The 130,330-nt window shown below is 48.8% G+C and overlaps 3 protein-coding genes and 2 non-coding genes across 23 annotated transcripts; 4 read left to right on the forward strand and 1 right to left on the reverse strand.

The window, feature by feature from the left end:
* Window positions 1–9,070: 9,070 nt before the first annotated feature.
* On the forward strand, window positions 9,071–11,004 carry LOC125082585 (STAM-binding protein-like). Its single transcript, XM_047698357.1, has one exon. The coding sequence runs from the start codon at window positions 9,117–9,119 to the stop codon at window positions 10,389–10,391; it is 1,275 nt and encodes a 424-aa protein (XP_047554313.1). The 5' UTR covers window positions 9,071–9,116; the 3' UTR covers window positions 10,392–11,004.
* A 6,676-nt stretch (window positions 11,005–17,680) lies between these two features.
* NEFH (neurofilament heavy chain) lies at window positions 17,681–26,459 on the reverse strand. Of its 13 annotated transcripts, none has more exons than XM_047698125.1 (5): window positions 25,500–26,459; window positions 23,453–23,652; window positions 22,090–22,214; window positions 20,036–20,441; window positions 17,681–19,477 (listed from the first exon to the last, which is right to left on the reverse strand). In XM_047698125.1, exons 1-5 carry the CDS (start codon window positions 26,380–26,382, stop codon window positions 18,284–18,286), a joined length of 2,808 nt encoding a protein of 935 aa, XP_047554081.1. In that variant the 5' UTR covers window positions 26,383–26,459; the 3' UTR covers window positions 17,681–18,283. The 13 variants fall into 13 exon arrangements, with proteins under 13 accessions (XP_047554081.1, XP_047554074.1, XP_047554082.1 ...); XM_047698118.1 differs by having other exon boundaries at window positions 17,681–19,789; XM_047698126.1 differs by having other exon boundaries at window positions 17,681–19,459; window positions 20,018–20,441.
* Window positions 26,460–66,765: 40,306 nt separating this feature from the next.
* On the forward strand, window positions 66,766–120,554 carry AP1B1 (adaptor related protein complex 1 subunit beta 1). 7 transcript variants are annotated; one of them, XM_047697109.1, is made up of 23 exons: window positions 66,766–66,913; window positions 84,988–85,050; window positions 88,254–88,359; window positions 91,242–91,377; window positions 92,145–92,390; window positions 93,597–93,787; window positions 94,575–94,796; window positions 97,403–97,523; window positions 97,978–98,073; window positions 99,060–99,175; window positions 99,524–99,689; window positions 105,418–105,516; window positions 106,038–106,297; window positions 107,753–107,954; window positions 108,707–108,727; window positions 109,273–109,416; window positions 114,446–114,591; window positions 116,364–116,493; window positions 116,790–116,874; window positions 117,603–117,689; window positions 117,798–117,952; window positions 118,647–118,655; window positions 119,531–120,554. In XM_047697109.1, exons 2-23 carry the CDS (start codon window positions 85,014–85,016, stop codon window positions 119,603–119,605), a joined length of 2,850 nt encoding a protein of 949 aa, XP_047553065.1. In that variant the 5' UTR covers window positions 66,766–66,913; window positions 84,988–85,013; the 3' UTR covers window positions 119,606–120,554. The 7 variants fall into 7 exon arrangements, with proteins under 7 accessions (XP_047553065.1, XP_047553066.1, XP_047553068.1 ...); XM_047697110.1 differs by having other exon boundaries at window positions 66,766–66,909; XM_047697111.1 differs by having other exon boundaries at window positions 66,770–66,976.
* On the forward strand, window positions 115,136–115,232 carry LOC125082787 (small nucleolar RNA SNORD125). The gene has a single exon (XR_007122103.1). It is a non-coding gene; the product is annotated as a small nucleolar RNA SNORD125 (small nucleolar RNA).
* Window positions 120,555–125,609: 5,055 nt separating the features above from the next.
* On the forward strand, window positions 125,610–125,712 carry LOC125082790 (small nucleolar RNA U13). The gene has a single exon (XR_007122106.1). It is a non-coding gene; the product is annotated as a small nucleolar RNA U13 (small nucleolar RNA).
* Window positions 125,713–130,330: the final 4,618 nt, after the last annotated feature.

The following is a 130,330-nucleotide window of genomic DNA, read 5'->3' on the forward strand; positions in this document are numbered from 1 at the left end:
GTGAGCATAGCCCAAAAAAACAAAAGTTCTTTCCCTTCCCCTCTCTCCCTCCACTAACTTCAGTACCTTCATTGGCCAGATTCTCTCTGATTGTTGGATTTTATAAACATCTGACTGTGCAGCACAAAGAGAAGACAGGTACAAGGAGTAATTGTAAATATTGCTCCATTGTGTGAAGTCAGTGAGAATGGTCTTGGAGAATCACAAGTAGAGCCACCATCTAATAAGGCTCTGGCAGAGTGAGACCAGGAGCCATTTGAAGAGAATCTTCATGGTGAGGACATGATAAGTGCCTCAAAAATAATGGTTCGACTCTCAGGGAATTAAGAGAAGTCCGAGGAAAATCGATAAAACCCTCTAAAATATTTTCAAAATAACCTCCTTTATAATTCTGCAAAAGTCAAAGTGAAGGATGGCATAAAGTGTTCTTGGACAGTTTTGTCAGAAAATTATTCCCCGTCTCCTCAAAAAAAAAGTCAATTTTCAATTCATTATTTAAGAAATAAGATATAAAGCTGGAAAATATTTAAGAATTACTACAGGCATACCTGGGTGGCTCAGTCAGTTGGGCATCTGTCTTCGGCTTGGGTCGTTATTGAGATTGAGCCCAATGTCCAGCTTCCTGTTCAGCAGGGAACCTGCTTCTCCCTTCCCTTGCCCCCCCCCACTGCCGCTCTCACTGTCTCTTTCCCTCTCTCTCCCTTTCTCTCTCAATTAAAATATTAAAAAAAGAGAGAGAATTATTACATACTTGGGGCACCTGGCTGGCTCAGTCAGAACAGCATGCAACTCCTGATCTCAGGGTCATGAATTAGAGCCCCAAGTTGGGTGTAGAGATTACCAAAATAATAATAATAAAACTAAAAAAAAGAATTATTATAGGGGCGCCTGGGTGGCTCAGTGGGTTAAGCCGCTGCCTTCGGCTCAGGTCATGATCTCAGGGTCCTGGGATCGAGTCCCGCATCGGGCTCTCTGCTCGGCAGGGAGCCTGCTTCCCTCTCTCTCTCTCTCTCTCTGCCTGCCTCTTGTCTGCTTGTGATCTCTCTCTGTCAAATAAATAAATAAAAATAAAAAAAATAAAAAAAAAAAGAATTATTATAAGGGCATGTGGGTGGCTCATTGGGTTAAGCCTCCGCCTTTGGCTCAGGTCATGGTCTCAGGGTCCTGGGATCGAGTCCCACATCAGGCTCTCTGCTCAGCAGGGAGCCTGCTTCCCCTTCCCCTCTGCCTACTTGGGATCTCTCTCTCTGTCAAATAGATAAATAAAATCTTTAAAAAAAAAAAAAAAAGAATTATTACATACATCTAAGAATGATCTATAAAGTTTTTAACTACCAGATGAAAATCTACAAAATCTACTCTTGTAGCCATTTTTAATGTATATAAAGTTTATTTTTGTGAGTCTTTTTTTTTTTTTTAAGATTTTACCTATTTATTTGTCAAAAAGAGAGAAAGACCCAGTGAGCACAAGCAGGGGGAGCAGCAGACAGAGGGAGAAGCAGGCTTCCCGCTGAGCAGGGAGCCTGATGTGGGACTCGATCCCAGGACCCTGTTATCATGACCCGAGCCGAAGGCAGATGCTTCACCAACCAAGCCACCCAGACGTCCCAATTTTTGTGATAGTCTTGATCAAGTGGCTTTTTTCTCCCACAGTATACTTCGAACTTTGTTCCCCATTATTGGACTTCTGCTGATTTTCCTTGGATAATATGGGCATCTGGTATAAGAATTGTTTCCTCCTGTTCTTTTGGCTGATCACTGAGCATGCCAGTGATAAGGATTTCCTGAGAAAGAACTAGGAGACTCCTGGGACTGCCAGGCCCTTCATTTTATAGATGGAAGCCTGAGCCCTTGAAAAAAGGAAAATGTCACCTCTGGTGGCTGTTTTAATGACTGCCACTACCTCTGCCTGTCCTCGGCCCACATCATTCTTTTGAGTTCAGAGGTAGAGACTTTTCTGCCCAGTGATCCTCGAATTTCAATATGTGTGAATCCCCCATCCCAGGAAGAAATTAACAGATTCCCATGCCTCACTGTAATATTCGGTCTCCGTTGAACTAAGATGGGCACAGGAAGTGAAGAATATTTTTAACGAGCTCCCCAGGTGCACGTTGCCCTAGTCTCTTTTTGGAAGTGGTTGTACTTTCTTCCCTTCTCTCATTTTTCTTGGTGACTCCTCATAGAACGCAGAGGGCCCAATTCTTTGCAAGCAGCTCCCCATCTTCTGTCTTGGGTACCTTGGGCAGCAGTGTGAACCTCCCTCTGTGTGCTTCTTTCTTTCCACATTAGTGTGATCTCTTTGTCTTTTTCCTGACCTACTTGCCTGGACTCTGTCCCTGCCAGCATCCCCTTGGTCTGGCCACCTTCAGGCCCTGTGTCTCACTGCCTGTGCTGAATAAGATTGAAATAGGGTCTAAAAATAGTTCCTTTAATGGCCCTGCATTGCAGCCTCTACTGTTCTTTGGCTGGAAGACAGCCAAACTGACTCAGCACAAAAGCTCGTCTCCGACAGCTGGGACAAGGTTGCAAAGATGGCTTGTGAGCAGTGGGGAAAGGCTCTGCTTTCTGGGCAGGGGATGTCAGAGTCTGTCACCCTCCAGAAGAAATTTTCCCTCTTCAAAGGAGCTGGCTGAACAAAGGAATCCTTTGGCTGTAAGGAGAAGTGTTTTCAAACTAGTGAGAAGCCCAGGATAGTCCAGCCCATTTGAGTTACTTAAAAGGCACTTGTGCTTCCAGTCAGCAGATTAGAAGAGTCTGGCTTGGGAAGACCTTGAAGCTTCCTCAACCAAAATTGGCCTTGGCCATCCCTGCGGCACATCCCAGAGAGCAGTCCCTTTCTGTCATCCTTCCACACCTGGGACCCAGCCTATGTTTCATATCTATCTTAACCTTTTTATTATTTTTTAAATTGAATTGAAATTTTTTTAAGTAATTTTTATGCCCAACCGTGAGGTTTGAACTCACCACCCCAAGTTTGAGTCACATGCTCTACTGACTAAACCAGCCAGGTGCTTCTCCTAGCCTTTTTTTTATTTTATTTTTTATTTTTTATTTATTTGACAGAGATCACAAGTAGGCAGAGAGAGATGGGGAAGCAGGCTCCCCGCTGAGCAAAGAGCCCAATGCGGGGCTTGCTCCCAGGACCCCGGGATCATGACCTGAGCCGAAGGCAGAGGCTTTAACCCACTGAGCCACCCAGGTGCCCCTCTCCTAGCCTTTTTAAAGCTACCATTCATGTTCTTGGTTACTTAGTATATGCTAGTCTCTCCTTTATTTTCTAACCAACTTGCTCTCTCCTCTTTTCTCTACAAATAAATCTAAAAGCCTCTTTTTATTTTAAGAGTGTTCCTCCTGATCAGTGTGGGGAAAATGGCTAAAAGTCCTATTCATGGGAAGGAGCAGAGCTGCCAGACTGCCAAAGGAACGTTCTCCCTGTCCGTAGCCCCACCTCTGTCCTTTCCATGGTGTTCAACAGACTCTGTTGAGAACAGGTGTTAAGCATCTATTTTGGGTCAGGCCTGGTGCTAGTCACAATTTTCCATTCACTGTCCTATTTAATTATAACAGACTACCAAGAATACACAGTCCCTTCGTTTTTACAGATGAGAAAACTGAGGCTCAGAGGGTTAAGTGACATGTCCATGCCTACCGGCTTTCTTGAGCTGCACACCCAAGATGAGCTCTCAACAGGTCTATCTGCCTCCAAGACTTTCCTTTTTCTACGAACAGCTCTGGGCCCAGCATAGTTTCAGACTGGCACTCTTGCTGGGCCATTTGTCCATTTCAGCAACACAAGTACACCAAGAGCACTGTGGTGATCAGGAGTTATAGCTTAGGGGCACTTGGGTGGCTCAGTCAGGTAGGTGTTGCCTTGGACTTAGGTTATGAACTCAGGGTCCTGGGATTGAGCCTGCTTCTCGGTCTCCCTCTGCTATTCACCCTGCTCGTGCGCTCTCTCAAATAAATAAATAAAATCTTTAAAAAAAAAAAAAGTACAACTTAGTGTCAGGCTAACCTATCAGGTCCTTGTTCCACACTTGAGCAACTTGGGCAGGTTGCTGGACTCTAAGCTTTGGGGGGGTTCCTGCCTGCAGCTGGGAGTGGTTGTAGGGATTAAGCATCAATTTAGCACCATGCCCAGCACCTAGCATCATTCACCAAAGGGGAGGGATTCTTTTTTTTTTTTTTTTAAAGATTATTTATTTATTTATTTATTTGACAGAGATCACAAGTTAGCAGAGAGGCAGGCAGAGAGAGAGGGGGAAGCAGGCGCCCTGCTGAGCAGAGAGCTCGATGCAGGGCACGATCCCAGGACCCTGGGATCATGACCTGAGCTGAAGGCAGAGGCTTTAACCCACTGAGCCACCTAGGCACCCCAAGGGGAGGGATTCTTATCCTTGCCCTCCCAGTTTCAGCCTGGAGAAAAGGCCTCTTAAATGAGGAAGGCCTTTGCTACCTGGTGTGCCATTCCCTGGCCAGAGGGCTCCCAGACTGTGGAAGCCCACTCTATCTGGTCCAGTCGCTCCTTGCCAGCAGCACTTTCATCAGTTGTGGCTAAGAATGGAGGTTAGAGAAGTAGAAGCCAATGGACACCTGCTCCTCAACTGGAGCTGTGCTCTCATTACCTGTTATTAGGCCAACCACAGCCCATTAGCCACACATCTGTTCCCTGCTGTCTATGGGCCTATGTCTTGGTTCCCACCAGATGGTCACCTCAACTTCCTGGGCTCTTGCCACACCCTCTTCTAACTTGGCTTTCTCACTACCTTCATGGATGACCTAAACGAAAGGAAACAGCAACACTACCTGGTGGTAGTGTTCCACCTACCTTGGAGGCTGGGGGAAGACCCACAGAGTATATTTGTGCAATAAAAATATTTTATTTATTTTATTTTTTTTTTTAAAGATTTTCTTTATTTACTTATTTGACAGACAGAGATCACAAGCAGGCAGAGAGGCAGGCAGAGAGAGAGGAGGAAGCAGGCTCCCTGCCAAGCAGAGAGCCCGATGCGGGGCTCGATCCCAGGACCCTGAGATCATGACCTGAGCCGAAGGCAGCGGCTTAACCCACTGATCCACCCAGGCGCCCCTAATAAAAATATTTTAAAGATGGACCCAATCTAGGGTGCCCAGGTGGCTCAGCTGGTTAAGCGACTGCCATTGGCTCAGGTCATGATCCTGGAGCCCCAGGATCCAGTCCTGCATCCTGCTCCCTGCTCAGCAGGGAGTCTGGTTCTCCCTCTGACCCTACCCCCTCCTGCTTTCTCTCAAATAAATAAATAAAATCTTAAAAAAAAAAAAAAAAAGACTAGACCCAATCTAACAAGTTGAGATATAAAGTCCTACATGAAGGACCCAAAACCAATCACAGGACCAGTACAGTATTTATTTCCTACTGTATACAGAATAAACACTCCTGGGCTGGGTGTTTTGTATTTTCCAATCTCATATGTATTTATTTGTTATCTCACAAAAATTAGACCATAGTGTACAAAATTCTTAATTAGATTTTTATTTTTTTTATTTTTATTTTTTTTTTAAAGATTTTACTTATTTATTTGACAGAGAGAGATCACAAGTAGATGGAGAGGCAGGCAGAGAGAGAGAGAGAGGGAAGCAGGATCTCTGCCGAGCAAGAACCCGATGCGGGACTCGATCCCAGGACCCTGAGATCATGACCTGAGCCGAAGGCAGCGGCTCAACCCACTGAGCCACCCAGGCGCCCCCTTAATTTGATTTTTAGAATAATAACTCATTCACAAATTTCATAAAACCAGAAAGCATGAAAAGTGAAAGTACAGTGAAAGGTTTTACTGTCAATCTTATCCCCGACCTGCCTAATTCCTATCTCCCTCAATAAGCAACCAACTTGCTTACTTTCTTTTGTATCCTTTAAAATTCTGTAAGCAAACACAAATTATTTTTCCATTTCTTTGTAAAATATCATACTACATACATTGTTCTGCCCCTTAATTTTTTTCATATCTTAGACATTCTTCTGTATCAGTGCAGATATAAAGAGATTCCTCATTCTTTACAGCTGCATACTATTCCATTCAATGGATGTACCATAATTTATTGGGTTTATTTTAAAATATTTTATGTATTTGTTTATTTGACAGAGAGAGCATAAGCAGGGGAAGGGCAGAGGGAGAGGGAGAAGCTGACTCCCTGCTAAGCAGGGAGCCTGACACAGGGCTCAATCCAAGGACCCTGGAATCGTGTGACCTGAGCCGAAGGCAGATGCTTAACAGACTGAGCCACCCATGCTCTCTTTGATACATATTTTTTAAACAAAAAAGAATTTATTGACTCAAGTGACTAAGAAGTTCACTGGATGACTTCAGGCACAACTGAATTCAGCTGTTTATTTTTTATATTTTTTAAAGATTTCATTTATTTATTTGACAGCGAGAGAGCACAAGCAGGCAGAGCAGCAGAGGGAGAGGGAGAACCAGAATCCCTGCCGAGCAGGGAACCTGACACAGGGCTCCGTCCCAGGACACTGGGATCATAACCGGAGCCGAAGGCATTCGTTTAACCAACTGGGCCACCCAGGTGCTCCTAATGTGGCTGTTTAAATGGTGTCATCGGGACTTAAACACTAGCAGTAATTCCAAGGTGCTTTCTTCGCTGTTGTTTATTCTCAGGGTGGCCTTTGGCAGAGCTTCTCTCCACCAGTAGCTTCTACAGTAGTATTGGAATTTCATTGGATAGACTTGCATCACTTGTAAATCTCTGAACTAGTCACAGAGGCCAGGGGACAGTATATGATGGGCCGTGTCTGACACATGTATATCTCTGAGTCCTGGGTCCATGGACACCCAAACCACATGGCCTATATTAGGTTTCTGTGGTGTTGTAACAATTTACTACAAATTTGGTGGCTTAACACAACAGAAATTGATTCTCTTAACTATTCTGGAAGCCAGAAGTCTGAAATCAATTTCACTGGGCTAAAGTCAAGATTTGGGTACAGATAGGGCTGGTTCCTTCTGCAGTCTCAAGGACAGAATATTTCCTTGCTTTTTCCAGCTTCTAGAGTTGGCTTGTGGTTCATTCCTCTATCTTGAAAGTGCGTCACTCCAGTCTCTGCTTCTGTCATCACATCACTTCCTCCTCCAACTCTGACACCTGTTCCGTCTAGTAAGGAGCCTTGTGATGACAGTGGGTCCAACTGGATAATCCAGGATAATCTCCCATATCAAAATCCTTGATTTAATCACATCTACAAAGTTTTTTATGCCATACATGGTAACATTCACAGGTTCCAGGGATTAGGACATAGATATCTTTGGAGGACCATTATTCACCCTATTGCATGGCCTCAGTGGGGAAGATGTGGTTTCTCTTTTCATCAGAAAAAGAATGGAGGCTAGAGAAGTAAAAGCTAATGGAGACCCACTAAGATGGAACATGTAACATATTTCATTATGCAACCTTTTGTGTTTTACTCTTCAATGCTTGTTTTCTCACTAGACTCATACTCCAGAAAAGGCAGAAACACACTTCTGTTTTGCTTGCCTCTACATCTCTTGGGCCTTACACAAGGTTGATACACAACAGGAGATCAATAAATATTTCTTGAATGAATTAATACATGAAGTTTATTTTTTTTAAGATTTTGTTTATTTATTTGACAGAGATCACAAGTAGGCAGAGAGGAGCAGAAAGCCCCATGTGGGGCTTGATCCCAGGACCCTGAGATCATGACCTAAGCCAAAGGCAGAGGCCTAACCCAATGAGCCACCCAGGTGCCCAATACATAAAGTCTGTTAAGAGAAGATTAAAGTGAAATGTTCAATTTAATAAGTAAACTCAGGTTTGGGACAGCAAGAAAAGCAGAAAGCTCTTTTTATAATCATTATTAATGCACTTTATAAGGCTGACATATATGATTGTTAAAGAATCTTCAGGCTTTAGTGAAAACCAAGGAGCAAAAACACCTCCTTCCCCCTATCTTCCTTGTGGTTGGTATTACAACCTTCAGGATAGACTATTCCCAGAAAGAAGCCAGGCATAAAAGGTCATGTATTGTTTGATTCCATTTATATAAATGTCCGGAATACATAAATCCATAGAGACAGAAAGCAGAGTAGTGGTTATCAGGAAGCAGGGGTGGGAGGAATGGGAAAGACTGCTTAATGGGTAAGGGGTATCCTTCTGGAACTAGATAGTGGTAATTGGTTGCACAACATTATGAATGTACTAAATATCAACTAGTGGTGAATTTTCTGTGTATTTTGCCACAGTTTTTTAAATCTATTGAGGTGTAATTCACATGGCATAAAATTAACCATTTTAAAGTGAATCATTCAGTGATTTATTGCTTTCCTTATATTACCATCATTTCCGGGATAAATCCTACTTGATGATGCTGTATAATCTTGTTAATATAGTGCTCAATCGGGGGTGCCTGGGTGACTCAGTGGGTTAAGCCGCTGCCTTCGGCTCAGGTCATGATCCCAGGTCCTGGGTTCGAGCCCCGCATCGGGCTTTCTGCTCAGCAGAGAGCCTGCTTCCTCCTCTCTCTTTCTGCCTGCCTCTCTGCCTACTTGTGATTTCTCTCTGTCAAATAAATAAATAAAAATCTTTAAAAATATATATATATATATTGCTCAATTGAATTTGCATAGTATTTTGTTGAGGATTTTTGCATCTGCATTCGTAAGGGATATTATTCTGTGGTTTTGTTGTTCTTTGTCTGGTTTTGGTATAGGGTAATAGAGACCTCTGAGAATTAATTATGAATTATTCTCCTATATTTTTTAAATTTGAGAAGGATAAGCATTAATTCTTTAAATGTTCGTTAGAGAATAAATGAAACAGGATGGGATCGGGAGGGAGACAAACCATAAGAGACTCTTAATCTCACAAAACAAACTGAGAGTTGCGGCGGGGGTGTGGGTAGGGAGAGGGTGGTGGGGTTATGGACATTGGGGAAGGTATGTGCTAAGATGAGTGCTGTGAAGTGTAAACCTGGCAATTCACAGTCCTGTACCCCTGGGGCTAATAAATACCTTATATGTTAACTTAAAATTTTAAAGATTTTTTTGGGATGTGACGTTTCCGGAAGCTCCGAGTGTCGTCCGCAGGGACAGAACTTCTTGGTCCTGATGTCTGACCATGGAGATGTGAGCCTTCCACCTGAAGACCGGGTGAGGGCCCTCTCCCAGATGGGTAGCGCAGTGGAGATAAATGAAGACATTCCACCCCGACGGTATTTCCGCTCTGGAGTCGAGATTATCCGAATGGCATCCATTTACTCTGAGGAAGGCAACATTGAACACGCCTTCATCCTCTATAACAAGTATATCACGCTCTTTATTGAGAAACTCCCAAAGCATCGAGATTACAAATCAGCTGTCATTCCTGAAAAGAAAGACACAGTAAAGAAGTTGAAGGAAATTGCATTTCCCAAGGCAGAAGAGCTGAAGGAAGAGCTATTAAAACGATATACAAAAGAATATATAGAATATAATGAAGAAAAGAAGAGGGAAGCGGAAGAGCTCGCACGGAGCGTGGCCATCCAGCAGGAGCTGGAGAAGGAGCGGCAGAGGGTAGCCCAGCAGAAGCAGCAGCAGTTGGAGCAAGAGCAGTTCCATGCCTTTGAGGAGATGATCCGGAACCAGGAGCTGGAAAAGGAGCGACTGAAGATCGTGCAGGAGTTTGGGAAGGTGGACCCTGGCCTAGGCGGCCCCTTGGTGCCGGACTTGGAGAAGCCCTCCCCAGATGTGTTCCCCCCGGCACCTGTGGCATCTGCACAGTCTACGGACTGTAATACGACCGTGAGGCCTGCCAAGCCACCCGTGGTGGACAGGTCCTTGAAACCGGGAGCATTGAGCAACTCAGAAAGTACTCCTACAATTGACGGACTGCGCCATGTGGCGGTGCCCGAGAGGCTCTGCCCGCAGTTCCTCCAGTTAGCCAGTGCCAACACAGCCCGAGGAGTAGAGACATGTGGAATTCTCTGTGGAAAACTGATGAGGAATGAGTTTACCATTACTCATGTTCTCATCCCCAAGCAAAGTGCCGGGTCTGATTATTGCCACACCGAGAACGAAGAAGAGCTCTTCCTCATACAGGATCAGCAGGGTCTCATCACACTGGGCTGGATCCATACTCATCCCACACAGACTGCCTTCCTCTCCAGTGTTGACCTACACACTCATTGCTCCTACCAGATGATGTTGCCGGAGTCAATAGCCATTGTTTGTTCCCCCAAATTCCAGGAAACTGGATTCTTTAAACTAACTGACCATGGACTAGAGGAGATTTCTTCCTGTCGCCAGAAAGGATTTCATCCGCACAGCAAGGACCCACCTCTCTTCTGTAGCTGCAGCCATGTGACTGTTGTGGACAGAGCAGTGACCATCACAGACCTTCGATGAGAATTTGACTCGAACACTTCCCAAGAACTATAAAACCATATCAGTGTACTGTAGGCCCTTAATTTAAACTTTCCAGAAAGCTCTGGAAGCCTTTTTAGACAGAATTAAAAGTGAGTATCACCTGGGGGAGAACTGATTTTCTATTTCTGGTTTAAAAAGAAATAATTGGCTGTATTTTTTACACAAGTGTGGAAAAATAGCATGATCCCACTAAGACAACTTTTCAGTCTGTCTGCAATTAAAAAATTAAGTTGAAAGAATGGTATAATGAACACTTAATCTATACCCTTTATTCTAGATTCACAAGTTGTTAACTTTTTTTTTCCTCTAAGCTATGCTCCTAATTTCTCCACCTATTTGTCTACTGTTTACCTTTGGAATTATTAAGGACATCTATGCAGAAATTTGGAAGCCATTTAGAAAATCTTTGGGTTTTCCTGTGGTTTATGACAACATTAATGAAGCTTATTACAAGGGTGATGGATAGCTCACTATGTCTGACCAGATGGTGAGGCCCAAAAACCCTGAAGAGTGATTTTTGTCAGGAAGTATTGTTATTTAACAAATATGTCTGGATATTTTTTTCCTCTACAATAAAATAACAATTAACATAAAAAAAATTTTTTTAAGATTTTTTAAAAATTAAAAAAAAAAACAATAACAACAACAACAAACAAAAATGTTTGGAAGAAGTCACTTTGGAAGCCATCTAGGCCTGAACTTTTCTTTGTGGGTAGTTTTGAAATTACTATTTTAATCTCTATTTGTGGCAGATCTATTCAGATGTGCTATTTTTTTCTTGAGTCAATTTCAGTAGCTTGTGTCTTTTAGGGAATTTGTCCATTTAATCCAAATTATCTAATTATTAGGCATGCAGTTGTTCACAGGATTTCCTTATAATCCTTCTTATTTCTCTAAGTTTGCTAACATGTCCTCTCTTTCACTCCTGCTTTTAACAATTTGAGTGCTCTCTTTTTTCTTTCGTCAGTCTAACGAAAGTTTTGTCAATTTGGTTGATCTTTCAAAGAACCAACTTTTAGATTCACTGATTTTTCTCTTTTTTTAAATTTTTACATTATTAAGTTCCACTCTAATCCTGCTTTGAGTTTAGTTTTCTATTTCCATCCTTCAAGTGGAAAATTAGGTTATCATTTTGAAAACTTTCTTCCTTTTAAATGTAGGCATTTGCAACTGTAAATTTGCCTCTAAGGAATTAGTTGAATCCCATAAGTTTCCATATGTTGTGTCTTTATATGCATTCATCTCAAAGTTTTTTTTTCCAATTTCCCCCATGGTTTCTTCTTTGATCTTTTGGTTATTAAGTATGTTGTTTAATTTCCATATATTTGTGAATTTTCTAAATTTCTTTATTTAAATTTCTTTAAATAAATTTTTGTTATTTCTAATTTTATTCCATTGTGGTCAAGAATAGACTTTGTCCTATTTCAAACTTTTTAAATTTTCTGAGGCTTGTTTTTGGCCTAATATATGGTCTGTCCTAGAGAACAGTTCATGTGCATTTGCATGGAATGTTCTATAGATGTCTACCAGGTCCCATTGATATAAATTATTTTTAACATTAAAAACTAGTTTTTGGGGTACTTGGGTGGCTCAGTCAGTTGAGCATCTGCCTTCGGTTTATGTCATGGTCTCGGGGTCCTGGGACTGAGCCACGCTTCGGGCTCCCTGCTCAGCAGTGGGTCTGCTTCTCCCTCTCCCACTGTGATCTCTCTCGTTCTCACTCTTTCTCAAATAAATTTTTAAAAAATTTTTAATTTTTTTTTTATTTTGAAGATTTTTATGTATTTATTTGACAGAAAGAGATCACAAGTAGGCAGAGAGTCAGGCAGAGAGAGAGGAGGAAGCAGGCTCCCTGCTGCACAGAGAGCCAGATGCGGAACTCGATCCCAGGACCCTAAGACCATGACCTGAGCCGAAGGCAGAGGCTTTAAACCACTGAGCCACCCAGGTGCCCCTTAAAAAAAAAATTTTTTTTTCAGATTTTTATTTATTTGACAGACAGAGATTACAAGTAGGCAGAGAGCCCGATGAGGGGCTCCATCTTAGGACCCTGAGATCATGACCTGAGTGGACTGCAGAGGCTTTAACCCACTGAGCCACCCAGGTGCCCCCAAAATTTTTTCATTGAAAAAAAAAAAAAAAACAAAAAACTAGTCACTTCTTGGCCTTTTGGCTTAGATCAAGGGTGAAAAAAAAAAACTAGTTTTCTTTTTTGCTGCAGAATGTTTACTAATATAAATGTAATTTTATTTAGCCATTTTCCTATTTTGTATATTCAGGGTACTTTCCATTTTTCCAAAATATAAAGAAAGCTGAAGTGAATATATTTTGTATTTAAATATTTCTATAATAGATCTGGTTATTAATTTAGGATACATTCCTCAAAGTGGCAAACTTTGGTTAGAGTACCTGAGCTTTTTAAGCTTCTGATGCATCTCATTAGATTGCCTTCCAGGAGGGTTTTGTCCATTTTCATTCCAACCATTATTTCCAGAAAATTCAGGTTTCTCTGCATACCCTCTAACACTGGGTATTACTGCTCGTTTGGATCTTCTGCTACAGGTACTGTGGACATTTATCATTGTTACTGCCCAGGATCAATTCCTTTTTCTTCTGATAACAGTACCTCTAATTGCCTTTGGGAACTACACCTCCCAAACTCTCTGTTTCAGTTTGAGGAGCCTGACATATTTCCCCAGCTTGGCATGGGCAAGTGAGCACAGCTTAGCTCATCAATGTCCTGTGCATGCCCAGAGAGGAACACATAACCTTACCAGCCCAATGAGAACCAACCCCTGGACTTTTCCTGAAATATTGAACAAGGATTCTCTTCCCACTGCCCTCCCATCCCGAGTTGACTCAACTGTTGGCACGTAAACCACAGGGAGAGCTTGGTCCTGCCTGAGAATGAAGCCTACACGAAAGAAAACAGCCAAGAGGGGAGAAAGGACTGGCAGCATCTTGAGGAACATCATTTGAGAATTCCCCTGGATCTAACTTTATCTGAAGCCAGTCAACGTTCTTGAACTCCTTGGTTGTATAAGCTGATATATTTATCATTATTAATAATCAGTAGCAATAATATCTTGCTTAAACTCGTTTGATTCTGTTTTGACTACTTGCAGCAGAAGTAATGCTGATGAGTATGGGAACCTCCAAGGCCTTGCCTTAGGAGCTGCTGGTCAGAATTCTCTGGAATATTGCGGTAGAGTTATCAGTGCTCCCCCTAAAAAAGGTCCCCCCTCTTCTCCCTCTAGCACTTCAGTAAGACTGCTCTTCCTGTCTCCTCTGACGTTAGATATCTAACTGTGTGAATTGCTTTGGCTGGTGCCATGTTGCCAGAAGAGACCTGCCTCACTTCCAGGTGGGATTTTTAAGAGCCTGTGCATGGTTTGTCACGTTCTCTCTTCCCTGCCTCCATGAGCCTGGAAACCTGGATCCAGATGGATCACCTATTTACTTGGTTCTTGAGTGACCACGATGAACAGAGTCCCATGCCAACCCAGACTGGGTATGTAGCGTGCATGAGAAAGATGCTTTCTTTGGACTAAACTGCTGAGATATGGTTGTTTATTATCATAGACAGAGCCTAACCTAGCCTTTCTGAAACAGTTTCCCTGGGGAAAAAAATGAAGGATGTTTTTCATCAACCCAACTATGTTTGCTGAGCCAAGAGCTAGTTCACAGGAAAGGCACATCCCAAAGCAGTCAGCTCCTTTCCATGTATTGTCTGTATCCCCCAGGCCCTTGACATCTGACAAGCAATTTCTTAGTAAATTGACTCTATTCATTTTTCCTAAGGTTTGTTATCCTCCCAGAGGGAGAATTATTTTGTTTGGCAGGTAGTTAAAGTTAGTCCTAGTTGGTATCTGGCTGGCTAATCCTGCCTACAGCCCTGGGAGCATGCCCACTTAGGGCAAAGAGGAGAAATGGCTGGGTCAGATCCTCCTGCCCTCCCTGTGCCACGTGGGGTCACCATGAGAATGATATCACTGTGGAAGGCTGGGGCTTTTTGCATTCCAAATACCTACAGCATCTGGTCTGGGGTGGCCATGGAATATGTCAGGAGGCAAAATGACAAAGAAAGGGAGCCCAGGCTCCAGGGCTCCGGGCTCAAACAGATTCAAATTTAAATCCAGCCTCCACATCTTCCTGGCTCTGGGACTTCAGGCAGTCACTCGCCGAACGAACCTCAGTTTTCTCAATGGAGAAATACAGGTTCAATAGTGTTCATTTCATCTGGCTGTTGTTAGACTATGGATATAAAATGTGCAGCCTATCATCTAGTCCTTGGAAAGTGCTGATATGATGGTACCAAAGCTGATGGCTTGGATTCTAATCTAGACAAGCCCCTTCTTTTCTCCTGTGGACATTGGCTGAACCAGAGATAAATTTAAGAGCCCTTGTATTTCTACTGCCTATCATGTCTTCCCTGTGATTTCAAAACTGGAAAGTATAAAATTTCTAAATAAGGGTCACTGAGAGCAATTTTTAAAAAATCGGACTCTAGGGGCGCCTGGGTGGCTCAGTGGGTTAAAGCCTCTGCCTTGGCTCAGGTCATGGTCCCAGAGTCCTGGGATGGAGACCCGCATCGGGCTCTCTGCTCCGTGGAGAGCCTGCTTCCTCCTCTCTCTCTGCCTGCCTCTCTGCCTATTTGTGATCGCTCTCTGTCAAATAAATGAATAAAATGTTTAAAAAAAATAAAAATTGTACTCTAAAAAATTAATATCCAGGTTATTCATATTTTCTGTATAGAACAAATAGGAAAGTAAACTCTGCAACCAAGTAGGCTTTAGGCAGGCTCCTGCCCCTCTGGCCTCAGTTTCCTCATGTGTATAAGGAGATTGGGCTGAAGCTGTTTGCAACCTGTTGGCTTTGACTGATTACGATCTGCTTATAATGACACATAGGGCCTTTGCCTTCCCCTGACCTTCGTCTACTTTATCTTCAACTCCAGGTCTTAGGTTCTGATATCTGGTATTTACTTTGTTTTTAGTCCTGTGCAATTTCTTGACATATCAATTTTTTAAAAAGATTTTATTTATTTGAGAGAGTGTGAGCAGAGGGTGAGGGAGAAGGAGATAATCTCCAGCAGATTCCATGCTGAGCGCAGAGCCCAATACCTGCTCCATCCCAGGACCCTGAGACCATGCCTGACCTAAGCCAAAACCAAGAGTCAGACACTTAAACCAGCTGAGCCACCCAGGCATCCATTGATTGATACAACATTTTTTAAAAGAATTTATTTTGAAGTAAGTTTATTTATATTTTCTTAAGATTTTATTTTTAAGTAATCTCTACACCCAACATTAGCCTTGAACTCACAACCCCAAGATCAAGAGTCACATGCTCCACTGACTGAGCCAGTCAGGTGCTCCCACTCCCTTATTTTTTTATAAGATTTTATATTTTGAAGTAATTTTAAATTTACTGAAAAGTTGCAAAGACAGCATAGTAATTTCCTGAATACCCTCTCCCAATTCCTTATAATATTCACACCTGTGTGATCATGGTATATTTGTCAGAACGAAGAGATTAATACTGGTACATTGCTCTTAACTGAATGACAGATTGCATTTGTAGTTCACTGCTTTTTCCACTGATGTTCTAGAAGTCAATGCAGGGTACCACATTGCACTGAGTCATTATGTCTCCTTAGTCTCCTCTAGTCTGGTAGTTTCTCAGTCCTTTCTTTTATCGATTTTAAGCAATTTCTCCAGACTGGTATGAGAGATGAGTGTTTTTGATCAATTACACACTCCATTTTTCCTTTCCCCATCTTCCCCTTATATTTATCTTACTTTTTGGTATAATCCGTATTCATCGCTTTTGTTATTTTTTAGATTTATTTATTTGAGACGGAGAGAGAATGGGGGAGGGAAGGAGAGGGCCAGAGAGTGTCCCAAGTAGACCATTTGGTTTCCAGCATAGTTACCAGCCCCCCTCAGTCGCTTCATTACTTTTTTTAAAGATTTTATTTATTTATTTGGCAGAGAGAAACACAGTGAAAGAGGGAACACAAGCAAGGAGAGTGGGAGAGGCAGAAGCAGGCTCCCTGCCCAGCAGAGAGCCCAATGGGGGTGTTCGATCCCAGGAGCCCGGGATCATGACCTGAGCCAAAGGCAGACGCTTAACGACTGAGCCACCCAGATGCCCCCAGTCACTACATTATTCAGAATCCTTCCAGTTGCATATGACAGAGCCATATCCTAAATGAGCTTTGGCAAAACTTTATCAGCTCAAAGAATGGCCAATAAGCCATGGAAAGGAACATCATGATCAAGGACCTGAAATCTACAATTCTCTAGGTATCTTGTCTCGGTCCATCTCTTTCTCACAGACTAACTTTTCCACAAGGATGGAAAAATGGTGGCCCATAGTTACTGATTCCCTTATTCACCTACCCCCAACAAGGAGAAAACGGACAATCTGGTCTAAGTTTGAAATCCCAAGAGTTCTCATTGGCTCATCTGGAATCGAGTGGCCATTCTTGGATCAATCACCAGTGACTAGTGGTACAGGGCAATTAGAAAACATGGTGACTCTGAGAACCACCTGGTTGGAACAGGTAAAGAAGCAATTCCCAGGGAAAGTGCTAAAAGCAAACACAAAGTTGGAAACCACACAAGAATTTTAGAGTAAATTCACAAAAATACAGCTTTCAAAATCGTCTCTGAAGTATATTAGAATCCAATTAAGGGACTACTGAGATTGTTCCCAATGGCGATGACTGTAATAGTCTTCACAACAGGTGAATTAGCCACCTATGGCTAATGAGTTCAGAAGGCTCACCCCTCCTTACAAAAAAGGATGTAGTAGAGCTCTATAAATAGACTGCTTAATATCCACAGGAACTCACCCATTCCCAGGCTTCAGTGTGCATCAGAATCAAGCGAGAGTTGGTAAAGCATGTACTTTCCCAGACCTATGCCTCAGATTTTGATTCAATTGTGTAGGGTGGAATCAAGGAATCTGCATTTCTTATGGCTCCCAGACGATGTTAATATAGGTGATCCACAAACCACACTGAGAAACCATGTGCCAGGCCACCTAGCTACAAAATCATAAAGATAAAGCACCTAGCACGTTGCCTGGCACATGATTTGTGTCCAGGAAACAGCCCGAGAGAGGCCACATTAACTGGTCCCATACCTGCACGGGACCTCTGATGCTCACTCAGTCCTCTGCGGCCTTGAGTAGGACATCTAGACTTCCCTTTGCCCTGTCCCCCAGCCTGCCGGGGAGAAGAGAATAACAGCAGAGACATATTCATTTTATAAGCACTTGGTTTTATTGCACAGAAGCAATTGAAAGTGGACTTCAGTGGAAAAGTGCGCCCTGGCATGATTCAGTGGCTAGTGCCCAGCCCCACCTGCTCCAGCTCTTCCAGGATAGAGAGCTCTGGGCAAGGGCTCAGCCACTCCTTTGGAAAACAGAAGGCATTCAGGAATAGGTTAAGACATCTCAAGCATAATGTGTTTCTAACTGCTCATTCATTATTGCGATCATCTGTCAATTGCACATACAGGTAATAAATGCACTTATTTGGAAAGGAGGGGGTCAGTTTTTATAGTCAAGTGTTTACATATGGCATTCGGCATATATCACATTCGGCTACATAAGCTATCATAACATAACTGTCCATCGCCTGCAGAGAATTCAGGGTGTAGGGCCAGGGACTGGGAATACCCTCTCTTGCTAACCTATTGCTAATAGAAATTCCTGTTTGGTGAAGGAGGGCCCCATCACCCAAGCAAAGTTTCTTCTTATATAAAGAAAGGGAGAAAAAAATGAAAATTTGTTATGTTGACCCTTGAGCTCCTGGGCCCTCCTAAGTTTCTTTGGCTGTTCTGGAGTCCTTTCTCCCTGCCTTATTTCTCCGCCTTGGAAGCCTTGTCTTCCGTGGCCTTCTCTGCAGGCCTGCTGTCCTTCTGGTCTGTGCTAGAGGATTTCTCAGCCTTTTCTGTCTTGGCTTTGCCAGGTGTGGGGGCCTCCTTGCTGGGCTCTTCTTTGGCTTGGGCCTCTGCTTTGGGTTTCTCCTCAGGCTTCTTGGCCTCCTTGACATCTTTTTTCTCAGGTGCTGCCAGTGTCTCTTCCTTCTTTGGCTTCTCTGGCTCCTTCTCTGCCGCTTTGCTAGGTTCTTTGGCCTTGGCATCATCTTGCTCCTTCTTAGCCATCTCAGCCTTCTCTTTGGGTTTGGCCTCTTCCTTTACCTTGGCAGGAGCCTCCTTCTCTGGGGTCACTGCTTTTTTCTTATCTTCAGCCTCTTTCTTGGCTTCATCTTTGGATTCTTTGGGTTTCTCCACAGCCGGTTCCTTCTTGTCCTGGACCTCAGGTTTTGGAGCCTCCTTTGGCACCTCATCTTTTTTGCTGTCCTTCTCCTCAGCTTTTGGTGTGGCTTTCTCTTCCTCTACCTTCTTTGGGGGCTCTTTGACTTTCACTTCTTGGGGTTTCTCTTCTTCCTTTATGGGGGACTTTGCCTCTTCCTTCTTTGTGACCTTTTTCTCAGGAGCCTTGGTCTCTTCTTTCACAGGAGATTTGACCTTCTCTGGGGACTTGATCTCCTCCTTGACAGGGCTTTTTGCCTTTTCGGGAGATTTGATGTCTGCAGGGGACCTTACTTCTTCCTTTGCTGGAGTCTTGGCTTCTGGGGACTTAACATCAAGAGTCTTACCCTTCTCAGGGGACTTAGCCTCTTCCTTCACTGGAGACTTGGCCTTTTCTGGGGACTTGGCCTTCTCTGGGGATTTGGCCTCCTCCTTCACTGGGGACTTGGCCTTCTCAAGTGACTTGGCCTCTTCCTTCACTGGGGACTTGGCCTTCTCAGGCGACTTGGCCTCCTCCTTCACTGGGGACTTGGCCTTCTCAGGTGACTTGGCCTTCTCAGTTGACTTGGCCTCCTCCTTCACTGGGGACTTGGCCTTCTCAGGTGACGTGGCCTCTTCCTTCACTGGGGACTTGGCCTTCTCAGGTGACTTGGCCTCTTCCTTCACTGGGGACTTGGCCTTCTCAGGCGACTTGGCCTCCTCCTTCACTGGGGACTTGGCCTTCTCAGGTGACTTGGCCTTCTCAGGTGACTTGGCCTCCTCCTTCACTGGGGACTTGGCCTTCTCAGGTGACTTGGCCTCTTCCTTCACTGGGGATTTGGCCTTCTCTGGGGACTTGGCCTCCTCCTTCACTGGTGACTTGGCCTTCTCTGGGGATTTGGCTTCTTCCTTCACTGGGGACTTGGCCTTCTCAGGTGACTTGGCCTCTTCCTTCACTGGGGATTTGGCCTTCTCAGGGGACTTGGCCTCCTCCTTCACCGGTGACTTGGCCTTCTCTGGGGACTTGGCCTCCTCCTTGACCGGGGACTTGGCCTTCTCAGGTGACTTGGCCTCCACAGGGGACTTGGCCTCTTCCTTACCTGGGGACTTGGCCTCTTCCTTAGCTGGGGACTTGGCCTTCTCTGGGGACTTGACCTCAGTTGGAGATTTTGCTTCTTCTTTCATGGGAGATTTAGCTTTCTCAGGGGACTTCACCTCAGCTGGAGATTTAGCCTCTTCCTTAGCTGGGGACTTGGCCTCAGCTAGTGATTTTCCTTCTTCTTTCATGGGGGACTTAGCCTTTTCTGGGGACTTGGCCTCTTCCTTCACTGGGGACTTGGCCTCAGTTGGGGACTTAGCTTCCTCCTTCTCTGGGGACTTGGCTCCAACTGGTGACTTGGCCTCTTCCTTTTCTGGAGATGCAGCCTCTTCTGCTGGGGGAGATTTTGCTTCTTCTTCTCCCCCTTCTGCTTCCTCCTCCTCACCTTTCTCCTCTTTGGCCTCTTTCTCTTCTTCTTCAGTCACTTCTTCAGTCACTTGGATCTCTTCTGTCTGTTCCTCCAAAATCACGGTTTCCTTCTCTGATTTTTCTACCACCTTGATCTTCTCTTCACTTTTGACCTTTATATGAGTGGATGTAGAGGGGATTTTGGGAAGTCCTTCTGGAAGGGAGAAAGGACTGGGGCCAAAGCCAATCCGACATTCTTCACCCTCCAGGAGTTTTCTGCAGAATGGATAACAGAACACATTACTATTATTAACTCAGAGCAGACTGATGAGTTGGGGGTCTTCTTGAGTTACTCTGAAGATCCACAGAATCCAATGATATGGACTTTGGTGGAGGAAGCAATGTGAATGGTGGACAATTTGAGTCTGGAAATAGTCACTTAGCAAATCATCCCAGGGACAACCCAGAATCTGCACCCCAATGGCACTGCTCTTGTTTTATGTGGCTAAGGCTGCAACTTCTAAAACAACACCCCCACCCCAAAATGGCCCTCGAGAGAGAACACCTATATTAGCAAAAATTACAGTAACTATCCCTCAACTAAAATATTCAAGAGGAAGGTGGGAGCCTGAGCAAATAATTTCACATTTATAAATCTGGACTTCTGGGGACTTAACATTAACATAGAGGTCTTAGAATCCCACTGGAATTTCAAGAGTCCCCAGTCACTTATACTCTCATCCTTTGAGTTTTAGGAATAGGGTGGGGATGGCAGTGTCTGCTCTTTCCTACTCAGTAAGTATGTGACCTCAACCAAGCCATTCTGACTCTTAAAGTCTCAGTTTCTTCATTGGCAAAAAGAGAGTCATAAGAGCCCCTCCCTCAGAGGGTTGTTTCGATGAGATAATAAATAAAAAGGACCTGGCAGTGCCTGACTCAATAGGTGTAGGGATTACCCTACACCTGCGCTTTGCAAACTTAACAGCATACAAATCCCCCAGGGATCTGGTTAAAATGCAGATTCTGATTCAGTAGGTCTGGGGTGGGGCCTGAGAATCTGCCTTTCCAACACGTTTATGAAGATGCTGATTGTGCTGGTTCACCCACTGCATTCTGAGCAGCAAGATTACAGACTAGACCCAAGAGGTGGGACATGAAGGGTCACCTGCCAGCAACTGGGAGAGATCACTGGGTCAGCCTGCTCCGCAGCAACAAACTGCTCCGCTGGGAGGTCTAAGGGCCATCTCCTGGCTACCATTTACTGAGGGCCTTCTCTACAGCCACCCAGCTGTACCCGGATTTGCTTCAGAACTGGATTAGTTCCTCCTCCCCATGGCCCTGTGACAGGAGTACTGTTACCATCTCCATTTTAGTTCCCCAGGAAACAAAAGCCCAGGGAGCTAAAAACAAAACAAAACAAAAAAAGCGCTAAGTGAGTTGTCCCTCTGACAACTCAGGTACCTCCTTTCCCTCCAAAGCAAGCCTCTACCTGGCCAGATTTGGTGAGGGGTGAGGAACGTTAATTCTCTAAGTCACTGGCAGAATGAAAAGAAGCCACCCTCAAGACTTCTTTCAGAAAGTAGAATGACGGTTGCTAGGGCCAGAGGAAAGGAGGAAAAAGGAGTGGGGAGTAATTCTTTAGTGAGCACAGGATTTCAGTTTGGGAAGATGGAAAAAGTTCTAGAGATAGATGGTGGTGACGGTTGCACAAGGTAAATGTATGTAGTGCCCCTGAATGGTATACTTAAAAACGGTTAAATAGCAAATTCCATATCCTATACATTTTACCACCAAAAAAAAAAAATTCTTTTTTGTCTCTAAGATAGGCAGGTCATCTTGCTGGGAACCTGAAACTCAGTGCAAAGCTTCTCATAAGAACACAAGGGCTCCCCACCATCCCAAGGCCCCCCCCAGCCCACCTCACCTGTAAGCAGCAATTTCAATATCTAGAGCCATCTTGACATTGAGCAGGTCCTGGTACTCTCGGAGCTGGGCTGCCATCTCCCACTTGGTGTTCCTCAGCTCAGCATCCAGCTGCTGGATGGCTTCCTGGGGAGGTAAGGTCACACACACATCACGCACTAGCCAGCGCCTGGCCCTCAGCAATGGAGAAGCTGGAGCACATCATGCAAACCCAAAGCAGTCCCATCTAGCCAGACTCACTGGGGCCAACACCCACACTGCCAAAGCTATGGGAGCCTCATTCGCGGACGTGGAAACCACCTGGAAGAAAAATCCTGCTGCATGTCTGTACAACCTCAGCCTGGGGAGTGATTTAGAATGAAACACACCAGCCACCAACAATGGTTATCAATGGTCAGTGGGATGACAGGTGAAGTTTTAGAGATCTTTTGAACTTAGAAAATGCTCTGCAGGAACAGAGCCTTGTCTGTTCCTGTTCTCCTAAGAGAACTCTCTCCTGTTCCGGTGCTCCTAAGTACCTACTGAACAGTAAGGGCTGAGGAAACACCTGTGGCTGAGGACTGAAGTCATACACAGAAACCCTCTAAATAGCGATGGAAACTTCTCCCCTGTCCCCAGGCTCACTTAGCCACTGCTGAAAGTGAACCATTAGGGCTGATTTTTATTGCCTCTTTTTTGCTTTCTCCATTTCCTAATTTATCCACAGTCCCCATATATTAACTCACATGAGGTCTTTAGAACTGTCATCTTTGGGGTGTCTGGGTGGCTCTGATGGTTAAGCGTCTACCTTCAGCTGGGGTCATGATCCCAGGGTCCTGGGATTGAGCCTCACATCGGGCTCCCTGTTCGGTGGGGAGTGTGTTTTCCCCTCTGCCTCTGCCTCTCTCCCTGTTCATGCTCTCCCTCTCTCAAGTGAATAAATAAAATCTTAAAAAAAAAAAAAGAGTCATTTTCTTTTGCCAGCTATCTTTAATGGAAGGAATCTGCCAAGGCCTTCCCTAGGCTACCCACATTTGCAGATGCTGGTTATAGTTTACCAAATGCCCACCATGACCCACACCCCGCTGAGCAGGCTCACACTCATCTCATGGAAAGTCTGTCCATCTCTTTAACCTTCACAGCTCTGCAAAGTGGACATGCTTTTTCTTTTCCCCCATTGCACTGGAGGAATTCAGATTCAAAGAGGCAGATAAGTTTCCTGGGGCCACTCAGCTAGAAAGACATACTGGTACCCCTTGCATGTCTGACTCCAAGGCCCATCCACGGTCTTCACCACTACAACCCTGCTGAGAGAGGGACAGTGACTTGTCCAGGATCACCTGAGCAGGGAAGGTAGTCTGGCTCTCTGCCCCATCCCTGCCCACCTGGTAGGATGCGATGTCAGCCTGATGACGGTCCTCCAGCTCAGAGCGCTGCCTCTCTAGTGACTCCTTAGTGCCTTTGAGAGCCTCTAGCTCTGTAGTCCTGGCCTGTAGCTGGCGGCGATACTCTGTTATCTCCTCCTGTGCTGAGCGCATGGCATCTGTATTGACCTTGGCTGCCTCTGATAGTCGGTCCAGCCTCACTGTGGGAGAAGGAGACAAGGCACAGAGTTAGACACACCCGGATTTGGATTCTAGAGCCCAGATCCCAAAGGTGACACGCATGGCTTGAAGACCCACTGAGTGCCCGGTGCCATCTTGGATTCTTAACCTACCCTCTCCTTTGTGATAGGCAAATTACTACCATTCAGAGCCAGCTAGTAATAAGCAATAGATTCAAATCTAGTGTCTGGCTTGTTCCAACAGTCAGACTGTCTCCCCAAATTCAAGATCTGAAACCCCACAGGACAGAGGACGCTCCCATTTCTGGTCCTAATACCTGGTTCAGCTGGGTTGAACCCAGCTGTCAATGCTGGGAATTCAGATGTGAAACTTGGCTGACAGGGCTTAACTCTGAGCTTGTGGTGGAACAAGGTAAAGAGCCCGTGACCTCTAGAGGTGTGAAGGTGCTGTGAGCCACTAGAAGCCACAGCCCCTTCCTTGCAGGTTTTGGTTCTGCAGAGCCCAAGGTCACTGCGGAGCCTGGGGGGCCCACATGCCAGCTTTTCTGTCCCTTCCCAAACCTGGCTGTGCATTCTCTAGCACAGGAGTCCTTGTGTCAATGGCAGCCACACCCTGGGCCCTGTGAACAATGGGCTGCTGGTTCCCAGAAGACCTTCTAGAACCGGTGGAGGTCTGGAGACTAATCTACATCTCCTGAAAGTGAATATCGTGAATCCCAAGATAATAAAAGCCAGGGCATGAGTCTTGGGAAGGTGAAGAGGGAAGAAAGGAAGCCAGCTGGGTGGGCCAGAAGTCCTAGAATGGTTTGTCTGTGTAAAGGGCAAAGCCCAAAAGAGCAGAGAGGTTTGCTCTGGGAGGTGTCTTGCTGCAGAGATGGGGGAAGGGAAGGTACTGCCACTGCAAAGGAGAGGAAAATGGGGAAAACCAGGCATCTGAGTCCCAGCTTTCCTGGCTTTCCCTGCTAGCGTTGGCAAAGACAGAAACCATCAAGGTGGGTGAGGCTTCTTACCTCTGTGGACCACAGACCTATTTGAAAATTGCTGGAGCCTGTGCACCCTCTCCCAAGGAAAATACAAAAGTTTTACACAGTTTCAGGAAGGATCATGTAGCTCCCCCTGAGTAAGAGGCTCAGCGGGTCAACCTCTTCCCCTTTCAACCCCCAAAGAAATGAAAACCAGAGAAGGCAAGCTTTGCCCAAGGTCACCCTGCAGCTGCTGGGCACAGCTTCAGAGCTGCTGCAGCTGCAATCTAGCTGACTCAGAGCGGCATGGAGTTGGAGGAGGGGGGAGCTTGAGAAGCTTCCAGCTTCTCAAGGGGAGAAAGGACATTAAGGCACCACCTCAGCGTCATGCACTCATTGGCTGAGGTGATGGTATCTCCCGGGAGAAAGGATGTGAGAATGCCCCACTGGGGAGGAGCCTGATAGGGGTCTGGAGAATGAGGTCCCCTGCAGAGTGCAGGCAAGAGGGATGAGCAGTGCTGGGCAGGGAAGGCATGTTACTTTGAAGGGCAAAGGCTCTCCAGTGCCTATAACTGGAAGCTGGCACTGCTTTGGAACTGTAGAAGGAACCTGATGGAAAGGGGCCTTAGAGTGGGGCTCTCTAATCTTGGGCAGGGGCAACAGAGGGGACCCAGAGTCTCAGGACAGATATAAGGACCCTGGAGGAGGGCAGCCAAAGGACAACCCAGAATTTCAGGGAAGGGAGAGGGGTGTCTCCAGAGACCCGGGGGGAAACTGGTATTTAACAAAGGGGAATGCACTTTGCAGGAGGAGGCTGAACAGCACACCCTCCAGCCCAGCCACCTTTACACAGACTGCACCCGGCCCGGCCAGGAGGGGGCGCCCCTCCCCCATACGCCCACGAACCTCGGAACCACTCCTCCGACTGCAGGGTGCTCTGCACCGCGTGGCCTTCAAGTTGCGCGCGGATCTCGCGCAGCGCCGACGTCACGTCGCACTTCAGGGCGTCGCGCGCCTCGGCCTGCGCCTGCGCCTGCGCGGCGCCGCAGCCCTGGATCTGGCCGAGCAGCTCGCCCACTTCCTCCTGGTGGTGACGCCGCAGGTAGCCGCACTCTTCCTGCAGCGCTTGCGCCTTCTTCTGCAGCTCGACGCGCGCCGCCTCGGCCTCCTGCGCAAAGCGCGCAAGTGCGCGCGCCGCCGCCTCGGCCTCCTCCCGCTGCCGGGCCTCGTCGTCTAGGCGCTGGCGCACGTGCGCGATGTCTTCCAGCAGGTGCTCCTGCTCCAGGCGCAGCTGACCGCGCGCCGCGCCCAGGCGCAGCACAGCGCCGCGCATCTCGCGCACCTCTCGCTCGTATAGCTCGCCCATGGCGGCGCGGCCAGCGTGCTGCTGCCGCAGGGCCGCCGCCTCGCCTTCCAGGCTGCGATTGTGAGCCTCAAGCTGCCTCACCTTGTCGATGTAGCCCGCGAAGCGGTCGTTCAGCGCCTGCAGCTGCTCCTTCTCGCTGCGGGCCGCTGCTGCTGCCACCACACAGCCCTCCGGTCCGTTGCTCAGCGTGTCTAGCGAGTCGGTGCTTGAGGTGGCTGCTGCGCCTCGGAAGCGGCTCGGGGAGGCCGACACGGAGCTCACGGATGTCCGCGCCCAGGAGTGGAAGCCACTGGATGAACCCGCAGCAGAGCGCGCTCCGCCCGCGCCGCCCTTGCGGGCCAGCGCGTAGTGCAGGCTGCCGCCTCCATGTAGCGGAGCGAACGGGGCGCCCAGCAGCGCGTCCGCGCCGCTGAAGCTCATCATGGCGGGAGCAGGTGCGGCCGCCGGCGGAGGGCGATACCCAAGGCCAGGACGGGGCGGGCGGCACTGCGGCAGCACTGGGATGCCGGCCTTTTTATAGCAGCCGGGTCGGGTCCAGCCCCTTGGCAGTGGGGGGGAGGGGGCAGGAGAGGAGGGCCCCGCCCTCTCTGCCTCCTCCCCGGCTCCCCGGGCCGGGCCGCTCCGCTCCACCGCAGTGAGAGGGGCGGGGCAGGGGGACTCTGGAGTGAAGGGGAATCAACGCGGCGTCAGTGGAGCACTCCGAGGTCGGGTTAGGAGGTACAGGACTCCTGGAGTGGAACGGTGGGGACCCCTGGATGCGAGTCAGAAGACCCTGCTACTGTGCTTGGAAATAGAGAAGGGACCCAAAATAGGGAGAGGACAAGGAGTCCTGGTGGGAATAGGAACAGGGTACCTTTGGGATGGAGCGATGGATGACTCTGTAGTCAGTAGGATGAAGAGACCCCTGAATGTGGGGGGGGGGGGCGCACAAAATTTTCCTGGAAGTTAGGACTCAAGATAGGGGGTGCAGCGTGTCTGGAGCCAGTCCGGAAGAGGGGAGGGAGCAAAGTAATCCTAAATGGACTCATGGTGGATGCTACAGAAGGTAGAGATAGAAGACTCCTGAATAGAAATACTCTTTCCCTAATACCTAGGAAGCCGCCAGGAAGAAATGCAGCCCGCTACGGAATAGGGGAGGGGGACTTGGAGTTGGGAAGGGCGGCAAGGGCACTCTGAATTGGGGTATGGGAGACATCTCAGAGGATGGAGAGAGGGAAGCCAGGATGGGAGACACAGTGGTCCCTGCAATATAGGAAGGAGACCCTGAAGCTGGCCCCAGCAAGGAGGGCCCTCAGTGAAGGAGGCAGAGGTGTCCTCTGAATAGGCCAGAGGAATGTGGGTTGTGGGAGGGTCAGAGAACCCAGAGTGGGGCTTCTGTGGGGGCTGGGCATGAAGTTGGGGGGACTAGAGCCTGTGTGGGGTGGGGGGAAGTGACAGGTTGTCCTAGGAGTCATTCAGGTCAGGATCCATGGTCTGAGGTCAGCTTCACAGTTTGCTGGCTAAATGACCTTGAAGAATTTGTGCCTCTCCTCCCATTTTTCCCATCTGTACCTTGCCCTGGGATAAGCTGCAACTAGAGACCCACCAGAGGCATCTGCTTTGGGGGAGTCTCTGGCTGAACTAGGAAAAGGGAACCCATATACTGCCTGTGGACACGGCAGCCACTTTCCCACAAGTAGGAAGTCCTTTCTCCCTCTTTCCTCCTCATTTCCTGCACTTTGACTTGTCATCTGTCATCCCTCCCCCGGCACCTCCACAACAGAGAAGTGGATAGTGCAGTGATAGGCATCCCTTATAGCCCCCAGTGAAGTGGGGGGATGCTTCCAGGGCATCAAAATCCCTTACTTCCATAATCTCGGATGGGAGGTCAGATAGATACAGGGGCTCCTGGGATTTGGAGTGCTATGCTGGTGTTATACCACTAACAACTGCTGGTGTTATACCACTTTTCCTTGAGATTTCATTCTCATGTGAAATGCCTTGGGAGTGGGGGAGGGCTGTGTCCGGTGCTTCAGCACCGAGGACAGGGCCTGCTCCTTCGGTGAGAAAGCGGTTAATCTCTGCCTTTACCTAGGAGCAGGAGAGGAGGGATGTATGTATTATGTATATGTGCCAGGCAGATGGGAACTGAGGAGGGTGCTGAACGATCCTGCAGGACTACTCTGGGAGCTGGGGACCCAGCCCCTCGACCTTCTGCTAGGGCGTCCATTCTCCTGTTTTCTATGAAGTTCTCCCACATACACATCTGGGCTTTCCTGCTCCTCCTTTGGGACTCCCACCGTCTTTTTCTGGGAAGGAGCCTTGAGACTCCCCTCCCAGATCTGAGCCTCCCCTTAGGCAGTTACTCAACCCCCACTACACTTCCAGTTTATACTGGTTTTCTTTCTGTGGGCTTCCCAGGATGGGGACAGACAGATTTCCCCCAGAAAATACCTCTGCCAGTTTGTTTCTCCTTGCTCTCTGCCTCATTTCCAGACCCCTGGTCCTAAAAAGACCCTCAGAGATGAGGAAGTGATGGTACTGTCCCTTTAACCACATTTTACTGGAAGGAGAGTGTGCTTGGAGAAGGAAGGAGGGGGAAGGGAGTTTCTGGTTCTGAATGGAGAAGCAGAACATGATGAAGCATTTTCCCCCATTTAAAGATCCAGTTACGAGCCAGTTTGCAGGGGGCAGAGGGGCTCGTTTGCAGTCCGTGCTGGGAGGAAGGAGGTGAGTGTCTGGTCTGACGCTTCTGAGAATGGCTTCTAGGGGGGCTTGAGCAGAGCCTCTGTGCTCTCATGTGGCTCCCCATTTACTTGTCATTCTGCTTGGCATTTTGCCAGTAGAGCTTTGTTCCTTTGGGTCTTTTCAGTCATTTGCATAACACAGATGCCTCCTCAGGGTGTGGGATGGTTGATGAGCAGCTGACAGTGAGGAAGAGTGGTGAGGGGAGCTCCTTAAGTGTTGGGGGCCAGGGGTCCAAGATGAATTCTGTCAAGGCCAGGGGACCACAACCATGGGATCACAGCTCCCTGTGAATTCCAAGCAAGAAATCCCAAGCATGATTTGTGTGGCTGGAAAAACAGCATGAGGGTGGGAGCCCTGAGTTCATTCTCCCAAAGGACCCTTCTGACTCATTTCCAGGAAGCCATTTCTAGCCTCCTTTACCTCCACATTTCGTTAATTATCCCCTCTGAGTTCTCTAGTGCTAATCCACTACACTGCCCTTAACCACTCTCATTGGCTGAATGAATGAATGAATGAATGGGTGAATAAATTACATCAGTTCTCCAGCCAAACTTGGGGTCTAGAGGAAATTAAAAATTGTTCTGTCCTGAGTCCTTGGGTCTCAAATTGCTTTCACCTTCCTCCCCTCAATTATTACCATTTGGAAATGAGAAGAATAACAGAGTCATTCATTCATTCATTCATAGAATAACATATTCATTCATTCTTCCATCCATCCATCCATCCATCCATCCATTACCTGTTTACTGAGCACCTGCTTTGTGATAGGCACATACAAAACACTGAGGTTACAGAATCCCATAAACCTCTAAAATTGTCTCCCTGAGATGAGGATTCTCAAATCCTTCCCAAATCCTAGTCCAGTATTTACCAAGGCACCTGCTTGAAGATAATAAGTGTTCCTCCAAAAAAGGAGAGGAAGAGAGGAGTTTCATGGGTGAAGAAGTTAAATAGGGCTCCTGAAGCAGCTCTTGGACCCTGGACTTGACAATGGACATTGAAAATCCTCCAAAGGTGATTGGAGTATGCTGTGTTGTCCAAACTTACTTGATCATAGGACTTTCTTGCTCTCAAGTGTCTCCCATAGTGGCCCACACTGAAGGACCGTCTTAGAATTGGGCTCCACCCTGTGTTCTCCCTGGGCTGCTATCTGGGCTCCTGTGTGTCATGTCTTTTTTTCTCATAAGAGACAAAATCATGAAAAATGAAAGAAAGATGTTCATTAAAGAGGACATAATGAAACATGGATAACAATTTTCTTGAGTAAGTTCTACATGCAGTGTGGGGTTTGAGCTCGATCCTGAGACCTAAGTCGCACAGTCTCCTGACTGAGCCAGCCAGGCACCCCTGAATAACAAAATTTTAAAGACTGTTGCAAAATACAAAATATTTGAATACATTTTAACTATGTGTAGATTCACGACAGTACTGTGCAAATAACTCATTTTATTTTGGGGATTGTACTTGTACTTGTCTCAAAAATAACTGTTCATAGTTCCACATTTCTTTGGCTTCCTGATTCTCTCATTTAACATCACGCTTTCTCGTTTTTATGCTAAAAATTCTTCCTTCATTAAGATAGGTATCCATTTCCAAACACTAGGATATATATTTGTAACTGGGTTTTGTATTGCAAATACACTCTACACTGTTGCTTGTTCTTGGCATAATGTCACATGTTGTTGATAAACATTCCAAAGTTCTGTGGGAGGTCTGGGTTCAAAATTGTGCACCACTGTATAGACCACCATAATGGCTACTGTTTATATTATATATAAATGGGAGCACTATGTCAATGGAGAAAGTAAGCCAAACTGTCAAACAGTTGATGAAACCAAAAAACTATCAAACCAAACTATCAACCAGTTGTTTTTTTTTTTTAACCTTTTAAGGGAAAATTACCTCACAGCCAATTAGTAATGTGGTGAAAACACTTGCAACTAAGAAGCTTATGGCAAAACTATCTAGAACCCCTGTGGGCCCCAAGGTCAGTGCTCTTTGGGAACAGGGCTGCAGTGTGAAGGATAAAGCAGTATACAGCTCTCCATGAACATCGACCAATGTTGCTGTCACTCACTTCATTCACTCAATGCTATGGGATTAGACCCTGTGTTGAGCACTGGGGACTCTAAAGAATGCGACCTCAATGAGGGGAAATCCTCCCCCCACCTAGCCACATGTGTACAGTAGAGAGAACTCAGCCACCACTTTCCCCTTGGTACCTCCTCAAACCATGTTTACTTGATAAGGATGATAGTTGCTATTTTATAGATGAGTAAACTGAGGAAATAAAGTGAGGAAGTGGGTTGCCTCAGTTGACCCACTGATAAAACAGAAGTGAGCCCAGTGTCTCAAATCTTCCAGGACTAAAGTGATGTTGGACACCCAGAGTGGGAACCCACTTCTCTGGCACAGTAGACGCAGATGGCCTGAGGGTGAAGGAATGAGATGCACCCAGAGGGAGAAGAGGTAAGGGTTGGAGTCTGGCCTCTAATGGATCCTCCTTTAAAAAAAAAAAAAAGAAAAAGAAAAATTTTATTTATTTAAGGGAAAGAGGAGGAGGGACAGAGGGAGAGGGAGAAGCAGACTCCCCACTGAGCAGGGAGCCCAATACAGGCTCAATCCCAGGACCCTGAGATCATGACCTGGGCTGAAGGCAGGCACCTAACCAACTGAGCCACCAAGGTGCCCCTGATGGGTCATCTGACTGAGAGTCCCTGTGACCTGTGACCCAATGTCAGCATATCCTTTATGTAAGGGCTCACTCCCAGCCTTGGCACCCTGCACCACTGTGTCTCCTCTCTGGGGAACAGCATGTGACCATGGTTTAAGGGTGCATTTGATGAACTCATTCTCTTCCTCCTTTATTTTTCTTCATAAAATGTGACCTTTTCTCACATTAAATATTGTATGAAAATTGTGACTGATGTAGCATTTTGTTAAAAGTGAAATGACAAATCACATAGAACATTCTGTGTCTTCAGCATATATATATATATACACACACATTTATATATATAAGTGTTCTTTATATATACTTATACATATTTACATATACATATATTTATACATATATATACATATACACACACACATATATATATATACACATATAAGTCCAGAACAAGCTATTATTTAACTAAGGTTACATTATATTAAATAACACTTGCTTGAAAATAACAATTTATAACATTGAAACTTTCAAGAAAAAAGAAGTGACTTTTTTTCTTATTTTAGAAGTGACCTTTTTCTAACATGGATAGTTCTTATCTCTCTTGTGCTCTCTTCTCCTAGGGGTTGTAAGCTTCATAAGGGCTCAGATATTTGTTTTATTCACTGTTGCCTTCCTTGGCCCTTGGAACAATAGGTGGCATATGGTAGGTGCCTAACAAGTAGTTGTCCAATGGTTGAGCAGTCTTGCCAGTGAGCGCCTGGACATTTCAGCACCAGGCATCTGGATAGCTCCCAGCCCTGTGGGACCCTGGAAGGGAGGCCACTGCAGAACGACTTGGAAAGGCTTGAAAGTGAGCTACGTTAACCCGCCCCCCCCCCCCCCCCCCACCACCAAAGCTTGGAGCCTCTCAATCCCCGCTGGCTGGTCAGTTTTGCTGGGTCTACAGGCCTGTCCACTCTGTTGTCTGCAGACTTCCCTAGTATTCCTTTTCCTCTTGGACTTCAGCAATTATTTGTATATATCTATGAAGATTGCTTCTCAGCCTTTTAACTAAGATCAAGTGTATCTATCTATGAAGAACTGAGCATTTCTCTTTCTCCTTTTCTCTCTTCCCTTAAATTGTGCCCCACATTCTCGGTCTCCCTTGCCCTGTCCTTTCTCCATTTCTTTCCCCATCCTCTCTCCTTTCCTTCTCCCTGTATCACATCCCTCCTCCTTTCCCCACAAATTCTCTGTCCTCTTTATCTTTCCCCTCCTCCTCTCCCTCCTTAGAGATGTCCTATTTTTGCAGGGCTTGATTTATAGTAAAGGGAGGCAGATTCCCTTCTCCTGCTCCCTTAATGAAGGAAACAGCAAAAACTGAACTATGTGCAGTTTTGCATAAGCCTCCTCCTCCTAGTATCCACCCACAGGTTAACCCCAGGAGACTGGCCCACAGCTGATGAAAGACTGCAGCAGGCCTGTCTGCCTGCCCACTTATCTGTGCCCTCGCGTGGCACCAGGTGGGAAGCTGAATTCTGCAGCAAAGGTCATGGACTTGTGGGTGGATTTACTGATCCCCCAATTACCCTCGCTCCAACTCCCTTTGTGGGTAATCATGAATGAATGATTTGGGGCTGTGGTTCCTGAGAGTAGGAGTGAAATGATTCATTGGTCTTTCCTAAGGGACCAGTTCTAGCAACTAGGTGAGGTTTGCTGTGTTATGCATGCTCTAGAGCTGTCATGTTCTTGTTACCTAGGGCAAAGGGCTAAGCAACAATAGGAATGAGGGCTCTCAGCTAAGGAGGGGAGGAGGTATCTTTGATTTTAGTCCTGGCCTTGCTTATCCCTGTAACCCTATGCACTTTGTGGTCTGGGAATTGGAGGCTCAGAGAGGTTGAGTGAGTTGCCCTAGGATGCACAGCTAGAAAGTGGTGGAGCTGGGATTGGAATTCAGGTCCAATGGATTCCATTGCAGGAGGTATACTGAACTATAGGATTGTCCTACCACCTTTCACACTTATGGGAAGGCCCAGCTAGGTTTCCATAGGATCACTGCCTTAGAAATGGACCCAACACTTTCCCAATTTCGTCAAGCTGGTTGGGGCTTTGCTCAGGGGGACTGTTTCATCACCTTGGTGGAAGAAAGGGTTGTTGGGAACCAGCATTATGTCTGGGGGAGGAGGCTTTCCAGGCAATACAGTCAGGAAGTTAAAATGACAGCCAACTCAGCTTTCTGGATGACCTGACCTGAGGAGAGACTGCTAAGTAGAAAGTGGTCATGGAGCCATAATTGATCTGGAATCATCCAGAAAAACAATTTTGGCAACCTCCACATGGTGATCACCTGCCTGCCACATGCTGGGCACCTACCTATGGTATCTGCAACAATTCCACTAGATCTGCAGGGTATCTTCTAGTAAAGAGTAGATCATCTAGGTCAGAGAAAGAAAGTGACCTGCCAAGGTCACCGAGCAATGTAGGGAGAGGCTGTCACTCACACCTAGGCCTCCTATACTTCCCAGTTTCCACAAGGGCTGGGGGGGGGGCAGGGGGGAAGGTTTCAGTGATGTTCTATCTCTTTGTTCCAGAGGAGAAAGCAGTAGATAGATAATTTTAGGAAGTTATATGTCAATGAGTTTAAATTGGGTGTGTTGGGGCTTGAGGGGAGAACTATCAGTTGGATAAAAGGTCATTCCTGGGATGGATGTGTGGCTCAGTCAGTTAAGCGTCTGCCTCTGGCTCAGGTGATAACCCCAGGGTCCTGGAATTGAGCCCTATTTCAGGCTCCCTGCTTGGTGGGGAGTCTGCTTCTCCCTCTCCCTCTGCTGTCACTCCCCCTGCTTGTGTGCACTCTCTCTCTGTGTAAAATAAATAAAAAAATATTTTTTTTAAAAAGTCATTCCTGATGGTCAGTGTTGGCAGGTAAATGAGGTATTACTGGGCTTTAAAAGAGGCTCCTGGGGGCGCCTGGGTGGCTCAGTGGGTTAAAGCCTCTGCCTTCGGTTCAGGTCATGATCCCAGGGTCCTGGGATCGAGCTCCACATCGGGCTCTCTGCTCGGCGGGGAGCCTGCTTCCTCCTCTCTCTCTGCCTGCCTCTCTGCCTACTTGTGATCTCTGTCTGTCAAATAAATAAATAAAATCTTTGAAAAAAAAAAAAAAAAGAGGCTCCTGCAAGTGGGCATGTCCTTGGCCTTGGTGGACATGAAGCTTGCTTTACTCAGCCTGTTGCTCTGCAGTCAGGCTGTGTGAAGACACAAGGGACCATCCAAGAGCAGCAAATGCCAGCAGGGAGGAGACATGCCAGCAAAGTTTCTGAAACCTCTTCCTTAGCCCTGAGCCAGGCACCTGCAATAGACAGAACATTGCAGGACCCCAAACTGGACCTGGACTGGGGATTCAGTCACGCATACCAGAAAAATCTCTGCTCGGTACCTGACTGCTTTTTGGCTTCTGGGGAAGTTAGTGGTGGAGGAGGGAAGAGACAGAGCTGACCTTGAGGTCTTTGCTTTCTTAGGGGGAGTTAGTGGAAATAATATGCTTTTTATTAAAAATTTAAAAATAATTCTGCCTCAGTGCTGGTCACCAATGCATATTCCCAGGTCCACCCAGATCCTCAAATCAGGATCTCTGGTGAAGGGGTTTGGAGAGATGCATTCTGAGCCAGTATTGCTAGAGCAGAACTGCTTCCAAATCTGTCCTCAGCCAATCTTCCAAGTTCACTGATTGAGCTCCCACTCTTGCCTTTTAAACACATTCTCTCATTTAGGTGTCACAGCCACTCTAATAAGCTCTGGTAAGAAAATTGAGGCCTGGAGAGGTTAAATCGCCCACCAAGCACAAAACTTCACAACCTGGCTCTAGAAAGCCACCCTATCCCACCTTCCTGTCTTTGCTCATGACCAGATCTCTCCCAGGAATGCCTTCATCCTTCTCCATGTGCCTTGTGCCCTGCACATTATTTAAGTGTATGTCCTGGGTCCTAGATAATGGACCTGGGTCCCTGGTGCCCATGCCTTCTGACCTGTGGGTGCAGGTAATGGTCTTTGCACCTGGGGCTCAGGGTGTGTGCAGTGGGCAAACCAACTGTAGGGACATAAACACGTGAGGCACAGATAGGAGGGCACAAGAATATGCCCTGCTGGTGGCTTTGGTGGAGGTAGGACTGGATGGAACGGACAGAGAGAAATCATATGCCCTCCCCCGCCCGCATCCCTCCCTGCCCAAATTTCTTCTGCCCTCCAGGGTCGCCTCCATGGAGTTCTTAATTCTGCCATATTCTCTTTGACACTGAGCTTCTTGTCTGAAACTCTTTCCCTCACTCCAGTATTCACTCTCTACCCCTCCTTCCTATCCTTCAGCTACTTCATGTTACCTACTCCTTCAGGTACTTTCCCTAACCCCCAAAGTTTTGATAGCTGATTCCTTTTAGGCTCCCACAACCTCTCTGTCTTTCTGACATTCTAGCCCTAATAAAAGGGCTATTTATTTGCTCTTAATGGAACTATGAGCTCCAATAAGGGCAAGAACCATCTCTTATTCAATGTTGCTTCCCTAAGATCTGATACCAGAAAGCTGGCTCAGTGAAGTTTGTTGTATGAATAAATGCCAATTGATGGTGACTTCCTATGATCTCTACTCCACCTTACGTATCTAATTATAATCCATCTTAGGGCACCTGGGTGGCTCAGTCGGTTGAGCATCTGCCTTCGGCTCAGGTCATGATCTCAGGGTCCTGGGATCAAGCCCTGCGTGGGGCTACCTGCTCGGCAGGGAGCGTACTTCTCCCTCTTCTTCTATGTGCTCGTTCACACACTCTCTCAAATACATACATACATACATACATACATACATACTTAAAATCCATCTTGGACTGCATTTCACAAGCCGGAATCCAAGGAAGCCAAGCTAAAGCCCTCAGCGAAAGGAGAAAACTGAGGCTCCGTGGCCGGTGACAGGTCTGACTCCCAGCCAATCGATATACTGTAGCTCCCAGCTGCCTTGTTTCTGGGTCTGTGGCTGGAGCTCCTTGAGGGCAGGAACCAAGACTTGGACATTATTTCCTGGCTTGGCAGGGCGCTTTGCCTATTATCACAAACATTGCCATTTACCAGTGCTTACAAGGTGCCAAGCCCTTTATATGCATTTTTCCCACAGTTTACACAGGAAAGGAAGGTGCAATTATCCCCATTTAGAGATGAACAAACTGAGGCAAGGTAAGTAACTGCATATTTATACATGTGTCTTCTAGTTCCTTTCATACATTTATCCAGGTTCCACTGAAGCCTAACCAAACTTGTCATCAAACCCATTTTCCGGAGCAAGAACCCGAGGCCCCAGGACTACAGAGCCTCCTGTGCCTCCAGAATGCCAGCCCGCAATCCGACTTGAAACGAATCGCGCTGGCAACAGCGCCCCCTGCAGGCGGCGACGGCCACGCCTGCGCCACTTTCAGCCCCGCCCCTCGGCGCCGGAGACGCCCGAATTCTCCCTCCCGCTTCCGTAGATTATCGAGCGCTCCCCCAAAGGTCCGGGCGCGGAGAATCCCGGCGCAGAGCGTTCAGCCAGGACCCGACTTCCCGGCAGCCTTAGTCGCTGCGGCTTCGGGTCAGAGCCATCCCCGGGGACCGCGGGAAGGTGGAGGCGGCCTTCGCTGCCGTCTCCTTCGTCGTGAGTAACGCCCAGATAGACGCCGAGGGGCTTCTGGGAGGGCCCGAGGCCCACCCTGGCGAGCAGGAGGCGGGGCTCTGGGAGGGGCTCTTACGGCAGAGGCTCTTCCCTGGGGTCAGTGCCACAGCAGCAGCCTCCCCCTCCTGAGGCCTCAGTTTCTGCACCTGTAAAATGGGGCTCGCGACACTTCCATAACTGCAAAAGCCGGGATTTCGTCCAGCCTTTTCAGAATTCCCCTCCCCCAGGCAGGCACTGAGAAATCAGAGCTGGGTCAGGCTCTCTCGTGTGGACGTGCGGAGCTCCGGGATCGCCTTCTCTTGCTGCGTTAGTATTCCTGAGACTGGAGAGTCCTAGCGGTTGGGAACTAGCCCCTTCCATGTGGAACAGGCGCCCCGCAGCCTAGGATGTGACAGACATGAGACATGGCCATGCCATTAACAAGTATCCGTGCCAGCTCAAATTTATTGAGCACTTACTGTGTGCTGGCTTTACATGAAGCCCAACACACATGTTATTTCCACCTCACCACAGCCCTTTCTGGTAGGGTACTGTTCTTGCCACCCCCAGTTGACTGAGGAGGTGTTTGAGGCCCAGAATCACAGAATAGTAACCAGTCCAAGGTTTTCCAGCTAAAAAGTGGCTAAAGCAGCAGTCCACAGCCTTACCCCCTATAATGTTCTGAGAAATGTTTGACCTGGAAGGCAGAATGACGGACTGGGAAAAATGACAAGGGCCTACCAGTATTAATAATATCTACCATGAATGGAGCACTAAATATGGGTTGGGAGCTGGCCTAAGGGCCAACAACCTTTATACTGCTGACAGTGACCCTACACCATAGGTTTTGTTTTTTCTACTTCACGGATGAGGCTCAGAGGTCCTCATAGGTTTCACTGCTACTAAAAAGCTGGGTCATCGGTGGAGCATTCTGCCTACCTGTATATTGCTCTTAGGAAGATCCCACTCTTTATTTTTTTTTAAGATTTTATTTATTTATTTGAGAGAGAGAGAGAGATCACAAATAGGCAGAGAGGCAGGCAGAGAGAGGAAGGGAAGCAGGCTCCCTGCTGAGCAGAGAGCCCAATGCAGGGCTCGATCCCAAGACTCTGAGATCATGACCTGAGCTGAAGGCAGAGGCTTTAACCCACTGAGCCACCCAGGTGCCCAAGATCCCACTCTTTAAAAAAAAGAAAAAAGAAAAAAGAAGAAGAATAAAAAGAAGACCTGACTCTTCTCTCAGTCTCAGTTTTCCCCTTCTGTAAAATGGGAGGCTTGGGTAGAAGTACCCTGGACATTGTTTCCGGAGCTCACATAATTTGATTTTTAGGTAGCATTGACATGATGTCTGGAGTCCTGGGTTTGTTCCCAGTTACCTGCGATTTGGGAATGCCTTGGCCAAGTCCCATGTATCTCTGAGCCTCAATTTCCCCCTTCATAAAATGTAGAGACTAGACCGTCCTAATTGCAATGGCACCTTCTGGCTTTAATATTTTATGACTGCGGGGGAAGAGACAAGTTGAGGTGCAGCAAACCTTGCATCCCCTGAGAACTTATAATAAATTGTGAGTCTGCCACTTCACTCAGAACATCCTTGGCGGTAGGCTTCCAAGGACAGATCCTCTACATGGGTGAAGGGGAACAGCGACCTCCAGTGGATTAGCAGTGACTGCTGGGGGAGGCTCACTCCTCCAGTGATTCAGAGCTCTTTGCTCAGGTCAGACCAACCCAAGGCTGAATTCCAGCCCCCCCACCTCCCAGTGGGGCACTTCAAGCAAGTCACCTATCCTGTTTGTGCCTCAGTATCTACATCTGTAAAATGGGGGTGCTAATAATACCAGCTTTGTTGGAGATTGAGTGGAAAATGTAGGCAGATAAACTCGACCCCATTTCTGGCCTAAAAACCCCTCCATAAACAACTGTTATCGCTTTTGTCTACAGCGCCATCCCAGGGATTAGGAGAGTTCCTGAGTCTGGACCCTGACACCCTCTGCCCCCCTGGGACCAAGGTGGTGCTGGGAGTGAGGGAGGAAGAGTAGAGTCCCACTGAGTCAGCAGTGTACCCAGATAAGAGAAATATCCCCCACCCTTGAGGCGGCTAGTATAGGCTGCCAGCCCTGATGGTGGCCAAAGGAGCATGAACGGGCATTCCTGCACGTCCCTGGCTGGCAGCAGCCCCCGGGGTGGGGCAGAGGCCATCTGAGGACAGAAGAGGCAGAGGAATTGTGTCAGGACGGCTGCACTGTGTGCCAGCGGCTGCGGCTAGGTGCAGGCTCATGGTTCCAGAAGAGACGGCTGAAGTGCGTGCTGTGTGTCAGGCTTTAATGAAGCACGTTCACATCTGTCCTATGTCCCCCGGACAGGGCTGGGTGACACAGGACAGGATTTTCCACCTGCAATATGGAGACGCTACTCCTGGGTGCCTGTGGGTGAGCTGCAGGGGGTCAGGAGCCCCCAAAATTGTGTGCACGATTGTGTGAGTGATTCTCCAAGAGGTGCAAGACCCCTCCCCCCCCCCCCCCCCGCCGAAGTTTTAGGTTTAGAAGTCAGAAGAATTGGTCTAAGACACCCTCATGCTAGTAAATGGCATTGTGTGACTGGGCAGTGGCCGAACCGCCCACCCTCGCCCCTCAAACTCCCTCCCTTCCTTCCCTTCTTTCATCATCCAGTCACCACACATTTCTTTTCTTTTTTTTTTTTTAATTTATTTATTTGACAGAGAGAGACACAGCGAGAGAGGGAACACAAACAGGGGGAGTGGGAGAGGGAGAAGCAGGCTTCCACTGAGCAGGGAACCCAATGTGGGGCTCGATCCCAGGACCCTGGGATCATGACCTGAGCCAAAGGCAGATGCTTAAGGACTGAGCCACCCAGGCGCCCTCACACATTTCTCGAGACCTGTTCAAGGCCTAGGCCTGCAACTGGGAATCCCAGCTCCTCTTACCAGGAGCAAATAAGGAGCCAGTTTTATAAGGGTAGATAGAAGGGCAAGTCCAGAGGCTGTGGGAGACAGGAGGGGAGTGCTGGTTCACTGTAGCCTTGGGCAGATCATTAACCTTTCTAAGCTTCAGTCTCCCCCTTTCCCATAGGCCCAATGGCACCACTTTCAGGATGGGGTGAGGATGGAGGAGATAAAGGATTCCCCTTGGGAACAGGCCAGAGGGAAGAGAATTCGTGTGGGAGTCACGGATCTGGCCCCAATATCCTCTCTGCCTGGTCTCACTGGGTCACCCCAGACACCTCCGTAGGGCCTCAGGGTCCTACCCACACAGAGAGGGAGCCTGGCGGCCCAGTTTTCCATGGGCAAATGCACACAGGCTTTGGGAGCTCCAAGAAAGGTGAATAATCAGGGAGAGCTTCCCAAAGGAGATGGCATACCCAAGGCCCAAAGGAAGGAGAACAGGGATCATGAGAGAGCTGAGAGGGGTTCCTGGCAGAACCCCTGCATGTGATGGAGGAATTTGGGGGTGAGGCCCTGGGTGAAGGTAGAAGGGAAGAGAAGAGTGGGGTAGTCCTCGAGCTCCAGCACTTACTAACTGGTGGAGTTAATGGTGAAGAGCACGGCTTCTGCATCAGGTGGGCTGGGGTTTCAAGGCTACCCACCATTGCTTCATTAAAGACCCCGGGGGGCACCTGGGAGGCTCAGTCCCTTCAAGTCTGCCTTCAACTTTGACTCAGATCATGATGTTAGGGTCCTGGGATCAAACCCCGCATCGGGCTCCTTGCTCAGCACTTGCGTGAGCTCCCCACCTCAAATAAATAAAATTGTAAAAAAAAAAAAAAATTTTTTTTAAATAAGGCCCTCCATAAGTTTTTACCCTATCTAAGCCTCAGTTACTACCATCTGGGAAATGGGGGTAAAATAACAACCCATTCAAAAGGATGTGGGATATTATATGATGCCAGTTATAGGAAATATCCAGGAGTAGGGAAATCTACGGAGAAGAAAGTAGGTTAGCGGTTGCCTTAGGGCCCAGGGGATGAGGAGATAGAGGGATGGTGGTTAAAGAGCACAGGGCATCTTTCCGTGGGGATGAAAATGTCCTAAAAATGACTGAGCTGGTGGATGCATAACTCTGAATATACTAAAAAATTTTGAATCATACACTTAAAATGTTGAATCATACAATTTAAGTGGTTGAATTGTACGGCCGATTTGTGAATTACATCTCAATAGACTGTCACCAAAAGACAAAGGTTGTTGGGAGGCTCAGCTGAGCGGCTACAAGGCGGGACATGTTGGAAGTGCTGCCTGAGCCCTACTCACTTGCATTGTTTATTCCCTCCCAGAGAGAGCTGACAGGCTCCTGGAGGAGAGGAAGGAGGCTGGCCCACCCCTGGCTGGCTGGGGGGCCCCAAGTAAGGTACAGTGACTCTCTGAGCCTCAGTCTTCTCATCTGTGAAATGGGGGTGCTTTTCCAAGACTTGGCCACCTCTTGAGACACTGTGTGATCAGACCCTGGATATTGCTGGGTACAGACACGAGGTTGGATGTGTCCCACTTATACGGAGAAAGGCCAGAAGTTTGGATGTTCCCTCTCTCTGCCCTGGGGTGGGGCTGGCTTCACGCATCCACTGATCTTAAGTACTGAGTGCAGAATGCACTTAAGGCACATGGCAGAGGACAGAGCAGGGCCCATAACGGACAGAGTCCTGCCTGCCTGGACCTCAGAGCCTAGGAGGAGAGGCACACTAAGGGTCTCCAGGGCTGGGATGGAGCAAGTCATCATGTTGTCATTCTGGGCCTCAGTTATCTGTGAAATGGGGGAAAATAGTGTCCCCCAGGTGGGGCTGGACTGAGGCTCACAGTGACTGGCCCCACATCTACACGTAACATGTGGAACCATTAGTATTATTGTTGTTTTCATTAATATCAGGATCATCCAGTGCCTTTTGTCACCCCATCTCAGCTATCTTGTCACACAGTGAATGGTGTCAGGGCTCCATTTTCCTGTCCCCTTCCCAGACCATCGACTATCCCCAGGGCCGGGCCTGGCTGCCCCTTCCAGCACTGCCCTTTTCAGACCCAGCCCTGGGGCCTGAAGAAGCTTCTCTTCTGCCAATTTTTTGTTTCTTTTTTGCGGGGGCGGGATTGGAGGGAGATGAGGGAGTCAGGCTTTCAAAACCACCAGATTAGATGACCTCATTTTCTTCCCACTATGATTCTATGGTTGGGTTGAGGACTAGCTCACACCATTCTCACTCCAAGGTTGAGCAGAACTTAAAACAAGATTGCTGGACACCGTTTTGCAGGTTGTTGACTGCATAAGAGAGCCTTTCTTGATTTGTCAAGATTCCCCCACAAGCTTAGAATGATATGTGCATAGCATTTATTCAATTTGAAAGCACTTGCCTATAATCTAGATATTAATAGAGTAAGAGCCCATGGTTTCCTGAGGCCACCTAAGAATCTGGAAGGAAGGTATATAGGGTGAGGAATAAATTCAGACAAGGTGGGAGCTCCAAGTCCCCCTTCTTGCCCCCCTTTCTCTAGGACCCTTTCTCTGGGCCTGCAGGTCTGGCCTCTCCTTCTGCCCAGCTGCTGAGTAAAGTCATGGGACCACCCCCGAGCAGGCCTTTCCGGGCATTCTGCTCTCACTGCGGCAGGAGCTGGAGCTAGAGCAGGCTGAGTCCGACTCAACACCTCCTCCCCCATTTCTCCCCCTGCGGAGCTGTGAGCCGGCCTGGGGACTCAGCCAGGGCCGCAGCAGTGTCCGCAGTATCCCTGTCACTGTGGTGGGCAGAGCGCACAGAGAGAGGGGTGTTTTTTCCCTCAATGGATGTTAGTCCCTGCTCCGGACCGCTCCAGACCCGCTGGGCCTGCTTCGCAGCTCCCTCTGCGCGCTCTCCACCAAAAGTGCCTGCCAGCCACTCCTTCTCCCTTTTTTCCTGGTTCCCATTTGCAGACAGTGTGCCCAGCCTGCTGGGCTTCCCTGGGCACCTGGGGTACTGGGGCATGTTGTGCATTGAGAGGAAGGACAAGGTACCACCACAGCCCTGCCATGAATGGGTTGGGCAGCTCAGAGAAGCTTACAGAATCTCTTCTGGGTCTCAGTTTCCCCATTTGTACAGTGCGAATGATCTTGACAGTGTCAGCACTGCCATCCGTCCTTCTGATTTCTCTTACTCTCTCCCCGACCTTGAATTTTTCACCTTGGAACCAGGTCTCCTGTGCATCTGAACAGGGACCTCAGCAACCAGGCCAGGCAAACAAGAGAGAGCTAAGATAGGCTGGGTGATGGGGGTAGTAGAGAAGTGGAGAAACCCAACTCTGGAATCTGGGACCTTGGTCATGACTCCCCTTTCCCCCCAGGCCAGTCCTCACCTCCCTGAACCTCGATCTCTTCATCCGTAAAATTGGGAGTCAGTCCTGAGTTATTGGAGGTGGACCCCTGTGTCAGACACAGCACTAGCTGGTGACCATCAATAGGGTTCTCCTTCCCTTTCGAGGTCCAACCTAGTCCCCCAAGCCTGGGGCTCTCAAGTTGAGGCCCCTGCAGACAGTGTCAGAGATGGGGGATGAACTTGTGATGGGCATTTTGTGGCGGAGAGGGTTCCCAGTAGGGGCAGAGGGGCAGGAGCATTGCTGCCTCCAGGCCATGTGTGTGATCCCAGCTCAGTGGTGAGCAGGTGGGGAGGTTAGAGCAGGCTCCAACCCTGGGGGTCGGCATGAAGTGGGGCATGGGGCTGTCTGAGAGCTTGGCACCCTGTTTGCTCACTTATTCATCCACTCAGCGCATGTCAGCATCATCTCCCTAAAGGCCACAGCATGCCTGGGCCTGTGGAGGACAGAACAGAACAGGGCTGTGTGCCAGCCCCTCTTCTAAGCAACTTATGTGAATTAACTCCCTTTTACCCTCACAACAACAGTGGGATAAACACTTTTCTTCTCATTTGGCACAGGGAAGTTAAGGAACTTGCCTAAGTTGCACAGCAGAAGAGTGGTCAACCTGGTGTCTGAAACCAGGCAGTCCTCTCAGATCAGTGACAAAAGCCTTTCCTCACCTTCCCACTGGCTTCACTTCCTGCTGGTTCTGGAACAACCTGCTGGGTCTTCCCAGCTCTTGTTCTTACTGCTACCCCTACCTACAGGCATTTTCTGACCCTCTTTCTCATCTGACTGACCAACCCCTAGTCATCTCTCAGTGCTTAGCTATGGCAACACCTCTTCCAGGAAGGCTTCCTTGGTGCTCTTTTTACCCCAGGCTGGGTTAGGCTCCTCGGCTGGCCTCTCTTAGCTCCCTCTCCCCCATCTACCATTTCTCTTCCTTTTTGCAAGCATCTGTTAACTTAGCTGCCTCCCCCCGGACTGTGAGCCCCTTGGCCTCACCTTGGCACCGCCCCCCACCCCCTCCACCCCACCATGCCTGCCATCATATGTGGTACAGAGATCAAGATCACTGGGAAATGTTGAATGACTAAGTCTTGATTGTTTTAATTATCTTATGAATAGTGGGCAAGTTCTAGTATCTCTGTTTCACAAAGGAGGAAACTGAGGCATAGAGAGATGACATGATCTACCCAAGTCACAGACCTAATAGTAGGAGCTGGAATTTGCCAGAATGGCCCCAGTCTTCAGGAAGAGATCCTGGGAGGTGTCAGAGGACTGTGATAGTAGCCATTGGTTGGGGTCTGACAGACAGATGGCCAATAATAATAATAATGGTATTAATAATAATAGTAGTGGGGTGCCTGCGTGGCTCAGTCATTTGGGCCACTGCCCCCAGGTCCTGGGATTGAGCCCTGCATTGGGCTCTCTGCTCAGTGGGGAGCCTGCTTCCTCCTCTCTCTCTCTCTCTCTGCCTGCCTCTCCGCCTACTTGAGATCTCTGTCTGTCAAATAAATAAATAAAATCTTTAATAATAATAATAATAATAAGTAGTAGTAGTAGTAATCCTATTTTAAGAGCTTTTACTGTGTCTCAGACCCCATGCTAAGCACTTTGTGTGAATACTTTCATGTGTATCTTACTCTTTCCCTGTGAAGTAAGCGCTACTTAATATCTGAAAAATAGAAGCTCAAAGAGGTTACATGACTTGCTCAAGGTCACACAGCAATGGTTTACCAAACCAGAGTTTAAACTTTTTTTTTTTTAAGATTTTATTTATTTGACAGACAGAGGTCACAAATAGGCAGAGAGGCAGGCAGAGAGGGGCGGGAGAAGCAGGCTCCCTGCTGAGCAGAGAGCCCAATGCGGGGCTTCATCCCAGGACCCTGGGATCATGACCTGAGCGGAAGGCAGAAGCTTTAACCCACTGAGCCACCCAGGCGCCCCAAGTTTAAACTTTTTAAATGATTTTTTAATGGTTTAAAAGTCCAAAGGCATAAAGGGTAGACAATGAAAAGTCTCTCTTCCCCACTCTGTCCCCAGCCACCCAGTCCCTCCCTTGGGGGCAACTAGGATGATTCTCAAGTGTCCTTCAGAGCAGGTTTGTATGTTCCCAGACAAACCTGGGTTTGTGTTATTCCGAGCCAGGTTTAAACCCATGCCTGTGAGATGCCCTGTTACCCACTGAGGCCCAGGGCTTGACACAGAATGCTCACCATGCCCTGGCAGAGAATTGGAGGCACCAGAAGCCTCTGTCCTCTGCCCCAGGCCCCTCTCTCCGCTGCCATTGTGCCTCTTCAGCATTTGGCTGAGGGCCTGCCTGGCTCTCCTCAGGCTGCAGCAGAGTCTGGGCACCGGTCCAGGGCCCTGCCCAGTGATGGCAGAAGGACTGCGGCAGGCCCTGGGGGACCCCTTCAGCCCAGTCTGACACGCATTTTATGATCCCTCGCAAAGGCAGCCCTGCATGGAGGAACAGTCCAGGCAAAAGCAGGGAGGCAGAGTGAGCACGTAATACAGGGGTGTGTAAATGCCCTTTGTGTGTAATTACACTTTGTGTGTAATACAGGGGTGTATAAGTGTCTTTGTATGCAAGGAGACCTGAGTCTGAGTCCTGGCTCCGCCCCTTCCTGCTGTGGAACCCTGTGGACCTCCTTATGGAGCCTCTGTTTTCTCAGGATCCTTGAGGATTAAGAGACAAAGTACCTGAAGTTGCTCGGGGAATGTAGCAGGCCCCTGCTCGTTTGGTCATTGGCTTGCTTTAATTTTGAAGGCCACTGCTCTGAGCTTTTCCACCCTTCTATCTGACCCCTGGAAGGCAAGGATGCAAGACCCTTGGCTCTTCCTTCCTTCCCATGTGCAGAAGGAACTGAATGTGAATAAACATTAGTTTGCCTTGTTGTTGTTGGCATTATTATTACTCTTACTTGGTGCCCAGTTCTATGGTGTCCTTGGGTATGAAAACCCCAAGGTCCCTCCCACCCCTTCCCCACTCCCCAGGTGACACTGAGGGGGAGCCACTAGCAGGAGTTCACCTTGTTGGGGGGGCAGAGCCGCAGGGGACACATGCGCAGGTTTGAAGACTGGGAGGAAGGCAGCTAACAGGAAGCTAGCTGGGAATCAGATGTCTTGGTCAGTAGCCATGCCTGCCTGAGCTCCAGTCTCCTCTGGGGAATGGGGTGGTCTGTCCTCTCCTATTAATATTGTGGGATTTGGGATGCTCAGGCAGGCGAACACATGAGAGAATATTTGCCACCTGCAAAGTGAAGGTCACAAGCAGGCAGCCCTCAGGCTGATGTGGCCTGTGGACTGCCTTGGTTTGGACCCTCCCCGACCCAAGGGTATTAAAAAAAAAATCTTATTTAGAAACAATGGTCACCATTGCACAGCATTATGAATGTAATTAACACTGCTGAATTGTACACTTAGAAGTGGTTAAAATGGCAAACTTTATGTTATATGTATTTTACTACGATAAAAAAAATGTGCAAAAAAAAAGAGGATTTGGGGGGCGCCTGGGAGGCTCAGTCAGTTAAGCACCTGCCTTCAGCTCAGGTCATGATCCGGGAATCCTGGGGTTGAGTTCCAAATCAAGCTCCCTTCTCAAGAGGGGAGTCTCCTTCTCCCTCTCCCTCTGCCACTCCCCAAGGTGTGCTCTCTCTCTCTGCCCCCCGCCCGCCAAATAAATAAATAAAAATTAAAAAAGAAAAAAGGATTTGAATTAATTGCCATATCAGTCAGAAAAACAGAGCCCGCCTTAGAGGAGTCATTAGGGACAATTTTGAAAGACCAAACAGGAGGCAGTAGAGGGGTGGTTACCCAAATTTGTAGCCAGGACCCATGGAGGTTGGGCTGTCTGAAGGGCACTGAAGCTTTGGAGGAGACCCTGGCATGCACAGAGAGATGGGGAATAGCCTGACCTCTTCCCACCTGCCAGTCTTTCTTCAGTGCCTCCCATTGGCTGAACCTAACTAGAGTCAGTTGGCAGAGGAGCTTGGGAAATGTAGTTCACAGGGTCGAGCACCTGGGAGGCCAAGCAAATCAGAGGAAGGGCAGGGAATGGGTCTGAGATCACATAGCAAATGGCTGGTACACTTGTCGACACTTAACAGCTGGGTGATTTAACGTAAAAATCTGGAGTCATAGCTTTTCCTGTAACACTTTGGGCCTCTGTTCTGGCAATGACCCTGAAGACTGGGAAAGGAAAGGAAGACAGGGCATGGGGGTCAGTGAGGCCCACCTCTGCTTAGTCGTGCTACGGCACTGGCCTTGGGCAGCCTGCTGAGGGTCTCCAGTGTTCTGACTGGCACTTGATGTGGCATGAATGGACCCCAGGTCCCCTAGAGCAGGGACAGAGGAGAAGCCATGAGGACCCTGAGCCACGGGGACAGAGCAGGCAGGGCCAGGGGAGAGGGCGGGGCTAGATCAGCCTCTAGAAAGAACACATTGGGTATTTAGGGACATGCGAACCTTCTTGTCCTAGCTCTTGGAGACTCTCTGGTCCTGTGGTGGTTTTGTTTGTTGACTTTTTTTTTTTTTTTTTAAGATTTTGTTTATTTATTTGACAGAGATTACAAGTAGGCAGAGAGGCAGACAGAGAGGAGGGGAAGCAGGCTCCCTGCTGAGCAGAGAGCCCAATGTGGGGCTGGATCCCATGACCCGAGCTGAAAGCAGAGGCTTTAACCCACTGAGCCACCCAGGCACCCCGACTTTTTGTTTTATTTTTCTTTCTGAGGCTTTCAGGCCCTGTGTTCAGACCGAATCTTCCAGGAAAGCTCAACATGTAAGCTCCTGGCAGAACTATCCTGGAGAAGGTGGTTGGTTGACCTGGAGTTTTCCTCTGAAAATCCCTAAGGGGATACTCAGGAAGGGTCTCAGACCTGTCCAAGGTCACCCATGGCATCTGAGGAGAGCTGTGCTTCTGCCACAGGCCTCGTGGCTCCCAGGAAGCTGAGAGCACTGGCTCTGGAGTCAGTTGGATTGGGGGGCAAATCCTGGCTGTAGCTCAGTGACCTCAGACAAGACTCCTCACCCCTTTTAGAAGGGGATCCAGTACCTCCCTCAGAGGGTGGGGGAGGGGGAGGAGCTTATGCTTGTCAGGGACCCACAGAGTGCCTGGGAGTGGGGTGGTCATGGTTACCAAGGAGGCAGCCCCAGGCCTATGATGACAAACCAGGCTGCCCTGTGACCCCCAAGATGGGGAGAACTCCCCAGCTTCCCTCTTCCTCTCTTCCTGCTCCCTCCCAGGCCACACAGCCAGCAAGAATTTGTCCTCTGCAGTGATGGGCTGGGAGAAAGTCTCCTTTTTTGATGAAACAGCGATGAGGTGATGTCTGGGTTTTTTATATCCCCATTGCTGAACTGGAGCCAGACACAAGAGTCCAGGTCAGGTTCCATTAGCTACATTTGTCCTATGGGCTCCTGGCCCTGTGGGGACCTTCCAGGGGTCCAGGGTGAGACCCAGCAGCTGGGAAGACATTGACCAGGGCCAGTGGAAGCAGTTGCAAGGCACAGCACCTCCACTGGGGACCCGGGCAGGGTCTTAAGAGTCTCCCTCACTCAGGATTCTTTCCTTTGGAAGGAAGGAAGGAAGGAAAAAGACATTTTACAATTTCCTCCTTGCCCATGTAAGAAAACCCTCCAAGGTGCAGGAGTTAATACTAACCCCATTTTTGAGAATAAAGTGAGGCTGAGATAGGTTAATTACCTCGTGCACAGAGGAACCCAGTGGTTAAGTGTCAAGTCATGGTGTTAATCCTGTTGCTCTCTTGTCACTCAGAACTTCAAAACCCTGATCCCTCATTATCATTCCGCTCAACAAAAAGATCAAGGGTCTGGAGAATTGGAGATTGTTGGCAATAATATTACAGGATTATATTTTATTTTTTAAGGTTTTTTATTTATTTATTTGATAGAGAAACAGAGCACAAGTAGGCAGAGCTGCAGGCAGAGCCGCCTAGCAGAGAGCCTGACACAGGGCTCGATCCCAGGACCCTGGGACCACCACCCAAACTGAAAGCAGACCCAACTAACTGAGTCACCCAGGCGTCCCTATAGGATTATGTGTTGTTTTTTTTTTTTTTTTAAGATTTTGTTTATTTGACAGAAAGAAACAGCGAGAGAGGGAACACAAGCAGGGGGAGTGGGAGAGAGAGAAGTAGGCTTCCTGCCGAGCAGGGAGCCTGATACAGGGCTTGATCCCAGGACACTGGGATCATGACCTGAGCCAAAGGCAGATGCTTAAAGACTGAGCTACCCAGGTGCCCCAGGGAGAAGGAATGGAGCAGGCTCCACACGCCTAGCGAAGAACCCGATGCAGGGCTTGAACTCACACCCCTGAGATCAAGACCTGAGCTGAGATCAAGAGTCAGCCGCTTAACCAGCTGAGCCACCCAGGTGCCCCATCCCCCCTCTTTATTTTTTTATTTTATTTTTTATTTTTGAAAAGATTTTATTTATTCATTTGAGAGAGAGGGAGAGATTACGATCAGGGGGTGGAAAGAGAAGCAGTCTCCCCACTAAGCAGGGAGCCCAACAAGGGGCTGGATCCCAGGACCCAGCAATCATGACCTGAGCGGAAGGCAGATGCTTAATGACTGAGCCACCCAGGCGCCCCAGGATTATGGGGGGGAAATCCCTCAAAGTAGCATGCTCTTGTTAAAAAAATATTCAGTTATAAAAAGGTCTGAAGTAGACAGTGAAAGCTCCCGTAACCTTACTCTCCAGAGATAAGCTCTGGAATATTCTTTATTCTCTGTATATTCTATATATAGAAAATATATATGTTTTTTATATATTCTATATATTTTCCCAGATCCTTTTATGTTTTTACCAGTAAATGTTAATGTTTATGGTTTTTTTAAAAGATTTTATTTTTAAGTTATATCTACACCAGCATGGCACTCAAAACTCACAACCCCGAGACCAGGAGTCGCACACTCACGGACTGAGCCAGCTGGCTGCTCCTCACATTTAGGTTTAAAGAAGATGATACATTCTGTTTTGCAACTTGCTTTTTGCAAATGGCAGTAGCTCTTGAAATGCGGAGGTTCCCAACCAGGCAGATGTGGGCCAGTCTGGTGGGGGGACCGATTGGTAGGTAAAGGTCCGTGCAAAATTGTGTGTTGCTGGGGAGGGGGGCAGTGAGCACTGTGGAGGGATAGTGGCTATGAGTGTCATCAGAATTTTTAAAAAGACTCAGACGCAAGCCCCTTGTTTTTCTGATGGATGAAGGGAGGCTGAGAGGGGAAAGTCAGGGGAGTGGGGAGCCCAGACCCTCAGGATGGCCTTGAAGGGGGACAGCGAGGACGCCGCTGCAGTTCCTTGGTCCTGGGCATCCTGCCTAGCCCAGAGAGGAACTGCACTCTGCGTGCAGAGCTAGAAGGGGGGTGAGGGAGTCCGCCTTGCCCGAGCTACCAGGCGTGGCTTCTGCAGTCCCTGCCGGCAGATTTACAGCCACCAGGAGCTCGAGGTTACAGAGAGAGAGCTTGGTGCAGAACTTGGGGAGGACGCTGCCTGCGGTGCCTGCAGTGGGCCAGGCTCAGAAAAGCCCTCCAGGACACAGGCCTAGACTGTGGAGATGGGGTGGGGTTGGAGGGCGCTGTTGGGATCAGAAGCCCCCCTCCCCCCCCAGCTGGCGTTGGACCCCCAATGCTGGAGAGAGGACACTGAGCACAGGACCTGGCCAGGTTCTTGTGACTGTGCTAGTAACAAGAAGTTACTAGAGAAGGGGCAAAGGACAGAGTGACTAGCACCAGCAGAATGACAGGAGGCAGGGGTTTGACCATGTCTCAGATGCAATATTTGAAGGCTCCTTCTGATGGGAGGCTGGAGTGGGGGAAGCTGGGGATGGGAGGGTGGTGGGGAGGCCACCACCAGAGACACGTGCCACACTGGGTGGAGTGTAAACAGGGCTGGACCTCCGGCCGGCCAGGGGGCTCACACCTTTGGCTTCCTGCCCCACGTCCTGCCCCAGCTGGGCCGACAGAAGCTCAGCACCCAGGTTCCACGCCAGCACCCTCCAAACAGCTGAGCATCACTCGATCTCCAAACCTACCTCTAGTTCCCAGGTGGCTCAAGACGTGGGTATTCATAGGGTGGGTGATCTTAACAGGCTGTGCTCACTTCTTTCCGTGATGTCGCCACATTGGCTCCAGGAGCCCGGGACCGGCACTCTCCCTGGTTTACAGAACAGGGAACAGTCTGGGACAGGTTGAGAACTTTGCTCAAGGTCCCAGAGCTGCAGAGTGGTGGCAGCAGAGCCTAGATCCAGATCCAGGGCTCCCAGTGCCCCTGAGAGCCCTTGAGTCCTCCACATCCAAAGACCAAACCTGGCCCTGCATCATTTTTTCTTTCTTTCTTTCTTCATTCATTCATTCATTCATTCCCTTCTCAAGGCCCTACTGTGTGCCTGGCTCTGTCAGGCACTGAGAGGCAGCAGCCCCTCCACTCCCAGGGCACTACCCTGTACGCAAAGAACAGCAACTTCAGTAGAAACCAGATGGTAGGGACCTGGGAGACCAGGAATACTGCCAGCGCTATCCCTTGATGGCATCTACCAAACACAGATACAGAATGTCCTCTTCGAGAACAGCATCTGCTTGGTGCCCAGGCCGGTGAGTTAGATGGGGGCAAGGGAATCAGCCAACTTGGGGCTTACTAGGTAAGGGATCAGGTAGGAGACCCAGTTGGGGGGACAGTGAAGCGATAGCTTCCAAGGGGCAGCCCATGGGAGGTTAGGAGGTGTTCCATTATCTAGTGGGTGAGCCTTACAGAGGAGCTTGGAGAGTTTAGTGGGGAGCAAATGGGAAGCTCCTGGGGGCGGAGGCTGGCTGTGGGCCTGCCGGAATGGGGTGGCAGAAGGCTGCTGGCCAGGTGAGCAAGAATGCTTGTGTAGCTCCCCCACAGATGGGGCAGCCCCATCTGGCTCAGGAGGGGGGCTGGGGCAATTTTCTGGGCACCTGGCAAGCCTGGTCTGTGGCTGAGGCGACCTGAGCCTGTTATGAAATCCAAGTCCTCAACCCTGGTAGCATTTCACCTCCTGCTTCAGCAGGAATTTACCCAGAGGGTGGAGAGCCGGTGCTGAGGGACCAAGTGGATTGTGGTTCACATCCCAGCCATGGATAATAATGCATTTAAAACAGAACAATGATTGATGTGCTGTGCTCCCTGCATGCCAGGCATTTGGCATTGCTGCTTGTGGTCCTCGTGGCAGCCTCATGGATTTGAGGAGACAGAAGCACAGAGAGGGTGAATGACTGGTCCAGGGTCACACAGCTAGAAACAGCAGAACCTGGGCTGGGCTCTTCCCAAATGTATTATCTCTCTCCTAGCCCAACTCTTTTTCAGCCATAAGAGCCTCTGTGTTTTCACCTATGAAATGGGGATGACAGTTGTTGCCTACACCACACATATTAAGGGAGACAGTAAAATTAAGTGAGTTTTGTGTGGAGTGTGGCACGTAACGAGTTCTTGGCAAATGGCACCGTTCTCATCATTGCCACCATCATCACCAGTATTACTGGTGGGCTGGAAGCCACCTGAATGACCATCTGATCCAGCCTCATTGTACAGATGGGGAAACTGAGGTCTCGGTGGCTCAGTCAGTTAAGTGTCTGCCTTTAGTTCAGGTCATGTTCCTGGGGTCCTGGGATCCAGGACCAAGCCTCTTGTTGAGCTCCCTGCTCTGTAAGGAGTCTGCTTCTCCCTCTCTGCCCCCTCCCTGCCCCACTCTGCTCTTTCTCCAACAAATAAATAAAATCTTAAAAAAGAAAAGAAAATAGGGGCGCCTGGGTGACTCAGTGGGTTAAAGCCTCTGCCTTTGGCTCAGATCATGATCCCAGGGTCCTGGGATGGAGCCCCGCATCGCATCGCATCGCATCGCATCGCATCGGGCTTTCTGCTCAGCAGGGAACCTGCTTCCTCTTCTCTCTCTGCCTACTTGTGATCTCTGTCAAAAAAAAAAAAAAAAAATCTTAAAAAGAAAAGAAAAGAAATCCTCATGAGTCTGAGGTCTGCCACCTTCCAGCCTTCCTACCCTGCATAATGATAGCCTCAGGCCTTTCCACGAGTTTAGCCCCAATGGTGGTCCCAAAGGGGCACTAACCCAGCTTTGTACCCCTGGCTACCCAAGGTGGATCAGACGAGCTACAGCACCAAGATTTCCTACACATGGGGCTGGCAGCCTTGTGCATGGAACATGACCTGCGTAACTTGGAGAACCCCACTCCTCTACTCTGAATTCTTCCTCTGCCTCACAGCCTAGGGACATCACTGCCTCACTGGACATGGCTTGAGAGCCCCTCCTGGTGGCCATCTAGGGCTTGAGCTGCAGAGTGGGCATCATGGGAAGGCCAGCTCAACCCCAGCTGGGAGCACGGCTCACATGTGTCTCTTTACCCAACTGAATTCTAAAGCAGTGTCCCAACCTGGACCCTGAGGTCCAAACTCTGCCCTGGGGAGCACAGGACTCCTTCCTGGTGGAGGTTCTTAATACCCACCCACAGACTCCCATCACCCATTTTGTCCCCCGGGTGTCCCACTTCTGAGATGCCTACTTATCCTGGTACCCCATGTGACGCAGGGGATCTGGTTTTTATGTAGGATTCTGGGTTTCCTTTTGTTTTGCTTGGCCCGTGGGATGGCAGGTAACCTCAGCTTTCGGTTGTCAGTGCCAGCTTGGCAAAAGTCTCTCCTCCTGCCACACATAGCTACGGGGAAGTTAGGAAAGTTGGACTCTGTTTGAGTGGGTCTATTAGGAGGACCTCACACTGACAGCCTTTGGAGGCCCTGAGCTCTAAGAACCTGCCTGCTCTGAACCAGTATCCCTCCTCTGATTTAGTCAGGGTTCAAGCAGAAACACTGGACCATAGAGAGTAAGAGATTTGTCTCAGGGATTTGAACTTGGGCTGTCATGGGAGCTGCTTAAGCAGGAGGTCTCTGGAAGGATGTTGTCTTTGAGTCTGATGCTGGAGTTCACAGACGCAGGGGAGGCTGGCGGGAAGGGCAGGGGGAGGATAATGGAGGAGAGGACCAGAACATTCCAGGATCCACAGGAACGAGCTGGAACCCATGTGGGCAGACTGGAACTCTGGTTGGTTCTTGCTGCTGCCATCCTTGATGGTGTACATGGGGGCTCTGGAGAAGCTGGGACCCTTCTTACATGTGTAAACACACACACCTGGCTTAGCAGGATCCCAGAGGAGGTGGGGCAGTTGCACACCTGCCATTGCCTTGGGACAGAGAAACTGAGGGGACCCCACAAACAACTGCTTTTGCCCTCTTCCCTGCTTCTGTTCTTGCTAGGACCTTTGCCCCCACCCTACACATGCCTCTCGAACAGGTAATGTATGTCCTTCTTGGAAAGGTCAAGGAGATGATCTCTTTGGAATCTTCCAGAACCACAGATAACATCTAAGGAGTGACTAGGCAGGGTCCTTAGGAACATTTTCCAAGACCACTGATTCCCCAAGACCCCTGGCTCCAGGGCAGAAATGATGGAGGACACCTAAACACTTGTCTTTGTTCCCGAATTCCTGAGAAGACACGGGTACCAGACCACAATCCTCCGTAAAAACCCATGGCCCCCAGCAAAGGTGAGACTCACTCTTCTTTCCCTCCCGAGTCTCGTGGACACCTTGTATGTATCTACCCTCTTTCTCTCTTCTCTCTCTCTCTCTATTTTTTTTTAGATTTTATTTATTTATTTGACAGATAAAGATCACAAGTAGGCAGAGAAATAGGCAGAGAGAGAGGAGGAAGCAAGCTGCCTGCTGAGCAGAGAGCCCAACGTAGGGCTCGATCCCAGGACTCTGGCATCGTGACCTGAGCTGAAGGCAGAGGCTTTAACCCACTGAGACCCCAGGCACCCCGCCTCTCTATATATCTTTAATAAACTCTGTTCTCACTTCTTCTTGGCTCACATTTGATTTCTATCCTTCGTGAAGCCAAGGATCCTCTCGGCTGGTCCTGTGGGATGCCCCTTACCCTCACCCCCAGCAAAGTGAGCCAGCCAACCCCTCAGCAGCTTGCAGTGCTGGTATTATTAACGGGAGTGTGGACAAATTCACCTCCTGCCTCCTTCCAAAAGGATCGGAGGTAACTTTTAGTAATTTCTAGGGTAAAAATAGTAAAAACAGCCAGCAAACAGCAATTGCCACGGAGGAAGCCTTACTGGGCTCAGACCTAGTTTGCGGCGACATGGTTGAATGCACCAAGAAGGTCGGAATCGTGGGCAAATAGAGGACCCATTAGGGTGCCTCCTTCGGGAAAATGGTGAAGAAGATGAAGATAAGCCAGCACGCTAAGTACACTTGCTCCTTCTGTGGCAAAACCAAGATGAAAAGACGAGCTGTGGGGATCTGGCATTGTGGCTCCTGCATGAAAACTCACTGGTGGCGCCTGGACCTACACCACCACTTCTGTGTTAACAATTACATAGGAAGGGAAGGGTGGCTGTTAGTGTCACTTGGGGGCCCTCTAGTGGTCATAGGTGGAAATAACATTTAATTTGTGCAACATCTGTTTATTACGCACCACTGTGGTGGGAGGGCGGGGAAGGACGGGCTGGGAGATTCTGTGCGCCAGAAGGAGGCAAGGACTTGTTGAAGGGCACACAGCACCAGCAGCAGGTCCCGGGTCACTTCATGAGACTACAAGAACTCCTGGCCTTCCTCTGATTGGATGAAGTCCCGTGAGGCAGGTATGGGTGGGGAAGGGGAAACATGGGCCCTGCTGTCACCAGCCTTGACTCCCAGCTCAGTCCATCGTTGCCTTGTCAAAGGAGGAAAGTTCTCGGCTTCTCCAGGCCTCAGTATGCTCACCCGTAAAGTGAGGGTTGTTGTAGCCTGCACCTCTTGAGAACGGTGAAGGTTACATGAAGAGGTGGACGTCAAGGGCACGCAGTGGCACTTGGCCCATAACTGAGTGCAGGGTTCTCCAGGAGGAGAAACTGAGGCTTAAAGAGGTAGACAGGCCAGTTCCACACCAGCCAGCCCAATAGGGCAGGGTGGAAAGTGGATAGGACTTGAAAAAAAGTTTTAAAACGCCCTCTTCCAACCAGGAGGTGATGTTAGCGTTGGCGATAGTGTATGTTTTGGGAGAAGTCAGTTTTCTATCCAGGTGGGCCTGGCTCTGCGACCCCCTCCTGAGGCAAGGGGCCCCTCCTGGGCCTGGGGTCTCAGAGGACCGGGTGAGGTGCACAAGACCCAGGTGTGACTGTTCTAGCCACAGCTGTCAGGATTTGATGGTGAGTGGGACTCAGGCAGAGTGGCAGCTGGGTTTGGTGTTCGGGGTGGAACTGGGCTCCACCTCGGCAAGCCATAAGTATCCAGACTTTGACATTAAGCTGGCCCTTAATAGAGTAGTACTATATTTTTAGCTCTCCTGCCAGGCTGAGCTGTGGGAGAGGAGGTCCAGGCCCACAGGAAGTGTGCCTACTGGCCTATTTTCTCAGTTTTACCCGGGGACGGTCATGGACCTCCAATTGTTGGGAAGGTTCTAGTGACTTCATACATGGAAGAGCCTAGTGCTGTGCCTTGTTAATGGTAACTATAGATAGTAGCAATATCATCCTTCGTAGGTTGGACTGGAGGTCACCACCTCCAGGAAGCCTTCCCTGACTTTCCCAGGGCAAGTTTCCTGCCTGAGTTTCCTGTGCATCCGTGGTCCTTCTGGGATGTATTATAATTGCCCCTTTGTTTGTCTCTGTCTCCCACACTCAACAATAGCCCAAGGAGAGCTCGTTCCAGCTCTTTTTCGTGTCTCTCTATTATGGCCGACTCAGGTAGGAGTGAGGAATAGATTGCAGGTGAATGACTGGGACTTATAAGAGCACATATCCTGGGGCTCTAGGACCATGCCCTTAGCTCTGACACTCGCACTCTGTTTGACTTAAACTCTTGGAGTTACATGCCCCCTCCCCCAGATAAAATGGGGCCGATGTAAGGGGCAAATGAGACCCTCTACATACCACTGGGCACACCACAGTGCTCCATAAACATTCATTGTTTTCTGTACTTCCAGATTACATGCCCTCCACTTGTCTGGGCCTCTCCCGGTCCCTCCAACTCCAGGGAGCTTCAGCTCCTGTTCTAGACTCCCACAGCCTCTCGGGCATCCCATAGCACAACACAAATCATATGAGGTCTGCTGCTCTGTCCCCCTCCCCAGAGAGACTGTAGGTTCAGCAAAGGCAGGGTCTTTGCCTCTCCCGTGTGACTATCCAACACCCAGCCCAGGGCCTGGTTCGGAGGAGGGACTCGTGAAATGCTTTCTGAAGGACCCAGATGCCGGGCTCTCTTGCCTTCCTGGCTTGGATCTGTTGTCACTGGGATGCTTTGTCCTTCCATCTTGGCCTGTGAGGCTCTCTGTTCTCCCTGGGCAAAACCTAGCACCAGTGCCACCTTCCCTAGGATGTCCTTCCTGAACAAACAAACACTGTCACTTCTGTCTTCATGGAAATCTTTTTCTTTTCTTCATCTTCTCTTTTTTTAAGATTTTATTTACTTATTTCTCAGAGAGAGAGAGAGCACAGGCAGACAGAGTGGCAGGCAGAGGGAGAGGGAGAAGCAGGCTCCCTGCTGAGCAAGGAGCCCAATGCTGGACTCGATCCCAGGACTCTGGGATCATGACCTGAGCTGAAGGCACCCGCTCAACCAACTGAGCCAACCAGCCATCCCGAAATCTTTTTCTTTTTAATATTTCTTTATTTTTTGGAGAGAGAGAGAGGGTGAGTGAGCAGGGGATGGGCAAAGAGAGAGGGAAAGAGAATCCCAAGCAAGTTCCACCCATATCACAGAGCCCAACTTGGGGCCAAATCTCACAATCCTGAGATCATGACTGGGGCTGAAATCAAGAGTCAGACGCCTAACTGACTGAGCCACCCATGCACCTTTGTCTTCTTAGAAATCTTAAAGTTCTTTTTTTTTTTTTTAATTTATTTATTTGACAGAGAGAGAGACAGACAGACAGACAGTGAGAGAGGGAACACAAGGAGGGCGAGTAGAGAGGTAGAAGCAGGCTTCCCGCTGAGCAGGGAGCCCAATGTGGGGTTGATCCCAGGACCCTGGGATCATGACCTGAGCTGAAGGCAGACGCTTAATGATTGAGCCACCCAGGTGACCCTAGTGACCTAAAGGTTTGTTGGTTTGTTTTGTTGGATATTCTTTTCTTTTTTAAAAGATTTTATTTATTTATTTGGCAGAGATCACAAGCAGGCAGAGAGGTAGGCAGAGAGAGAGGGAAGCAGGCTTCTTGCTGAGCAGAGAGCCTGACACAGGGCTTGATCCCAGGACCCTGAGATCAAGACCTGAGTCGAAGGCAGAGGCTTAACCCACTGAGCCACCCAGGCGCCCCATAGATATTCTCTTCTTTCCATGTTACATCCCCAGTGAGGCTGATAGCATTTGCCAACATTTATCATTAGGGAAAGATATTCCTCCAGACAGCTGTGTATAGCATGTGGGTACATAAAAAATTATTCTGTTTGGGGCACCTGGGTGGCTCAGTTGGTTAAGCAACTGCCTTCGGCTCAGGTCATGATCCTAGAGTCCCAGGATCAAGTCCCACATCAGGCCCTCTGCTCATCAGGGAGCTGGCTTCTCCTTCTGCCCCTCACCCCTTTCATGCTCTCTCTCTCTCTCTCAAATAAATAAAATCTTTAAAAAAAATTATTCTGTTGTATCCTTTTTGGTAAATATCTAGTAGTGCAATTGCTGGTTCATAGGATAGCTCTATTTTTAACTTTTTTTTAAAGATTTTATTTATTTATTTGACAGAGATCACAAGAGGCAGAGAGGCAGACAAAGAGAGAGGAAGGGAAGCAGGCACCCCGCCTAGCAGAGAGCCAGACCTGGGGCTCGATCCCAGCACGCTGGCATCTGACCCGAGCCTAAGGCAGAGGCTTTAACCCAATGAGCCCCCCAGGCACCCATATTTTTAACTTTTTGAGGAACCTCCATACTGTTTTCCAGAATGGCTGCACCAGCTTGCATTCCCACCAACAGTGTAGGAGGGTTCCCCTTTCTCCACATCCTCACCAAAATCTGTTGTTTCCTGACTTGTTAATTTTAGCCATTCTGACTGGTGTGAGGTGGTATCTCATTGTGGTTTTTGATTTGTATTTCCCCCATGCTGAGTGATGTGGAGCATTTTTTTCATGTTTGTTAGCCATCCAGATGTCTTGTTTGCAGAAATGTCTGTTCATGACCTCTGCCCATTTCTTGACTGGATTGTTTGCTTTTTGGGTGTTGAGTTTGTTAAGTTCTTTATAGCTCTTGGATATTAGCTCTTTATCTGATATGTCGTTTGCAAATACCTTCTCCCATTCTGTTGGTTGTCTCTTGGTGCTGTCGACTGTTTCCTTTGCTCCACAAAAGCTTTTTATCTTGATGAATTCCCAGTTGTTTGTTTTTGTTTTTGTTTCCTTGCCTTTGAAGACATGTCTACCAAGAAGTTGCTATGGCCCAGGTCAAAGAGGTTGCTGCCTGTGTTCTCCTCTAGGATTTTGATGGATTCATGTCTTACATTTAGGTCTTTTATCCATTTTGAGTTTATATTTGAGAAAACACAAATTCTTAATTATTATCCACTCCTGTCATTTAGTAAGTGGTCTCATTACCAATCTTTGCATTTTCCAGTGCATTAAAAATACGTATATACTGATTTTGTCACTGACCAAAATAAGAGGGGAAAGGGGCATGGAACTCAAACTTTATTTGCAATGGAAGTATGAGGTAAATACAAGGTTATTAAGTACAACCACAGGTCTACTAATAGTTCTTGAGGTAGGAAAAATACTAGTTTCCAAAAAAAATCAGACAAGTATCTATACCTTTGTTGCTTCTAGCCAAGGGACAAGTTAAAAGCAGGTCATCAGTGAATGAGCAGCCTATTTACTGCATATAACACAAATTTTTTTTAAGTTTATTTATTTATTTATTTAAGAGAGAGCACAGTACGGGAGGAGGGTCAGAGGGAGAGAGAGAAACAGACTTCCTGCTCACCAGGGAGCCCTACAAAGGCGATCCCAGGACCTGAGATCATGACCTGAGCTGAAGACAGATGCTTAACTGACTGAGCCACCCAGGTGTCCCCTAAACATTTTTGTTGTTGTTGTTTTATTTTTTTATAATTTTTTAAGATTTTATTTATTTGAGAGAGAGAGAGAGACAGAGTGAGAGAGCATGAGAGGGGAGGTCAGAGGGAGAAGCAGACTCCCCATGCAGCTGGGAGCCCGATGTGGAACTCGATCCCAGGACTCTAGGATCATGACCTGAGCCGAAGGCAGTTGCTTAACCAACTGAGCCACCCAGGCCCCCATGTTGTTTTATTTATTTAAGTAATCTCTACTTGAACTCATGACCCAGAGATTAAGAATCACATGCTCTTCTGATTGAGCCAGCTAGGAACCCCTAACCCAAGCATTTTTTTATAAAGTTTTTTTTGTTTGTTTGTTTGTTTGTTTTTTACTTTATTTGACAGACAGCAATCACAAGTAGATGGAGAGGCAGGCAGAGAGAGAGAGAGGAGGAAGCAGGCTCCCTGTCGAGCAGAGATCCAGATGTGGGGCTCCATCCCAGGACACCGGGATAATGACCTGAGTCGAAGGCAGAGGCCTTAACCCAAACATTTTTTATTCTTTGAGAATGAAACTCTCCACTGCCAAGATGAAAAAAAAACAAACAAAGAATTAAAATACACATTAAAAAAAACAGAACAGGGGCACCTGGGTGGCTCGGTGGGTTAAGCCTCTGCCTTCAGCTCAGGTCATGATCTCAGAGTCCTGGGATCGAGCCCTACATCAGCTCTCTGCTCCGTGGGGAGCCTGCTTCCCCATCTCTCTCTGCCTGCCTCTCTGCCTACTTGTGATCTCTCCCTGTCAAATGAATAAATAAAATCTTAAAAAAAAAAAAAAACAGAACACACATTCCATAAATGCAAGTAAGTATTTTGACGATGGCAAATATGCACTGCCTTCTCAGAGTTTCCTAGAAACTTCTGTGATCTATTTGGCCTTCAAAAAAAAAAAAAATAGCTCCTATTCTGTTTCTCAGCTGAGCCTGAGAGAGCTACCATTAGTTCCCCATAAGTAACAAAACCATCTAGAACTACCATAAGCAAAAGGTGCTACCAAAGATTATCTTTCTTACCAGAGAGGTTATGTATGATAAAACCTGCATGTCCAGCCACCTTTTAAAATGATTAAACATGGGGCACCTGGGTGGCTCAGTGGGTTAAGCCGCTGCCTTCAGCTCAGGTCATGATCCCAGGTCCTGGGTTCAAGCCCCACATCGGGCTTTCTGCTCGGCAGGGAGCCTGCTTCCTCCTCTCTCTCTGCCTGCCTCTCTGCCTACTTGTGATTTCTCTCTGTCAAATAAATAAATAAAATCTTAAAAAAAAAAATGATTAAACATGTGGCGCCTGGGTGGCTCAGACACTTAAACGTCTGCCATCGGCTCAGGTCATGATCTCAGGGTCCTGGGATCTAACCCCACATCAGACTCCCTGCTTAGCGAGGAGTCTGCTTCGACCTCTGCCTTCTGCTTCTCTCACATAAATAAATAAATAAATACTCTTAAAAAAAAAAAAGATTAAACAGCAGAAGATATCTAGGCACAGGGCAGAACTGTGAATTTCTTCTTTTTTTTTTAAGATTTTATTTATTTATTTATTTGACAGAGATTACAAGTAGACACAGAGGCAGGCAGAGAGGAAGGGAAGCAGGCTCCCTGCTGAGCAGAGAGCCCAATGTGGGGCTGGATCCCAGGACCCTGGGATCATGACCTGAGCCGAAGGCAGAGGCTTTAACCCACTGAGCCACCCAGGCGCTCCAGAACTGTGAATTTCTAATGAGATATGTTATAAGAGTTTGGCGTTTTGCTAGGTGCTGTTACAGGGGTGGGGAAGGAGCATTAAAGAACTGTTTAATTGCTATTGGCCCCCGCAGGTTTCAGCTCAGAGGGATCCTATGCCAAATTAGGATGTAATTGTTCTTTAGCAGGAAGAGAAACCAAATGATGAAAATGTTCAAAACATTAGTGGATTATTTTAAGAAATGACATTTTAAAATGGGCCCGTGCACTGGTAAATTCCAGGTATGTTTCAAGTTCTTGGATAAAAAAGACATACTGCTCTTCGCAATAATCATTCCAAATAAAAATGTTGATGTTTTGAAACAGACTAAGAAACTAAGCGCCTTCACACTTTCAGTATCATAATTCCCTAGAAGAGCATCAGGTAAATATATTTTTTTCCTTTGGTAAATTAGGTACATCTAAAAGACTATTAGAAATTATCATATTCAATTGTACTTTACTATCTACTGGAAGTGATCATTCTTTTTTATTATTTTATTTTTTAAAAAATATTTTATTTATTTATTTGACAGAGAGAGACACAGTGAGAGGAGAACACAAGCAGGGGGAGTGGGAGAGGGAAAAGCAAGCTTCCCGCTGAGCAGGAAGCCCAATGTAGGACTAGAGCCCGATCTGAGACTCAGATCCCAGGACCTGAGATCACGACCTGGGCAGAAGGCAGATGCTTAAAGCCTGAGCTACCCAGGCATCCCGGAAGTGATAATTCTCAATTCTTAAGTAATGATTCAATTTACAAACAGTCCAATCAAATCATACAGAAGCAAACTATACACATGCCATATACCTCTCTCTCGTCTTGAGAAAACCTTCAGGTAACTTAACAGCTTAGGTTAGCAAGAGACTCAAAAGCCTTTATCTTACCATATTAAAAAAATCGTATCTGGGGTGCCTGGGTGGCTCAGTTGGTGGAGCATGAGATCTCAGGGTTGTAAGTTTGAGTCCTACCTTGGGTGTAGAGATTACTTAAAAATATAGTCTTGGGGGAGCCTGGGTGGCTCAGTCAGTTGAGCGCCTGCCTTTGGCTCTGGTCGTGATCCTGGGGTACTGGGATTGAGCCCCACAGTGGGCTCTCTGCTCAGCAGGGAGTCTGCTTCTCCCTCTCCCTCTGCCTCTTCCTACTGCTTGTGCTCTCTCACTCTCTCTCTCTCAAATAAATAGAGTTTTGGGGAGGAAAAAAGCTTAAAAATAAAATCTTAAAAAATGTATCTTTTCCTATCACCTTGTTAATCAGGCTACATGCCACACAGATAAGCAAAACAAAGGTCAAACATACCTTAAGAAATCATGTCAGTCGAGGGACACCTGGATGGCTCAGCCAGTTAAGTGTCTGCCTTCCGCTCAGGTCATCATCCCAGGTCCTGGGAGTAAGCCCTGTATAGGGTTCCTTGCTCCACAGGGAGCCCGCTTCTCTCTCTGCTTGGGCTCTCCCTCTGTCTCTCTGGCAAATAAATAATTAAATCTTTATTTTTTTAATTATTTCTTTAATATCTTATTTATTTATTTGACCCAGAGTGTGAGATCACAAGTAGGCAAAGAGGCAGGCAGAGAGAGAGGAGGAAACAGGCTCCCCCCTGAGTAGAGAACCCTGTGGGGCTGGATCCCAGGACCCTGAGATCATGACCTGAGTCGGAGGTAGAGGTTTAACCCACTGAGCCACCCAGGCGCCCCAATAATTAAATCTTTTAAAAAAAGAAAAGAAATGTCAGTCATGGTTCAAAGGAACCCATGATTGGCTTTTTAATATCTAATATTTAAGCCATGTGAAAAACATAAGCAAAGACAAAGCAAACAAGCATTGCTGTTATCCATGTTTTCATATTTTCTTGTTTTTTTTTTTTTTTTTTTTTTTTATTCGACAGACGGAGATCACAAGTAAGCAGAGAGGCAGGCTCCCCGCTGAGCAGAGAGCCCAATGTGGGGTTGATCCCAGGACTCTGGGATCATGACCTGAGCCAAAGGCAGAGGCTTTAACCCACTGAGCCACCCAGGCACCCCCATATTTTCTTTTTTTAAAAAAGATTTTACGTATTTATTTGAGAGCAAGAGAGCACAAGCGGGGGTGGGGGGAGTGGAGGAGCAAAGGGAGAGGGAGAAGCCGACTGCCCGCAGAGCAGAGAGCCTAATGCAGGGCTCAATCCCAGATCATTACCTGAGCCAAAGGCAGACGCTTAACCGACAGTCACCCAGGAACCCCATCATCAGGTTTTCATATTTTCACTAGCAAAAAATTTTCATTAGGTTAATGTTTAACTTCATCCTTCCCCTGGAGTTGAATTAACACATATTTCAAATTTCATATTTACTTATATAATCTAGAGGACGAAACTAATTCTTTTTCTCATTTGTATTTGGCTTATAACCTGGTGATAGTGATATATCTAAAAGCAATGGTTTCTGGGGTGCCTGGGTGGCTCAGTGGGTTAAAGCCTCTGCCTTCCGCTGGGGTCCTGGTCTCAGGGTCCTGGGATAGAGCCCTGCCTGGGGCTCTCTGCTCAGCGGGGAGCCTGCTTCCTCCTCTCTCTCTGCCTGACTCTGCCTATTTGTGATCTCCGTCTGTCAAATAAATAAATAAAATATTTTTAAAAATAATAAAAAAAAAGCAATGGTTTCTAATACTTAGGTAAATAATGTAAGAAAGAGTATGAAGCCCAAGTCACTTGTAAGAGTAGTGCCTTACACAAATGAAGCACTCACTAAATTTATAATTATAAAAAAACCCTGTACAAGTACTCAAAAACAACACAAATATGTCTTTATCTAACCCAAGTGGTTTAAAACATTAGAAATAACACTTTCCAGCTATATATATTTATAGTTCATAATTGAAATACTTCCTCCCCACGTGCAAAAACAAGATGTTCTTTACTTTTCCTGTAAAGAATTGAGGAAGCAGTAAAGTCACCTTTTACATAGAAGAAACGGGGAAATGTAAACGGGGAAATCTAAATCATTTTAACTGACTAGCGTTTCAGCCTGACATTAATGGTCTCATAAGGTTGTAATAAGCAACTTTTTTTTTAAAGGATTTTTATTTTTTAAGTTTTTTTTTGTTTTTTTGTTTTTTGTTTTTTTTTGTCAGAGAGAGTGCACAAGCAGAGTGGCAGACAGAGGCAGAGAGAGAAGCAGGCTCCCTACTGAGGAAGGAGCTAATGCGAAACTCGATCCCAGGACGCTGGGATCATGACCCCAGCCAAAGGTAGAGGCTCAACTGACTGAGCCAACCAGGCGTCCCTTAAGGATTTTATTTTTAAGTAATCTCTATACCCAAAGGTGGGGCTTGAATTCACTACCCCAAGACAAAGAATTGCATGCTCTACTGGCTGAACCAGCCAGGAGCCCCTAGTAATAAACAACTTTTTAAAAAAATAGGTGTTCTTTTCTCAACCTGAAGTTTAGTTTATAAACCTTTAATTATTATCTTTGCTGAAACACCTTTGACAGAGGGGGCATTCATACCTGATTACAAATGTGCCCAAATCTTTTTTTTTTTTAAATTATTTATTTATTTATTTGAAAGTGAGGCAATGAGAGAGAGCATGAGCGAGGAGAAGGTCAGAGGGAGAAGCAGACTTCCCGTGGAGCTGGGAGCCCCATGCGGGACTCGATCCCAGCACTCCAGGATCATGACCTGAGCCGAAAACAGTCGTCCAACCAACTGAGCCACCCATGCGTCCCATGTACCCAAATCTAATGAAATCACTATCAGAACAAGAAGAAAATGCCCTAAGAGTTAGAATATGAGCTTGTCATAGTTAAACTCATTCCCAGTAAGACATTTTTTTTTTAAAGATTTTATTTATTTATTTGACAGGCAGAGATCACAAATAGGGGGAGAGGCAGGCAGAAAGAGAGGAGGAAGCAGGCTCCCTGCTGAGCAGAGAGCCTGATGTGGGGCTCGATTCCAAGACCCTGGGATCATGACCTGAGCCGAAGGCAGAAGCTTTAACCCACTGAGCCACCCAGGCGCCCCCCAGTAAGACATTTTTAAAGAGCAGTGACGAAATACTGTTTTAAGGGGGAATGATCAGAAATTATCTATAAGGAGAAAGTTAATAGTACCAGAGTCGGGAGTGAGGGGATTACAGGAATCAAAGACGTCCTGGCAGACCCAGCAAAAGGAAAATGGGATATTATGAAGTTCCTCTTGGATCAAAGTTCCTTGCAGGCACTTGGGTTTAACCCTTCCAGTCAGAATTTCCAAAGGGCAGCAAGTGCTAGACTGGATTTATAGTTCTGGTTTTGACTCTAACATTCATAAGGTAAGTGATTAAGTGATCTTGAGCAAAACCTTGCCTTTCTCAGAGTCTCAGTTTTCCCGTCTGTAACACAGAAGGAAGAGATGGCCTTTAAAGTCATCATCTTAAGTTACTTAAATTACTTAGCAAATTTTTTAGCGCTCGGCAGGACGCAGCGGCGGGGTACGCCGCGGCTGGGGAGGGGTTAATTCCGTTTTGGTCCGCCCCTTCCTGGTCCCGCCCCGCGGGCACCACCCCCTCCCGGCTTGCACCCTTGACCCCGCCCCCAGGCCGTGAGTTCACCGGAAGTGCCCGGGCTCGGGCAGCTCACTTCCGCCCGGCAGGTGACAGCCGCGGGGCTCCAAGCGGCCGGCGGCACGGACGCACCGGGGGAGCGGGAGGACGAGGCCGCAGACATTTTGCTGAGGAGCCGAGCCGTGCCGTGGCGCCGGGAGCCGTCCGGACCTGTGGGTGAGGAAGCGGGGAGTCCGGCGAGGCAGGAGAAGGGGTGGGGCCGGGAGGCGGTGGTCTGAGGTGAGGGGGTTTGTGGGGTCAGAGGTCACAGAGAGGACGGGGCGCTAGAGGGGCGTGAGTGGTTTCCCAGGCCACGACGTGAGAGAAGGACTACGGGTTCATTCATTCGTTCCCACTTGGCCGCCGGCCTGAATCCCAGCCACCCCAGCCCGCAGTCCCTCTTGGGGCGTCCTCCGAAGAGACTCCTAGACTTAGGCCCTGCGGAGTCCGCCCCGCGCCAGGGGGGGAAACTCCTCTCCCCATCCTGGTTTCCCCTTTCACATGCTGAGGCCTCCCAGTCATTCGGGGCCTTATCTCTTTGCCAAGGTTCAAAAAGAAAAGAAAAGAAAAAAAAAAAAAAAAATCAAGAACCGGGCCCTTTGCGCCTGCCCCGCGGTAGGCTTGGGCTTGGTCTGTCCGTCCGGCGTTTCATGGACAGGTTATCTGGGGACACCTGTGATCATGCTAAAAATACTGACGAAATGCTAGCTACTAGTTATTGAGCTCCTACTGTGTGCTAGACACTGCCAAACACCGCAGGTACAGTGCCATATGTAAACTTCACAACAACCCTTGCGGGGTAGCTGTTGTTGATACCCTATTTTATCTGCAAGGAAACCAAGGCACAGAGAGGTTGAATCACGCATTAGGTAAGGTCAGTCCTGTGATATAGACAGAGCCAGGGTTCTTACCTAGGCTTTCAGGGACCTGCAAAGTGCAGAGACAGAAGAGGTTGGAGCAAGGTTGGGGTGTAGGGGCTGTTAGATTTCTTTAGCTGCTGTTGTATTTATTCAAAGCTGTGTAAAGATGTGGCCTTATTACTTTGCCGTCTGGTCCTCATAAGGGCCATTTAATTCACACGGTTAGGGTGAAACAATCCTGCAGGCTATTGTTAGAAGTAATTACCTTTCAAGGCAAAAGTGGAAGTTTTTCCTGAGTATTGAGAACTGTGAGACACAAAACAGGCTATTCATGAAGCTAATTTAAGAATATTCAGACCCTCTCTTAAGAGTGGTTGAACTGCATTCCTTTTGGAATAAAGAGAGGAAGCACATGACCCCTAGGGGATCTTTTGGCCCTAGGTTCTTGAAGTATGTTCTCAAGGGAAGGGTCTCTGTCTCAGAATAGTACAGGTCCCTTGGCTTCTTGGATGGGGAGTGCACATCTCGCTTGGAAGATGGTGAAGTCGTTTGATGGCTGGAGGACTAGACTCTGTGAGTCTGAGCCTTATTCCTTTGCAGACATTCACTTGCTCCAGTTCTTCCTCAGTTTCCCTGGTAGCAGCAGGAGGAAGACGTGTTGCCTTCCTATCCAGTCCTGGGTGTTGCAAGCCTTAATGAGCCCATGAAGGTTTTCACATGCTTCTGAAGAAAGCTGTGATATAAATATTACCATAGTACCTTTTTTTAAACTCTGTGATCTGTTCTCCTAGTTCCATTGAATTCACAGAAACTTAATGTTGTCACCTTATCCCCATTCTTCCAAGGGAGGATTTGAGATGAAGTGACTTGTCAGACAGATGGTGGGAACATGAGCAAAACTCAGAGCATCTGGCTCCCTGTCCTAAGTTGAGCCCATCAGCCTCCTCCAGCCTCTTAGAAACTGTCATAAAGAGTAGCCTCAGTAGTTCTCAAAGAATCAGATCCCTCAGAGGTTGTGGAGAGGTTATCTGTTGAGGACAGGTTGAGCAGAGGCTTCATCCTGAGTGGCCTGAAGGGCTCAAGAGATGTAGTGGAAAAAGCACTGCCGGACTCCCCGCCAGTCAGCCCTGGGTTCTGACCCCAGCTCAGCACCTACCTGGACAACTTACTTAGGCTTTGTGTCCTTTACTTCAGCTCTAAAATAATACTGACCCCCACCTCCTCCCCATCCCCCCCAACGCTGGTGTGTGTGTGGATTAGATAAGGAAATTTGTGCAGAGGCTGTTACTGTGGTTGGGTGCCTTGACCCTAGGCAGTTGATGCCTCCGGGAGCCTCTGAGGAAGGCTGTCCACCCTGGTTTGTGGGGTATTACTTCCTTCTGCAAACAGAGATTTTACATACACAGCACTGCTCCCACCCTTCTCGTTTCACTTCCCAAAAGTGTTTCAGAACAAGTTTAATCTGTTGGTCCTACTGGCTTTGGGCTTGGACTTTCATGTATTTCTGGTCATCATCTGAAATTGTTGCGTGTCTTAACTGCTCACTTCCCAGAAAACCTCCATGCCTGGCACCAGAGCCTGACATGCTGACAGTGAACAAACATGGCTTAGGTATGGGTTCTGTATTTTGCTATAATAATAAAAGCTTGAGAGGGCATCTGTTACATGTAGATGTTTCTTTTTCTGAACGGGTTTCTTCTGTTACTGATACATGCCCAGAAATGGTTTTAGTGTTTTGTTTTTTCCTCTTCACACAGAGAAGGAACAAATAACACCAGAGAGAAAATACCACGTGAGCACTTGGGGAATCCTTTAAAAAAAATAATCCTGCTTGAATATCCATCCTTATTGCCCTCAGGCTAAAATTCACATTCCTTATCATGGCCTTCAAGGCCTTTTGGGGTGACTCCTGCCTGGCTCTCCCTTATCTCTCCTACTCCCCACTTCCATCTTTTCCCAACCTCCAGTCAAATTCAGCTGCTTGCCACTTCTGCAAACCCCAACTCTTTCTACCTCTGTGTCTTTGCTTTGTGCTGTCCTCTGCCTGAACACTATTTCCTGTCACACATGACTCTTTCTTTGCTGGACCACTGCTTGGAGCTTCCCATCTGATTATCTCTCTCACCTTGTAGGCCTGAACCTCCTCAGTGTCCTGTGGCACTGCTTGTAGGGTTTGTCATTGTTCACTTGGCTGTCTTCTAAGTAAACGGCTCTTAATCCTTGGGGAGGACTTGTCTTAACTGTGTCTCTAGCACTTAGTGAAATGTCCGGCACATAGGTGCCCAGTAAATGTTCAGTGAATGGATGAATATTGCATTGACTTGTTAGGATTATTTGATTCCTAGGAAATTCAAAGCACTTTCCAAATGATCTCCTGTCAATCCTCTTATCAGTCTGGCAGGATAGGGAGAAGTCTGACCAGTGATAGGATTAACTACTCTCGGGTTTCGTTGCTACCGCCCAGCCAGCCACCCGAGTGACATTGTCTGGGGAAAGAGCCTTCCAGGCCTAAGAGAGTGAAGAGTAGGAGCATCCCTGGCTTGTTTGAGAAACAGCAGGGAAGCTGAGTGAGCAATGAGCGGGGCAGTGGGTTATGAGGTCAGAGGAGAATGGAGGGGGCTTCCAGGTCAAGGTGAGAACCCTGGCTTTTACTCTGAGTGAGGTGGGAGGTGGGAGCTGCTAGTTTTGAGCAGGAATTCTGAGATCTGACTTACATTTCAACAGGCACCACCATAGTGCTTCAGGGCCTCTAGAGACTTGGGGTTGGGGAACAGCGAGGAGGTGCTGGTGGTAACCACTCTCCCTGTTGTCATAGTGGCCAGCCTATAGCAATAGGCCACTTGGTGGGCTGGGCACTGCTGAAGGCTTTGTATGTACTAACCTGTTTTATTTATTTATTTTTTCATTTCATTTATTTGAGAGAGTGAGAGAGAGAGAGCACAAGAGTGGGGAGGATCAGAGGGAGAAGCAGACTCCTCGTTGAGCAGGGAACCCAACTCGGGGCTTGATCCCGGGATTCCAGGATCATGACCTGAGCCAAAGGCAGACGCTCGACTGACTGAGCCATGTAGGTGCCCCGGTATTGACCTGATTTAGCCTCACAAATCCCTTAGGTATGTGACATTGTAATTCTCATTTTATAGGCTTGTGCCTGTTAAGTTGTGTAGACCCTTGGAGAGCCCCTGTCATACATGCTGTGGCCTCCTTCCCATTCCCAACCCCTCATTCTTGGATTGTCTCGTTATTTAATATTGCTGAGGAGTGGCTTTGCTGTGGTTTTAGACTTTCAAGCCTCATGTTTTTTTGGGTCTTTAGCCTTGGGCTTGACCTCTAACCTCCATTAAGAGGGTCTCCCCAAAGTTGGGAGACCTTTTCTCATTAAGGTAAGAAGCTGGTTGAATCCAGAATGCCCAGAGTCCATCAGCAGCCAGAACACCCACCTTAGTGACTTTTTTCCCAGGGTTACCATCTCTGTGGGCTTGAGCTGGAAGATGATAGGTTTGGAAGTCAGGTCTCAAAGCTTTAAAACCAGTTCTTCATTGTTCATTTTCAGCACTGAAAACATTTGTTAAAGCAGAGCACTGTAAAGGAATAGACTTGGGTGACATACAGTTTTTGCCACACCTAATTGTTTTTAGGGTCTTAAGCATATTGAGAGTGGAATGACAAAATTTCATTTTGCGGTGAGTCTGCTTCTATGGCCTTCATTCTCTGAATGAAACTGAGTGGCTTAACATTGAGACAGTGCCGCTTGTCACCTTCTCAAGGTGGCCACCTGGTTAAATTTTAACCTCCTTTCCTCCCCTCCTCCACATTCCCTAGCCTCCTTCCCTGTTTTCTCTTTCTCCATAGCATTGATCACCATCTCAGATAGTATATATTATACTTATTTATCTTGCCTGTGGTCCCTGTCTGCCATTGGGATGTATGCTCCATGAAGGGAAGGATCTTTGTCTGGCTGGTTCACAGCTGCATCCCTAGCATGTAGACCTTTTTATGGCACATGGGAGGTGCTCAGCAAACATATGAATAGGAATGGGGGTGCAGGTGAGGACAGGAAAATATGTACTCAGTACAGGGATGGTATCTTTGTGGGTTGTTGTTATTTTTTAAGATTTTATTTATTTGAGAGATTGCAGAAGAAAGCACGAGTTGGGGTGAAGTGCAAAAGCAGTGAAGAGCTTGACAAAGGAACACAGAAGACCTGTAGGTCTAGAGGATTATAGGCAGAGGGAAGGGCCTGCTTGTGTTCCCATCATAGCTGTGTCAGAGCCCCTTGCCCCCAGCATTTGCATCCCCACCCTCCAGCAGCCCTAGTCTTTGAGCTGAGGCCTGTGGGAGCAGGGGATGGTGATCTGGCCTCACTGAAGGAGGTGGCCTGGACCTTTCTCCTATCAGAGATGTTACCATCTGACCTTCTGCCCTTTGCCGTTCTCTTTTTTCTTTATTTGCTTATCTTTCATTTATTTATTGGCTCTAAAATGGGCTAGGGGGTCTGATATTTTCAACTTCAGTTTTATCAAAATAGCTTGACAACCAGAGCAGATGCGTGTCTGATGCTAGCAAACCCTGTGAATGGAACATGGGGAAGCTGGTCTCCAGCTGAGGTTGGTTTACAAAACTTGAAATTTCCCCAGGAAGAGAGTTGAGCACTAATCGTCCAGATATTTATTGAGCACCTGCTATTTGTCAGGTAAGTCTAGGAGCTAGGGATGCAGTACTAAATAAAATGGATAAAACCTTTGTCCTCATGGAGCACATTACAAAGGGAGAAAAAAATAAACAATATAAATATATTTTATAGTATGTTGGTGACAAGTACCTTGAAGGAATACAAAAGGAGAAGTGAAAGGTAGGGACTTGGGGGGATTGGTTGGAAATGTGTAGAATTTTAAATGAAGTGGTCAGAAAAGGTGACATTTTAGTGAAATTTGAAAGAAATGACAGACTGAGCCATGGCGCTGTCTGGAGAAAGAGCCTCCCTGGCCATGTCAACAGCATGTGCAAAGGCCCTGAAGTAGAAACATGCCTTTTGTGTTCAAGGATCAGCAGAAAGGCCCCATATGGCTGGAACTGAGGGAATGATAGAGAAAACAGTGAGAGGAGAGTTTGAAGAAGTAACAGGTGGTGTGTATGTGTGTGAAAGACAGAAGGGGTGTGTGTCTCATATGAGCCTGTAGTCCATGAGGCCATGGTAGAGATTTTGGCTCTTATTCTGAGGTGAGACAGGGAACCATTGGAGGATTTTGGACCAGAGTACCACTGTCTAACTTAGACTGTAATGGATTCATTCTGCCTGTTGCTGATTTGGGTTGTCGAGAGCAGTGTGGAAGCAGCTTTGGTAGCAATCGTAATAAGAAGTGATAGTGGGGGGCCCCTGGGTGGCTCAGTCGTGAAGTGTCTGCCTTCAGCTCAGGTCCTGCTGGGGATAGAGCCCTGCATCAGGTTCCCTGCTCAGCAGGAAGCTTGATTTCTCCCTCTCCCACTCACCCTGCTTGTGTTCTCTCCCTCTCTCTCTGTGTGTGTCAAAAAAAAAAAAAAGTGATGGTGGCTTGGGGCCTGGTGGAAGTGATGGTGCTGGTGAATAGCCTCTTTATGAATTCTGGATTCATTTGGAAGGTAAATCCCATAGGATCTGCTGATAGATTAGATGTGGAATATGAGTGTGTGTGTTGTCAAGGATAACTGAGGTTTTTGGCCTGAAACCCTGTTAAAGATATTGATAATGAACTAGATCATGAAAACTGCAGATGAGCCAGTTGCAGGATGGGGGGAAGCAGAAGATCAGTTTTTATCATGTTAAGTTTGAGCTGCCTGTTAGGTGTATAGACATTCAAGTTCAGATATTGATTAGGCAGTTTGGATATATGAGCTGAGAGTTCACTGGAGAGGTTGGGCCTTGGGGGGTGTAAACTTGTGAGTTATCAGCATGTAGATGGTACTTAAAGCCTTGACACTGGATGAACTCACCAAAGAGGCAAGATAGCATGGGGAGGGGGAGGTACCAGGCCCAACCCTGGGGCCCCCCAGTCATAAAGGAAAGGGAGAGGAAGAAGAACCAACAAAGGAGACTGAGATGGAGCAGGAGGGGAGTAGAGGGGAAAGCAGAGTGCGTGGCATCCTGGAATCCAGGGGAAGAAAGTGTTTCAAGGAAGAGGAAGTGATGAACAGTATCAAATGCTCGTCAGTGTGAGATTTGTATTTGACAGATTCACTGCATCTTCCGCCAGCAGGACCTAACATGCTCAGGCATCCAGGACCATCGCTGAATCCCATCCTTCCTTGCCTAACTTCATCTGCTCCTTTCCCTTCCAAGTCCTTGCCTTTAGCCAGGTAGGGGTTCTCACAAACTCCTGAACATGCCTGCTTGTTTTGGCTTTGGGTAACTCACCCTTCTCTCAGCATCTTTAATTTCTTATTTATAAATGGATTACCTTGAGAATTAAATGAGGGGGGCTGTAAACCACTTAGCACAGAGCCTGCACCCCAGTCAGTGTTGCTGGTGATTTAGTCTCTATCTGCTCCCTTTTATGCTGGCATCTTGTGGGTCTTCTCCAGGTTACCCTCAGTCCTTCCTTTCCAAATGTGACCCATCTTTTCCCATCCAGAAAGCACTTCATCTTCCCTAGACGTTCCCCCAAGTCTCAGAACCCTCTTCTGAGCAGTGGTGGTACTTACGTGGAAGGCATGATTGCTCTGTTGTTCACCTGCAGTCCTTTACTTGGTCTCTGCGTCTGTACAAGCCCAGCGGGAAGACTGTCCTTTGTCTCCTGTGGGCATGCTGCTGTGGGGGGCACAGTCCCAGTCCCAGAGTTGACGGTTCCTCATACTGTTACACATGATGAATGGATGACTCCAACACTTGACAGAGCTTCAGAAAGTGTTTCCATTGTATAGATGGGAAAAACTGAGATCTCAGGGGGCCTCATTCTAGTCTTTGGCCTCATTCTCTTCCTGATTAATTTAAATATTATTCAGAAGAAACCCCTGTTACTTTCCTTTTTCAAGTCCAGAGGAACTTTTTCTCTTGACAGCAGATCTTTCCAAGCATTACTTTCTGTAGATGGTTGAGAACTGGCACATGATTCTAGAATTAGTTTCTAAAGACTCAGTACTAATAGAAGAACATTTGCATGTGGCATGTGCCTGCTTTTACTTCTTTTTCATTTTGAGGCTTTAATTGTTAGTGGGTCTCAGGAGATTGATTTTGGCTAACTACTTTTCATCCAAATCCCAGGAGGCCCATAACTCCGCAAGCTCATCCAAACAGGCTTTCACTAGGCATGTTACCAAACTTGACATTCCTGTTGTCCAAACTGGATGGACTGGTCCTAAAATAACCAGTAATTCAATGTTTGAGGGACCCTGCAGGGATAATGGGCAACACATTTCATTTATCCTTTCGCTTGGAGTGTGTGTGATTCTGCCAGGTCTTCGTTCAGAGAAGAAGTTGCGTTGCTGGACTGAGTGGAACCTGTGGGATCTCAGTATGGGGCAAGAGTAGAGAGTGTCAGTGCTACCATTTTCTAGCTGTTTGACTTCAGAGAAATACCTTGGTCTCTCTGGACATCACTTTTCCTCATCTGTAAACTTGTGGTATTATCAATACCTTTTCCACAGATTATTGTTTGGATTAAATGTGAAGTTCTTTACATACTGTCTGGCTCATAGAGCATATCTGCCTGCCATTACTGCTGCCACTGCCACCTTTGTTCTGAATTTCATGCCCAGCCCAAAGAAGAGCACAGCTTATTTTCTCATAGTTATTAAACCAATTTGAAAGCGCCTGTTTGAGTTTGGTGACCAAGTTGTCTCAGAAAGTCTGAAGTCTGGTTTCTCTACTGCTGAGTCACCTTTTAGTCTTCAAGCTGGCCTCACTTATTTCCCTGTCTATAAAGTGAACTTTAGGACTTACCTGTGAGGACCTTTTCCTTTTTTGAAAGAAGATTGTCAGACAGGTGAGCAGTGGTGAGTAATTGCTGGGTGGTGAATAGAATCATTGTCTCTATTATAAACTCTAAGCTTCATGGGGCAGGGACACAATCCAGAGCATGGCACAGAGTAGGGGAATATTTGTGAATGAATCAACCTATGCCTTTGAAACAGAACTGAAACCGACAAACGTGAGGTGATTAAAGTTCTGCTTTTCTGTTCTAAATAAGAAGAAACAGTTGCACCACTCTAATCCCTTTTGTTCACTTTTTTTTTTTTTTTTTTTTAGATTTTATTTATTTATTCATGAGAGACAGAGAGGCAGAGTGAGAAGCAAGCCCAGTGTGGGACTGTATCCCAGGACCCTGGGATCATGACCTGAGCCAAAGGCAGATACTTAACCAACTGAGCCACCCAAGGCACCCTCTTACTAACTTTACTAACTTATCGTTAACTGTTCTTGAGCTAACATGTGCCTGGAGCAGGTTTCTGAACAGGTTTCTTCATCAGGCGAGAGTTTAACAGTGACAGTTTTATATATATATATATATATATATTTTTTTTTTTTTTAAGATATAATTTATCTGAGAGAGAGCATTGTGTGCATGTGGGCACCAGCAGGGGGAGGGGCAGAAAGAGAAGGAAAAGCAGACTCCCCGCTGAGCAGGGAGCCCAATGCAGGGTTCCATCCCAAGACCCTGAGATCATGACCTGAGCCAAAGGCAGATGCCTAAGCAACTGAGCCACCCAGGTGCCCAGCAATGATGGTTTTAAACAGCACTGAAGTTGGAAGCCACCAACAGACTTTCAAGGCTCATTTTTCCCTGCCCAGGTGTCCTTGAATTCAGAGATGAGTCTTGACAGCTGGATCAGACCTTGCCAAATGTCTTCTTCCCCTTTCCCTTCCCTAAAACTGCTTCTCTGGCTGATCTCACAATACCGATTGTCTCCCTTGGTAACTCACTGAGTGCCAGCGGTATGCAGCGCATTGTGCTAGCCCCACCAACTTCGTGCCTCTCAACTGCACTCAACTGAGTGCAGAGCCTGGGTTGCTCTGGCATGAATCACTGCCCTGAGACTAGAAACGTCCTTTCCTTGGCCGTTGGCAGGCCATTTGGGGAATTGTTTGGCTTGTTACTGTTTTCCTTCCTACTGAAGACCTAATAAGGTTTGGTAGTCCTGGCTACATTCTGAATTTGTTTTGTCTTTTCTCTTGGAAATGTCTTTTGTCCTTCTCAGAGAATGATCATGCTCCATTTCCTCTTGCTTGATACCCTGGAAGAACACTCATTGGTGGGGAAATGGATTTCTCATCTAGTAGAGAATCATAGAAGGTGAGATGTGGGAGGGAGTTTATCTGTCATTTAATAGACTGGAACTATTGTCCTGTGGAACTGTGGGTTGTCTGAAGGTCCCCTGGTGAAGAGGGGGACTTGGGCATAGTGGAGTGAGCTAGGCCCTAAGTCCTCCACTCCTATGTCAACCAAGTAATTCTGGTTTTGTTTTAAACAGTTTGAAAGCAAGAAGAGGTTTGAAAAGCCATTGACCTGGTTGAATTCTCTTGTTTGACAATTAGAAAGAAGTAAAGCCCAGAGATAGAGGGATTTACCCTGCATCACACAGCTGTTGGTAGCAAAGCTAGATTTCCTGGCAGCTGTCTTGGAGTTGGATCAGCCTTACTTTCAACTTTGTTGAAAGTTCGCCATGGAGGCTTATGTCCCTGTTCTGTCCCATCGGCACTCTCTGCTCTCATCAAGGAGTCCTCTTATCTTGATCTGTTATAGGCCCTGGTTATTTTAGCTTCTCTGGGAACCTGAGTCTTCATCCGCAGTCAGTACGGAATCTGCTTCAGATTCTTTCTGCCCCTCCCTCTGCTCATAGCTTTCTCTCTTTCAAATAAATAGATAAAATCTTAAAAAAAAAAAAAAAGGAATAAATTCTTAGAAGCCGAGTTATTGGGTCAAAGGGTCAGCACCTTTGCAATTCTGGTGGCTGTTGCCAAATTGGTGTAGAAGTTGTAGCAGTTTAGACTCTCATTAGCATGATATCAGGGTATCTCTTTTCCCACATCAGCACCAACATGAAACGTCATCAGACTTTTGGGCTTTACCAGTCCATTAGCTAATGGATGGTATTTCATTGTAGTATCAATTTCTCTTATTATTTCTCTTATATCTCTTAAAGCTTAAACCATCTGTCTTCATTTTCTGTAACGCACCACATCCTTTGCCATTCTCCTATTTTTAGGTACTTTTTTTGTATTTTTAAAAAGATTTTATTTATCCATTTGTGAGAGAGAGAGCAAGCTCGAGTAGCGGGAGGGGAAGAGGGAGAGGGAGAAGCAGGCTCCCTGGGTGCAGGACTCAATCCCAGGACCCTGGGATCATGACCTGAGCTGAAGGCAGCCGCTTAACCCACAGAGCCATCCAGGAGTCCCATAGGTACTTTTTATGTATTAAGGAAAATAGGCTTTTGTCTGAGATGTGATGGAAATTTATGTGTGTGTCTATCATATGTCTTTTTTTAAAAGATTTTATTACTTGAGAGAGAGAGAGAATGAGAGAGAGCATGAGAAGAGAGGGAAAAGCAGAGACTCCCCACTGAGCAGGGAGCCCATGCAGGACCCAATCCCAGGACTCCAGGCCCATGACCTGAGCCAAAGGCAGTCGCCCAACCAACTGAGCCACCCAGGCACCCTTGTCTTTTGTTTTTTATTATGATTTGGCCATACAGGAAAACTTAATTTTTATGTAATCAGACTCACAGATTTTTAAAGACTTCTGGATTTAATGTCATACTCAGAAAGGCTTTGTTTCCTCTGGGTTATATAGTTTTCCATTTTTCTTCTTCAGCATTGAGTTTTATTTTATTTATTTTTTATTATTATTATTATTTTTTTAAGATTTTATTTATTTATCTGACAGAGAGAGATCACAAGTAGGCAGAGAGGCAGGCAGAGAGAGAGGAGGAAGCAGGCTCCCTGCTGAGCAGAGAGCCCGACGCGGGGCTGGATCCCAGGACCCTGAGATCATGACCTGAGCTGAAGGCAGTGGCTTAACCCACTGAGCCACCCAGGTGCCCCTTATTTTTTTTTTTAAATTCAATTATTTGAATTGAATTTTTCAGTGGCTCAGTCAGTTAAGCATCTGCCTTCAGCCAAAGTCATGATCCCAGGGTCTCGCAGAGCAGGGAGCCTGCTTCTCCATCTTCCTCTGCCTGCTGTTGCCCCTGCTTGTATGTGCATAGTCTCTCTGTCGAATAAAAAAATGAAATCTTAAAAAAATAAATAGAAATGAAAAAAGTTTTAATATTTGTGTGACATACACCAAGGGATATGTGAGCTCTTAAGTGTACCAGTCTGGCCAGAATCTGCATCAAGATGCAGCTCATGGGGCGCCTGGGTGGCTCAGTGGGTTAAGCGTCTGCCTTCTGCTCAGGTCATGATCTCAGGGTCCTGGGATGGAGCCCCATGCGGGGCTCTCTGCTCAGCAGGGAACCTGCTTCCTCCTCCCACCTCTGCCTGCCTCTCTGCCTACTTGTGGTCTCTCTCTGTGTCAAATAAACAAATAAAATCTTAATTAAAAAAAAAAAAAAGGATGCAGATCATTTCCATCACCCCCCGAGTTCTTTTGTGCCCCATTCAGTCCTCCTCAAATCCATCCACTGATCTGACTTCTACCTCTTCTTCTTATCCTAGAATTTCATGTAAATGGAACCCCACAATATTTTTTTTTTTTTTTGAAGATTTATTTATTTATTTCACAGACAGAACACAAGCAGGGGGAGGAGCAGGGAGAGGGAGAAACAGGCTCTCCACTGAGCAGAGAGCCTGATGCTGGCCTAGATCCCAGAACCCAAGGACCACAACCTGAGCCAAAGCAGATACCTAACCCACGGAGCCACCCAGGGGCCCCGGAACTCCATGATATTTATACTATCAGCATGCTTTCATTCCCACATTGTCCCCTATCAGAAGAACAGTGAACTAAGTAAAGAGCAAGTGCTGCTGTCCCCATTTTCAAGAGAAGAATTGGATCATAGAGATGAAGTAAACCAACAGCAGTTCAGTCTTCTTTCCTTTAAAATTATTGTTGGGGCACCTGCTGGTTCAGTAGGTAGAGTACACAACTATTCATCTCAGGGTTTTGAGTTCAAGCCCCACGTTGGGCATGAAGCCTATCTAAAAAATAAAAATGATAAAGATAAACTAATTATTGTTATCACTAGCAATTTTGAGGTCTTGGAGAAAAGTTGAAATATATTCAATATTTATTTTCTTAATGTATTTTTTATAGATTTAAATTCAATTTATTTGTTTAAAACACAGAGATTCTTTATCTCTTGTTCATAGAACTACATGTAGATATGTGAGGACCTCACATATTTAAAAAGTGTTGAGGACTTTATTTCCTTACGTCTAACTAACTCCAGTAGCTAAAATTCAAAGTTTTTAGCTGGGGATATTTTTATGATTTTTTTCTCCTTTCATTATCTTCCTAGGACCTCATTTTTCCACTCTTAGATTATATTACATCTTTGTCCTAGCCAGTGTGTCAGTGATTCTCACTAGGGGCTTCTTTGTAATTCTAGAAAACATAAAACTATTCTATTTCAGGCTTATTACTCAGTTTCTTTACTTTAAGCCTAGTGGCAGGGAAAGCAGAAGCATCAGTAGGATTTTTTTTTTTTTTTTTAAAGTAAGATTAATAGGGGTGCCTGGGTGGCTCAGTAGTTGGGCCTCTGCCTTCGGCTCAGGTCATGATCCCAGGGTCCTGGGATTGAACCCTGCATCAGGCTCCCTGCACGGCAAGAAGCCTGCTTCTCCCTCTCCCACTCCCCCTGCTTCTGTTCCCTCTCTCACTGTGTCTCTCTCTGTTAAATAAATAAATAAAATCATTTTTTAAAAAAATCTTTAAAATAAAAATAAAGTAAGATTAATAGGGACTGGTCTGGGATTATAAAATCAAAGTGAGAAGGTAGATTTAAATTAAGGACATGGGACGCCTGGGTGGCTCAGTTGGTTGAGCAGCTGCCTTCGGCTCAGGTCATGATCCTAGCGTCCTGGGATTGAGTCCCACATCGGGCTCCTTGCTCATCAGGGAGCCTGCTTCTCCCTCTGCCTCTGCCTGCCACTCTGTCTGCCTGTGCTCACTCTCGCTTCTCTCTCTATGACAAATAAATAAATAAAATCTAAAAAAAAAAAAAATTAAGGACAGCATCAGTGGCTCATCAGAGACAAAACCAGTCCTTCCAGGTGTGGGTTTTAATTTAGACTCTCCCTCCCCTTGAGGTGATCCTTAGCCGGTAAATGCTGAAAGTGAGGAGTATCCCAGCCCAGAATGCTGTCTCCTTAGCAAAAGTGACTTATCACACTGGCCAGAGCAGTTTCCAAACCAAAAATTCCCCAATTGTTCCTTTTTAGAATGTGTCCCGTCACTTCCAAAGATGGAATCCAAACCCTAGGCTTTTTCTTGCCTGAGCTGGTTGCGTGCTTCCAGGTGTGGCTCATGTATACAATTAGATTCATCAAACAAGGTCTTAGCCCCTTTGGCCTCCATTAGTGGGCACGCAGTGTATGGCGATAGCTGAGCAGTGCCAGGGAAAGCATCCGTCTTTCTTGTGGCATCCTTTAAGTCTGATCCTTTAGACTGAACTGTAGGGTTTTTTTCACTCCTGCAGAGAGGATGAAACATCTCTTGCACTAACCAAGAGTAACTTCAGAGAAAGGACACCAGAGATAGCCACCCGGGGCAGGTCACCCAGGTGTAGTTGATCTTCCACTGTGTAATGAGGTTTTTAAAATCTGTGCTCTGGGTGGCTTGGCAAAAGCATTTTCACTTCTCCCTACTTCCCCTTCCTCCTCCACTTTAATTTCCTATATGTGAAACAGCTTCAGAGGGATACTATTCCTGCATCATCAGTCCCATTGGGCCCTCTGCAGAGGGTTATGTGAGATAGATACTGCAGAGAAAAGAAGCAGCCCGAGCTCACACTGGGTAGCAGTGTAAGTTGCGAGTAGCTGCTTAGCATCTGTAAAAGGAAGAGTGTCATCAAAGCTTAACGCTATAGGGGTATCAGCAGCCTGTGGTGGTCTAATGAGCTCACCCTGCTCTGTTGCTTTTTTTAATCCCCCCAAAAGAAGCTTCCCACCCTTTCTTCCACCTGGGCAGGTACATACATCTCAAATCTGTCCCCAGGTGATTGTGTTCCTGGAATTTAGGACCCCGAGATGTTGTATTGTGCCTGCAGATAAGGACAAAGCCCCTGACAGTCTCCACTATTGGAGAAGGAAGAATCTCTGGGCAGCATTGAAGTTAGACATCTAAGGTGGTTTTTTCTTTTTTTTCACTTCGATTTCCTTCTAGATTTAACAACAGAGGGGTTTATATGTTACTGTGATTCTTTTGGTCTAAAATTTTTGGCCCCTTTTGTTTTCTTGATCCTTCTTCTTAGACTAAACTTATCTTTGAGAAATGGCATACTTCTATTTTGGGTACCCCTTCCAGTTGTGCTCTCACACCTATGACTCCTGAAGTCATACAGCCTTTTGTTGTGTGGCAGACGTCCTGTTATCTTGTTGATCTGCTCGTCACAGCACTCAAAAAGGAACCTCTAGGTAGGGGAGATTTCTCTGAGAAAATGGCTTTATGTGTACTCAAAAGAAAATGATTTTCACTGTAAGTGAACTCCTTTAGGAAACAAATGCTGAAGAGTTACATAACAGAGCTGTCAGCAAGCCGAGACTCCCCGCGATGGTCATTGGCCCCTTTTCATTTCTTTTAACAACTATCAACTCAGCACTGGCCATGTGCAGAACCCTAGGCCAGTTATGAAGGGGGAGGATGGACAGAGCCATGGACTAGGCTGACGTGGGTTCTCCCTTTGTGGATCTGTCCACAGGCCTGACTTTTGCTGCCAGGCCCTGCAAGATAGCGTCCCTACTGTGGGTCTGCCATCATCAGACACAGCAGTCTTTTCTTTTTCCTGCATCTCCCACAGAAAAGTGCCATCATCCCTTTTCAACCTTGCAAAGCAAAGGAAAGTAGAATTGTGTCTTTTCCATTGTACTGTTCTGTCAGTGAAGCCTTTATTCCTCTAGTCCAGTGGGATCCACAAAGGATTTAAGGCAGCCCCAAGACAGCACATACTTGTTTCCCATTGATCACTGAGACAGAATCTACTGGGTGTCTCAGTTGGGGAACAGCTTCTTTGCCATCTTGCTGTGAATACCAGCTTAGTCTGGAGAATTCACTTGGGCTAGAGAGGAGCCATGTCAGTTTTGTTTCCAGAGACTTTTTTTTTTTTAAGATTTTATTTATTTATTTGTCAGAGGGGAGAGAGAGCACACACAAGCAGGCAGAGTGTCAAGCAGAGCAAGCAGAGGGAGAAGCAGGCTTCCGGCTGAGCAAGAAGCCCGATGTGGGACTCGATCCCAGGACTCTGGGATCATGAGCTGAGCCGAAGGCAGCTGCTTAACCTACTGAGTCACTCAAGTGCCCCTCCAGAGACTTTTTGAATGATCCTTGACCTCTCACATCCATCCCACCAGTAATCTCCATCTTGCTCCCACCTAGTAATGTATTGAAAGAAGATGTTAACAGGTTCTGTGGGGGTTTAAATTAATTAATTAGTTCCAAGGCTTTATTTAAAGTCTAGTTAGTTAGCATACAGTGTAATATTGTTTTCAAGAGTAGAATTTAATGATTCATCGCTCACATATAACACCTAGTGCTCATCACAGGTGCCCTCGATGGGTTCTATGTTTCAGTCTCTTCAGTGGAGGCAACAGAAGGGACAAAAGTGAGTGACTTTTTCCATTCAAATGTCTATTTTTTTGGATTGTTTGGTTTTCTGTACCATGTGAGACTACAGGTAGGACTGGGCAGTTATCACTGGAAGTCTTATGGTTTTTATACTGAGTCCTTAAGCACTATCAGTGCTCGGTCCTCCCTTTCAGATGGGAGAAGCAGAATTCCTTTGTTAATAGAATACAATTGCTGAGGTCAGGCAGCCCTGAGATGGTCTCCCAGTCTAACCATTTACAAGTCATGTGACTATGGGCAAGTTACTTAACCCTGAGCCTCAGTTTCCTCATCTGTAAAATATTCTTCAAACCAGCCACCTGATTAGTGGGATTAAATGAGATAACGTTTACAAACTCCCTGGCCGTAATAGGGACTCAGTAAGTGTAACTTTTTAAAAAAGATTTTATTTATTTATTTGACAGAGAGATAGAGAGAACAAGTAGGCAGAGCAGCAGGCAGAGGGAGAGGAAGGAGCAGATCCCAGGACCCTGGGATCATGATCTGAGCCAAAGGCAGATGCTTAACAACAGAGCCACCCAGGTGTCCCAGTAAGTGATAACTTCTTAAATGTTAGAACCACCCCTGGAGCCTCTGCCAAGTATCCAGGGTACTCGGCCCCTGTGGAGCTTCTTTAATCTTTCATCAGTTGGTCAAGAGGAACTCCTGAAGGTACGCAGTGGATGCTCTGTAAACGGTGAATGAATGAGGGGGCCTTGGTACTTTCTTTGTTCTGTTGCCTTAGAACAGCACTTCACACTGTGACTTTTGCACTGGGAGATGTCCCGAGAGATGCTTTGAGGAAACTGGCGAGTTAGATTTGGGGAATGCTATAGAATCTACAGTATGTAGATGGATTCTAGCCTTCTCTAGAGAGGAATAGTGCATATCGCTATTAGAGAAGTTTGGAAAAGTTGGGGAGAGAAGAAACTTCCCTGGCTTTCCAAATTTGGCCTTTTCCAAGCTCATTTGACTATATGGGGGTAACGATAGTACCTCCGTGAGGCTGTGATGAGGCTGTACTGGGGTAACTTGCACGAAGCACTTAGAGCAGTGCTGGGTGGAGTAAGCACCCAAAGGGTTGGCTGTAACTAAGTGCTTTTTAATCTGTGGACTTCGCAGAGTATCTAACCATCCCCTTACATATTTTTTAAGACTATTTATCCATTTGACAGAGCACAAGCAGGGGGAGCGGTAGACGGAGTGGGAGAAGCAGACTTCCCGTGGAGCAGGGAGCCTGATGCAGGGCTGCATTCCAGGACCCTGGGATCGTGACCCGAGCCGAAGGCACACGCTCAACCGACTGAGCCGCCCAGGTGTCCCATTATTAATGGGCATTTCAGTTATTTACGATGGTGTATTGTATGGACAGTGCTGTAGGAAAACCCTACCATCTGTGCCGGTATTTCTGTGGGAGAGAGTCCTACAAGTAGAACTGCTGGGTCAAAGGATACGCACATTCAAAAATTTGGTGGATCCCTCAGAATTACCTTCCAAAAGCTGATCAGCTATTATTTAACAGCTCATTTACCCCATAGAGAGATAAGAAGCTATCTTCCCATACCACGTGTGTGCTGGATCCTGCCTTCGTCCTGTGCTCCGTGACTGAAAATAGAGCTGACCCAACAGAAAGTCACCCCTCTCTTCTGTCTTGCAGAGTCCGGCCACAGATAAGGGACCAAAATGACTGACTCAAAGTATTTCACCACGACCAAGAAAGGTACTCTTTGTTTCATTGTGGGGTCCTGTCCTACCCTTTCCTGGCTCCATCCTTCTGCCTTCTCCCTGCCAGGATGGGCTTTGGGGGTAGGGGTGGCAGCCTGGGAGCAAGTGACGGGAATTACCCAGAGCATCTTTTAACCTTGTGGATCCAGAACATTGAAGAGTTGATGGTATAAGAAATTGGTTACTACTTTTTAGAATTCAGGAAGGGAAGAGCATTAGCTCCAAATGGAGAGGGGGGAAGCCCCCTTTTGTTCTGAATGGCCTAACTTTTTAAATATGTTTTTTCCTGGAGGAAAGAAAGCACACAGTCCTTTCAGTAACCCCACAGTGATGTGTGTGTGTGTGTGTGGTCTTTATCCACAGGCACGTGTTTTACGTGGTCAGAGTCAGAATTTATATCCTGTTTTTCATTTGACATTATCTTAAACATTTCCCCACAGTTGTAACTACTCAGTGTTAGTCTGCTGAGTTGACGCACTGAAATTTGCTCAGCTCGTCTTCTGTTTTAGGGCATTGTGGTTGTTTCTGCTTTCTGGGAAGCAGAGGTGGTTGTAGTGGCTGATGAATGTGCTTTAACCCTATAAGCGTCTTCCTGACCGGCCCTCCCTCTCTCCCTCCCTCCTTCCTTCCTTCCAAGCGAGATCGACACATGCCTGCTGACCAGATGAAAAGAGGCTGTTGAGGCAGCTGAGCCAGGACCTGCAATCTCCTCTTCCCCTTATTGAGCACATCTTTATTGTTCCAGCTTTCTTGCAGTTAAGCAGAGAAGACAGTCTGTTAAATAGTAATCACACTAAAGGTGGTGGGTGCTATGGTAAGGGAAGCACAGGGGGCTGTGGGCGGACCTTGGGTGGAGCTAGCTGGTTAAGAAGGGGAAGGGTAGAAAGGGGAGCAGAGCACTTACTCTGCCCAGGGTATGCCCAGGGAAAGGAAGACACCTGGGCACAAGTTACTGAAGAGTGTGATGGAAGGAGAGTTGGAGAGTGCAGGACTAAAGGGGGTGAACCTAGTGCTAAGTGAGTTGAGGTGTCAGTGGTGGGGTTTTTGTGAGTTTTCTTTTGAGGAGAATGTCTATAGAGGGATGCCTGAGTCCAAATCAGACATCGGTGATGGTTTTAAGCAAGAGAAAATCCAAGGCAGTTTCTAGTAAAGAATTGAAGGGGGTGAAGATTGGGGGTAGGCAAAGGGACGAGTACCACAGCTCCCATGAGAGATGATGGTGTCTGAGCTGGAGAGAGGGGTAGGGTGGGGTGTAGCATTGTGGGTAGAGTAAATCGGATGCTTTATATGAGATTGAGGAGGTAGGCTTGGTGAATGATTTGATTTGGGGCCCATTAGAGGAAAGAGACATTTTGGAAACAGGCAGATACCAGGTTTAGCTCATCAGTCTTCTTAGAACTGAAGTGACTCCATCAATTGATGGTCAGTTGTATTGAATCTGACCAAACACTTTGAGCAAAGCCCTGCAATAGGACCCAGGGTCAAGGTCATGATGTCTGTTAGATCCTGCAGCAGGGAGACATGGCTACCTCAGTCTCTTGGAGGGGAAGGGCATATGTTCCTCTAGTCCTACAGAAGTCAAGAGTCTGAACTGCAAGGTCTGTAGATTCCTCTTGGCTCTGTTGAGCAATATCTTCATGATGGCCTTGCTCTGGGCGGTACTGTGTGATTGTTCTTAATGAACTTTGTTTGCTCTCTGTCATCTTAAGTTCTTTCCCAACACATTGTTCAGTCATGATAAAAACTTGCAAGTTTTCTTTTTCTCAATGTAATTCCATCTAGAACTTCCTCAGCACTTCCCCCCTACATGACAGTCTTTGCTTTATTCCCACCCCAAATAACTTGAGAGGGAAGTTTGGGACCCTTTCTGTAAAAGAGTAATCCAAGCCAAGGGTCCCATGGCAAATTAATAACAGTAGCAGTCACCTTTAATGCGGGCCACTGAGTGCCAGGCACTGAGATGAGCATTTTACAACATTTACAACATTTACAACATTGTTAACATTTACAACATTTTCAACAGTGTTAAATGAGAGAATTCATTGCCCCAGTTAAAGTAGAGAGAGTACAGATGAAACCGGTTCAGAGAAGCAAAGGGATATCCTTGATTGGCATGAGCATATAGGCTTTGAAGCTGGCAGATGTGAATTTGAGTCTTAGCCCTACCTGCTACTAGCAGTGCGTTCTTGGGCAAGTCACAGCCTCCATTTGTTCATCTGTAAAATGGGAAGAAATGCAGAGTTGTCATGAGGATGAAATGAGAAATGGGGGAAAGTGTGGCACCTGCCTTAGAAAAAGGCTCAGGAAATCCTGGCGGCTCCTGTTTTGAGGGCAGGAGGCCTGTCTCATTCCAAAGTCTGCCCTTGTAACCTGTTATTGGGGTTATCTGGGCCCTGAACAACCCTATTTTCTCATTTGTTTTTTCCAGATCATCAGGTTCTTAAGAAAAGCATATTACGTGCTCAGGCCCTCGTGGGGCAGCTGAATTCCCATTTTCAGAGCTGAGCAACCACTTGTGGCTCAGGAAGTGAAACCCTGAGTGTGCTGTTTTAACTGGAGGTTCTAGGAAAACAGGAAAAGCCAAGTGTGGGAATCGAGCAAATCCTGCCCTCTCCCTTCACACAATTCTATCACACACCGCCTTCAGGGCTTCGGGTGAGGGTGGTAGCTGAGGAGAATTTTGCTTTCCTCTGAATGTTTTGTTTTTTTTTTTAAGATTTTATTTATTTATTTGACAGAGAGAGATCACAAGCAGGCAGAGAGGCAGACAGAGAGAGAGGAGGAAGCGGGCTCCCTGCCGAGCAGAGAGCCCGACGCGGGGCTCGATCCCAGGACCCTGAGATCATGACCTGAGCCGAAGGCAGTGGCTTAACCCACTGAGCCACCCAGGCGCCCCCCTCTGAATGTTTTTAACTGCTTGCTGAGCAGGACCTGTTCTCACACTTTTTGTCTGCCTCAGAATCTTTTTTGCTTCTGTAGTTCCCTCTGTTCAGTCCAGCACAGCCTCCACACTGCCCTCCTCAGAGCTGTCCCCCTCTGCTACCTCTGTCACTGAGGCCAAGGACCTAGCGCGGCCCTCAGCTGGCAGCACAGGGTGTCTTTACCTGCCCCTCCCCTCCCATTCTTCTGGCATTTGGGGACTGGGAATGGCCCCCTGGCAGGGTGGGGGTGATCACTCATGCCTGCCTCCTTTTTTAGGGGAGATCTTCGAGCTGAAGGCAGAGCTCAACAGTGACAAGAAGGAGAAGAAGAAGGAGGCGGTAAAGAAAGTGATTGCATCAATGACCGTGGGCAAAGATGTCAGGTGTGCAGGCGTAGGCCCGGTGGCAGCTGGAGCGGGGTTCCGTAGCATGGGTCTAGTTCACATCGCTCCTTGACAGTATCTCTAGGCACCCGTGTCTCCCCTTGCTATGGCTCCCTTCACGAGCCACCTTTCCACTCAGAAGGTTTCGTTTACACAGGGGTCCTATGCTCAGATGTTGCTGGGGTTCGGGGCAGTGGAGTGAGTAGTGAAGTGGGCAAGGTCAAAAAGGCAGAAACCCTGTCAGAAATTCCAGAGGTTTGCTGCCAGCTGGGGAAAACGAACCCAGTATGGGCAGGTGTGGCTTTTTAAAAGAGTAAGAAATCTAGATTTTTTCATTTTGAATCTTATTTTTAAGATTGCCAGATGATATTAAACAAACATTGCAGTGACACTGACACACACCTGTGGACGGGATTCATCGGATCGGTCGCCAGTTCACAGCCTCTGGTTTACATCTGACCGCCAGAGCAGCTGATGGGTAGCATTGCCACCTCTCTGTTGCTCACACTTTTCCCCTGTGTAGACTGTCCCTTTCCCCTTTTCCATTTACAAGCTTGTTTCCCATCTCTGAAAACCCATTCAAGGTCTCCTTGTTGCCTTCCCTCGTCACTCCAGCCCACTGCCCTGAATGTGCGGCATTTGTTCTGTGTTCCTGTCACCTGGCACTAATTCTAAACTGTCCTTTTCTGATGTGTACTTGTGTTCACCTGTCCACCATGTCATTAAGTCCCCGGCGACAGGGACTAGATTTTGTAACAACCTAAGAGTTGCATAGTATTTGAGAGTATGCAGAAAACTTTCAGATATGTTTTTCAGCAGTTCCTTACAGTTCCCACATTGTACGTAACAATGTGTTTACTGCCAAAGAAACCAGATAAAGAAGGGGTATAGGGACTGCCCCCAGTCACGTGGTTCATAGCAGAACTAGGACGCAAGCCCAGCCCTTCTGAAATCAAAATCCAAGGTGTTTCCACACGTACCCCCTCCTCTGTGCCTGCATGGTGCCCAGCTCCATGCCTCATAGGCCTGGGGGCTGGTGTGGGGCAGCTCCTCATCTGGATCGTATTTCTCCAGACTTCTCCATGGATTGCCCTGTCCTGTTGCCACCTCAGCAAGGGACCTCCTAACAGCACCACAGCAGAGACAGTTCTGCAGAGACACCTGCTGTAGACAGAGTGGCAAAAGGATCAGGCGTCTGCTGGAGAACTGGGCCTCCTCCCAAGTCACATCCTTCCCGGACAAAGCCACTCTTCTTCAAATAGAACACAACTGTCACCTCCTCACAGAGGAAGCATCTTTATTCTTCTGTCTCAAGTGAACTTGTTGTGCTGGTGTGGCAGGCCCATCAGCGGTTCCTCCTCCCCCCACCCCTTTCTTCCTGGTTCTTCATCTTCCAAGGTGATCCATCAATGTCAGCATCAACTGGGTTCCTTCCTAAGGGAGCCCAGAGAGCTCACTTTGACCTCTTGAGTCTCTTTTACCATGTCTTCAACCATTAAGTCACAAGACTTGAGAGGGGAGGTGAAGATTCCAGAGAGAGAAAATTGACCTCTAATCATATTTCACATCTCAACGGTGTTAGGACTCTGGGGTTCCATGTTGGGAAGGGTTCCACCCAGAATAACAGCAGTCATGAGCACAGGTTTTAGAGCCAGACCTGGCTCCTCAGGCAAGTTATTTGACATTTTTTTTTAAAAGGTTTTATTTATTTATTTGACAGAGAGAGAGAGATCAGAAGTAGGCAGGGCACTGGGTGGCTAAGTTGGTTAAGCAACTGCCTTCGGCTCAGGTCATGATCCCAGGATTTCGGGATCAAGTCCCACATCAGGCTCCCAGCTCCACGGGGAGTCTGCTTCTCCCTCTGATCTTCCCCCCTCTCATGCTCTCTCTCACTGTCCCCCTCTCAAATAAATAAAAATCTTTTTAATAAATAAATAAAAAATAATAAAAATAAAAGAAGTAGGCAGAGAGGCAGGCAGAGAGAGAGAGAAGGAAACAGGCTCCCTGCTGAGCAGAGAGCCCGATGCTGGACTCGATCCCAGGACCCTGAGATCATGACCTGAGCCGAAGGCAGAGGCTTTAATCCACTGAGCCACCCAAGCGCCCCTTATTTGACATTTATGAGCCTCAGTATTGTTGTCTGTAAAATGAGGATAACACACTGGCTTCTTGGGGCTGTTAATTGAGATCATGCATATAAAACCCTTAGTGCTAAGCCTGGCTATATAGTACATGTGCATATAGTGCATATAGAACATGTGCATGCTGGGCTAGTTTTTAGTGGGCAGCTGAGCTGGCCCTTGTGGTGAAAGGAGCATGGCCCATCCCTGCTTCCCTACAGCCTTCTGGAACGAGCAGCCCAAATATAAGGGAGCCACATTAACTATGAGGGAAAAAAAAATAGTTGTTTTCGTTTACTCAGCACCTCTCAGATCTCAAGGACCAGATACCTGAAATATGTTGTCTTCTTTAATTATCACAAGGGCCCTGTGTAATGGGGTTTTGCTGCACCATTCCTGCAGGTGAGCAAACTAAGACGTGGTGGGGAATGAAGGAATTTTCCCAATTTCATATAGCTAGCAGGTGGCAGAGCTTGGTTTGAGCCAGATCTGATGGGCTATAGAGTTGTAGTGAATGAACTCTGTAAAAAGAACGAAGGACTTTGCTTTTCATATCACCTTTTGGGTTCCATTGCTACCCATAAGTGGTAACAGAGCATAGCTGGTGTCTTCCCTTTTACTAGGAAGTCCTGTTATTTTTTTTCCCCTCTCTCCCATCCACTGTCCCTATTTCCCCACCCCACCCCCAAACCACCCATTAGCTCTCTGAAAAATCTTCCTTTCTTCAGCCTTATCTACACTCATGCCATTTTGACTTTCCAGTGCCCTCTTCCCCGACGTGGTGAACTGTATGCAGACAGACAATCTGGAGCTGAAGAAGCTGGTGTACTTGTATTTGATGAACTATGCCAAGAGTCAGCCCGACATGGCCATCATGGCTGTCAACACCTTTGTGAAGGTGAGTAGGAGCTTGGTCGGAGGAAGGGCATGAGTGTTCACTGCTCCATCTTTCCTCTGTCTCAGGGTGGGAGACTATGGCCCTGAGTAAAAACACTCAGGCTCCTTTCCAATCCCTCTGACTCCCAGCCTGAGGGCCTCCTAATCCTCCAGCAGAGGGCTCCCACTGTCTCAGAAAATCAGTTGCTACAGACCCTGCTAACTCATTCCGAGTGAGGTAGCCTAAGGCCTGTATTGATCCCCATGTCTCCCCACTGGGATGCACCATTGTCCTGCATCCTTTGCCAGGGCAGGATTCAGCAAGCATCTGAGAGCTTCTGTGTTCGCCTTCTAGACTTTTCCCCTTTCTGTGTTTTCCATCCAGATTAAGGTGCAAACAGCTATTTGAATTGTCAGTTCTGTGTACCTTTAGAACTTTCCTAACTTTCCTTGCCCTGTCGATGCTCAGATACACACAGGCACATGAGGGGTTCTGTGGGTTATGGTGCCGGATGGATGTGGGTTTGAATCATGGCTCTGTTCTGTGACTGGGTGAGCTCCCAGTCTCCCTGGGGGCCTCGGCTGCTTCACCCTGTAAAACAGGAACAGTACTGTATGCCTGCTGTGAGAATTAGAGTCAACAATACGCAAAGTCCCAGCACATTATCTGGCAAATGCTAGACGCCTGTACACGGCACTTTTGGTGCTGTCGGCCACGGTTGGTGGGCCATCTGATATTGCTGAGCCTGCCCCTGCCCCTGCCCCTGGCCAATGGCTTGTTCCCCTCAGGATTGTGAGGATCCCAATCCCCTGATCCGGGCCCTGGCTGTGCGGACCATGGGCTGCATCCGCGTTGACAAGATCACAGAGTACCTGTGTGAGCCACTCCGGAAGTGCCTGAAGGATGAGGACCCGTACGTGCGCAAAACAGCAGCTGTGTGTGTCGCCAAGCTGCATGACATCAACGCCCAGCTGGTAGAGGATCAGGGCTTCCTGGACACGCTTAAAGACCTCATCTCTGACTCAAACCCCATGGTAAGCCGTTGCCACCCACCATACCACTTCCACCACCTCCTGGGTTGCTTGGGAATACCTTGGCTTCCTCCTCCACCAGGCACTCCCCAGTTCCTGGAAGTCAGAGCCTTGCTGGGTGGGCTAATTGTCCTCGTGCCTGTGGTGGTTCGGGCACCATCTTTGGAGGGAGTTAGAACTGGATTCTCCCCTTTGTGCCCTCTCTAACATGAGCTATACGTCCTTTGGTGGGCTGCCTAACCTTCAGAGCCCTCTTTTTTTCATTAGTAAGATGGATCTAACTCCGTGGCTGGCAGGAGTGCTGTGAGGCTTAAGCTGTGAAGGTAACACAGTGGGCATACAACCAAGACTAGTGTGCTCCTTCCCTTTCCAGTCACTGTCATTGTCACTGTCCATCAGTGGGCTCTGAATGTGAGGTACTTTTCCTTCTCCCTGCATCTTCGGGGTTGCAGGGTTGTAGAGGGTCACCCTTGAAGTAGCATAGCCTGGAGGGCAGGGCCTCAGGATGTCGCTGGGAGGGTATCTCCTCTTTTTTCACGTGATAGCAGTTTGGAGGGCATGCACCAGCCTCTGTTTAAAGTGAAATGCACAGACCCCTCAGCCCAGCCATCCCACTCTGTCCTATGGAAACACTGACCACACAGGACCCTGAGTGACCAATACAAGATTGACCATTGGAGCACTGTCTGTTATAGGGAAAAGTTGAAAACCCTGCAGAACACACATAAAAAAAGCTGCTCTGGTAGAAATGGCTGGAGTGCCCAAGGCTTCACCTGACATCCCCTCTGGACTCCAGCCCCCATCTGTTCCTGTGGCCTGCAGAGCTCTGCAAGAATCTCCTAGCTCCAAGAAGCACACTTGACACTCCCTGAAGTGAGCTCTTGTAGCCAGTAAGCAGGGGCTATGTGTTAGGTAGCTAGAACATTGTCTGTTGCCAGGCATTTGGAGCTGGATCTTTCTTTTGTTTCTTTTGTTTGCCCTCTCCCCCCCCCCACCCCCGCACTGGGGAAGGGGCCCTTAACATTCATTCTGGTTTACATCTGAGTTAGTAGGGTGAGTGCTCAGAGTGGGTCTCCATGCTGCAGGTCCTACCCATCGGGTCCTGTCATTTCAGGATATTCAACCTCTGACCTGCCAGCATGATTTGTCCCAATGTCCCTTGGCCCGAGCAATGCCCCCAGCCTATATCCCTTCCACCCTCTCAAACAGGTGGTGGCAAACGCAGTGGCTGCCCTCTCAGAGATCGCTGAGTCTCACCCCAGCAGCAACCTGCTTGATCTGAATCCACAGTCCATTAATAAGCTGCTGACAGCCCTGAACGAGTGCACCGAGTGGGGCCAGATCTTCATCCTCGACTGCCTGGCCAACTATACACCCAAGGATGACCGGGAGGCCCAGAGGTGAGCAGGCTGCTCCTTGCTTGCCAACCTAGTGGAACCTGGTCCTTGCAGAGCTCCAGCCGTGAGCTAGTCCTCAGACCTCTGCTGGGCCCTTTGCCAGGGCCTTGCCCCACAGACCATCCTCAAGGGAAGCCAGAGCCAGGCAGTCACCTCTCTGCTTAACATGGTACAGAAAGAACAGAAGCCAGAGTTCGATCTGGTTGTTGACAGAGACCCCAGTCACCTTGGGCTGAGTAAAGGAGGTGGATAGCACCAGAGTCACCATTCGTTGGATTCTTCCTGGGTGGCTGGGGCTCTGCCGAGTGCTTCCTATCCATTAGATGCTCCTTAAAGCACCTCTGTGAAAGCTGCCCCATCATTACCCACATTTTACAGGTAAGGAAAGACTGGTTTAGAAGGCGGATGAACTCATGCAGGTCACCCGGCTGGGACTCCCTGACCTTTGGTCATAACCAACATAATACCTTTCCCCTTTTGAATGCCCTTCCAGTGGGGGGGAGGGCCTTAACACTGACCCAGTATTTATTAACTACCGTACATGGTGCTTAGGGCTTTGTATACATTGTCTCATGTAAGCCTTCAGCAACCCTGGGAAGGTGGCACCATCATCTCCGTCTTCTAGATGAGAAAACTGAGACTTAGAATGGTTTTAACCTGTTGGGGTCAGTTAGCAAGCACCAGAAGCAGAATCTAGGTTCTCTTACAGAAAACATGCTCTCTCAGTAACTAAAACCAGGCTGTTGCCCTTGTCTTTCTCTCCTGTTTTCCCCTTTGGAATGGACCCCAGCATCTGCGAGCGGGTCACCCCCAGGCTCTCCCACGCCAACTCTGCTGTGGTGCTGTCTGCTGTGAAGGTGCTGATGAAGTTCATGGAGATGTTGTCCAAGGACCTGGACTACTATGGCACGCTGCTCAAGAAGCTGGCCCCACCCCTGGTCACGCTGCTTTCGGCCGAGCCGGAGCTGCAGTATGTGGCCCTGCGCAACATCAACCTCATTGTGCAGAAAAGGTACCCGGACTGCCATATGCACGCACAGTGCCCCTGGTGTGGCAGGGAGGAGGGATGGCTCCTCCTGGGAGCAGGACACTAAAGGGAAAGTGACGTGTCGCTGTGTAGGAAGTCTCAGGAGCTTAACCCAGAAGTCTTAACCACAGGCAGCTTTGTCCCGGGGGACATTTGGAAATATCTGGAGACATTTTTGGTTGTCTGACTTTGGGGGTGCTACTGGCACCTCATGGGCAGAGGCCAGGGGTGGTGCCCAACATCCTACAGTGCGCAGGACAGCTTTCACCCCCAGAGACTGTTCTGCCCAAACTGTCAGTAGTGCTGAGGGTGAGAAACCGTGGCTTAGCCTGCCGAGGTAGCAGATGAGATCAAGAGCCGCATGGTGCTTCTTAACCGCAAACAAGGGATAGCTCCACAGTCCATAGAACCTCCTGAATTAGGGTGTAAGATTCTGTGTGTATATTTTTCCTCAGGACAGAGGCTATGGCATTAGTCAAATTCTCTGAGGCCAGAGGACTCCAGAGTGGTGAGATGCAGCAGACTTCTCATTGGCCTTGGGCCTGAGGAGGGGTATGTGAGAGTCAGATGCCCGTGTCCGGCGGCACCTGGGTGGATAAGTTAGTTAAGCGTCTGACGCTTGATCTCAGTTTAGGTCTTGATCTCAGGGTCGTGAGTTCAAGCCCCGCATTGGGCTCCACACTGGGCATAGACCCTACTTTAAAAAAAAAAAAAAAGGAGGAAGCCCATTTCCACTGGCCCCATGGGAACAGCCACTGCTCCTAAGAGAAGGTGCCTGATACCCAGGATGGGTAGAGTTGAAAAACAGCAGTGTCAGTCTGAGGGGCCCAGGATAGGAGGGGTTGTCTGGAACAATCCAGCAAACAGTGGGGCTGGTCTCTGGAGTTTTCCTCCCAGCCTTTTTGGTCAGAGGGCTCGCTCAGCAACCAACTTCTTGCTGGGCGCAGAGAACAGGGCCTCTTTTAGACATTCTTTCTTGGAAGATGGCACTTCTCCCTGTCCTGTAGCATCGTTCCGGCTCTTAGGGCACTCCTGGGGGCCCAGAAATTTCAGTGGAGTCCTAGCAGTTGTGAAGGTTTGGGAGGTAAATTTGGGAAAGCTTTTTGAGTGCCTAAGCAGATCCATGAGACTAGGGATTCATTCGTAGTTGTGGGTGGGATTTAATAAGGTGTAGTGACCTGTAGATCCCAATCAGTGTGAAGGGCTCCCTGTGCTATATTTAACATGGCAAATCTCTTAAGAAGTTGACCGTGTTGCCCAGGCACCATCTGGCCCAGTCCCTACATGGTTGGGCAGCTTTTGCCGGGTCCTGCTTGCAGAAACCATGTCTCCCCCACCCCCGGCTTGGGACCTTATCTCCCCGACCAGGCACAGCAAAGGCTTCTTGCTTTGCCGGGACCTCCCTGCAGCTTGCACAGCAGCACTGAGTCCTGCCCAAGTAGATTCTCTCCTTTTTCTCTGCTGTGTCTTCTCCCCTCCTCACCGCTTACCCTCATTCTTTTCCTTTCTTCAGTTCTAGAAAGGGCAGAGAAGTAGGAGTTGAGGGTAGTGACTCTCAATTCCACCCTTATTAGCACTAGATGTGTGTGACCTGGTGCAAGGCCCTCCACCTTCAGCTTTCCTCATCTAAGAAAAACGAGGTGGACGGTACCAGTCAAGGGAGGAGCAGCAGCACTGGTGACAGCGCCACATAGCAGGTGCATTCCCTGAGGCAGGCCTCGATCCTGATAGCTGCTTCCCTTCTAACTCTCACAACAGCCCTGTGATGTAGACATCTGTTGGGGTCCCTGGGACGACCCCCACACTCAGAGATTCACTAGAAGGGCTCGTGGGAGTCAGCATATAGTTGTTTTCACGGCTTAGATTTAGTATGGCTGTAGTAACACAGGTAGAGTCGAGGAATCCATGTACAGGCTTCCTTATGGACCGTCCTCCCCATGAAGGGGGTCACAGAGCGCAGTCATCCCCGAGCAGCAAGGTGCAACAACATGTGTGTAATTTTTCTGCCTAGGGATGCCTCTCCGCACCCTGGGTTTTTACTGGGGACTGATCACATAGTCACCTTCCAGAATTTCAGACTCCTAGAAGGAAAGCAGATATTCAACATAGATCATACAAACAGTTTAGGCATAGTTAGCGACCTTTATCATTTAGGGAACAGTGAGAACACTCCTGAAAACAGAGTTCCCAGATGCCAGGCCTTTCTAAGACTGGAGACTGAGGCCTGCAGTGGTAACACTTCTACATGGTGTCATTCTAATTGCATGAGTGAGGAAGCAGAGGCCCGAGGTCACAAGCTGGGACTGGCATGGAGGTCTGATTCCCATGCCCGTCGCCTGCTGCCTGCTCCCTCTCAAATATGAACACTGTCTTGCTCATATTCCCTCTTCCCATCCTGGGATATGGTTGGACATACAATGGCGAGTCCGTGGACCCTCGCACAGGAACGTGCAGCCATGGTAGTGACTGCCTTCATAGGTGTCAGGATCTACTTCAGACCCCAGAAATGCCCCCAGTGAACATGGAAGGGGTTTTCTCACAGGGCTTATGCTTTGCTTTTTGCTCTTTGGACAATCCTATCTTGTCACCAGGCCTGAGATCCTGAAGCACGAAATGAAGGTCTTCTTTGTGAAATACAATGACCCCATCTACGTGAAGCTGGAGAAGCTGGACATCATGATCCGTCTGGCCTCCCAGGCCAACATCGCCCAGGTCAGCAGAGGGCTGTAGCCAGGGCCATGAGCTTTGGTGTTGGACAGCAACACCACTACCAAGCTGTGGTCTCTGAGCGGCCTGACAGTTCATCTCGCGACAAGCACTTAGCACAGGGCTCTGTAAGCAAGCACTCAACAATCTTAACTGATATTTTTATGGTTAAAGCCTTTGTTCTCCCTACTATTACTTATTATCCATCCACTGAAAAGTAGTAGTTAGGTAGCCGTGCTAGCTATCTCAGCCTAAACAGAGGTTGTCCAGTCCTGCCAACTAGTTCTTCCCTGCTTTCCTCTTGGGCCACCTGATCTCTCTCTCCTTCCCTTGGCCCTTCTTCCTCGAGCAGGAGGAATCCCATCCTTCTAGGGGTCCGTGTGTACCCATTGTCCTGGCATGTTGGTTACCCTGGGAGATCTACTCCTCCCCAAACCCATCTTCTCTGTTTGGGCCACAGGTCCTGGCGGAGCTAAAAGAGTATGCAACAGAGGTGGATGTGGACTTCGTACGGAAGGCTGTGCGAGCCATTGGGCGCTGTGCCATCAAGGTGGAGGTGAGGCTCTGGGACTCTGTCCTCTATAGGGGGAGAGGGAGGGAAAGGAAGCTGAAACCAGTCTGATTCTAGCAGAATATGCTGGCTACTCCTGGTTCAGGAAGGCCTGAGAGTCACTGCTGGAGGCCCTGAGGCACCCATTTTGCAGATCTGATTGGGTTCCTTTTCTCTCTGTGATCACCTTTAGGCCTTCAAGTTGTTGTAGATGAAAAAACCCACCTGTAACCATGGGTTCTCCTGCAGCCCCAGCTGCTGGTGGCCCTGATAGACTTAGCTTTCACTTCATGGGGTTTTGGAGCAGGGTTCTCTGCCTGCTGAACATTTTAGCAATAATCATGATTTAGCTGTCGATATGCCCTTTTGTCCAAGCTCCCAAGTCTGTCCAGACCTCTGTGTCCTGGCATTTCATCCCTCCTATTCCCTGCCTATGGTGACATTCCTTGACCACTGAGCTGACTTTCTTTTAAGTTAGTCCATTGAGGACTGGGAGATCCTCAGACAGCTGGTCACCCCAGCCCAGCCCCTTGAGGCATTTTCCCCATATGATGGCATCCTGAGAATCTCTCCCACAAGGGCCTTAGTACAGCCTACTGGAATAAGGGGTGGGGAGTGGTGGTCCAAGTAGAGACTTTCTGGTTTTGGTCATAGGGACCCATTTTGGGAAACTAGTAGAAGTGAGTTGGTGCTGGGCTGAAGCACAGTCAGTGCCCTCAAGGCTTGGCCTGGAGGCACTTCAGATACCCTCCCCACTCTCAGGAGCTCTACTGGCCTTCTCGGTCTAATTCTGTCTCTCTGTGTCTCTGCCATCCCCAGGCTGTCCTTTTGTACTCATTCTCTCACTTGTTATCTGGGGAGAGTATTCTCTTGTTTTCCCTCTGTGGCAAGGAAGGGGGCAAGACATGACTGAGCCCTTGGCCAAAACATGGTCATCAGAAGTTCTTTTGGAAGTGGTTGCAAGGCCCTTGCCCACATTCCTCTTCCCACAGCAATCTGCAGAGCGCTGTGTGAGCACGCTGCTCGATCTCATCCAGACCAAGGTCAACTACGTGGTCCAGGAAGCCATTGTGGTCATCAAGGACATCTTCCGCAAGTACCCCAACAAGTATGTGCCCATCCCTCCCAGCGTGAGGGTGATGTGGCTCTGCTGGGGACAGGCATGTGGGGGGAGGAAAAGCAACAAGGAGCCTCTCCTTTTTCCTTATTTCTCTGCCACAAATGGCATTCTCAAAAAAAACCTATTGTTTTTTCTTATTTCTCTTGAGTCACCCCTCCTCCACTCCCCAAACTAAATAAGCACTAAAATGTAACAGATAAACTCAAATCCCATTACTCACCACCCTCTCAGGATCTTGTGGGGCAGCTTCCTGTCTCTCTCGGCCCCTGCTGGGCCTCTTCTGGGTTGCCTGGGCTCCTTCACTGCTCACATGCTGGCTGTGTGCTCGTCTCTTAGGTATGAGAGTGTGATCGCCACACTGTGTGAGAACCTGGACTCCCTGGATGAGCCTGAGGCCCGGGCCGCTATGATTTGGATTGTGGGCGAGTACGCCGAGCGAATTGACAATGCCGACGAGCTGCTGGAGAGCTTCCTGGAGGGCTTCCATGATGAGAGCACCCAGGTGAGCCACCAGGTGGGGCGACTTGGGCCAGGGTGTGGGTCGTGACTGGCAGCTTGGTACTGGTACAGTCCATCCCACCCTGAAACCTTCTCCTCAGCCAGCAGGCCTCAGGCCCAGCGCTTCGTGATACAGCTCTGACAGTGTGGACAGATAGTGGGGCTGACAGGGGTGGCTCCTTTTCCTCTCACCCTGCATTAGCTATGGGGGACTGTGGGGACAGTCTGTGATGGTGGACACTGAAGGCAGGCAGAAATTTCCAGCTTTCATTTCATATTTATCTTTGGATAAGTAAGACATTCAATTAGTTCAAAATTGAGAAATTACGAACAAGTATATGGTGAAACGTCTCCTTCCTACCAGTTTCCTGGTGACCCAGTTCCGCTCACAAAGATCATTAGTGTCATTTATTGATTTCTTGGGGATACTTCCAGGGACGGTCTAAGAATACATTGAACTCATGGCCACCAGCGCTACAACTCACGCCTACACAAAGCTTCTCTAACACACTATTTTCTTCATAAGGCCCATCACCTCCTCGCGCTAGTGTTCGCTAGCCAGCACTTCAGCCTGACCCTTGGGGTGGGGGCTATCATTAACAGTGAATCATCAACAAAAAGCAGAACGTGAAAGATGTGGCAGGTAAATAGATTGTGAAGAGGACACTTGTTTATGGTATGAGGGCAGAAGCAACAAAGCAGAGTGTCACCTCCTTTGACCTCCGCTGGGAGTATGTACCTCAGGCAGCTTGAACTTTTCACTCTTCTGCACTTTGTTGTGAAAGATCACGAAAGCTCCCCAAACATTGACTTTGGGGTTACAAGTACGTTTTAGGAACTAGGCAAATTCCAAATATGGGCTCTGCAGATAATGACGGTCCACTGTGTATATGTCGCCTCTTATTTATTTATGTATGTATGTATGTATAAGTGGTTTCCACGGGTGGCATGGAACCCAGTGCAGGGTTTGAACTCGTGACCCTGAAATCGAGACCTGAGCTGAGATCAAGAGTCAGGCATTCAACCAACTAAGCTACCCAGGCATCCATCCCACCTCTTGAACTGTGGGGCACGTGGCTGGCTCTGTCAGTATAGCATGTGACTTTGGATCTCGAGGCTGTGAGTTTGAGCCCATCATTAAATGCAGAGATTACTTAAAAATAAACACTACTGGTAGTGCACTATACACATTGAAATTGTACAGCACCATGCCTTTTTCCCTTAAGAATGTATCTGAAGGCGCTGTTGTTACTAACTGATGGGACTCTTCATGGCTGCATAGTGCCATGTTTGTTTAACCAGCCTCCCCTGATGGATATGTAGGTGTTAGTCTTCTGCTCTTTTAATCAATACTGCTATGAATAATCTATGTAGGGTGCATGTGTGAGTCTAGCTGGGGGATAAATTGTGAGATAAATTCTTTCTGGTGAAGGGGCCTATGCACTGGAGACGTGGAAAGAGGTTCCCCATTTCCTTTGGTGTAGGGACTATTGTGGTTTATAGTCCAATCTCAGAGGTAGCATAGCCCTCCCCTTACCTCCTTGTCAACCTAATACGTTCACAGACTGTTTTTGCCAATCTGATGAACAACAGGATGTACCTTGGTTGGTTCTGTTTGCATTTCTGTTGAGTGGGCTTGAGCATCTTTTCATGTGTATTCCCTTTTCTGTGAACCAGGCACTGTCTGCTCATGCAAGAGAGCTTTTAAATGTGTTTGTAAGCACAGAAATCTTTGCTGCCCAACGGGGGAGTGTGATCTGTTGGGTCAGAGCATGAGCCTTGGAATAGGAGACCCCAGTCTCCAAACCCTTCTTCTGTCCCTTCTTGGCTCTGTGGTTTCTGTGGTTGTACACTAATTCTCTGCTTCTCTGAGCCTCAGTTTCCTCATTTATAAAATGAGGTTCATAAGACTGTGGCTGATCCTGTTGCTCTGAAAGTTATAGAGAATGCTTTGTGCAATGTCCTTAATGGGCGCCCAGGCCATGATAAGCACTCGTGAGTGGTAGTATTGGTGTTGATCTGAATTGGTTTAAGAGTAAACTGGTCCATGGGGCGCCTGGGTGGCTCAGTCATTAAGCGTCTGCCTTTAGCTCAGGTCATGATCCTCGGGTCCTGGGATTGAGCCCTGCATCGAGCTCCTTGCTCAATGGGGAGCCTGCTTCTTCCTCTCCCTCCGTAGCTCTCCCTGCTTATTCTGTCTGTCAAACAAATATGTTTTTAAAAAATAAAAAAAATAAATAAAAGTAAACTGGTCCAGGCAGCAAACCCCTGGGGACCTACTGCTTTCCTGTAGCTGGTAAGTTCCGGGAGTGTGTTCTCTTCCGGCATTCTTGGATGAGGATGCCCAGACGGCGGCATTAGGGCTGTGTGTGTGTCCTCGGGCTGGTTTCTCCTTTAGGAAGACTCCCAGAATTAGGGCCTATTTGGGGTCAGTGGTTCCAGGCTATGACCTGTAACAGCATGGTGACTTCTTTAACTCCCTTCCCCCTGGTAGTTCCAGCAGCGGTCCATGCCTGTTTGCATCAGCCTGAGCCAATCGCCATGATTCCAATTGGCCAAGTTTATCAGACTCCTCTCCCAGTCTCCATCAGGCAGAGAGGAGGGTGATTCTCTGAAGGAGAGCCAGTATTTCTGTTAACCAGAAGACAGACTAGATGCTAGATGGGCAAAAACAACAGATGTCCATAACAGAATAATAGTCCTAACTCCTACCATCACCCACTCCCACTGCCACCTGCCAAGTCTGCTATTAGCCTGCCCTGGGCTGCTTTTACTTTCACCTTACTAGCCTCCTCACTTGCTTGTCTCTGAGAGAAGCAGAGCCTGACTTGGGATCCCTTCTGCCCCCCACCACCAAGTCCTTCCTGGGATTAGTGCAGAGGAAGTCCTCTGGGGGGTGTTTCTGCAAAACTAAAGTAAATCTTTTGTAGCCCCTTCTCCATTGGGCAAAGTCTGCTGGAGAGCCCAGGCTTAGAGAAGTCAGCAAGGGAAGCTAGAGCAGGAGCCTGGGTTGGGGAAATGAATCTAATCTATGCTCCTCCCCTACCCCTACTTTGGGCGGCCTGGAGCAAGTTAAACTTGCCAAGCCAGTTTCTTCTTCTCCAGCGCAGGGTTGCTGCAGAGCTGATTGTATGCTGTGTATAGACTGGGCACTCCAGTGTGGCTGGGTGGTGGTGATGGCGCTTTTAATTAAGTGGCCAGTTGCCTTCGCTTCCTGGGTTCACAACACCATTTGGAGTTTTTATAAGCATACTTGTTTAGTGCTTTGCAGTTTGGGAACTTATTTATTATATTTATTTATATTTTAGTTAAATTTTTAAAAATATTTTATTTATTTGACAGACAGAGATCACACATAGGCAGAGAGGCAGGCAGAGAGTGGTGGGGGAAGCAGGCTCCCTGCTGAGAAGAGAGCCCGATGCGGGGCTCAATCCCAGGATCCTGACCTGAGCTGAGGACAGAGACTTTAACCCACTGAGCCACCCAGGTGCCCCTATTTTAGTTAATTTTTTGTATATGTTTATTATTATATTTATTGGGTGTGGAGCCAAACACGGGGCTTGAATTTACAACCTGGAGATCAAGACCTGAGCCAAGATCGAAAGTTGTACGCTCAACCAACTGAGCCAAGATCGAGAGTTGTACGCTCAACCAGCTGAGCCACACAGGTACCCCAAGGAGCTTATTTTAGATTGTCTCTTTGAGCCCCCTTGTCCTGGGCTCCTAGGCCTCTCCAGCCATGGACAGGGAGCTCAGAAAGTCTTACCTGGGGTGGTTTGTCAGTCCAGCCTGCATCTTGCCTGTCTGGATGGCAGGGGCAGTGACATCATTGCAGGATGGTTGCCCTGAACATGCAGGCTGACATGTGGGGTGTCAGCATGTTAGTGAGGCTGGGAGGCCTCAGGCTAGTGGTCAAAGTTCCTAGGCAGTGTAGCAGACCTGACAGTGACGGATGATGCCAGGCGGCCAGCTGACCTGGGCTGAGGAGAACTCAGTAAAAATCCCTGCGTGTTGGCTGCAGTGATGTTGATGACCATGGTGACAGGTGTTCTGTATTGAGCAAAGTATATGATAGGTTATTTACATTCCTTATCTCATGGGCTCTTCCATCAATCCTGTCAGGAGTTTATACTAACATTATAGGTGAGGAAGCAGACTTAGAGAAGTTGTAGGACTTGTCCAGAGTCACATTCAAATGAGGTGTGATATAACTCTAGCTTCAAAGTGGTCATAAATTGCAGTTTTGTGAGCTCACAAGAACCCCCTGAAGCAGGCCACCCTTCTCCCCACCAAATGAGGATAAATGGCTTCCCCTGGACTACCTGGCCAGGGGCTGTAGCCAGGTTCTAGAAGCCAGTCTCTGGGCTGCCTCCTACTTTGACAACTGCCAGCCCCACCGCTCCTCTACTGTTGGCCCATGTGTAACCAAATGACAAGGACTCTGGATTGCTTAATTCCAGAAATGGATCACATCTCCTCCATCCTGCCACCTGCTATTAGCCCATTCTGTGTACCCTCCATTTTGCCAACCACACCCGGAATGTGCTGTCAGCCCTGTTCCCTCCCTCCTGCCACAGGCCTGTCCCTGGCACAGCCCTGGAGCCTCAGGCTGCCCTCTTATCTCAGGACCAGCAGAAGTGAGATGTGGCTAAGGAAGGACTATGTGCAGAGAATTGTTCTTTCAAGAGATGTTTTTTGAGTTAGCAAGTTTTTCTTAAGTGCCTGCTGTGCACTGGACACTGATAGAACAATAACCAGGGATACAACTGTGATAGGCATGATCTCTGTCCATAGGACAGGCTGGTGGCTGGAAAGCATTCTAATAGTGTGGGGGAGTGCTGATGAGGGAGTGCAGGAAGCTGCAGAAGCGTGGGGGTGCTGGGGCAGCATGAGCTCCAAAGGGTGAGAAGAGGTTGGCCAAGCTGAGGGCATGATCAGGTAAAGGCAGCAGCAGCAGGGTGAAAGCTGAGAGAGGGCTGGGCTGGGTTGGTTCTCACCTTCTGGTAGACGCCCTACTCCTTAATGACAGGCTGACTCTGTGGGCCCTCCTGGCCCAGTCCGTCAGTGGTACCATCTCTGCTTGTTGACAGATGGTCCCTTTAAGAAGCACACCAGCTAGAGGCGCCTGGGTGGCTCAGTGGGTTGGGCCTCTGCCTTCAGCTCAGGTCATGATCTCAGGGTCCTGGGATCGAGCCCCACATCGAGCTCTCTGCTCAGTGGGGAGCCTGCTTCCTCCTCTCTCTCTGCCTGCCTCTCTGTGTACTTGTGATCTCTCTCTCTGTCAAAAGAATAAATAAAATCTTTAAAAAAAAAAAAAAAAGAATTCTAGCAGACTATTTCCCACACATATTATCCTTCTTTTAAAAAAAGAAAAAAAAAAAAAAGCACACCAGCTACACATGTTGCCTTTTTAAGGTGTGAAATCCTTAAGGCACTGTGAGTCTGGGAGCCCTGACAGATTCCTGGGACCCTAGGGTAGGGTTGCCAGATAGTAGTGGCCATCTCCTTCCTGAATGGTAATGCCAAGGTCCAGGCTATTCAGCACTACTGTGACAACCTCCTGGCCTTAGTCTCTGCTCTGTGGCCAACTCCAAACCTGGGAAAGCTGCTTTCAGCTTCCAGGGCCTTTGAAAAATACCCTTCTCCATCTTTGAGGCCCTCATTTGGTTTCCTTCCATCCCCACATGAAGCCCTCGCTACTTGTTCCTTGTCACCTTTCTGTCTTCCCACAGGTCCAGCTACAGCTACTAACAGCCATCGTGAAACTCTTTCTGAAGAAGCCGACAGAGACCCAGGAGCTGGTGCAACAGGTCCTCAGCTTGGCCACTCAGGTCAGTGCCCCAGCCTCTCTGCTGCACCCAGTGCAGGTCTCACTCCACAGGGGGCGCTGTGGTCTGAGGAGCCAGCCAGACCTTCGTGCCAGGGTTCTTCCCCTGAGGCTGGCATCACTAGAGGGGTTGGCCCTAGAGTAATCCAGGACCCCTGCTCAGGGAGCTCAGTCACAGATAAATCAAGATGGAGTGGGTCAGGTGAGGAAGTCGAGACAGACTGTAAACAAAAGAGGGGAGGGAAGTCCAGAAGAACCAGAAGGTTTGTAGGACAGGGAAGACAGATTTTGGAGTGGAGCGAAGAGTGGGGACAGGAGTGGGAATCCCCTGTTTAACACTGGGCTAGGGGAGGAAATCGAAGGGCCAGGCCATGTTTAGGGTCAGGTTAATGGGACTGCTCAGGATCAGTGTTCAGCGCTGTGACCATGCCCAGGTCATGGGATTTGGGGAGGAGCTCCTTCCTTCCCAGCTGGTTGCTCTGCTATGAATTTAATATGCTTCTTGTCACCTCCCCACTGCTTAAGGACTCTGATAACCCAGACTTGCGGGACCGTGGCTACATCTATTGGCGTCTGCTCTCCACGGACCCAGTGGCTGCCAAGGAGGTGGTGTTGGCTGAGAAGCCACTCATCTCTGAAGAGACAGACCTCATTGAGCCCACACTGCTGGACGAGCTCATCTGCTACATTGGCACCCTGGCCTCCGTCTACCATAAGCCTCCCAGCGCCTTTGTGGAGGGGGGCCGGGGCGTTGTGCACAAGAGCCTGCCACCACGCACTGCCTCGTGAGTGAAGTTGGCCAGTCTCCAGGCTGAGCCTCCCTACCTGGTTTTCCGGTTCATTAGCCTAGGCATTCAGGCCTATTGTGGTAACCCTGGCCAGGCCTGAGTCTGAGGGAAATTACCATTCTAGTGACATTTTTATTTTTATTTTTTAAAGATTTTATTTATTTATTTGACAGAGATCACAAATAGGCAGAGAGGCAGACGGAGGGTGGGGGAGAAGCAGGCTCCCTGCTGAGCAGAGAACCCGATGTGGGGCTCGATCCCAGGACCCTGAGATCATGACCTAAGCTGAAGGCAGAGGCTTAACACACTGAGCCACACAGGCAGCCCAAGTGACTTTTTTTAGAGATAGAGCGTGTGAGCCGGGGGAGGGGCAGAGGGAAAGAGAATCTCAAGCTGACTTCACACAGCGTGGAGTTTGATCCCATGACCTGAGATCATGATCTGAGCTAAAAACAAGAGTCAGACACTTAACCTACTGAGCCACCCAGACGCCCCCATCCTAATGACTTTTTTTTTTTTTTTTAAAGATTTTATTTATTTATTTGACAGAGATCACAAGTAGGCAGAGAGGCAGGCAGAGAGAGAGAGAGGAGGAAGCAGGCTCCCTGCAGAGCAGAGAGCCCGATTCGGGGCTTGATCCCAGGACCCTGGGATCATGACCTGAGCCGAAGGCAGAGGCTTTAACCCACTGAGCCACCCAGGCGCCCCTCCTAATGACTTTTTAATGGATGTTTACCACAGAGGCACCTGGGTGGCTCAGTCATTAAGTGTCTGCCTTCAGCTCAGTCATGATCCCAGGGTTCTGAGATCCAGCCCCTCATTGGACTGTCTACTTGGCGGGAAGCCTGCTTCTCCCTCTTCCACCCCCCTGCTTGTGTTCCCTCTCTCGCTATGTCTCTCTTTGTCAAATAAAGAAATAAAATCTTTAAAAAAAAAAAAAGAAAGAAAGAAAAATGTTTACTACATACAGGGTGACCTCATTTGATCTTTACAACAGCTTAAAGAGGTATCCCCATTTAACGGATGAGGACAATAGGACAGAGAGCTTGAGGGCCTGGTGTGGCGTCCCACAGCCAGCACAGCTAGTCTCAGACTTGATTCTAATTCCAGAGCCCTGTTCTTCTCACCCTCCTCTGCCACCCCCTGGTGGTTGGTTTGGCCTGCATACCCAGTCCTCAGGGCGGGCATCCAGTCTTTAGAGTGCACTGAGTGGTGGAAATAGACAGCCTCTCCCTTCACTCACCCCCATGATGCTGGATCTCTTGGAGATCCAAAAAGATGGATCAGGCGTGGGAAGGGGGAAGAGGAGGGGCCATGTAGACAGCCCTTCTGGAACAGTGTGGAGATCCAGGTGCCTGTGCTGGGGGAGGATCCTGGAGACTGAGGACTCTGACCTCCCTGAAACAGCCCAGCGCCCAACCCACTGACCCTCTCCCTCCTATGTCATCACAGGAGTGAGAGCACCGAGAGCCCTGAGACTGCCCCTGCCGGAGCACCCTCTGGTGAGCAGCCGGATGTCATCCCCACCCAGGGCGACCTGTTGGGTGACCTTCTCAACTTGGACCTCGGCCCCCCAGTGGGTGGCCCACCCCTGGCCACCTCCTCAGTGCAAATGGGAGCCGTAGACCTTCTTGGTGGAGGCCTTGACAGCCTGGTATGTCCTGGGGCCCTCTGTGGATAACATTAATAATGACCTTCAGAGGAGTAGTCAGTGAGCGCCCGGTCTGTGCCATTCTCCAACCGAGGGCCTCAGGGTACACCTGTCTGCGAAGGTGACTATGTCACTCCCTACTTAGAGGGGAGAAAACTGAGGCTTCAAGAGTTCAAGTGACCTTCCCTCTAGGAGTGCACAATATGTTGCAGACACGGGACTTAGTCCCTTGCTGGGCCACTAGATCTGGAGCCTGTAGGGCTAGAGGGGCCACAGCAGTGTCCACTTACTCCCACACCCTCCACCAGCTTGGTGCAACAGCCCAGGAGGCCTGAGAGGCTCAGGGGGGGTCAGGGACAGTCCCTCCTCCCCTGTAGAAAGGGGGTGGTAAGACTGGACTGGTTATCTCCCCGGGACTTGTTCAGGCAGCAGGTAGAGCCAGGAGGAGGGGTAGCAGAGCCCCTGTCACTTGGCCATGTCTGGCTCAGGTCCCTGAGGCATGACACAGGAAAGGGTAGGAAGGGCCATGGCACAAGCCGTGGGTGGTGGAGTGAAGCCCTGAAAGTAGCGCCCTTCATAAAGATAGTCTGGGCCCCCCTTAAGCCTGGCACAGTCTCGCCCCAGACTCCTCCTGGGAACAGCAGTGACTAATCTATTCCCTCTTTCCCTCTCTCTCTTGTCTCTGTCTTCTTTCCTGGCTTTTCTCTCTGCATGTGGCTGCCTGTTCTCTTCACCCTGCCTGCTTCTGCTTGGAGATGGGGGATGAGCCTGAAGGGGTATGGTTCAACCCTTGCGCCACCAAGCCTTTGTCTCTGCTCTTCCTGAGTGCTGGCCCAGCATCCCAAGGGGTGGATGATGTCAAAGCTGTCCTCCCTGCTGAGCTGTGGCCTTTTATCGAATGTCCCATCTCAGTACCCTGAGACAAAGTTTCCTTGTCATCCCGAGGATCACCGGCTCTCTCAGTTTCCCCAGGCCCTCTGTGACAACCTAAAGGGTGTGGTCCTGTCAGCTTAGCACAGCCTCACCACAGAGTACTCCTTTTATCGGTGGGCTGCGGGTTAGTTTACACATGTCACAGCCCTTTCCCAAGGTCACTCACCCCTAGAGCTGGAGGCTTGCAGGTCATGGAGGGCACAGTGTTTGTTTCTTCTCCACCCCCTCACCCTGTTTTGTCTCTGCAACTTAGAGCTGGTGTGACAGCCCTATAGCCCCCGTCCCGCCCCATCCCATTTTCTAAAGTGCCAGGTTGTTCCACTCATGCCGGGCCCTTGAGGTCCCCATTTCTAATGCCTGCCTCTGACCCCTTTCCCTTCCCTTCCAGATTGGGGGCCCCAATTTTGTGGCACCCCCAGCAGCAGCAGTCCCACCGAACCTAGGAACATCCATGGGCAGTGGCCTGAGTGACCTTTTCGACCTGACCAGTGGCGTGGGCACGCTGTCGGGATCGTATGTGGCCCCCAAAGCAGTAAGTACTGTACCTCCTTCCATGGCAGGAGCAGAGGGAAGTTAGATACTGACTGATGTTCTTTAAATGGCCTGTTCTGTGGAATCAGCTCAGGCCAACAGGGATGGGTGCCAGGGTCTGTGGGAGCACAGGGAAGAGATGCTAGGCCGGCCCTGGGGGCCTGGGAAGACCTCCCAGGGCAGGGCTACTGGAGCTCAGGCCTATAAATCAAGTCAGAATTAGGTGAAAGTGGAGAGAAGGCTCCAGGTAGCTGTCACAGCCTGTGGTCAGGCCTGGAGCGGAGGGAGAGCCCGCACCTCCCAGAGAACTGGCAGAGGTCCCATCTAGTTGGAGCAGCAGTTCTCAGGGCTGTCTCCCACCCAGTGCCCCTTTCTGATGACAGATGTTGTCTAAGGCGTCCTTTATTTCCTGTGCTCAAAGGTGTCTGGACTATAGCCTGCCTATACATGTCACTTCAAAATTAGTAAGACGCTAACACTTTTTTTTTTTTTAAGATCTTACTTATTTGACAGACAGAGATCACAAGTAGGCAGAGGCAGGCAGAGAGCGAGGAAGGGAAGCAGGCTCCCTGCTGAGCAGAGAGCCCGACTCAGGACTCGATCCTGGGACCCCAAGATCATGATCTGAGCCGAAGGCAGAGGCCCAACCCCCTGAGCCACCTAGGCGCCCCAAGATGCTAGGACCTCTAAAAGGAGACAGAAAGAGAAGAGAATAAAATGATATATTTCCATATCGTAAAGGCTTGGGTACACCCACCCCGGAAGATCTGATGAAGCTGTCAGGTGTTTGTGGCTGTGTAGAGTCACCACGATGGCCACAGGTAGTGTTTGTAACTCAGGTGCTGTGAACCATGTGGTTAGTGGTATCCTTAGTTCCTGAAATGGTGACTGACTCCCAGTAAAGTCCCCATAAAACAAAAAAACAGGCTTTCTTTGATTTTCACTGTAATTGGGTTCCCAGCAATTTCAGGATATGTTGAAACTATGTAAAACATACTGCAGGGATGCAGGACAGTTGCTCATTGAGACAGTTGTCCTCCCAACAGTATGTCCAGCATCCCTGACCGGCCTTTGTGCCACCTGCAGATGCCCCATAGATGCCCATCGTGCTACCAAGGCCTGGTACTCCCCAGGACTCCCGCCTAGACTAGCGATTAGGGAGGGAAGAAGCTGGCGAGGTCCACATTGCCAGGCTGTGAGGGTCTCTCTCAGTCCTGGTGCAGTAGAGCCGTTAGAAGGTTTTAAGCAGAGATGAAATGTGTTTACACTGGAGGGAGAGTTCTTTGGCTACACTGTGGCAGGCAGGTTGGCAGGGCTAGGACAGAAGGCGCCCAGTGAGGAGACTGGGAGGAACTGCTGTGTGCTCATGGTGCCTAGACAAGGGCAGCTTTGAAGGCAGAGGCAAAAGGCTGCCCTGGAGAGCTCCTCAGGAGGTGGGACTGGCAGGATGTGGGGGCTGGCGGGGAGGGAAGGATGCTGGCTCCAGCAGTGGGATGAGGGAGGTGCTGTTTGCCGAGCTGGGGGCGAGAGAGAGGAAGGAGTGCCGGGTTTGCAAGGCAGGAACACGTGGGCCTGGCTCTGAGGACAGCAAGGTGTGGGCCACACCCTCAGCATCAAAGAAGCTGCCAGGGGGTTCAGACCTGACCTGACCCCCTCACAACGCTCAGGGCAGGCCCTGTGTCTGCCACTTTGTTCCAGCCAGAGCCCCTCTCTCTCTTCCAAAGTCCCCTCCCGAGACCAGGACCCAGCTGGGCTTTAGGGGTGAGGTGAGCTCTCAGTTGTGCCTGGGGAGCTGTGAGCCAGTGCCTGCTTTGACCTCACCAGGAGTGGCAGCCGTGCCTGCAGCGGTGGTGGCCAGAGCCCTCAGTAGAGAGCAGGTTTAATGCAGGCCCGTGGCACAGCCCCCACCCCGCCGAATCCCGCCAGAAGCCTTATGGCACTGTACTTCGTGTTTCACAGTCGACAAATCTCAGTGCTTTTGCCTAAGGTCACATAGCAGCTAAGCCACAGTCTGAAACTGAATGCACAGTGCTTGCACCAAAGTCCCCGTTCCTGATCTTGATATGATCATGCCCCACAGTGTTTGAGAACGTCCTATGTGCCTTAGTGTCCTAGGCTGTCAGAATAACTAATTACTGTCCAGAGTAGCTACTTCAATGCATGAGGCCAGCACATACGTGTTATAAGCCCAATGTAGGGGCGCCTGAGTGGCTCAGTCGTTGAGCTTCTGTCTTTGGCTCAGGTTATGATCTTAGTGTCCTGGGATGGAGCTCCACGTCGGGCTCCCTGCTCAGCAGGAAGCCTCTTCAGCTCCCCCTGCTTGTGTTCCCTCTCTAGTTGTCTCTCTTTGTCAAATAAATAAATAAAATCTTTATAAAAAAAAAAATGCCCAATGTAACAGGCATAAGGCAGAATCAAATGACAGAAGAGCAGCAAAGAATCCTGCAATCCTGTGGGTGCCAGGCCTTGCCAGGACTGCTGAGCTGCCAGAAATGTAAAGTCCAGAGCTGGCTCTCTGCGTGTGTGTTCATTTTAATGGATGGTATCACTGCTTTTTCTTAGTGGAGGCCCAGATGGGTGGACCAACAGTGAGTGCTGGAAAGGAGATGTTAGGAAATCACTCCATCAGAGGAATTCAGGGCAAGCTGCCTGGAAGAGGAGTCCTTACAACACAGGACTTTTCCCATTATCTTAGACACAGGAGTCTCTGGGGTCTGGATGTGTTCTTCCTTCAGAAGCAGCAGGTGTGTCATCTGTGTTTTCCTAACAGCCATGTGACTGGCTAGAATGGTTTGTCCTATGGGCATTCTCTCTGCCACAATTGTGGGGGTAAATATGTTCTACAGTAACCTTCCCAGTCAAGGGAATGAGGCTTTCTCTGCATAAGAACTTGGGAGTTCCTGAAGTATTTGGACAAGTGGATGGTGATGTTTCCTTGGGTCCTTCAGCAAATATTGAGAATTAGTTTAGTTTAATTTAGATTAAATTAAACTAAGTCTAAACTAATTAGTCTAAACTAATTTAGACTAATTTAGATTAGTTCTGTCATAGCACCTGTACTAGGTTCCGTGAAGCCACGGTGACCAAGAGAAATGCGGTCCCCACAGGTAGCAGCCGGTCCCAGGTGACAGAGGCAGTTCTGCAAGAGCTGTGAAAGGTGGCTTGCTAGAGGTTGGGGCCCCGGGAAGCTGCTCTGGGGGCCTGGGCGGGGCTCAGAGCTCTCTGCTTGCCTGTCTCAGCTGAGGCTGAAGCCCTCACACCTTTGTCCTGGGGAAACAAAAGATGATTATGTTAGCGAGTGTGGTGGGGGTGGGCCAGCCAAAGCACTTTCCAGACTGGAGGGGTTGGGGGGGACAGAGGCAGAGGAGCAGGTTCAGTCGATCCCTGGCAGAGGGGGGCCCTGGGACATGGAGGCCATGGGCAGTGGAAGTGCCGCAGCGTTGGAGGGGTTTTTGCCATGATCAGATTCGCATCTTTTTAAAGTTCTATTTATTTAAGTAATCTCTCTGCCCCCGTGTGGGGCTCAAACTTATGACCCCAAGCTCAAGAGTCAGCCAGGTGCCTCCAGATTCGCACTTTAGAAGATGATTCAGGGGGACCCCTGGGTGGCTCAGTTGGTTAAGCAGCTGCCTTCGGCTCAGGTCATGATCCCAGCGTCCTGGGATCAAGTCCCACATCGGGCTCCTTGCTCATCAGGGAGCCTGCTTCTCCCTCTGCCTCTGCCTGCCATTCTGTCTGCCTATGCTTGCTCTCTCTCCCTCTCTCTCTCTGACAAATAAATAAATAAAATCTTTAAAAAAAAAAAAAAAAGAAGATGATGATTCAGGTGCTGCAGAGAGTGGGGAGGGATTGAGGTACCGCAGGGGCTGCTGTCTTACCTGGTGGACTCTGACTGTGGTTCAGATGCACATGCTGCCTGCTGAGGGGAGCAGAGGCCCTGGCTGCAGATGGAGGAGGTAGTGGTGACAGGGTCCCGGCTGCAGGGACCATGGTGTGGGGCTTGGGATCAGCTGAGGGTGGGGATCCAGATGGCATTGAGGTTCCTGGTGGTGGCACCTTGAGAGACAGTGAGATGTTCACACAGCACACCTTGGGGCAGCTCTTGAGGAGGCCTGGGTCTTTTGACCTTGGGTCTGGGTAGGGGGTGTGGGGATGCTGAGAATAGGGCCCTCAAAGGCATTTGTACCACCCTGGATGACGCCTGCGGATGTCCTTCCTGGTTGGGGCTTTAATTCAAGCTATTTCGCCCTGCAAATGCTGCCTGAATGCCAATGGCCCAGCAAGCTGTAAGCCAAGGACGTGAAAAAGAAAAGCAGAGCCCTTTCCTCAAAGAGCTGGCTGGGTCCAGGTGAGACAGACACACAGGGTCACATTTGTCTGCTAACATGTCCTGGTAGTGTGGAGGTAGGGAAGGAGCTAGGTGCGGGCTTCCCAAAGGCGGCGGCTCTTGAGCTCACTCTCCTATGACAGCCACGCAGCAGAGGGCCTGCCAGGAGAGAGGTCCTCTTAGGTACTGTCCTTGGTCAGCCCAGTTTCTACAATTAAAAGGCCAGCCTTGCCTCCTGTGAGGAAGCACAGCCTGTGACAGCCAGGGAGGCCTCGAGCTCTGGCTGAGGCCCCGGATGCCCTTAGGCTCTTCTTCACTCTGCTCGGCTCTTCAGGAGGCTGGCAGGGCCCACTTTTCTCTTCGCCTCTCTCAGCCTCCTTACTGAGTGTTCCTTCTTGGACCTCTGAAGACTCAGGTCAGCCCTTGGGCACACCAAGCACCAGTCTACCCCATGCTGCTCTGATACACAGCCACGCTGTCGTGGTGGCCCTGGGATCCCTGCCGGACTGTTCCTCTCATTCCAGGATTCCCACAGCCATTGCCTGGTGGTAAAGGCAGGTGTGGTCAATCTGCAAGGCTCCTAAGGGAGAGGGAGAGACCGTAAAGGAGAAGAGTCAGGTGGGGGGGTGGGTAGCCTCAGGTGGGCTGTTAACTTTTAGGGAAGTGGCAAACTTGAGCCTCCTGTCTACTCCCTTGCCTGTAGGTGTGGCTCCCAGCCATGAAGGCCAAGGGGTTGGAGATTTCAGGTACTTTCACCCGCCAGGTGGGTTCCATCTCCATGGACCTGCAGCTGACCAACAAGGCCTTACAGGTCATGACCGACTTTGCCATCCAGTTCAACCGCAACAGGTACATTCCCAAGGCCAGTGTGAAAAGAGCCCTTGCTGGTGATTGCAGGCAGGGGTCGAGAGCTCTGAGGGATCTGGTGCCTCATGGGTGCATCTTGGCCCGAAACTCTCTAAAGCAATGACTTTTTTCCCTTCCCCACGACCTCTTTATGTGGACTCCAAAGTACCAGGCAGAGGGTCGTCTCCCCTTATTTTTGCCTTCTTCCACTGCTCAAAGAGTGTTTGCTGACGAAAACCCCCAGCTCCAGACCAGGAGCCCACCTTCAGCAAACACTCCACATGACGGGATGGAGCCCCCTCTCCAGGCCTAAGTCGCTGCCACCGCAGGGCCCAGCTGTAAGAAGGCTGATGGGGAGCGGACCTGCCTCCCAGCCAGCACCTTGTGGCACAGGTTTAAACCATCAGACGGGGCCTCTGGGAGTGGTGGCTGCACCGGGCCCCTCACCCAACGAGGTCCCCTGTACTGGAGGTCCTGGGGAAGGTTTCCTCTCTGGCACCATTGGGGTCTTCATGGACCAGGCCAGCTAGGCCAGGGCTCTCCTGGGGACCCAAGCAGCCTCTCCTGATGATTCTTCTTCCTGAGCGGCTCTAGTGATGAGCAAACTGAGCCTCTAAGAAGTTGACTGAAGGGGCTGCTTCCTCAGGGAGAGCCCGTAGGCCCTCTCTCAGCTCAGATGGCCCTAGAGTTCAAAGAATCACTCCAGATTCCAAGGGAAAGTCTCAACGATTGCTCACAACAGACTCACAGCGTGCTGACAATGCCCCGGGTGGCAGGCCCTGTGCGAGGACTTTAGAAGTATTATCTTACTTTGAGCTACTTGATAGCCCAGTGAGGTCAATGCCATTGTCCCCTTTTCAGTAAATAATGACACTTGGGCTCAGAGAGGACCAGTGCCTTGCCCAGGATGACATAGCAGGCTGTGGGGGATCTTCCAGGAAAGCCTGAAGAGTGGGCCACCACAGAGGCCTGGGGTTCCCCCCATCGTCTCCCAAAGTATCCCAGGCAGGTCTGATTGCCATTGTGGGTGGAGTGCAGGCAAGGTCAGGCAAGTTAAGCTCTGGATCTCCGCAGTGCTACTTAGCCCATAGTGTCTGAGCACAGGCCTGGCCCTCCCTGAGTTTCCATGTCTTGGAAGATGAGAGAATGTATATCTCTCGCTGTTTTTATGAGAGTAGGAGTTGGTATATCAAATGCCCGGCCTGGGCACAGTGAGCGGTCACTGCGTGGTCCCATGTCTCACACTCCTGGGGATCCTCCCCACCTCATTTACCTATGTGTTGCTTTGCTAAGTAGAGCTTTCCTGAATCTCTCTCTGGCTAGTTCTAGCCCTGACAGTAAAACCTGGTGTCTTGCTTGGGATGGTCACATCCTTCTTGGAAGGTGGGGATTGGTAGCAGAAACTTGGGCAGTCAGAGTCTTCAGTTAGAAGCAGCTCATAGTTCAGGCCTCTGGTGTTAGGTGGAACTCCTCAAGCACAGGACAGAGCAAGGCCATGTTCACCTGGGCCTGCTCCACACATAGCCCAGAAAAAGTGGAGCCCAGATGGGAGTTAAGCCTGCAGCTGGCCCAGGGCTCATTCCTCCTGTCCACACAGCCATTGAGAGTGGGGGTCATGAACATGAACTTTCCTGGGCCCAGAGCTGAGGTGAAACCAGCTTACTGGACAGGCTTCTTGCCACCCACTGCCCTAGCTCTGGAGCCTGAGGAGCCCGCCCATCCCACGTCAGCACCTGTTCCCCCTGCCATTCCTGCGGGGGCTTCTCTCTCCCCAGCTTCGGCCTGGCCCCTGCTGCCCCCCTCCAGGTCCACGCACCACTCAGCCCCAACCAGACTGTGGAGATATCCCTGCCTCTCAACACGGTGGGCTCGGTCATGAAGATGGAACCTCTGAACAACCTCCAGGTGTGTTCCAGGCGGGGCTAAGCACCCCACTCCTTACCTGCCCACCTACCACAGGGGAGGAGCCTGGTGGAGAGGTCTGGGGCTTCGCCTTTGTTGGCTAAGGGGTGTGTCTGTGGAGTTGTGCTCTTTGCCAAAGATCTGGCAAGGGAGACCTGATCCGAGGGGACGAAGGGGCATGGTTACCAGGGAAGGTGTGTGAGGGGACCTGGTCAGGTGGAGGCACAGGGAGCAGGCCCTTCCTGGGGCCTCAGAGGTCGTATCAAGCACATGGGACCAATCAGTGGCCTTGTTTCTAGGTGGCCGTGAAGAACAACATTGACGTCTTCTACTTCAGCACTTTGTATCCACTGCACATCCTCTTTGTGGAGGATGGGAAGATGGGTGAGTCCTGAGGGTGCCCCGAGAGTCCCTGGAATATAATGATTGGCTTGGCCCCACAATGGAGTCTGTGAGTTGCCGGCCCCTCTGCAGAGCCTGAGGCAAGGGTCACGCCTCCATCAAGGACCACTGAGTGTTGTCTGGCCAGCTCTTTCCCTCAGTGGGGGCCATGCTATGCAGGAGTTGTCTCCTGACTTCTGCTCTGCCCGCCCCTCAGCTTTGCCTGTGGTCTCTAGACAGGCCTCCCATGGACTCCTGAGTTGTAGAGCCCAGACCATGTCACACTGGATGTCCATCTCCTGTGCCCTGACTGGAACCCCTAAGAAGACTCATCCCCATGCCAGGAGGGCTCACTGCCAGCTCAGAGCTGAGCAGAGGACTTTGCCCACGTCATCTCTTGGTCACCACAGAAGCCCTGTGATACAGGCTATGATTAACGAGCAGGCTGCTTGGGGCCAGAGCAGGAGGGAGTGCATGTGTGGGTGCTGGGAAGGAGAGATTTAAGGCTCAAGGGGAAGGGGGAAGCCCAGGGTCTTTTGGGAGCAGCACTGGTGACCACTGTCATAGAGCTAAAGGTTTGTTCAGGGAAGCAGGAGGGGGCTGTGGCAGAGCTCGTGCCTGTCTTCAGCTTCAAGTTCGTGCACCTAAAAAACCCATTCCCTGCTGGGTGTTATTGAGAGGGGCCCCAGGTTTATCAGGGTTCCATCTTCTACCTTGTCCCCAACCCCCAGACCGGCAGATGTTCCTGGCCACGTGGAAGGACATTCCCAATGAAAATGAAGCCCAGTTCCAGATCAGAGACTGCCCCCTCAATGCGGGTAGGACTTCTCAGCCCTCCCCCGCCTTCCCGCCCCATCCATACTGCCCCTTACCTATACCCCCAGCCCTCCCCCACCACTGACTGGGGGCCCCCTTCTCACTCTCAGAGGCTGTGAGCAGCAGGCTACAGAGCAGCAACATCTTTACAGTCGCCAAGAGGAATGTGGAGGGCCAGGACATGCTCTACCAGTCCCTGAAGCTGACCAACGGCATCTGGGTGCTGGCAGAGCTGCGCATCCAGCCGGGCAATCCCAGCTTCACGGTGAGGGTCCCTGCTCCTGCCCTGCCATCCCTGGGATGTCTACCTCCATGTTCCAGGCAGCCTCTCCTTCTCTCGCTCCTTCCCAGACCAGGGGTCAGTCTGAGAAGGTGTGCTCTAGCCCAGCTAGGCTGGGGTCCCTCTGAACGTGACATGAATGAGCCTCAGAATTCTGACCCTAGCTTCCAACTCAGTCCCATCAGATTACTAGATAAGACACTAAACTGTGTCACCAGTGATTTGGTCTTGAAGATTCTATACAGTTGGGCCCCTTGAGGGGGCACAGTTGGCCTCAGGCCCACGTGACTAGGAAATGGCACTGCTGGGCCAAGGTGCTGGCCCTCCTCCCACTCTTCCCTGCCCAAGGGCCCACCTGGGAGGGCACTGATAGTGAGCAACTTGCCCTTCTTGGGCTTCATGTCAGACCCCAGTCAGGACATGCCTTCCACGGAGTGTGTGGTTGCCCTGAAGGCCATGCTACTGTTCCAGGCCCCAGAGAGCACCAGGCTTTGCTTCTTACCCTGTGCCCCCATCTCTGGCAGGCATGGCCCTGCAGACATGGCTCCCTGGGCCCCGCTGGCGGTGCTGGCACTATGGTTGGGCGGGGGCTGCAGCAGTAGCTTCGGTGGTGGTAATTTCCATCTCCCTGTGTTTGGTCGCTGCATGCCCACCTTCCCTGCTGGCGCCCGTGTTGCAGGACTTGGAGGTTAGCAGACTGCTTTTCTCTTCCTCTTTTCCCTCCATTCTCCTCAGCCACACCTCGCACAGCCTGTCTCCTGGCCTGGCTCCAGTGCACCCTGCCTCTCCTAGCCTTGCCTCACCCTGCTGCTCCCCAAAGCCGGGCAGACGTGCATGCAGGCACGGGGCACCCCAAAGCTTCCCAACCAGGTGAACCCGACTGAGGAGCTGGTACCCCCACTTCCCAGCACGCAGAGCATGCACAGAGGCCCTGCAGAGAAGATCGGGGCCCCATGGGGCCACCACTGCTGGCTTCCAGAGCTCCGTTTGCTCCCCCCTTCCTCATTGCACCCTTCAGTGGCAGCAACTTTGGCAGAAGTGCTGGTGGCACTTGCTTCTCTTCTGCCTACTCTCCAGCTCCCACAGTGGCAGAGCTGCCTGTGCTGGAGCCCAGGAAGACTCCCCAGCGACCCCCCCTCCACCGCCACTATCTCTCCAAATGGAGACCTCCTTTGCAGCCCTCACACCTCATCGGAGACCCCTAGTCCTTCACGGGCAGTGACGGGCCCCAGCAGCTCTGTGGGGCAGGGGCCGGGTCCTCCCCGCCAGCCACCAGCTCATGATTCACTCTGCTTGGGCCGCAGCGGCTGGGCTGACAGCAGGTGTGTGGGCTGCACGTATATTTGGTCCGCACCCAGCTGGCTGCCGCAGCCGCCCCCTCTGCTCCCTCCGCTTTACTACACATCTGCCCCAGCCGTGCTGCCACCAGGCCACGTGTGCACACCACACTCTTCCATCTGGCTCTCCTGCTCTTCTCCCTCCCTGTGTTCCCTCCCAGCCCCTGAGAGGAGCCTGGGGAATTCTGAGCTCTCTCCATCCCCTGACCTCTCTCTCCCCCTGCAGCTGTCCCTGAAATGTCGAGCACCAGAGGTGTCCCAACACGTGTACCAGGCCTACGAGACCATCCTCAAGAACTGAGGCCCCATCCAGTGCCCACCCCGGCCTTCTGCCAGCCCCAACAAGGAGTCCCCTGGGAGTGGCAGCACCTTCCTGGAGACGCTGAGCAAGGCTCTTGGACACCACGGAGTTCCCTGGTCCTGACTGCCGGGCCCACCTGGGTCCTCAGGGCAGGTTAGCATTCCTCCTGGAGTGAAATCTCAGTGTACCCCTGTGCTCGGGGACTCCCCTCTTCCGTTGCTGCTGACAGTTAGGGTCAGGTAAGGAGGGGACCAAAGGAAACAGAGCCAGAGAGACCACAGAAGCTGATCAGGCAGACCCAGGGTTTTCTCTTCCTTTTCCTGACCAGTTCCTGAAGGGCGAGTGTGTGGCTCCCTCTTCTGGCTCCTGGCCTGGGAAGCCCCTGCCCCTCAGTCTCTCTTGGGTCAGTGTTAGAGGGCCTCCCCATTACCCGCTCTCAGGCCAGGCTGTCCTGGTGTGTGTGGAGGGTCCTTTGGTGTGCCCAGAGAGCTCCTCTGTCAGGGGTCTGGGGCTCCTGGGGGCCTACACCCCTACCTTTCCTCTCTGCATCCACCCAGGTGGGGCCCCCCTGGTTGTGCCCATCGGGCCTCAGCCTCCTGAGCACTGACCCACACGGGCAAGACTGGGCAGAAACATCCAAAGCCCCGGCCCAGGCTCCTGCCCCCCAGCAGTTGCACACATCAACTCACCTCACTCCTTTTCTTGCCCTGGAGGACGGTGACTGCCTACAGTATAGTCCTTGGCGTCCCCTGTGTTTCTGGAGCAGAGACAGGACTGAGGGATGGGGCACATGGGCGAGCAGGGTGCTTCCCATCTGGGGTTTCTTTGGGGTTTCTCCTTAGTGTCTGCTGCCCTCCCCCTGGCCTCCCAGATTTCCATTGTGTCTGACAGAGCATTAGGTTTTCCTGTACTGCTGTTTAATAATAAAGAAAGATTCTGCTTTTGGCAATCACAGACACTTTTTTCCCCCTCCACTAATTGTCAGAATTGAAAATTGCCTCCCAGTGGTTGAGGATGGCTTTCTGAGCCCTGCAGTAACTGTAATATTCACAGTATATATACATACACATACATATACATAGATACGTATACTACAGTATACATAATATACATACACATATATATAATGTATGTTTATTCTTATTTTCAAAAAGAGAAAATGAATAAAAATGATGACATCAAGTGTGTCCCTGGCCAGTGTGTCAGGTCCTGAGGCTCTTGTGGGTGGGGTCCTGGGTCCAGGATCAAGGGCTTGAACTGTGTGCCTAGCCCCTCCCCTGGCACTCTAAGGACAGGGCCTTTCCCTCTACCCTGTCCTTAAAAATGGACGTCTGAGGCCTGCTGATCTCCCTGGCACCACTCCTGCCCTTGATCGTAACTCCACCCAGCCGTCTTGCCTTTTGATGTTGGCTGGAGGGCTGTCTTCTGTTTTGGTTTTCCTCCTCTCCCTGCCATCGTGAAGGCTCCCAGGAGCCATGGAGAGGTGCTCTGGTGGTGGCAGGAGAGAGGGAACGGTCAGATAGGCGGGGCACCAGGTCTGTCTGAGCAGGCTCTTCCCCCACCCTGCATCCGTGGCCGTATGAGTGGGGCGCCCACCCGGCTGCCACCAAGGACATCCCATGTGACCCCAGTGCTGGGATTGGCCTAGATCCCAGGGGAGGGCAGCCAGACCAAGGGCAGGGCCCCAGTGGCAAAGCTGCTTGTGGTTCTCAGTGCCTGGTGGCCTGGAGGCCTTTAGTCTGCCTCTAAGGGAGGAGCAGCCTGGGTGCCCTCGCCCCATTTCAGCCCACCATTCCCTGCACTGCCCACTTCCGGCCCACTGCTGCCTTCCCGGCGCTGGGAGGCTGAAAGAAGAGCACATCAGCAGAAGTTCCTGGCCTTCCACTGCCCCCCATCTGACCCCTGGGGCTGAAAAGTCTAGAGCTGACCAGTTTCTTTGATCACACAATCCAATTCTCAGTTAACCTGAAAGTCCAGAGCTCAGAAGACCCTACACCGATGCGGCTGGAGTACCCCCGGCTGTGGGCTAGAAGAGAGGGCTGGGAGCCCTTGAGGAGACTTTGGCCCTGGCCTGCAGTGTCGCCTGCTGCTCCTGGCTGCTTGAGGGCCTGGCTCCCACCCAGGATCCCATGCGTGCGCTGCCAGTCATGGCTCCCCACCCCTCTGCCACGGAGGGCAGATGTGAAGTGCAGGGTAGCTGCCCGCAGCAGAGTGGTGTTGGGTGAGCAAGTCCAAGGACCATGTACCGGGGGTGAGGAGAAAGGCTGGCCTGCTGGAATGGAACACCTGGGACCGTCATCAAACACTTGGGGTTTGCCCTCATGTATAAAGCTGTGCTCCAGCCTCAAGCCATTTTGGGCAGGACCTATGATTGTGCCTTTCTCCCACTCACATGGCACCTGGCATGATGGGACCCAGTAGAGTCTTAACATTTGCAGGAAGAGGGACACCTGGGAGGCTCAGTGGGTTAAAGCGTTTGTCTTAGGCTCAGGTCATGATCTCCAGGTCCTGGGATCGAGCCCCAGGTAATGCTTCCTACTGCCCGAAAGGGAGCCTGCTCCTCCCTCTCCCTCTGCCCCTCCCCCCACTCATGCTCTTTCTCTCAAATAATTTTTTTTTTAGATTTTATTTGTCAGGGAGAGAAAGCACAAGCAGGGTGAGTGGCAGGCAGAGGAAGAAGCACGCTCGCTAATAAGGAGCCCAATGCAGGGCTCCATCCCAGGACCCTGGGATCATGACCTGAGCCAAAAGCAGATGCTTAACCAACTGAGCTACCCAGGTGTCCCTCAAATAAATAAAATCTAAAACAAAACAAAACAAAAATTTGCAGGGAGAAACTGAGGCAGAGGGCATGCTCACTCCCAGTTCCCCAAGCCTGGGCCTTCCACATCACTGCATCAGAAAAACAAGCACCCAGGGCCACCACTAGGACGTAGGCCTTTAGGAGAAGTGCTTTAGGGGATAGCCAGCCAGTCCCAACTCTGCCCTTTGGCTCCCCACCCCCCCGCCCCACCACCGACCTTACTAAGGACCCATCATGCGCCTCTTCACCCTCCTCTTTTTTTTTTTTTTTTTTAAGATTTTTTATTTATTTATTTGACAGAGAGAGATCACAAGCAGGCAGAGAGGCAGGCAGAGAGAGAGGAGGAAGCAGGCTCCCCGCCGAGCAGAGAGCCCGACGCGGGGCTCGATCCCAGGACCCTGAGATCATGACCTGAGCCGAAGGCAGCGGCTTAACCCACTGAGCCACCCAGGCGCCCCACTTTGCTTTTCTTAACCTATCAGTACTAACAGACCCACCCCAGAATTTCTTGGGTGAACGGGCTGCCATTGGCCGGAGCCTATGGACGGACATTCAAGCAGTTTCCGTCTTCTGTGAGTCCAAGCAACAGTGCAGTCAATACCAGCCCACATGCGGCCTTGCTCGTGGACCGATGCAGCTGTGGGATCTAGCTCCAGAATTGCTAGGCCAGAGGGTATAGCATTTTCTGTTTTAAATTGTACTTCTTGTTTTGAGAAGGCAATGTATTCACATGGCTCGAAATCCAAAAGGCAAAAAAAAGTGAAAAATCCTACTCCTCATTCCTCTCCGCAAAGAAACCAATGTCATTCCAAAGGCACTCAAAGATGTCCAATATGGCTTTTCCCCCTTTTATACACAATGGGTAGCATGGAATAACCCCAATCTGCGCCATGTTCTATCTTGGAGACTTTTCCATTATCACCCCATTACAGAGAGGGTCCTCATGCCTTTTTTTTTTTTTTTAAAGATTTTATTTGTTTATTTGACAGAGAGAGATCACACGTAGACAGAGAGGCAGGCAGAGAGAGAGAGAGGGAAGCAGGCTCCCTGCTGAGCAGAGAGCCCGATGCAGGACTTGATCCCAGGACCCTGAGATCATGACCTGAGCTGAAGGCAGCGGCTTAACCCACTGAGCCACCCAGGCGCCCTCCTCATGCCTTTTTATCACGGCTGTGTGCTTTTCCATTGAATGGAGGTGCTGTCCTGAGCCAGAAGCCCCACAATGCCCATTAAGTTGGCCTAGGGTGTTGCCAGTACAAGTGGTACTGCGAAGAATATTCACTTTTATACATGGACAAATTCGTCAGGCACGAGTTACTGGGTCAAAGGTAAGTGCGCTTATAATTTTGAAAGCTGTTGCTAAAAATTCTCCAGTTTACATTCCCACCAGCCAGGAATGAGATGCCTATGTCCCCCATACCATCACAGACAACCCAGTGTATAGATGTGTGTCAAACTGAGGGTGAAGAGTGGTACCTTACTGTGTTCTCAATGTGCCGTTGTTCGTGTGTTTGCAAGCCACTTACATGTCCCATTCTCTGTTTTTTTTTTTTTTTTTTTTTAAGATTTTATTTATTTATTTGACAGAGAGGTCACAAGCAGGCAGAGAGGCAGGCAGAGAGAGAGAGGAGGAAGCAGGCTCCCTGCTGAGCAGAGAGCCCGATGCGGGGCTCGATCCCAGGACTCTGAGATCATGACCTGAGCCGAAGGCAGCGGCTTAACCCACTGAGCCACCCAGGCGCCCCCCATTCTCTGGTTTTAAAGGATTTTAGGGGTGCCTGGGTGGCTTGATGGTTTGGGCCTCTACCTTCAGCTCAGGTCGTGATCTCAGGGTCTTGGGATCGAGCCCTGCATCGGGCTCTCTGCTCAGTGGGGAGCCTGCTTCACCCTCTCTCTGCCCGCCTCTCTGCCTTCTTGTGATCTCTCTCTCTCTCTGTCAAATAAATAAAATATTAAAAAAAATAATAAAGGATGTTATTTAGGGCACCCGGGTGGCCCAGTTGGTTAAGCAACTGCCTTTGGCTCAGGTCATGATCCTGGAGTCCCAGGATGGAGTCCCACATCAGGCTCCCTGCTCAGCAGGGAGTCTGCTTCTCCCTCTCAACTTACCCCTCTCGTGTTCTCTCTCAAGTAAATAAATAAAATCATTTAAAAGGTTTTTTATTTACCAATTTATTTGAGAGAGAGAGAGTGCACATGAGCATGTTGAGGAACAGAGGGAAAGGGAGAGAGACTCTCAAACAGACTGCGCTGAGTGCAGAGCCTGACGCAGGGGTTGATCTCACGGCCCTAAGATCATGAACTGAGCTGAAACCAAGAGTCAGATGCTTAACTGAGCAACCCAGGTGCTCCTGCATGTCCTGTTCTGTGAGCTGCTTCATATTCATATTTTTTGCCCATTTGTATAGTTATTGGTCCTTTTCTTACTGATTTGTCATTATTTTTCCCCATTTTGTTACTATCTTTTACTTCACCGTGTTGAAAGTGTTTTTGTATGCTGTCTTCCTTTAATCTCTTCTATACTTGCCTGAGCTGGTGCTTGTCTGATCTTCATTTGTGCATTTCAATCCTGTTCCATCTGGGCTTTATGTTAGGGACAAGGTAGGGATCCAACTTTCTCTTTTCCCAGATGGTTACCCAGTTGTCTCCACACCATTCACTGAGTAATTCGTCTTTTCCCCACAGAGCTGAAATGTCATTTGTAACATGTACTACATTTCCATATGTATATGAGTGCTTTTCTGGAGCCTGCTCTGCAGCAGAAAATTTTATCCATTGGCCACTGCGTTTTTTTAAAAAATATTATACCTTTATATTTCCATATTTATAATACCTGCTTATTCACCCTCTTTGTCCCAATTGAACTTTAAAACTATTCTCTTTTTTTTTTTAAGATTTTATTTACTTATTTTAGAGAGAAAGAGAGCAAGCAGGGATAGGGGCAGAGGCAGAGGGAGAAGCAGGTTCCCTGCTCAATTGACTAAGCCACATAGGCACCCCGAAACTACTTTGTCTTTAAAAAAATTTACCGTAGGGGTGCTTTGTGGCTCAGGTGGTTAAGTGTCTGCCTTTGGCTTGGGTCATGATCCCAGGATCCTGGAACCAGGCCCCACGTTAGGTTCCTGGCTCAGCGGGGCGTCTGTTTCTCTCTCTCTCTCTCAAAAGATAAATAAAATCTTTTTTTTTAAAAATTCACTCTAGATCCTTTTGTAGTTCATAGGCATGATGATTGGGTGTTTACGCCCTTGTGTGACATATGCTTCCCTTAAACTGTGTTGTGACCTCGCACATTACCCATCTGACGTGAAAAAAAAAAAATTAGCAGCAGCTCTTTCTGCCCATGGGTCCTGTCCCAGTGCTTTAATAAACCACCATTTTGCACGCGCGCACACACACACACACACACACACACACACACACACACTGTATTAATTTTATTTGGACCATACCAAATGTTTATATTAACCTACAGAGAACTGACATCCTTATCATGACGTCAATAATAACATTTACCTTTATATCAAAATATAGGAGTAGATGCTTCTCCACTGGTTCATGCTTTCCTTTATGTCTCTGTAATATTTTTAAAATATTTAAGATTTATTTATTTATTTGAGAGAGAGAGAGATCACAAGTAGGCAGAGAGGCAGGCAGAGAGAGAGGGGGAAGCAGGCTCCCTGCTGAGCAGAGAGCCCGATGCGGGGCTCAATCCCAGGACCCTGAGATCATGACCTGAGCGGAAGGCAGCGGCTTAACCCACTGGCCCACCCGGGCGCCCCAAGTATTTTTATTTTTTAGTAATCTCTATACCCAGTGTGGGCCCTGAACCCACAACCCCAAGATCGAGTCCCACGTTCCACTGACTAAGCCAGCCAGGTGCCCCATGACTGTAATATTTTAAGTTTTCTTCATTCAAAAGTTCTTGCATGCACATTTATTTTTACATAGATTCATGAGGGTTTTTTTTTTTGGTTCCTCTTTGTAAATGGGCTCTTTTCCATTCTTTCCTATATATATATATTTATTATGTAATATAGATTTAATATATAAACATAAGAATAATATAAATGTATAAAGTAACATAAGTTATGTAATAGAAAATTTGTAAACTAAACTCCAGACTTTATTCAGATTTGACTAGTTTCCCCACTCATGTCCTCATTCTGTTTCCAGATCCCACATTCCATGTGGTTATCATGTCTCCTCGGGCTCCTCTAATCTGTGACAGTTTCTCAGACTTTGTTTTTCATGACCTTGACAATTTTAAGGAGTACTGGCGGGTGTGTTGTAGACTATCCCTCAATTTTGGTCTGTTTTTCTCGTGGTTAGACAGGGTTGTGGGTTTTTAGGAAGAAGACCAGAGAGTGGCCCTTCTTTGTTACATCCAATCAGGGGCCCACAGCATCGGCCTCTCACTGTCACCTTAGCCTGGATCACTTGGCCAAGGTCATGTTCCCAGCTTTCTCCACTGTGGAGTTCCTCTCTTCCCCTTTCCCTTAGTCTGTTCTTCAGAAGCAAGTCACTAAGTGCAGCCTACGCTCAGGAAGGATGGTGGGGGAAGGGAGTAGCTACATAATAATTTGAAATTCTTCTGTTGGAAAGAACTACTTTCTTCTCCCGTATTTGTTTATTAATTCAGTCATATATATCAGTCTGGACTCATGGATATTTATTTTCCCATTTGGATTTAATCCAAAAGTATATTATTTTATTGCATAAATTGTTCCAGTTTGGCCATTGGGAGCCCTTTTGGGTAGACTCTGTGTCCCTTTGATATTACCCGTCCTTTCGTTATTTTGCGGCTTCCTTGCTTTCTGGCATTTCAAGATGTCCCAGGTTCATCTTGTATCTGTCCTGCCCTGACCCCTAGCATCAGCCATTTCTCCAAGGAGCTGGTTACTTTCACTGGCGAGCAGCCTTAGAAACGAAGATGTAAGTGCTGGGTGCCTTTGTTGTTCCTAGGGTAGCACTTCTAGGCCACCTCAGCAGATGGAGCTAGGAAATATCTCTGTGCATACTTACCCGTGTAGACACACATGGCCCTCCGTTGTTTTGTAACCAGTAGCTATTTGCATATAAAAAATGAAATTGTTTTATATGTATAAATCTTGTCCCCTCCCACTTGCTAAACTGTCTTGTTTTTCTCTCCATTTTATCTCATCTCCTCCCACAACTGTGTGAAGTCAAGACCACTGTAATCCCATCACAAAGAGGGAAACAGGCTTAGAGAGTTCAAGTAACTTGCACAGACTGCACACCCCCTGGGGAGGAGATCTCAAACAGCCCCACTCTATTCTGTGCGGCCTCCTTGCATCCTGAGGGCTGCGAGAGGTTGACCACCACACTCAGTGGGCAGCATTGTACGGATGACCGAGGACCCACTATATGCCAAGCATCTGAGAGAGGGGTACCCCCCCCATCCAGGGCTCAGGGGGTGAGTCACTGTTGGGACAAGTGGTATGGTGCTGTGATTAACGGTCAGGACAGACCACGATGGAAGATCGGGGAGGGCCCCAGAGCCAATGCCCTTGGGAGCTGGATGCAGTCCAGGGTGCTCGACCCCAGGAAAGGTCTAGAATCAGGCCAGCTGGGGAAAAGCTGTGTGGGCACAGGGGGCAGGGAAGGGCGGTGCTCAGCAGGCTGGCATCAAGAGGCTGTGGACTCAGGATTCTCCACCCAGTGCCTGTGCCTGCCCGCCAGGGACCTCCCAGCCCGCCCCACTTTCTGTGGCTTAACCCTTCAGGGCTCAGCTTAGGTGTGGCGTCAGGCCTTTCCTGAGCCCCCAACCTTGGTAGGCTGGTCCTCCCCTGGGTCCCCTCAGCCCCCAGAGCCCCCAGGCCTTTCCATCCATCTGTCTGTGCCTGGGTGCTTGCCTGGCTCCTTCACAAGCCACAGAGAGCAGGCAGGAACCAGCTTGGCCACTGTGGGCCCAGCACCAGGTCCTACGGGCCACAGGAACAGATGTGTGGATGCTTGATGAGCGCTCTCTGTGGAGCCTAGGGCCTGCGGAGCTGCAGACAGCACCCTAACTGCCTCTCCTTGGGCAGGAAGTGAGAGGACCGCTGAGGGAAACTCTGAAATTCACATCCCAGCCCAAGTTTTCTGTCTTGCTAGTCTTTGGGAAGCTTGGCACCTGGGTGGCCCACTCAGGTCTTAGCTCTGCTCAGTCCCCACAGATAAAGGGGGCTTCCTTAAAGTCCTTTCCCGCAGGGCCACACACCCCAGCTGATCTCCTCCCGAAAGCCCTCTGGTCCCTGGGCTTCTCAGAAAGTCAGACCTGACGGTTGCAGTGCCCGTGCCATCACTTTCCTGCTGGGCAATCTCAGGCAAACCTTTGCATCTCCTCAGGCCTCCCTAAGCATGCGGCTATGGGGCAGGGCGTGTCCGTCCTAAACGGGGACTGCTGCTAGGGGTGCTGGTGCTCAAGTTTCCTAGGGAATGGGTCATCCCTGTGCGGTCTGCTGGACCTTGTAGGAGCTTTAGGACAGAGGAGAGTCCTCTGTCATTCCCAAACCAGGCACCAAGAAAGCACACTGGGACCCAGAGATGGCCTCTGTCCACATACACACAGTCCTGTTTGCTGGTTCTGAAGAAGCCTTGCCCACGAAGTCACTCTGTCCGAAAGTGAGGCAAGGAAGGTTTTCCAGAGGAAGGACATGCAGAACTAGCTCCCAAGGGTGGTCTTGCTCCCAAGGAGCAAGAAGAGAGGGTGCTCCAGTCAGAGATGTGGGCCCTATCCAGGGCCTGAAGGAAGACTGTCCTGATGTCAGCCCCGAACCCTCCTGAATGCCAAAAGGGAACAGGAGCTTAGTTTATTTATTTTCAGCCTTGTTCCCCCAAAGGAACTGAGGCAGCTTACAAAACCCAGAAGTCTGAAATGTTACAAAGTGACAGGGGAAGTTGGGTGAAGGGAAAGGATCATGGCAGGAAAGGAAGATGAAGCCAGGAGTCCCCACTTACTGGGCTTGAAGACCCAGAACACCTTCCAGAGGTTAGCCACAAGTCTGGCTCTGAGCTCCCTAATGGCTGAGGAGAAAAGTGAAAGAAGACCCAATTCCCTGACCTAATGTGGGAAGATGAAAACACAACCAGTGCTCTGGAGAAGCACCTTCTGTTGCCATCACCTGCTTCTCTGCCTCTCCTCACTTCAGGGCTAAGCTCCCCTCTCTCCTCCACTTCCCACACTATGCTCCTACAATTCCTGGATCCCATGTGTTCTAGAACCTACTCTCCTAAAGTAAGATTTTTCCCTCTCCCCACCTCTCCAGTCCTGGTGAGCAGTAATATTAGGAATGCTTGTTGAGGAGACACACAAGTGTGAAAAGCCTGGTCAGTGCAGAAACGTACAGGCGTCCATACACTTCACCCAGTACCGGCACATCTGGTCAGAGAAATGGGAGAGCCCTGCTCTGCAGGGAGGAGGTGAGCAGAAGCAGAGGATGGGGAGCAGACTCTCCCAGCTGTAATGGAGAAGGAGCTTCTCACCAGTACCACAGTGGGGGGAATTTGAGCTTCTATGGAAGCTACAGGCTACAGGTGGAGAAAACACGGCCTTAGCAGTGACAGAGGTGGTGCTGACCAGTTTCTGGATCTTTCAGCCTTGTTGGGACGGGGATTTGGAGCTGAGCTACTGTGACCTGGTGTGTAGCAGGCTCAGCACACTCTGTCCAGCCCCACCTGGATGTGGACCATCTGATATATTGTTTCATGCTGGACATTTACCTCTGTGTGCAGGACAAAAGTGGGAGAGCTCCTCAGAGGAGACCACAGGCTGTGCGACCGTCAGGGGCCACCCACTGGCACCCCCCACCCTGGAGGGTCGCCACCCGGGCCTGTTTTTCTCTCTCAAAGGGAGATAACCAGGATAAGGCTGTAGATTCAGTAATCACTAAGCAACAGCTTAGTGAAGGGCCCAGCACGTA

This window comes from Lutra lutra, chromosome 12 (assembly GCF_902655055.1).
Source record: "Lutra lutra chromosome 12, mLutLut1.2, whole genome shotgun sequence".
NCBI lineage: Eukaryota > Metazoa > Chordata > Mammalia > Carnivora > Mustelidae > Lutra > Lutra lutra.

Coding starts and splice junctions, on each gene's coding strand:
- NEFH (XM_047698113.1), bottom strand. CDS start 26,382: ATGATGAGCTTCAGCGGCGCGGACGCGCTGCTGGGCGCCCCGTTCGCT. Junction 23,653..25,499: donor GTCGGAGGAGTGGTTCCGAG/GTTCGTGGGCGT, acceptor CTTCTCCCACAG/TGAGGCTGGACCGACTATCA. Junction 20,442..22,089: donor ATTGAAATTGCTGCTTACAG/GTGAGGTGGGCT, acceptor TCCATTCTGCAG/AAAACTCCTGGAGGGTGAAG.
- AP1B1 (XM_047697109.1), top strand. CDS start 85,014: ATGACTGACTCAAAGTATTTCACCACGACCAAGAAAG. Junction 88,360..91,241: donor ACCGTGGGCAAAGATGTCAG/GTGTGCAGGCGT, acceptor TTGACTTTCCAG/TGCCCTCTTCCCCGACGTGG. Junction 116,494..116,789: donor AACCTCTGAACAACCTCCAG/GTGTGTTCCAGG, acceptor CCTTGTTTCTAG/GTGGCCGTGAAGAACAACAT.
- LOC125082585 (XM_047698357.1), top strand. CDS start 9,117: ATGTCTGACCATGGAGATGTGAGCCTTCCACCTGAAGACCGGGTGAGG.